We start from the raw sequence: 143,809 nt of genomic DNA on the forward strand, positions 1-143,809 counted from the left end.
TTCTAAATGCAGTGTTCATAAAGATAAATTGAGTGCGGATTGCTGTTGAAGTAACAATACACCAATAAATGGTAAAGATTCCTCTGAAAACTCCCTGGTTGTTTTGTGAGCCTGTTTATCCTGTGCAGGCCTGGCTGTGGATGACAAGGCCAAGGTTTCCCTGCAGAGGGCAGCAGAAAATTGTCTGCCCTGCTTGTGTGCTCAGCGGTGTGAGCTCCCGGGCTGGATTTCTGACACTGAGAGCAATTTAGATCAGAGTTCTGCATAGCCCCGTTGTTCCCCACTGAGGCTGATTCATGGCCCTGATTAGTCTCTCATTTTTTTTTATTTCACTCTGAAGTTATACTTACTGGACTGAAAAATTTCTCCCATGGCTGAGTGAAGAACATCACTTGACTTCAGGCTTAATATATTTTTTTTTTTTACTATGCTTGTGGGAGATATCCAACCGTATTCAATAAAGATGAAACTAATAGAATTCTGTGGAAGCAAACCTATCTTTTGTAGAATTGTTTTATATGGATAACCAAAAAGTCTTTATAACACTGATTGGGATGATTTTTCTTCTGAACAGCTCCAAAATTCCATCACTCCTGAATCTTCAAGCCGTTTTCCATGCAATTTATAAATCAATGAGGTTTTTTTTACCCTCTACCCTTAATTGCAATCAGTCTTGTTTGTCTCAAAGGTCTTATTATTTGAGGAGAAATTGTACTGAGTGTCTGCCTTGCTCAGCTGTTTGTACTTGAAATGACTGTAAACTTGAAAGGTTTGTTTTCAGTTTCCATTTAAGGTTCAAACTGACAACCAGCCCTCCAGCTTTGGAAAACCAGGACTTTGCAGCAGAGGTGCTCTGTTCTCTCCAGGATATCTTGGCAAATACAACTTTGTTCAGCTTGGCCCTGCTTGTTAGGGCAGAGGCCTGATGTAAAGCTTGATCTGAGCACTCTCAGACTTCAGGGGGATTAGAAAACCAGATGCAGGCTTCCCAGAAAGCATCTGCCTGGAAGGGTTTGAAACCAAGCTCACGGATTCCAGTGTTTCTGCCCTACAGAGTGTTTCAAATTCCACTGTGAGTCTTGCGCCAAGCCTGTTTTGTGTTGACACAGGCGTGTCATTCTAGGCAGGAATACTTGCAATTAAAACCAACAAAAAGTAACACATGAGCCAACAGTCAACCCTTCAGCCTGCTCAGATTATTAGAGGGAGCAGAGTGCCTGTCACGGGACCAAGATCATAAATCTTGGATGAACACAAGAAACACACTGGCAGAACATCAGTTGGAAAACTTAAAAGTGTCAAAGATCCCTCAGTTAAATGCTTATACAACTTAGACAGGGTTTCCCCTTTCTATACCCACAGTGTGAGATACCACTGAAAGAGCTGAGGCTGCTACAGGTTAATGGGTTTGCTGGGTTTATGCTGTGGGGATGGTGTAGGAGTCTGCATAATGTGGTGGCTCATGAGAACAGGGTACAACTTTGAAGCTGCCTTTGCTTTTCTTCTCATTATATCACTTTGTAGGTAAAGATAATGACACCAGCCAGTAAAGTGCTTCACATCTGCTGAGCAAGAGATTTTGTCTAAATAGTGAGGTGCTAAGAAATGAAAACAAAACAGAGTTTTGCATTTGCTTTGAACAGCCAGCAAAGAAATGAAAACTTGTTTGGAGTGCATCTGTTGTTTCCTTTGAGACCTACAGGGGAATGATTTGCAAGAGGAAATAATTGTAGGAAATGTGTTCATATTTCCTGTTGATAAGGTAGAGCACTTAATTCATACATCAGATTGAGATAGTGTTTCTTGCTTTTGTATAACCACAAAGTGTTTTTTAAAGACACTGCTGCTTCACTTGTTGTTTTGTCCCATCTTGTAACTGGTCTGCTTTCACTTTTAAACTGAGAAAACGCCTCCAACTGTTGGGGGGACCAGGTGAATAATTTCACAGACTGGAGGAAAAATGCTGATGGCAGCAGCTCATTCCTGACCATCTGTTGCTCCCAAGGACACCAGTGTAAATCCCTTTGTAACAAAGGTCATTTTGTGAAGCTGGGTAAGTCTCTGTAGGCATGGGGAATTGTGATACTTTACCCTCTGTGGCTCCGTGTTGTGCACAGAGACGTCGGAAGCAGGAATATTAGAGCACAGATTAGTGGTGGGGTTGTTAGTCCTGGAGTACCAGCTGCTCATAGCATGGCTTCCTGGCTTGGCAGTAGAAACTGGGACCTAGTAAAACAGCAAAGCACACAATCCCAGTGATCTGGTTTAGTGATGAAACCACTTCCTTTAACCATTTGAGTAGATCTTCAGCTGGTACAAACTTTGGCAGGTCATTATCCAGGCAGATCCTCTGTCCCTGTATGTGCCCCTGTGCAATCCCTGTCATCTCCCAGTGAAAGCTCACGTTCACTGTTTCATTACTGCTGTGTTCTTAATATAGTGAGCTTTCTTTTGTTACTTTTAGCTCTCCTGGCCTTTACAGGGCAAAACCTATGAATGTGGCACAATGCCTACATTTATTTCTTAGCAGGTTGTATCAGGTGGGTTTTTTCCCTAGGAACATTGATGATAGCTGGTTTCAGGACAAGTAGATGAGATCAGCCTTGGGAAGTTAACTTCTATGATTCAGCAAGTCTTGATTCTTTGGCCCGAATTCTTTTAATCAAATGTTTTCTGATCTGCCTGCAACTTCTGCCTTTAAAACCTGGAAACTCTTTTCATTGTATGGTGCAGGCATTTAAGAGTGAGTTGTATACATAAATTGTATGTGTTTGTGAGCCTGAGGTCTCAGTTCATTGTTTTATTTTCTTCAAAGGGAAATAGTGCTCAGTCCTCTTTGAGCTATTGGACCTTAGTAAGATGTATATTGAGCAACATATTTTTCTGTGACATCTGGGGTAGAAGATGATGCCAAGTTCTCATTGTGCTGCTTTGCAATTTTAATCAGTGTAGCTACTGTGGACTCCTATTGTAACATTAAACAAGTTATTCAGTATTTCTACACCTATATCAGGAGCTACTCCAAAACATTCCTGTTCTCACTGAGGAGTTCCTTTGGTTGCTTAACACATTCTGGAAAATATGAAAATTATTTTACCTCAGATAAAGTAATATAATTCACTTGTAATCTTCATGCAGACACCAGAGTAAATATGTCACACTGTAATATAGTTCTGGCTGGCTGTAGCTGGTTGGGAATTGTGTAACTCCCTGTCCCATGTTACATGCTCAAATGTTTCTGGGGAGGTAAATAGGTGTGACTGAGGGGTTAAACAGGACCTATACCCCACAGCAGACAGTACAACCTGCTGCCATGCAAATGGAGATCCAGATAGCAAGGAGAGTTTTCCAGCTGAGCAGGTCTTCACTGTGCTGCTGACAATAGTATGGTAGAATTAGAATAGCAAAGTCAGAGGAGAAACTGACAATTCTACCAGAACCATGGGCAACAAATCAAAATAATTCGGTACAGGAGCCTCATTTGCTGCATTCTCCAGAGAGAGGAACACGTAAGGGAAATTTGGAAATTCTGTTTCAACTGTAGTTAGCTCCTTAAATCACAGACTGAAGCAGGACAAGTAATCTGAAATGAATGCAGCAAGGTGGAGTCTACAAATAGCCACATGCTGAGTCAGCAATCATCGTCTTGTCCACTGTCCCTACTGGATTTGCTGGAATTCCAGACCCTCCTTTGTTCTCAGCGTTATTTTTATCAGCACCTTCGCTTCCATGTTCTTCACACAGGTCATTATTTTCCAGGTCTGAAACACCTTTCACCTTCTGTGTTGTTTAGTTGTAGTTTATCTGCATCATTCAGGCTTGCTTTGTTTGATTAGGCCTCCATCTCTGCAGCTTGCCAGACGTCTGGTCTTTTTAGTGGGATTGGTCAGACAATATCAAGACAGATAAATATTTCTCAGGCTGAGACTGCCTGTCTGCTAGATAAGAATTACATTTAGTTCTATTATCTGCACTTGTGTTAGTAAGTGGATTAGGTTTAATTTGGTCCTTTGGAGAGAACTGTTCTTCAGACAGATCTGGGGTTTGGTTTGAAGACAGGCTTTGTGTTGTGGTCTGTAAAGTGCCTTGCAGCCCTGTAGGAACACTTGGTGTGGCTGCTTCCTGACAGCAATTTGGAACGCTAACTTTAATGATTGTGCTTCTAATTATGTGCAGAGGTGAATTCTCAGATGAAGAATGGGGAGTTTCATCATCTGTCCCATTAAGTGCAGCAGAGTTTCTGTTGTGCAGAGGAGAGACTGCCGAAAACTGCCACCTGATAGCTGCAGCAAGGGGAAGGGTTTCTCAGGCCTCACAAGGCACCTTCCATCCCTCCACAGTGTAAAATTCTGATTAAAGGGTGTCCTGACTTCTTAAACAAGCCGTGTCTTTGTCATGGGTTGCATTACTGTAGTGTATCTTTAATGTCATTTTTCTGCCCCCTCAACAAGGGAGTAGGTGTGGGCATTTGTCCAGCATGTGGCTGGTGGGTGTTAGAGGACTGGGAAATTGGTAACACCCAGCCTTTGTCATCCTGGCTGCCTCCAAACAAAAGGGCAAGGTTCAGTGTCCTGATAATGGACTTAACTGTTCATGACTGAGACTCCAGGTATTTGGGAAATGGCCTCTTTTGCTACATATCCTGTCAGGTTTGGGTTACTTACTCCCATTCAGCTTACCTAGGTGTTGGATATTGCTAAGGCTTTAATGCCAGCTTCCACCACAGTGCAGTCCTCCAGGCTTGGCAGTAGGATTTCTCTGGTTTCAGGGCTTATCCTTATGGTTTGTGTTTGACTTGATGCTTGAATTTTCCATTTTTGAAGGATTCTTTCCTTTTTTTAATGCAATATTGCACCTATTGTCTGCTTCTGCCTGGGGTTAAATTTAGTTTTTGTTTCTGCCTGTAGTGCAAAGACCCAGCAGCTGGTGCCAGGTAAAGGGAAGAAGAATGTTCTCTGTTGGCAGCATCCACTTTGTGTAACAACTTGAGGACTGTATCAGCAGCGAGTGTGGGAGGAGGCTGAAAGGACGCAAATACGGGAGGACACAGAGGGTGCAGTAACTGTGCTCATTTGTACAATGGGAGTGTGCTTCAAGTTTCACTTGATTGCTTCCTCTTTAATTGAAGCCTTGCCTAATTGAGCCGAGAGCTTTCCCTTCTCCAGTTCAGAGTGCCGTGTGTCCTTTTTTCCTCTTTATTTGCTGTTTTACCTAAGCCATGATGCTGATGTGAGAGGAACATTTATTTTTAGTGCTTCTTCCTGTGATTAATCCGTGCAGGTTCTGCCTGACAGTTGAGTGCTATTTCAGTGATGTAGGCAACAGCTGTTTTCTCTATGTCTTATCAAATACCCTCCGTGCTCTAACATAACATAATAACAAAGAAGTCTCTTTATTCTTGGCTGGTCTGAATTTCCACCCGAGGGATCTCATTGCATCTTTTTATGGGGACTGCAATCTAGGAATAGGTACTTGTGGCTGGGTAGGTAGGTTCTGCTTTAAACAAATAAGTATGATTGAGGATTTAATATCCATTTTATATGGTTTCTGTTGTTACACTTAGGATGGCAGGGCTAATATTTTTAACAGCTCAGTAGTTTTAACTGTTCTCTTGTTGCTTTGGTAAAATAATGAGTATACCAATCTGCTTTGCCATCAGATGTTGTAGGGATGATTTAATTAGACTAATTTCTGTTTTCATTAACACTTCTATTAACTGTGTTTTAATGCTACTGTTTACAGATTCTTATTTTGGGATTTTTTTTCCTACGTGTTTTCTCTCATCCTTTTTGTTGCCTGTTTGCTGTCACAAATTTGATACTATAGCAATTGTCTACTTTTGCAGGAGGTGTCTCAGTGATATTATCTGACAAACTGTGATACTTGCACCACTGGCAGTGGTGTCCTCTCATCTCCATGGTCCCTCCCAAAGCAGGGTAGCCTGAATCTCCTAGAAAACTGGGACAAAATCCTGTGAATTACGGCAGTGTTAGCATATCTTGAGAGGCCAGAACTGTGGCAATGGCACACATCCCAAATTCCTGCAGATATCATGTTTTCTGTGCTGATTTTTAGGTTCTGTCATGGATACGGTTTTCAGTGGAGTCTGTCATGTTTAAGAGTTATCATAATTATCCTTAAAAAGTTCTAGATTTGTGAAACAGTTGCTTGCTTTCGAGCTTTTTACAGTCAGCAGTATACAACAGAGAAATGCAGTTTATTCTTAGGCCTGGGAACTTATTCTACTACCTAAATGCTTTATCAAATTCACCCATAGTACATACATTTTTTCTTGCTTGGCAGTCTTACCTTCAGCAGTGAATTCAAGAAAGCCTTTTGCAGGTGGATCTCATTCTGATATAACATTCTACCATAGCTCAGTGCCAGGTCTGTTCATTGACATTCTATCCATAGAGTTGCACACTTTTAAAGTAACCTGCATATTTGGAAGGATTTGGAAGAAAAAGTATTTCAGCTACCCTTAACAACTTATGAGGTAGTCACTACAGAACATTGCCTGCTCTGTCTTCTGAAAAATTGAACATTTGCAAACACTTCACTTGGTTCATAAAAAAATGAAGTTGTCAAGGACAATGACAGCAGAAGTAGAAACCACTAGCAATTTTTTTTTTGTCAAGGTTGGTAGGAAAATTATATTTGGAGGAGAACTATGTTGTAAAGCACCTGAGAAGCCACTGCTAGTAAATGTGAATAACTTCATGTATTGAAAAGCATGGGTCTGCTGGAAAAAAATTGTTTGAATGCCAGTCTTCAATTTGACAAATTAAATATCTATTAAAATGTATATTGAAAAAAAAAATTACAGTGTTGCTATGGTTACCAAAGCTTCCTTGGTGCCAGGACTGCAGCACATTACACTTCAAAGAAGAATCTCTTTTCCCCCTCCTCTTTAAGTATAATCAAATAGAACTTTCAGATGTGCTTTTAATTTGCATGTATTAATTGGTGAAACTTGTTGCCACAAAGAAGCAAAACTCCAGAAACATAGCTGTTTCCAAGACATACGCTTGTATTTCACAACACCTTTGAATTAAATCTCATAAAATTGTATTCTTTGGTTCTGAACTGTAGAGCAGAAGGGACCATCCTTTGTGTAGCAGGATTCTGGGACTCACAGCAACCCCCTAAGTGTGGATAAAACTTCAGCAGATACTTTGGGTGTTCTGTGTGTGTTTGTATGAGTGGCTGATGCCCAGTTGTTCTTCAAACTGGTTTTGCATTTTGAATATTTTTGCTGTAACGTACTGCTTTGAGTAGGAAATGGGAAAGGTTAAGGAGGAATGACTTTTATGGTCAAGCTCTGCCATTATTGTTCCATTAAGGCTCATTTCCTGTGAAGCTGCAGGTGCTGCCACCATGTCATTGTAGCCAATCCATGAGTTTTAGAAAATACAACCTGTTACTTGTAGTGTGGAGAGATGATCATAAGCTTTATGATCAGACCCTGTTAGACAATACCTGTGCAGCTTTCCTTGCAGAACTCAGTGAATTATATCATTAAATAATATTAGCAAGGTTGTAAAAACAATACAGAGTGAAGTAGAGGAAATAAAACGATGGGATTTTTGCTCTGTTGTCCTGCAATGTGCCCCACACCAACAGCACATCTGCTCGGCAAAGGTCACAGACCAAGTGCTTCTGACAGTGCTTTCTTCTGTCAGGGATCGTTCCCTTTCTGTGGAGCACAAAGGAGCCTGTGCTGAGGTGTTTCCCCTCGTGCCCTCTACAGTTATTATCTAAAGTTGACTCTCTTCTTGTGGCCATACATTTTCTGCCTATTGTCAAACATTTTTTATCCCGCGTGGAGCTTCTGCTTGTGGATTTAACGTGTACATTTGTGCCTGTGTAAATCAGTAACGGAGGAGAACTGTGTGCTGAGTTGACTCTGTCTGCTCTCGGGCTGCAAGGCTTTGTCCCTCAGGAGAGCAGTCTTTCAGGACACATGAAGGCATGCAGTGGTGTGCTGTGAGCGTGCACATCTGGCCAGCCCACGGCATTCCTGGTGACAGTGTTCCCCATTCCCTTGCTGCTGCCCTCCCGGTGGGCTGACCCGGCTGGGGAGAGCTGTGCTGCCTTCCACCCTGCTGCACCCACAGGACGAGGAGGAGGAGGGTGTCCAGTGAAGCTCTCGTGGCCGCAGTCTCTGTCCCCCTGAGCGGGCTCCAGGGTGCCTGCAGTGAAGGAGAGAACCGAGAGATGCAGTAACACCAGCTGTGACTGCTGGTGCGGTTCTGACTGGACAGAAAATCTCCTCGTCTATACCAGACTGCTGTTAATTGCAGGGGGGGTTACTGTGGCAATCTTCCGGAGCTTTATGAGGTGAATGTAAGATACCTGCTGTAGGTCTTTGCTATCCTTAGGTCCATCTGCTCTGTAAAGTGGGAGTTGTGTGCTCTTGAGTTGGAGTAAGAAAAAGCCCGTGTAATTTTGTTTACTGAGAAGAAAGGGATTAAATTTTGAAATTACCACAGTAACCATACCCTCTTTTTCACATGAAATGAGCTGCTTTTTTAAATTCTACAGACAGTTTTGAAAATAGCCCCAAGCCCTCACAGGTATGCAACATGCACTCTGGGTAGATAGCTGTGAAAACAAAATGCTTTCCAGAGCCTGCACCTTTACAATCCATACTTGGGTCCATTCAGGGCACAGTTCTGAAAGAACTTGTTTACCAGTACCAGTGGTTCGAAAGTTCAATTTTCTGGCACTTTTGAATCTGGTCCCTGAACACATTCTGAGGGTTGGAAGCATCATGTGGTTTGTATAAATAAAAACACCAAATTGCCTGGGGTGCATCTGTGCCCCTCGCTGTGCAGGCTGGCTGTTTCTCTGCCATCAGCCTGACATTTTCAATCAAGTTTTTAATGGACTCCTGGGGCTCCCCCAGTTTCTGTTCAAGCAGAATCTGGCACCAGTCTCCCCAAGTCCATAACAATGAAAAGCTTTATTTTAGCTTTTGATTGTACAGAAATTTAGTGACAGTAGGAAAGAAATAAACTGGTTGGATGAGTGCCAGAATAGCAGGAAAGAGCTGTCTTTAGAAAAAAAATTCATAACCTACATTTTATTTTGTCCAATTAGGAAGTGCAAAGTATAGGGCTACCATAGATCAGAATTCTCTGTAATCTTTTGCAGATTTTGACAGATTGACAGTTTTAATTAAGAGTGTTTTGTTTAATTCGTTTTGCCTTTACACCTGAGAGTGTTCACAGGCCTGTGCAGGTTTGGACTGCAATTCTGCAGGTTTTCTTTTAATATAATTGTTGGTCATTAAAAAAATTGAAGTTAATGTTATGAAGGCTTTTAATTTTCATTCCTGTTCAAGAAGTTCCCAGATCCCCTCTTATGCTTACATAAGTTATTTTAAACAGTTTCTTGTATTTCAGACCTTGTTGTTGTAAAGGAAGAGTGAACCATAAAGCCATAACCGTTGCCACTTTGCAGTAATTCTGGGCTCCTCAGTTCCCAGTAAAGGAAGCCATTGGGATTGTGTCTCAGGTTTGTAACAGCAGCTGGTGTAACTGATAAAGGCTGAAGTCCTGTGATCTGTGGATAGATCACAGGATAGATGTGAATAGATGTTGGGAGTTTATATCGAGAAAGGTACCAATTAATTTCCTCTGTATCCTTCTGGGAGTTACAATTATTATTCCTCCATGCAGTAGGTGGAGACAAAGACCTCATCAATTTTATCATGTCACCCCACACTGATTTATTAGCTATGCTTGGGCTCTCCATAAAACCATAGATTTTTGGTTTATTAAATCTTTTTATAAAAATAGCAGCTCTCAAACTATATTGTTCTAAAGTTCATTAATTTATGTTCACATTAATGCTGTAATTATTTTGCTGGCTATTGTTGGTGTATTGGTTCTTTCAAATATGAGGAATGGTTTGGAGATTGATCTGTGAAACCTTTCTGCTCAAGTTCAGGTCTGTCTTAGGCCCAACAATTCAAAGGTCAAAGCATGCCCAGGACAGAGTTCAAGTTTGAAATTCCTAGTGATGTGGGAGTTCTGTGCAGACTGAAAGATCGAGGTGTGGTCTGCCTCTGTTTATGAAGTGAATTTATGTGTGTGTGCATGTTTATATAAATCCAGTGCCTGTTTACAGGTGGGTGTGTGGCTGCACACAGAATATGGCCTTGGCATCCTGCCTCCGCCTCAATTTACCTGAAAACTCACAGTGTAATTTGGAGCAGTGAGAGCAAATGGGGTGCAATACATAATGTAGGAGAGATGGTTTTATTCACTTTTCAGAGGGAAGGTGGAGTTTGTACATTTCTCAAATCCATTGCTTGACTATTTCAAGTTACCTGTAGAGAGATTTTTATTTTAATCTTCTCCTCAATATCATTTACACTAGGCTGTTGATGCTGTGTCATGGAGGAAGTCTCTGCCATATGCATCGTGCTGTGTGTACTGAAGGTGACTGAAATAGTCATGCCAGAGAAGGATTTCCAATAGAATGACACTTCAGGGTGGGTTTCCCATTATTTTGGATGCCAGGCAGGTTGCCTTAGGAGAGATGGTTTTGTCAAATCTGTTCCTCATGCTCAGCTAGGACTACAACATGACAAAGCCCTGTGATTTCAGCAGATCATGGTAGGAGTTCCTTTTTCATTGAGCTCACACTGGTCTGATCAGAGTTTCTGTGGTTCCTAAAACAGAGGGTTTACCTAGTGAGGTGTGTTTGTGACAGTGTAGATTCAATAATGAAAAGTGGAGTTTGACCCAGTAAGGAGGATACCACATGTCATGGTAAGATCAGATACCTGAGCTCAGGAGACATTTAAGCAAACCTTTAAAAAGGGATTTTTTGCTGCCTCAAAAAATTTGAGAATGGTTGTTATCAAGTACACCTCTGTTCCTTATCCACCTGTGAGGGGAGAAGGTTTGTCTTCTGAAAAGGAATACCTGGGATTAAGTTTAAACAGGAGAATGAGTTGTCACTTCCTCATTATGCTGAGTAGCTTTGTGTGTATGGGACAATTAATTTCCCTGGAATCCTGACAGAATCTCCCTCTCGTATGGAAGAGTTGTGTACCTCTGATTTTTCACTCGTGGGCAGTAGATGCTACAGAAAGTCGAAATGGAGGTTATTATTAACTACAGTTCAAATGAAGAGGCAAGGAGCAGAGTAGTTTTCCACAGTTAAGGCAACACACAGCTTGGGCGTAACTGATAACGATGTGCAGAGCTAGTGCCTGCCACAGTATCATGTCTTTGCTGGTGGGGTGGGCGTTTTGCAGGGCAGCTCTTTGAATAAATCAAAATATCCTCCTGTAAACATCAGTGGGAAGCTGAGAGTGACATACAGGTGGGTGTGTGGATCTTGCCTCTAGTGCTGCACAGAGCCTGTCTTTCCAGTGTCGTTCAAGTATAGGCAGAAAGCCTAAACATCCTAACATTGCTTTAACTCTTAGGTACATTCAGCTCTTCAAATGCAGCATGGTATTTTCCATGACTTGGAGTGTATGAGATGATGGTGAGGGAATGTGCAGTCAGTGTTACTGCTTGGTACAAGAGTTATTTTTATTGCTCTCAGAGTCACTGTTCATGCGAGTTTCTTCTATGCTCCTTTACTCTAAGAGTATAATTTAATTTAAAGTGTCCAGATCTATATGATTAACTCATTGGATCATTAACAGACATACACTATTATATTCCCGAGTTTTGTAACGCTGTTCACTGTAAATCCAGAACAATGCATCTTCAGCTAGGAATGCTGCCAGGCCTGAGGGCTCTGAACTTGGCTGGGCTGAGGAGGTAAGATTTTGAGGAGCCCAGAGCCAGACAGGGATGGTCAGACTAAGGGTGCATTCTCTGGCTGTATCTACCTCTTTGAGCACCGGATGCTAACAGAAGATGTGCTCTCTAAGGGAGGCTGTGTAGGAGTGCCCAGGTCTGTGCCCCTCTGGGCTGGGGCAGGACAGAGGATGCTCCACAGAGAGGGATGTCTGTAGCTTTTGGACTGAAAGTGTGGGACCACAGCTTCTTCCTCTCCTCTGAGTACTCTGCTGTTTGCTGAGGCTTCCCTTCTGTCTTAGCAGAAATCACAGCTAAGGAAATAACATTTGTAGAATTTAAATTGTATTCTTTTGTATGTGTTGTTAGATATTCCACACAAAAATGTGGAAAAGGGTAAGTATAAATGCCATCCAATTTACTGGTTTTCTGCATATGAATTTCCCTTATTTTCCTCTATAAATGCCTGTACATACATGGTATTATTCATATTCTCTATCAATAGCCAGGATAATTGATGAGGAAGAAAAAAACCATCAAGCTAGTATCTCCACACTTGTTTAAAAATGCCCTTGGAAGTGGCAGGATAATGAATGTTATGCTGTCTGTTAGTTTGATTTTTAAGGTGGTGGCATGTGGATAATTTCTGGTGGCCTTGAAAAATGAAGCTGCCGTTCAGCAGCTTTTCAGCTGCAGACTTTCAGTGCCAATGGTTGGGGCAGAGAGGTATGAAGAGCTCTAAACACAGAGGTAAGACACTGGCATGGACAGAGCTTTTCATTCCAGAGTAGAGTTTAATGTTTGTTTTGGCTTTGCTGTTCCTGTTGGCTTACATCTGTAGGATGCAGACTGCTCTGTGAAAGGAAGAATGAAGTGTCTGAAGTGGCTGCAGGGAGACTTCTTTGAAAGTTATTGAATTTGTGAGCCAGTGAGTAAGTGGGCAAATGCAGTGTTAACTTGGAAGGAAATAAATTTCATTTGAGCATGTTATTTTGTTCACAGAGGGCCAAATCCTGAGAGATACTAAGGATTAAGTGTTTTTGATAAAATGTTCTTTTGTGGATTCAACTTCAAGTTGCCTTGGGTTTTCTTCTCCAGATATGCCTAAGATTTGGCTCCAGTTTTGCTCAAATTATTTATCAAACTGCTTTGTAATGTCTGACTCAAATGCACGTAACATTTGCCTAAAAAATGTGTTTGGGGAACGGAAGGCTTTGCTTGAGGTCTGTGCTATTAAATCTTTGCTGAGGGGCAGGGAGAGGCTGTGAGTTTTTTGGCGAAGTTAATAAAATGTGTGGATTAGTGAAGTGCTGATTAGTGAGGTTCTATTGTCGACAGAAACATTCCTGCCTTAGCTGAAACCCAGATGGAAAGCTGCCCACCTCGATGGTGGAAAATGGTTTATGTTGCTGCTTTACTGGAGTATGTGGCTGAGGTTGCTGCACAGTGAATCTTCCTGAGGTCTTGAAGTGTAATTAACTCTGTTGTTCCATGTAAATATTTGAATACTGCTCCTTCGCTCTCTACAGGGGCCTGTTTAAAACAATTGTTGCCAAAGAGCAAAAAGGCCAGTAGGAATGTGTGTGCATTAATAAACTCCTCTTTGTCCTGGACTTGGTCCAGAGCTTATAGAGGGCACATAGGATGGGATCTTCCCATCTCATGTATTTACTGTAGAGCTCAGGGTGCTTGATCAAGGGTTTAGCTCAGACATGAAACTGCAGGACGTGGACACAGCAGTCAGAGGGACTCAGGGTACTGGGAGGAGAAAAAAGGAATAGAATTCATGAGAAAAACAGTGAACTCTGTTATCCTTATATGTTACATAAAATGATGGCTTTTTTAAAAGTGTAGAACTTCCATTTTTTGTCCCAAGCATTAGCTTAAATGCTCAGAATGATGCTTAAAAGATCAAAACAATACTCTCAGGGAAAGTAAAGTTATATTTAATTGCAATCATTATCCTTTTGTGGGGTTAAAAATTTGCTTTCTGCAAAAAAATTTGTCAGTTTTTAAAAAATAAAATCCTTATTTCTGAGATCTGAAGTACTTCTTTCAAAAAGAGTGTGCTTCCTTTTGTGAAATATCAAATTGCTTCCAAGATATTACAAGTTATATTATCTGTGTCTGGACTCCCCAGAATGCCTGTTTTTTGTTGTCTCCCATTTCTGAAGACTCTGATTCTGCAGGCTTAAGCAAGAAAAGCTGGGACGGGGTAAGAATGCAGCCATTCAGCAGCAGATGCTCAGCTTCCATGGGCCCAGCCTAGAACTCCCTTAAGATCCACAGTGTTTCCAAATGAAAATATCTCTTCTGCCAAAGGGGATTATTTTGTTTGTTGGCATTTTGAGTTTTCACCAGAAATGCCTCCCTGTCTCTCTCCTATGAGCTGTGCTTCTGAGCAGCTCTCAGTTTCTGCAACAGTGAAGACGAGCAGGATTCTGCAGTAATTGCACAGCAGGGGAAGCAGCATTGCTCAAACAGTGCTGGAAAATGAGGATCAAATTTTCTTTTTATTCCTGCCTTGCTCTGGTGAGATTCTTGGTAATTCCATTATCCTTTGGTAATTTCTACCCTGCTGTAAAATATATCATATTGACGCTTCTCTCCTATGGATGTTATCCATTTTATTATTTTCTGTAAAGTACTTTGAGATCCTTGGATCTTAAAGCACTGATTGTTCCTGTTAATGGGATTGTCCAACTTGGTCTTCAGATCAGTGTCAAAACTGCAGACAAAGATCAGCAGCATTTTGGAGATGTTGCTTTGAAATTGCTTAGGAATTAACTGTTCTCTGCTGATGTAAATAAACACCAGGATCAGAGAGGAGAGTCTGAGTGATGGCAGTGCATTTGCTGTAGCTCCTGGTCCTGAATCCCTGCCGCCTTCTGAAGTGATCCACAGGAAACAGTTGCCTCAGCCTGGCTCTGGTGTCTGTGTGGATGGTGTTCACTGTGAGATGGGGATTTTTCTTTCCTGCCCTGCAGGAGCTGCAGCAGTGCAGCTGCACTCACTCTCCAGGGCAGGCACTGCTCAGGTGTTGGGCACTGCTGCACCTGCCTGGGAGCTTCACGGGTGATACCTGGACAGTAGCTACATGGAAATGCCTCACCCAAAGCAGATTAAAAAACAAAAGGCCATAAATGGAAAAAGGTGGCAGAGGGAGGCTTTGTTGAATGAGCAGTGGCTGTTTGGTGCAGTAACAAACATCTCTGCCATCTCATGCTAAGGTAGATGCCAGCTACAGCACGTGTTGTTGCATAACAATACACCCCAACTCAGCAGTGATTTATTTTTTGAAGCTACGCCCCTTTCCTCATAACACCTCTGGTGTGAGGGAACTTGCTGTGAGAACTTTAAGGACAGATTTATTGAAGACTTGCAGACTGAGGCCTTAAACCCACACCTGGACTGTAGTGTGTTTTATTCTTTAAACTTGTTTGTCTGGAGATTATGGGAGTGAGGGTGGGTTTGGGTTTTATTTTGTTTGATTTTTTTTTTAAAGTAAGATCTCCAAAGTAGCAGTAGATGCATACTCCTAAAACCAAAATAAAATAATAAACAGAAGCACTATCCAGGATTAGAACTTCAGCTGGCATGAATTGTTACAAGCCATTGTGTTCATCACATTGTGCTGAAAAAGCTGTTCAAATGAAAATCTGAGCATGTACCTGGAATACTTCACAAGAAATATTTGGCTAATCGTCATTGCTGAAAATTATCATAGTACTTCTGGGACCCGCATGAACCCTTGGCATATCTTTAAAAATCTGAGTGTAGTTTCTCTGGGGGTTCAGAAGTCCATGTGGGTTTTACTTTTGAATAGAAATGCATCATTACTTTCAGCATGTATCATACCCTACTGCTGAGGGAACTGCAGGCAGAGAACTGAGGCACAGGGAAAGCAGGTAATCTTTGTAAAGTTGTTGTTTTTTTTTTTTTTTATGTCTCATTTCAGACCATTCATACCAAAGCAGAGATGAACCAAAAATGTTTTGTACATTAGGACAGAACAGTCCATCTGCCTTTCTTCCAACACAGCCTTCAATCTACAGCTCCTGTTCCTCATCTTGTACATTCTCATCTTTCAAAACCTACAAAATACAAGAATTTACCTGGTGCTTTCAGTGCTCCCTGTTCCTTGTGATAGTGGTGTCAAGGGGTTAGGTTTTTCCCATTCTTTTCTGCCAGCTCCTGTGTCTGATGGCTGTTCCCAGCTTTTGTGGAGGGAGCAGCCACAGCTGCCTTTAGGTAACCTGGCTGGGCGGTGCTGGCCAAGGTCACTTATTAATGCAGCACTGCTTTTCAGTTTAAAATTCCTCCTGCTCTGGAGGCTGGAGACACCGGGCTGACCCTGGAGGAGGCAGCCAGAACTTGACAGTGCTGGGGGAAGGCCTGGAGTGCTGGGGACACCTTGAGCCATTCACTGCCCTTCCCTCTTGCTTCTTACTCCAGTCTTCCTTCCCTGACTGTTTTTATCTCTGTTATGTGACCTGCAAACTTTTGGAGTTGATGCACTCATACAGTCTTTATGGAGAACCCTTCCAGTGGCTGAAACGTGGGGATTAATTCATTGCCAGGAAAGGAGAAATAACACTGGGGATGTGCAGGGAGTGGTGCAGTGGGAGGGTGGTGATGGAGGTGTTCAGACAAATATTGCCCCTTCGCCCCTGCAGTGCCTGATGCAGGGCAACACAGAGCCAACATTGCCTTAATCCATCAGCAGCTGTACTCCTGGGCACAGAGGTCACTTTTCCAATGTGGAAATCTGTCCATTTCCTGCCCAGTCGGCGCATTTTCTCCTGGAAATGAAATGACACAAAGACACTGGTAAATCTGTGCAGATGCATAGGTGGGATCTGCACGCTGCTGGCTGAAGAGCTCAAGTGAAAGCTATTTGGTGCTGTGTGCAGCTTTTCTATGTGCTAATAAAATAGGGTATTCAGGACTCCCTGCAACTTGCAGTGTGATTTGATTCTGAATTGTATGGAAGACAGTATGTACCACCCCAGCAATCTGCCAGGATATTAAAGTAAATTTAAATTTAATGTATTTTTAAGCTCCTTTGCTCAGCTAAATGATGCAAGGGGGCTGTTTTGAATTTTCAGCTCTTACGAAGTGGTAATTTTTCCTTTTCTTATGAAATTGCATTTTCTGAATCTGCATGAAAAATGGCAGAGGAGCTGCACACAGATCAGCTTGTGCTGGCAAACTATTTTTCCTCTCAAATGACATTTTCTAGTCTACTTCTGCAAGGATGTGAATCTTTTTTCAATCTTACTAGTCTGACAGCAGCCTCATCGGAGTTAAGTCTTAATCTGTGTTTTTGGCTGGTGAAAACTTGCTTTGATGAAGGGAGTGTTGCCATTTTCTCTCTGACACACACTTGCTGTCATGTCACAGAAATGGGAGCCCACTGCTGTCTGTGCCCTGGCTGAGGGTCTGCAGTGAGGATTCACCCGTTCATAAGCACAGAGCTCGGGGAGGTTGTGGAGCCTGACGTGCTCCTGGCACACTGCTCGTGCTCTCAGCTGGGCTCTGACCCAGCTGCTGCGGTGCAGAGCTGCCACAGGTGCCTTTAACCTCTGAGATGAGTTGTTTCATCCTGTATTTCCCACCTGTGGTTTTAACACTTTGAGACGTGCTTTGGAGAGGGATTGCTGAGGAATGGTTAGGATGGCCAGTTAGCTGATGTTCCTGTTTTCAGCCTGAGCCCTGCTTCACATAATTCAAGTTGTGTACTCTCCATCTTCTCAGGGAGATGAAACATTTATTTCAAATCACCTGAACTCATGTTCCAGGTTATCCCTCTATTCTGGCTAAACCCCACCTTCTTCTTCCACCTCTTTCTAACTGATTCTGCAGTTACAGCTGTGTATTGTTCACCCTCACATGCTGCTGTGATCTGCCAGCAAAGCTCACCTTTGTAGGAGGCTGCAATTCCACTTTCTCAGGTAGTGCATAGTGTTATAAAATCCTTTGGCTTGGTGCAGCTGTGTAAACGAGGATTTTTGCCTCTGCATCTTAACAGAGTTTCATTTATTGCTAATTCTGGGCACGTTACATAAATATACTCTTGCTTGTAGTGAGATGTGGACTGTGGAGCTCAGATTGACATCGTTTTTCCTTCTGGCCCCTCAAAGTCCTGTAGTTTTGTAAACAACTCAATTTCAGTGTGAACTTCTCTGTAAAATGAAAATAAATGAAGCCAGTTCCCCACCTGGTTTTGTTTATGATGTTTGTTGAAATTCCCGGGAGGTTGTATGTAGCTGGTCAGAAATACACTATCAGGTGGTCCCAGCTTGTCCATTAAAATAGATTTTTTTTTTTAATTTTACCTTTTTTTTCCCCTCCTTGAGGTCATGGGGGGAAGGCAAAGCTGATGAGAGAGAGAAAGATTCACTGTGGCTGACAGGGAAGAGATTTACTTCTCTTCCATGACAGCTCACAAATTCTTCTGTGTTTATCCAAGACTGTGTTCAAAGTTCTTCTATTTTGGACTAATCGAGATTTGGTAGCTGGAGCAGAGCTCACCCATCATGTGAGATGCCAAATGCTTTCAAATTCATTGATCTCAGTGGAACATGAGGGAGCTCAGCCATCAGCACGAGCCTTTCAGTTCTTAAACATTTTCAGGCTTTCCAATGGGCTGTTAATCTTGGCTCTGGCAGAGCATCCAAGGACGTCAGCAGTGTGCGAGATGTCTCATAAAGTGCAACTTCTAGGAATCCTTGTTTTATGTGTGGAGCACGTCAGGGCTCAAGTTCTGTTTGCATTTAGTCTAACAGCGTCTCAAAATGTGTTATTTAGAGCACATTTAAAAAAAAAAAGAAAAGGTTTCATTAGCATCCAGTCAGTGTCTGGGCTAATGCGATTACCTTAAACGAAAATACAGCTGGACTCTCAGATGCATAGGAATTCAGTACTCTTTATAGGAATATTTGTTTTGAAATAAAATGAAAGCCTTGAGCAAAATCTCCCTCTTTACAGTTTGTACCTTAATTTGTCAGTCTACCTGTATTTAAGAGAGTTTCAATAAGTTTATGTGAGAAGGTGGCAGGGACTTGAGAGTCCTTCACTTGTCTTGTCTATTAAACCTGAACGACATCAGAGATTGTGGGTCCTGTGCAGAATCTGACCCTGTAACAGCAGAGGGGTGTGACAAGGCATGTCCACAGGGAGCTTGTTTTTCAGAGCAGCAAACTGAAATGTCAAACTTCTAAGGGTTAAACCGACGTGATAACCATGAGAACTGTGTTTCTCAGTGCACTGCACGTTCGCAGTCCACGTGAAGCAAATTTGGCTGTTGTCATGATGTGCTGCTTTGTAAGAAGCGTGGTTGCTCTGCAGTTACTTACCTTCGGGCTTGTGCCAAGGATTAACCCATGGGTTAAGGCCCAAGGGCCCTGGTCTGTTGCCCATTAAAGTCAGCAGAGAGCCTTGCATCAGCTTCTCCTGGGTCAGAACTGAAAGCCAGGGTATGAAGGCAGCTCTTAGGCTGTCTTGGTTTTTCAGTGTGACCTGGAAGAATATCACTTTCTCTCACTTCACTTGACTTCGAGCAGAGCTGTTACTCTCTCTGTGCCTCACCAAAAAAAGGAGGCTTATAAAATCATTACTATTTTGAAAGCACTCATCCTAGAGAGGGAGGGGGCCCTCGGAGCAGAGCAGTAAATCCTGCTCTATTGGAGCTGTCCAAATATTATTGCTGTATTGAAAGAAAGCTCTTAACTGAAGGCTGGTGTTCAGAAGCTCAGGATTCATCACAGCATCACTGATCTTCTGCTGTAAACCTGCAATGTCAGCTGACTTAGTGTGCTTTCACACAAGCACAAGTGTTGAACCTCAGGTTTTTAGTTTAACTGTTTGTATCAGTGGAGAAACAGATTTGACTGTTTTATGGATATTCTAACCCCTCTTTTTAAATGGTGCTGCATTTTTCTCCAAGGTAGATCTAGAGTACAGAACTCTGGAAAACTTTATTGAGATTTAAAAATAGATGCCTCATTCTAGTCCCTGTAAAAGTCCACATTTATCAGCCACAGTGAAAACACAGCTTATCCTTTGTGCAGTTACACAAAGCTGTATGGATATGCGTATCTAGAACTGAAGCAATTAAAAAAAGTTACATTGACTTGATTCAGAAACTGTTAAAGATGTGCAGATTTTTTTTTTAATCACATCCTGTTGGTCTTTTGTTCATGCCCTTCTCTGGATAAGTGTTTTCAAATTAATATTGTTCTATAGGAATGTCTTATTCACAATCATTGCAATGTGGACTTTTGTTTCAGTTTTGCAGCTGCAAATTCAAAGCAGAAAATAATTGAAAAATACAGCAGGATGATGTGAATTTCTTGCTACAAACTATTTGTGTATTTTCATTTGAAGTCTGTGCAGAGCTGTATATCCTCCACAGAATGAAAGCAAAGTAGAAAGCTTCAGGCTTTTTTGGCAAATATTGGGATATTACTTCTAGTCACAGTTTGGCATTTCAGGCTTAGAGCAAAAGCATAGCAGCTTCCACTGGTTAAGCCTCTAACATTTTTAAAATTTGCGTTACTTTCAAAATCAATGTTAAATGATCCAGTCCTGTTCTGCTCTAAACTGTTTGTACCTGCCTGTAAGAGAATATTCTAGAAGAGTTGTCTTTTTGGAGCAGCTTCATATTGGCATGCTTGTTGTGTAGGGAGAGGGGGAAAGACCCTCCTTCCCTTTAGAAGTCTACAGGCTTATTTCTGCAATTCTGCCTTGTGGCCAAACGCCTTTTGGGTCTCAGCTGTTGCCTGCTGCAGATCAGGGCTCTAAAGATCTCACAGTCTGTGGAGGAGGACAACATCTGGCAAGGCCAGATCATTTACTGTCAGCATTACTCCACAAAACGAGATCATTTGGTGCCAGAAAGGCTCTGAATGCAACTGCTTCAGTTCCTGCAACGACATCAAAGGCTCCCCAACACCCTGTGGTGGCTTGTTTGCCATTAAACTGGCCGTGTGTGCCCATGCACAATGGTCTGGCACTCCTCTGAGCTTTTGCATCACCAAGGCATACTAGAAATCTGCTCAAGAGGGTCAGAATTCCTGAAAAAACCCTGCTCAAACCCTTAAAAAACTCCACCAAAACAGCCAACGCCAAAGAGACCTTGAATGAAGGCAATTTTGGGGTATGTAAAGACCAATTCTCACACATGCATGAACAGGACAGGCTGCAGCACTGACACTGCATTTAACCAGATGTTTGACCCGTGGTCTGTGCATGGAAACATTCAGGCATGTGAGTAAGTTACCATTTTGCACTGGGACCACTTAAACTTGAAATTCCCAATGACAAAGTGAAGAATACTTCTTTTAAGTTGCAGCACAGTAATGGGAGTTAGGATTTATAAGCCCTGCCAAATTCAATAAGCTTGTGTTATAGCCTTTTAAAATTGTTATATCGAACACAGCTTATAAAGAGCCATCTTCCTTCTATTGTTTCATAATTTATTCAGTGTTTTCTTAAGCGGCCCATCATTAGAACAGTAAAAATGCCACTGAGTAAACTTTGTTTAATGGTGACCAATTTCTGTCTATGTTACAATAATGTCTTTGGGAAGAAACAATTACCTGGTGATTTGCTGTCAAAGCGGTGAGTGCATTTCCTTTCCAGTTCATTTAGAAGGGACGTCACTTTCAGGCTTTCCCTTGTTCTCTTTGTGGGGTTGTTTCCTCTTGTGCACGTTTGAGGTTTTTGCTGTGCACACTAGGATCACACTGGGTCAGTCCTGGGTCCAGGATTCATGGACAGAGCCTCTGCTGTCCCCTGGGCATTATCAGTTCAGGCTCATTGCTCAGATGTTTACTGGAACCCCCCAAAACAGAGTAAACCCCCCAGTGTCAGCTGCTATTTTTCATTTGGCTTTGCTGTATGAATCAACATCCATTGCTGTTTGTTTAGTTGCTCTTCCATTTTCAGTTGCAGCATCGACACCCAAAGACATGGTCTGTTTTTTTTTCATACCTGTCCAAGGTGTTAGGAATATGTGTTTGTGGGTTTGTTTTTTGGCTACTGCATGCTGCATTTAGCATTATTATAATAATGTAAGAATGTTCATAGTGGCCTGAAACTTCTCAAATGTGTCACAGTTCTTCCTTTTGCTAGTCAGTCCCTGGTGTGTTTGCTAGGATGGGAGTGTTCCAAGGGGCTCTTAGAATCATTAGTGTAATCTGAAAATATTCTTCAGTTTGGAGAGGAGCAGCACATAACGGGACTGCCCAGCATCCTGCACAGAGACTGCAGGAAGGAAGTGAAGGTTCAAATGCATTCACATAAAACAGTTCTCAGAGCTTTTTAGGAGGGCTTGTCTGGGTTTGGGGCAGCGCCCACATGTGCCCCCAGACTGTGGGTATCTGTGTGCAACAGAAAGCTTCTTGATTTGTATCCCCTGGTCCAAGATGTGCTTCCTGTGCTGTTTGCAGAGCATCGTCCTCAGAATGCCTCCCAATTTCAATGCCCCTATTGTGCATCGAAAGGATGAAAAGCTGAGTTGACCCCAGGGATTCAAGATGTTTCCAATCTGAAGATTAGGCTGCTAAACAGCCCTGGGTTATGAATAGCCTCAAATCTTTCCTTCAGGCTGTACAAGAAGAGTTGAGGTGTAATCAGTGTCATCTGCTCCATATATCACATTATTCTTCCTGGAGGCCAGGATTCTGTTAGGAAAACTGTATTTGGAATTCATAAATTGTCCCCTGCTCTTCTCCAGCATGCTGGCTATTAACCCCCATAGGATTAAACAGCCACCATTATTTAGGCAGCATCATGTTTATAACAAATTGCTTCCTTAGAGCCCACCTGCTGCTTTCAGTACCTTGAAAGCACAGTAAGTTAGATCTCAAAATCTGTGTTTTGGTAGATGATGGGGATTTGAATAAAAGGTTTGAAATTACCAAGCCGCAAATAGCTACCTAGAGAAGCAGTGTCTAGCATCTGGACTCTTACTGAATTACTCTAGGTTGCTTAATCAGCAAGGGAGCCCCTAAACTGAAAGGCTGGTGAGAATGAAACCTGACACTAAATGGACAGCAATGTAAGAAAGCTTTGTGAGCAACTCCCAGAGGAGTGTGATGAGTAAGTACATCTTCAGGGAAAGAAAACAACCAAAGCTGGCTTGTAGGATAGAGAAGCATTCCCTGCAGTGTTTTTCCTCTTGGTTTTGTTTTTTGATGGGTTTATTTTCCATATACAGTTTTTGAATGCCTCCAGACCAGATCTTTTGGTGCTATAAATCAATGTAGTTCTCTTAGTTTTGATAGGGTTATGTTGATTTACTCCAGCTGAGGATCTGCTCGGTGAGTCTGTTCTCCTACTGCTGGAGTTCGCAAATTCAAGCCCACATTCTGAGCACTTCATACATGCACAAGAAATTAATCATAGCAATGATGTGTGCAAAGTATGTGTGGACATTTTCACACAGGTGGTTCTCAAAATCCCTGCCTCTGCTATCCCCATTTCGTGCTGACCCTGTCTCTTCTCTCAGTTGTGCAGGTTTCACACTGGAGTAAGTCCACTGACTTCAGTGGGTCTGCTCCTGGTTAACACCTGTCTGTGAAAGTAATGTTAAATCAGGACTCTAATGCTAAACCTTCTGTCTCCATGTAAAGTGGTGTATCCCCAGGGGTCCTAGTTTTGGAATTTTTATCCCTCTCCATTTAATGTAGTAATGAGTGATGAGGGATAACTCCAGTCCAACACCTACTGAAGAAGAACATTTCGCAGTGTTTTCTCTGGATATTGGCTCAAGATCAGATTTCTTCAGGAGCAGTTTAGCATTGCCTGTCACTGGCTTCCTCTGTCAGTGTGTGGGGCCTTGTCCATTGGGTTGGAACGTGGTGGGCTTGGAGGGAGAGAGGGGCTTGCTTTACTAATACTAATTTACTAATACAGTTTATGATGTCCTGCACCACCATGCTTACAAGACACAGGGAGTTGTATCTAAGGAGGGCTCTTCCTGCACCTGTCCTTGCATGACACAGGAGAGAGACCTTCAGGAAGTCTGGAGATCCTTTCCTGTGCTGTATTTTACTTCTGCTTTCTCTCTAGCAAAGCCTGGGAAGGGTGAGCTCGCCTCCTTTGCCAGCCCTGGCTCTGGGAGGTGCTGATTCCTGGGCAGCTGCCTTTGGCTTTTGAGGAGAGGAGAAATCCCTGTTCAGATCAAAGGACTCCGTATGGCCTGGCAGGTGGGAAGTCCCAAAGAACAAAAACTGGAGCTGCCAAATAGACAATTTGCTTCCTTGAAATGCTCCATGCTGGAGTATTAGATGCAGTTCTGATACCTGAGATATTTTAAACTGACATGGCTTAATTTAAACTTTCCTGCTGTGCATTTGCATGTGTGCATGGATTAGCAGAGCACGCCGTGCATGTTTGCACACACAACTGCTCTGGCCAGCTGTTTGGGCCTGCACACTGGCAGCTGTATTGATTGATTTAATTCTTCTGTTGGCTGCTGAGTAATGTGTGCCAAATGCAGAACTTGGATCTGCTCTATGAAAATAATATAAACAAATGTAACGGCCCCATAAAAAGGACATTCTTCTCTTTTGGCTGGAGGAACATCCGTGCTCTGTATTTGTGCCTGCATGGTGTCTTTCATTTTATATTCTTGTCTGGGTTGGAATTGCTGGAACTGATAACGTGAATAAATAGGTTAACATTTTTGTTCCACGTGGAGTAAAAAATGGTAAAATCTTTAAGTCAAAAGAGATATGACATGTCATTTGTAAGGATGAGAAGCAGTGTGCATCTGGTTTGTAGTTTGAGGCTTCTCCATTCCATCAGTGACAGGAGTAATATGAGCTGAAATCTCTGTGGTTACTGAGACCTCCATTTAGCCTCTGATTCCTTTAAAGTAGCAACGTACACACCTAACAAAGAATCAAAATAAATATTTCACCTATGTTAGATCATTATTTTGAAGATTTGTATAAGGACTGATAGTTCCCTCTTTATGCAAACAAGTGTCAGTCACTTCATTCCTATTACAGCAAAGATAAACTGCATTTTCTGAAATCCTATTTGCTGTGTATCATCTTACCTGGGGGAGGTCTGTGCTTGTGCTTTGTTTTTACTAAAGCCTTTGTGATTGTGTTTAAGAAGAATCTTAACACCATTGTGTAAATAGTTTTTTCTTCCTCTCCTGGGTAAATGTTTTTCCTGCCATCTCATTGCCACCTCAGGAGTCTGGTTTTGGAATTTCCTAGGGCTGGCTGTGGGGCTGCAGCTGCAGTTTGTGGAGCTCAGTTGAATTCTCTTCTGCAGCTCTCCCCTAAGAACCACATTGGGTATTTGTTCCTCCAGCTCTCTGACGTCTGTGTAAAGAGCCACGTTTCCTCTAACCAAAGCTGTTTGAGATGGGGTAAGAGGTATTTGTCACTGAAGTTACAGATGTATATTCTGTAAAAATTGTGGTGTCATACGTGTAACATGTGAGAGCAGCCCTGCCCTCCCGTGGGTGGGAGGAGAACTCATGTGTGTGCAGACTCTGCTGATGCTGGCAATGTTGTTTTCAGTCAGGAGTCTGCTTTATGGGGCAGGAGAACCTGAGTCGTGGTTTTCTCTGATGTTAAACACTTCTTCACTGCAGCATCAAACCTCCGGACAGCCTTGTGCTTTGCTGGAGCTGTTTCCTTTCCTGGGTCTTGCTCCCATTTCCTTTTTCCCCTCCCCTGTGTCCCCTGAGGGGGGACACTGCCTGGTCCCACTCAGCCAGCCTTTCCTTCTGGGAAGCAGTTTCTCAGAGCTGGTGGGCTGCTGGACACTGTTTGGAAGAGGGGATGCTGCAGCCTGTGGATGTGTGTCACCGTTCAGGCGTGCTGATTTAGCAGTGATATGTGCCAGTGTATCAAAGCACACTTGTGTGTGGTCACAGCATATTAATGGGGTTTGTTTTCAATTCTAATCAGTCACTTCACCAAGTTATTTTAACCTGTCTCCCTCTGCCCTTGCTTTTCCTGGGATGAGTAGGACTTTATTTCTTTACTTCTCTCCCATTCCTTGCAACTTTTGAGAGAAGTCAAGGAAACTTGGAATAACTCTTTTATTCCTGTGAGGAAAACCACGACTGAAATCAGCATTCGGTGATGTCCTAGCGCAGGTGAGTAGAACCATCCAACTTCCCTGGCGCTGCTGCCGGTGTCCAAAGGGTGAGGAGACGAGGGGAGGATTCATTGAGGAGGGAGATGTGATTTATTTTTTCCATCGTGCTGCCAAGCTTCCTCCAGAAGAGCCAGGAGTGCTGACACGAGCAGAAGCTTGACCTGCAGCGGCGGTGCCAAGTAATGCCGGCAATGTGTTTTACACAAGGGTGTGCTAACCCCGGCATTTTTCCTGAGCTACATCACTCCACAGGAACAGCTCACTCCCCTCTCTGCAGACCGCAGCGGAGAGCTGCGTTTGCCGGCTCTGATCTGATCCAACACGCCCAGCAGAAGACAAAATGGAATCGCAGCTCTGCCCCTTTCAAACGGGTCCGTCTCCTTTGGAGCCGCATAAATCAGGATGCTGGGCTCTCGCTGCTCCGAGGGGCTCGGGCTGTGTGTGAGACATTGCTCCTGGCAGGAGGAACGCGCTGTGTCACTGTGCCGTTACATTTGACGATTCGCAGATCAGACTCAGCCAAAATATTTATTGCCCGGATTTACTTGTCATGGAATTGCCTTAAAATATGGGTGGAAGAAACATCAAGTAAAGCAAAAAAAAAATAAAAGGAAAATGCATTATTGGATTAACAGAAAAAAAAGTCTTTGGGAATTGCTATTTTATAACCTTTATTTATGTAGGTAGATTCAATTTCTTTTAAATGAGTTTATACATAAATCAGTGAACTAAATGCCTTACCCCAGGAGGATGCTCTCAGGAATTCCTCCTCAGTAACACTGGAAATGAAGGACTTGGAAGAGGAGGAGAAGATTGTTCATGTTAGCAGTGTCCCTTCTCATTATGCTTGTGGCTTTTTGTAGGACTGTATTGAAATACAGGTTTTAATAGGGAATGTATTTTTGAATTTGATAAGATTTTGTAATAACCCCCCAATATGAATATGAGATTCTATAATTAGGATAAAAATTGGGAGAGCCATAAATCCTAATAATCAGGCATTTTTAGTGTCTTTTCTTATTTTTTTGAATTGGGTATCCATATCGATACTCACATTTAATTAAAAAAAAATCCTATTATAGAAGTATCTGCCAAAACTTTTTCCAGGATATTCCAAAAGACCTATTTATTTTCAGTCTTAAATTCAGCTCATAATGTGAGCTGTATTAGAGATGCTGTACATGGGAAATTAAGCAGTGCTGTTAGTTTGATCACCTGAATATATATAAAAATGTCTGTCAGGCTTAGGAAATAACTCCAAGGCACTCCTCTCAGGAACACTTTCTGTATTTTATTAAGTGCCTGTGTGAATCTGGAGCTCAAGCCCTTTCTAAATATGAGCCTTGGCCCAGGGGCCTGAGTTTGGGTTCTTGTTCTGTGTGACTGTGGGTGAGGCCTGAATCTTTCTGTGCCTCACGTCTGCAGCAGAAACATCTCGGGTTTGTGAAAAGAAGTGAAGAACCTGGAGAGCCACAGGTGCAGTGAGTGATGAGTAATTGGAAGTATTTTAGCTGAGTGGTGAGCGGGAGTTTTTCTGGAGACTCATCTGAAGGCCACTTGTATTCAGCCAGCACAATAATGTTCTGGTGCAGGTTGATGTGTATCAGTGCCCAGACAAACAGGCAAAGAAATCTGAGATTCAATTCCCCTCCCTAGTTTTCCTACTGGAACAAACAAATTCATAAAGTGCTTTATTTTAGCAATCCAATTTTTTTTTTTATTTTATTATTTTTGCCTAGAAAAACAGTTAGCTGTATTTTAAAGCATGTAAATTCTAAACAAAATCTTGACAATTTTTGATAATTTATTGAAGTAAATACTTTTTCTAGTGTTGATCAAGTATTGTAGAAAAGATTGGGGTTTTTCTATTTTCTGATGTAGGCTGTAGAAGCCACCTGCCACAGGTACCCCAGAGGAGGGGACAGAGTCAGCAGGAAATGAAAGGGGTAGTGAGGATATGTCCAAATAAAGCCAGAAGAGGATTGCTCCACAAATGACTGGATTGCACCCGAAGTAGGGGATTGGTGCAATCCCCACCCTAGTGTGGCCTGACTGGAAAATGGCAGGTTACAAAAACCAAAACCCTGAAAATTTTCTCCTCTCATCCCTTCCTATGCTCTTTCCCTTCCTGCATGGTCTCTGCATTATTTTCTCTCATAGTTTCTATTCTGTTTGCAGCTAAATATAACCTGCAGAGTAGTGCTGTATTTCAAGCTCTCCTTTACTTTTTATTATTAATTTATTTGTCTCACTAGGTTGATTTAAAGAGAAACTAGATGAGTATGAAATGCTAGTCTTCCTACTTATTTTTTTTTTAATAATCCACTGCATTAGATGTGTGTGAAGTCCTACAGCCTCAATGGGAAGGTGTAGCACAGACTCACCACATTTGAACACAAAGTGCTGGATTCATCCATGGGAGGTGTCCATTTGTAAGGACTTAATGAGTCTGCAGGAAAGTTTGCTCCTCACACAACAGTGAGGAGAGCCCTTACATCCCAGAGGTCTGTCAGAGGCAGAGGAGACACTTCAGACTGACCCTGAGGCAGAGCAGCACCTGTGACCAGTGCAGCAGGGCAGGTGTGTGGTGCCAGCGGAGTTTGTCTCTGCTCTGCCTCCTTGGGGACCACGGGCCACCTGTGCTCCAGCCCTGCTGGGCCACTGTTCATGCTGCATGATTTAATCCTGGCTCTCCTTGGCAGGGCACAGAGCTTCACAGTGTTCCAGAATGAACCAGCTGTCAGATGCTTCCCTTGATCTGTGTGATAAGGACAGTCATGGTTTGTCTTCAGTTGGGTTACATCTCTTAGGTAAATCTGGTGAACAATCTTTCCCCTTCGAGTTTTTCCTTTGCTGTGTTGGGGATGGAAGAATAGATGACCAAGGGGCTTCTAAAAGACAAGTGTTTGTTGTGTCTCTTGGAGCCTGCCCTCAGGCACTTTGGCTTGTATTTTCTTCTGTCAGGCCATTATCTTTTGGTTGTGGAGGCTTTTTCCAGGTACCTCCTTGGGCAAAAGGTTAAACCATGTTCTTTCTGCACGGTTTTAGCATTTGAACAGCGCATATGTAAGTTACAGGTCTTCTTACTCTCTTAACTTCTCTCTCTTTTACTACTATTTTGTTTGAAACAACAATGAACTGTTTATTGCAGCAGAAATGCTGAACCAAATTCCTTTCTGATATAAAACAGAGTTGGGGAACTTCAAAATGGTGAAGTTCTGTATCATTTAATCTTGCCTTGTCTGTGTAGATACCACAGACTGTTTAAAAAGTGAGTTGGGCAGTAAGGTCCAGGCGAGGCTGCTGAGTTGCTAAGATCCCACATGAAGTTGGTGGAATAGCAAAGATCAAACAAATGCATATGTTTGTCCTCTCTAGCCCCCTGTGGCACTTACGAGATGATTATTGAACTCCGCAGTTTCTTCAGCTAAGGCAAGTCTCAGAGACCTTTCTAGGCAGAGAAATGTCTCACAAAGCTGCAGCTTAGATTGCTTCCCCTTTTTATGCAGACTCAAGAAGTGAAGGGCTTGATCCCTCCTTCCTGACTTTGGATTTAATCCTGAGGTCGGGTGGCTGATCAGGAGTGAGGCCAAAAGCACCCAGGGACTCGGTGACACAGGGCACAGGAGCAGTGTGTCCTCACTGTGCATTTCTCATCACTGCAGATCTCAGAGGCACAGCAGCACAGGAGAGAGGTTCCCTGTAAACTGCCTTTCGGTCCTGGCAGTCCCTCCCGGGAGAAGCTCTCCAGGGCAGCTCAGGGAGCTGGAAGAACAGGGCTGCCAACTACCAGGACCTGTATTCTGCAGACTTTCCTGTGGAGTGTTTGCCCAGCTCTGCATCCTTTCTGCTTGAGTTGCTTTGTCTGTGTGTCTCGTTCTGCCAAAGCCAGTCTCTCTGTTGTTTCCCTGAAAGCTTTGCAGAATGCAGTCTACAAGTCTGCCTTACCTGCTTTTCTTGTTTGCTGGTTTTCATCCCTCCCCCTTCTTCCATACACGTTAAGCCATTCACAAAGTATTATTCATTAGGAACTTGAGCATCTCTATCCTGAGGAAAAAAAAAAAAAAAGCTTCTAGTGAGCCAGAACTTACTCATCCTATCCTGTTTTTCTGCCTTCTAAGAAAAATGTGTATGGTCTAATCATAATTCCCCAGTGCCCCATGAGCTGGGTCTAGCTGTGGTAATCAGAGCCTTTTCCTGGGGCTGCCTGTCACAGGGGGTTGTTAGCACAATTGATGCAGCAGACATCTGTCTCAGCTGAACTCTGCCTGTACCTTGTGAAGAAAAGTGAGCACTCATTTGTATACATAACCTGGGAACAGGAGAGGATCCACAATTCCGTTGCCATGCTCTTTAATGACTTATCATGATATTTCATAAAATAAAATGCGCTTTGAACTGTCACATCGCTGCACAAGGCGCTGCTTCTGGAGCAGGAGGAAAAATTGCTTTAATGCTGCTGCAGCTCATTGGGCTGTGCCTGAGAGACATGTGGGGACAAATTAGTGAGGGACAGAAAAAAAAAATTTACTTGTAAAATTAGGACCTTTTAAAATTTAAATATATAAAACCCCTGTCCACTCATCTTCAGAGAGATATTTCTGTGTTGCTTTTGAAAACAACTTGTACTTCTAACTCTTCCACAAAGAATATGCTTCTGGCACTACAGAATTTCCAGCAAATATCAAGCTCTTGAGTCAAACACCCAGAGGCCATGATGAGGTTGAAAAGCACACAAACAAACTATTGTTAAAATCTGCTGATGCTGCTGGCATTGCCAAGGGGGCATCTTGTTGTTTTTTGCTCATGTGATTTAAAGTAATGAGAAAATTCAGAATGAGACAAATTAGGAGATTTGTGAAAGGCCCAGGCCGTTGCCCCTGAGCAGTGTTCAGACAAAGTGTGCACAAAGGGGCCTGTGGCTGGCTGGGCCTGGTGCTCTAAACACTTGCTATCAGTAGTAAGGGAATAGAGGGATGATACCAGTAGAGCTGAGGAGGGGAGAGGAAAAAAGGTAATTTTGAAAAATATCTGAGTCCCACAGCTTTTTTAATGATTTAAAGTCCCAATTGTGTATGCATAAATTATCACTACACTCAGCTTGTTCATGTGACAATGAATTGGAAAGTGCATCATCCTGTGCAGCCAAGTAATTTTTTCCTCCTCCAAATTATATTACACTGTTTAGATGAGCCTACAGTTTTGTGAACAGTGTGTGTATCAATATAAGATGAATCACCCTCACACATTCTTCCCAGGCCTTTATTTAACACCTCCTTTGCTCAGCTTTTGAAATATAGGAATATCTCTCTTTGCCTGTTCTTGGTGGAGGTCTGGTGTGTAAAGAGTCCTTTGTACCTTATCAATGAAATAGTTCAAACATCTGTCTAAAGCCTTCAGTGTATCAGAAACTCAAGTGTGGGAAGCATCATTACATAATTGAAGACCATTAAACTTTTCTCTGAGTTTAATAATAAAATAAAATAAATAATAAGAACAGAAGGGTGAAAAAACCCCGGAAGAAGCAAGTCAATGCTTGTTGTCTTCTTTGCATGTGGGCAGAGCAACACCAAGAACTTCCAGCACATGTTTACAGCACTGGGCAGTGGGTTAGCTGTGCTTTTCCTTGCAAGGGGAGAGGAAGAAGGGCATGGACGTGATCAGGAGTTTTCCATGTCACTCACAGCAGGTCAGGAGCTGGGCAGTGTTTAATCTCTGTACCTGGGCATTAAAATGGAGCTTCCTCCCAGGGCCTGGGCTGTCCTGTGTGCACTGCCCGTGGAGCTGCATTAACCTCCTTAGGAAGCGGTCTTCTTTAATTTTTTTTCAGGGACTTGATTGTGTTTGCTTCAAAGCCAGGGCTGCTTATGTCCTGCTGAGGTGTTCTGTGTACTTGGAAATATATTGAATCTGAAGTTGTGTGCATGGCTCACATGCTTTGTAAACTCCTTTTCCTTGTTTTTGTTTTCACTGTTGTATTTTTCCAGCCTGTCTGATTTTAGTCCCCTGTTCTGTCATAAAACGCATGGTGTACATTTTGGGCAGAGCAACCTGATTATTTCAAGCTCCAGTCTGGTTTCCTTTTTTTGTCCTTTTAAACCATGTTACTGGAGACTGGTAGCCATGGTAACCCCCTTATCTGTGTTGAGAAATAAATACTAAAAATTGCTTTTTTTTTACTATTTATATATAAAAATGTAGAAGCAAATAAAACCTGCAGTATATGACTCAATATTTTCCAGTCTCCACCACTTCTCTTAAATGTGGAACCGAATAATCAGAAGTAGTCAAAACAAACTTAATTAACAAATTGATAAACACATTTTGCTCCTTTCCAAGGGGTTTCACTGCAATGTGCATAGGGGGAGTTCAGCTGCCTTCAGCCCCTGTGAGTTCATGTGCCCCGAAGGGATGGGAGTGACTCTCCAGAGAGCCTCAGCTGGGACTGCACCCGAGTGACAGAGAACTCCAAAAAGAGCCAGAACTGAGCAAAAGTTTAGACTGAACATCACTGTTTTCTCATTTATTTTTAATCAGACTTTGTTCCAAAAAAGGCCTGTGCTTCCCTTACCTCTGGATCAGCTCTGTTTTAGAATAAGCTGAGAAATGCACCTGCTCTCAGTTAAAGTGAGCCTTTCCAAGATGGAATTGCTGCAGGTGTAAAATCATTAATTACTGCACCTTTATATCTTGAGACTAGTGCACAATTCACTGGTTCCTTCTAAAGAAAATCAACGTTTCCATTTCAATTCCCACCTAGAATAACCTGCCAATTGCTTCAAAAATACTTTCTTCATGTTCATTAGAGGACACATGGCAGCAAATGTCTCTAATTGTAACTGCCTGGCTCCGACTTACCCTAAAGACAACACGACATCAGTTCCACACACTCTGGAGACCACTGGCATCAGATACTGGGAAAGTGATTCAAACTGTCTCAAGGAATATCTCATCCAAGATCTTAATTTGCTTTCCAGAAACTGGGCTCCAGCTGTTCCTAAACTCCTCTGTGTTTTGTAAATGGTGTTTCTAGTATGTCTGTTTTGGCAAATTCATTCCTCCTTTCTCCACCTACCTCACTGGGTGGCAGAGGTTTTGTTGGTAGAAACCTTCTGATGTATTTGCTGGAAAAAGTCACAAAAGTCTTTGACCATCTTTGTCTGTGCCTCATTGTTTAGTGAGTGTGTTCTTTCAATTCATCACTATCAGCTTCCATGAGAAAACTGGGAAGCAGAGGTTTTCATTGATAAAATCTGAATGGCTGGAGTTGGAAATGCTGTATTTAAATTCAAATAATCCGGTACTTCATTTTACACATGTGATTTTGTTTCTCTTTTTGGATTGGATGAGGCTAACTCTAGGATTTCAGTGAAAATGCTTTTGTATGTGAATTCTTTGTGTATATGCCAACATATTAATATGCTCTTGTTTACAACATTCCTACTTAAATGTTATTTGCTAGAACTGTCACATATTGCAGATACAAAAAGAACCCTGTGGACTCAGTAGGAAGAAAATTATTTTAAAATGTTTCTGTTCACAAAAATATTTGTTTTGGACTAGCTCTATTTCAGACTTCTATTTTCTGTCCGTGATAATGTGTGCATTTATTTTCCAGCAGAACTCCTCCTCCACATGCTGTTCCATTGCTCACTGTCTCTCCTTCCACATCTCTGATTCACTAATAAACTATTTTTGATTCTTCTCCCCTTCCTGAATTTCACCTCTTGCTGAGTTGTTGCAGCTTTGCTCTCTCTCTGCAGCATGTGTTACTGAGCACTGATTCTGGCTTGATTATTTTATTTTTCCCTTTAAACAGTTCCCATTGTTCTGAATGGCAGAGTGACTCTGAGGCTCGCTGTGACCATCCCTGTTCTGGCAGGCACCACTCCAAATTAGGGACTCTGGCATCCAAATGGACAATTTCTAGGCGTGATGTGGAAGGTTAAATTAGGAGCATCTGTTACTCCAGAAATGGACTGCCCATATATAGTCTGAACTGATTAGCCAAAGGGGATTTAAGAACTTGTGGAATTGCCTGGGAGTTGAAAGGAAAGGCAGGCAGCAGTGTTCATGTATGTGCACAAACACACATACCTTTGCAAATATGTGAATTTAATTAGTCAGATATTTTGCTTTTTTTGGCCCATTATCTATAAAGAGAGAAGTGAGCCATGGAAAAGTAACTATTGGCTTTTGTAGCAGTTTAATAATTATCTGCTGTTTCAAAGACATTTCTGTATGACAGCCTTAAGGACTTTACAGCAGTATGGATGTGGCTCTATCAGTGTTGGGAGACCTGTTTTGCACCTGGGCTGCTTCAGACCCTGCGTTTTGGCAGCAGAGCTCAGCAGCACAACTCAGGCACTGTCCCAGAGCCCAGACCCTTGCTGTCCACTTTGCTCAGTCTGCACATCACCTTGTCCTTTAAAAACTTCCTCCTCGCCTTGAGGTGCTGCTGTTCTATTTGACCTTCTTCCTTTGGGCAAAGGGGAGCTTGCACCTCTTTGCTGGGATTTCTGATGGGGACGAGAGCTCAGAAGAGATGCAGGAGGCTCAGCACTGCTCACACCAGTTCCAGGTGTGTAAGAAACTGCACAGAGAGCAGAAAATTTGCTGCCACTCCATAGAAGTTTCTTTGGCAGTTCTGGAAAAATCTGTCCTCTTCCTGAGCAGCACCTCAGGTCCGTTCTCCCAAGGGAGAAGTGCAAAGATGGAAATTCTTGTTTAAATCTCTGACGTTGCTGACGAGTACCTTGTCCCTGATATGTGCTATTCCATGCCCTTATGTGGAATGTGCTTGTCACCGATGCTGACGGATGCAGGATAAAGTGCACTTTCCTTTGGCTGTGCCAAGGGGATCTGCAGCAGCGTGCTCAGAGAAGCCAACAGCAGATTCTGTGCAGAGCCAGGACTGTTGGAGACGGCTTTTCTTTCTTAGAATTATCTATTTAAAGGGCAAAGCTGCCTTGAGTAGTAGTGGCCAGCAATTTGGTGTGAGGTGGATGTGCTGAACCCCCTCCTCCTGTCCACTTGGGATTTTCAAATCTGGGGTGATTATTTAAATCATCTCCATTGTAAATTGAACTAGGAATTTTTAGTTTCCGAGCTTGGTGCCTCTGCACTGGGGTCTGACATCAGGGCCCACAGGTTTTTGCTGCAGCTGCTGATCCTTGCTACTGAATAACGGGTGACTTTAGGTGACAAATATGTTACTAGATCTGAGCTCAGTGGATGGGAATGGAGAGCCAGAAAAGGTTTGTCACGTCTCAGTACTTGCCATAACAAGCCAAGTGACCAGAGCCGTATTTGAGCTCCCTGTTACAGATCATATCCCTCAGCATTCAGTTTGCTGCGAGAGTTACTAGTGCTGCAGTGCACAGTGTAATATTTCCAGGGAGTAGATAGACATGGGAATTAGGCCAGTAGATGATGCCTTTCCATTTCTAGATCTAAATAATTAGTAGGTGTTAATTTACTTCTGCTTGTACTGGATGCAAACACAGACACATACAGCAGATCACCACAGCTGGGTTATTTTTTTCCCTTTAATCAATAATTTTCCTGTTTACAGCCTGAAGATTGCTGATAGAAGGATTCATCCAGTGTGAATTTCCAGGCCATATTCAACCTTTATCTTATTTTGAAGCGCTATGGGAACAATAATCCATGTTTCTGTGAGCTGGTTTTCATGTATGCAGTTGCAAATGCTGGGTGCCAAGAATGTGAAGGATCCAAACCTACAGTAACTAACTAGGTCACTCTTGAAATGTTGTCTTGTGTTTGGGTTTTTTGATTTTTCTTTTCTTCAGTGAGGCTGCAGGAAAATAAGGGCTGGGCAAAAGGTAGCAACACAAAAGTTGATCTATATATTCTCTCTCCAGCTATTCCTCATCCTGAGCAGCATCTAGAAAACAGTAAATCTGAAAGTGGACAACCTAACAAGGACCTTCCAGCTGTGAGCCATTTTAACAAGCAGATAATTGGACTGAGAAGCAGTAAGAAAGGGCAGAATCTAAATCCTAGTTAATCATTGATAGTGGCTACATGAGAATTAATCAGATGCATTTTGCAACTGCTAATGATTCTGCATGCTCATGCAAGATTGCTGAAGTTTCTGTTAGAGATATATCTGAAGTACCTGCCTTTATGGTTCCTTGGTTGCAAGCTCTGACTGTATTTAGAAACCTGCTTGTTTCCTTGCTTAGTCCTTCTAGTTGTACAGAACACTTGTGTGCTTCCACGGGCTGACAGCTGCAGTGGTTTGATGGATGGAGAAACCGTGGCTCTGGCAGATGAGGGCTGCAAACCTGCTGCAGGGTACACCTGTCCTGCTGTTGTTGGAGAAACTGAGGTGTGCAGGCCCTCTGTACACCTCATTCTGAACACCTCTGAGGGAAATGGGGCTGGTGCAGCAGTGAAGGGTCTTTAGGGCTTACTCATCGAGTTCTGAAAAGATCCCAGCTTTATTCCAACACGTGGGATTGCAGCAGCTGGGTCAGAGGTGTGCCAGGTGCCTTGTCATGGCAGGGTTGGTCAGAGCCAGGGGTGAGAGGTATTGTGATCATCACCAAAGGATGCTCTGCATCCTCAGAGCTCACATCCACAGTCATGGCCTGCTCTTTTCAGGCAGAACAGTGCTCCTGGGGCTCTCTGACTGGGCAGAACAACCTTGAAATTCTGCAATGAAGGAAAAGATTGTGTGTCAGGGGCTTGGTCACTGCTCTTGGCTATTCCTCTGGAGAAAAAACATATTTCTGAAATGGGTTTCAGCTTGGTCCATTCCCACCCAAATCAATCACGTTTAATTACCTGCCCGGGGTATCCGTCGTGCTCTGATAAATCCAACGAACATGCAAATTGTCTCATCTTTTGTCATCAGTACCGTCTGTTCTTGGCATTCGTGCGATGAGGCTAGACTGGAGATATGTTGATTAGCAGATACGCTGATCAGTCATGAAAATTCATTTCTAAAATGAATTTGGATTTGGAATGAGCATGGGGTTTTTTTTTTTTTTTCCACCTCAGGCAAAGGGAGCCTGAATTCTTGATTACACATAATTATTTATACTCGTATTTAGGCCATTTTATATACCCCCAAGGTGGTGCAAACTGGTAGGAGTTTAAATATGAGGTTAGATCTGAATGGTTTAAGCATTTCACTTGTTGGATGCTTGGAGGACGACAAGGCAGAATGGGAGTTGTCTTTCTTTTGAATTGTCTCTATGTATAAGCTGATTGAGATGTCCTCTGCTGTTTTATTTTCACTTTGGAGGTCTGAATTTATCTTAATCAGTAGCAGCCCAATTAGTGCCCTGAATTTTTTCTAGAAAGTGCAGTTTTGAGCCCTTGTGGTTAAGGAACATATTTTGAGGGGTGCCTGCTCTCCCCATTTTCAACTGAATGGGAACCCTGTTATTTTCCAAAAGACAGATTATGGCCTGTGCTTGAAACCCCAGAATGAGACTGCCTTGTGCCTCAGCTCGTGTCGCTGGGAATATCCAAATTCCACTTGTATTTCAGTATGTTTAAATCTGTGGGAAGGCACCTTTTCCATTTTCCAGTGGTACTGTCATATGAAAGGCAAAGGGGTCCCTTTGCCATGGGCTTTCAAAAGTCCTTGCAACACCAGTCATTTGGCATTCAGAGGAATTTTTTGCAATGTTTAGAAATGCCAGACGTGTCAGCCAAATTTGTTGCCTGGTGTTTTCACAACAAAATGGGCTGCCCAGAGCTTGGTGTCTGCCACTGAAATACCTTGAGACTCCTCAGAGGTCAATGTTCTGTGAAGTCTCAGTTTTTCCATGTAAACCCAGACAGGCCTTGGTTTCCCTGTGCTTAAGCCAGGCTTGTACTCTGACTTTTTCTCCACTTGTGAAATTTCCCAAGAACAGTGTTTTAAACTGCATCTTGAAAAAAAAAAGTGCAAGTCTCCAAGTGGTTGTTTTTTACCTTGTCCAAATTTGCAGGATTTTTTGTACTGTGTGAGAGATCTGTTTCCTCACCCATGTCTAGGAACCTCTCTTTCCAGAAAATCCTGTTGGGGATTTGAATTCATTTCCAGCTGTCAGTCACTCTGAGGAGTGCAGGGGCTGGACTTTCCCTGCAATCTCTAAGTGCATTACTGTCGAGGCTGGTGTTTGAGGACGTGTTGGCAGCCTGGAAACATGCTGAGGCCACAGCCTTGACAGCAAGCCCACTGCAGGTGGATGCAGCTGCTCTCTCTGTATTTCTCTCTTTGCCTGGGGTATACCACCTCACAGTCAGGCTGGTCAGTCACCTCCTGCCTGTGCACCTGATTCCCAAGGCGTTCCAGCTCCAGCCTGCAGCTCTTGGGGAGCAGTGGAACCTGTGTGGGCTCTGCAGAGGCAGAGGGATCTGTCTGTTGGTACATACTGGTGATAAGGGCCTAGTCACCAATATTCTGTATTATTCTTTCCTTTTTTAACAGATTAGTGTTCATTTGATCTTTCTTTGGGCGTGTGTTGTCCTCTTTTAATTGCAGTTTTTTGAGTATTCATATCCCTTTGCTTAGCTCCTAAGTTTTGCTAATAAGTTCCTGATGTGTGCCAAGATAAGGAAGATGATTAATGAAATTGTTACACTCCCAGATTCTTGTTCTAACTCGCAGTCTTTAAGTGGTTTCAAACACGGGTTTGTCTGCACTGTTACCTGCAGCACACCCCAGCTGTGGCCACAGAAGCAGAAAAGTGGGAATGTCCTTTGCTCTCGTCAGAGTTTGCCATGTAAGAAACCCTCTGGACAGGCTGCCAGTGAACAGGCAAGTGCTTGGAGGCTCAGTCAGGGGTTTTACTGAATCCCACAGGGACGGGACACAGGTAGCTCACTCTACATTTGGCAGAAGGCAGTTCCTTCTCTGCCAGGCTGCAATATCCCACAGACCATGGAACAGGACTGGCAGAGACAGGGAAAGGATCCCAGCCCACAGAGTGCTTCCAGGGAACGACCAGATCCCCTCATCTCGCTTAGACTGCTGTTTTCCTAAGACCTTTTACTCCTCCTCCCAGACCAAAATACAGAGTCAAGTTCATTAAAAACACTTTAAGTTATGAACAGTCACCGTTTTTCATTTCCTATGCAAACAGCACGGATCTGATAAGTGTGTTTCCTTTCCCAGAGCTGTGAATATTTCTTTGTAGAAGAAAGTTTGCTCTGATAAAAGCTGATTTAGAGAAGTCTGAGTGTGTGATTCTCTTCCCTCTGACAAGTATTTTGCTTCTCACTGATGTTTTCTTTTCTAAAGACCTGCCCTGTACAGGGAGTTTTAGATGTGTAAAGAAAAACTCTCTTCACAATGCCTTATGGAGGCGCTTGATATAATACCCACTACGTGCCTTGAAAAGCAATAAATAGTACTGGTACATTGGTCAGATAATATATACTGAGAAACACATCCAGTTTACTTCAAGTAGCTTTGTTGAGAAAAGTATGTCAGTGTAAAGCAGAATTTTCTTTTTCTGGAAATTTGCATGGATTGCAGTGAGGTATTAAAATACTGCCTGTGTTAGAGATGGGGTTCTGGTTTCTTCTTGAGATCCTTTTTTGGGATCTGGAGGAGAGTAGGATGGTAGAGCTGGGGATCATCAGTTTCACTCCTGCCTTTCCTTTCTGAGATGTTTTTTGCATTATTTTAAGCTCCTGTGGATCCTTCCTTGAGAAAAGCAAAATACTCAGCAACAGGACACACAGCAGCTGGAAATGATTGTGCCCAAGTGCTGCCAGCCCTGGGAGCTTGTCCATGTTTGTGGCTGTAACATGGAATATCCTGTGTCCCTCTGCCCACCCAGCCTTGCAGCTTTACCTGGAGGCAGGTGCTGAGCCTTTTCCTTGCTTTGTCCCTTGGTTGATGCTTTGAGAAGAGCCCAAGTGCACTGCAAGAACTCCAGAACTAATGTCTCAGTGTAAAGCTTGACATCCTCCAAAAACAAAATAGTACAAAACTTTCATTTTGTACTGTTCAATGACCCCACTTCTTATCTGCTTTGTAACAGAGCTGGAGAAGAGTCCAGGCCCTTACACTGAAGGAGATTTATGGTTCATCCAGTCTGTAGCTCCCAACTGTGTAGGGATTCATTTGCCAGCAAGGATGTGTTGTGCTGCTGCTTCATCCAGAGCTGATCTGGGGCCAAACACACCCTTAGAAACACCTGGTATATGAATGGTAAAAAAAAAAAGTTACTTTCTCAAAACAAGAGCAGAACGAACCTTGTCTGGAACAGAAAACATGCCCTGTAGAGCTAAATGCTACTTTTATTTTTTAACTCTGGAATGTTTGGAGTGTCTGTTTGAAAATGAAATAACCTCATCATGGTTTATGGGTACATTTTACATACATGCATCATCTCTCTACAAACAAATCAGTTGTTATGATAAGGAGAGAATTTAACAGCTACAGCCAAGACATCTTTCAAGAAACAGCTCTGAAGAGAAGCACATACTCTTGACAGTGATCTGAAGTGTGGAAAACCTCTGTTCAGTTCCCTTCTATTCCACAGGTTTCTTCTGTGACTTTTGGCGAGTTAATTAATGTCTTGATGCCGCCCTTTACAATCTGTAAAACTGCTCTGAAAGTGTTTTCCACCCTGCAGCACTCTCATGGGGATCAGTACACCTAGGGTGCATTGCAGGGCAAAGTGGGGCTTAGATGCTGTGGCCATTGGGGCCAGGTGAGTGCTCAGGAGCACAGGAGAGCTGCCTGTGTTTGTCCTGCAAGGGAGCTGCAGTGGGGCTCTCTCCCCTCTGCACACACTGAGTTGATCCCCTGCTTCCAGGATGTGATATTTCTCAGCCACTGAGTCTGCACATTAACTCTGCATGGAACTGGGCATCCTCTTGCCTAATTGCAAAACTCTGCTTGAAAATCAATCGAGACAGCAGGCTCCCAAATCATCCTGCTGATCTTCTTGCAGCATCCTTTTCTTCCTGTCTCACGTGGAAACTCACTGACGCTCTAAGAATTAATGCCAGTGATTTGCGAACCATTTAGTTATGTCAGAATTATCCTGACTGTAAAAACTAGCCTGCAATTCATTAGCTGGGTCAAGTATGTTTAATGATTCTTCACATCACTGATGACATCACATCCTAGCCTAATTACATGTGGTTTTCTTAATTTTGATTATTTTTTCCAGCTAATATTGCTCTGTCCAAAATATGCTGTTGCTCACAGCAGATTCATCATCAGCCAGATTCCCCTGAAAAGCCTCCTGCAGAGGCAGGGAGGACAAAAGGAGAAAAGTGTGTTGTGAAGAAGGTGCAGGGTGGCTGGTCAGGGCCTTTTCATACAGCTGACGTTTATGGTAAAGCACTATGGGCAGAGAGGTTCTGCTGAAACTGTAAATCCAGGCTTTCACAGGAGTTCAGGGCCTTCCCTTGAGGATTTGACCACAGACTGTTGATGGTCTCCTTCAGTGCCTACTCTGATAGGTTAAATTTCAGTAACAGCAGGGTTTCAACACATGAAGAAATGTTCAATGTCAGTGGATTTTACTTGTGAAGTGAAAAAGCTGTTAGGCTTCTTATAGAAATGTAAGTTTTTGTTTCTGTGGCCAGAGTATGTTGAGACAGTGGGAAGTGTCCCTGGTTTTGAACTGACAGAGAGGTGTAAATGTAATCTGAACCTGAAAGATTTCTAGTAAAACTGGCTTATTCTGTCCTTTGGGGCTGGATGGGAGGGCTCCATCTGATGAGCTCAGTGACTTCACCTAGTAAAGAGGGTTGGTTTGAAAGCAGAGCAGGAGCCTCAGTAAATCTTCTTTGGTGAATTGTGCTTAGAGCAGGTGCTGTCTCTCCAAATGCCTCTGCACAAACCCACTAATTCTTCAGCCATAGTATTTTTATTTTTTTTTTTTTGCCTCAGAATCTAATAATGTATTTATTAGGTAACAGCTTGGGGATTTCGGAGACCAAGACTCATTTTCAGAGGAGATGCTTCAGGCCAGATTTGCCAGGACAGACTCCCTGTGCCATTTGCTGCTGGTTGGATACGACCCAGTGAGATGCCTTACGGACGTGACTCATTAGGCATTGACTTTTTAAAAGGACAGCTTAGAGTGTCTGGACTTTAGGAGCATAATTTTGATTGTCTTTTACTGAGCTGTGTGTTTCTAAGAACTCGGTTGAGTCACTTTGAGAGATGTGCCAGCACTGGGCCTGTGTGGGCTACACCTTTCTGAGCACATTCAGAGTGCTCAGGTTGACCGTGACCCTGCTTGGCTGGCCACGGGCAAATGCCAAATGTGTTTTTGTTGGGTCACAGCATGAGCACTCTCTAGTGAGTTTCTGCCTCTCATCCTGCTAGACTCTGGATATGCAATGAAGAAATACATCCTGTCCTGGGCAAAGGAGAGCTCAGGCATGCCGAGGAGGGAGGTGCCTGAAGTTAATAGCAAGGCTTTTACAGTTATGACAAGTTTATGCCCATATTTATGTTTTCTAGGTACTAAGGACTTGCTGCCATCCTTCCATGGTAATTTTCTGAATAAAATGCTGAAAGGACTGAATTTGTAGCCTTTTTTTTTTTTTTTTTTTCAGTTACATCGAGAAATTACTGGTTCTGGTAAATAATAATCTTGCTTTTGTGAGTTTGGTTTCCAGCCAGGTAGAAATGGGCTTCCTCTTCCCTTAGATGCAATCCTGCACTTGCCATTTTCCTGCAAGGGCTCGAATCACCAGTGCCCTGCAGTGTGCTTTTGGGAACAGCCTCCCCTTCCTGGCTGTGGCCAGTTCTCCAAGGCAGGGGCCTGTGGCTGGCCCTTCTCTGCATCCAACTGCAGCTGAGTGCAAAGAGCTGATCCAGAAGATCTTGAAGCTGGCCTTTCCCCTGCTCTTACAAATGTTTAAATTATTCTGTTTGAATGCTGAAAGTATTATTATTTAGGGCTGCCTAGGCTTTGCTTTCTCTCCCCTGTGGCAGACAGCTCCAGCTCAGACTTACTGCAGGGCAAGATTCAACAGTCTTAGAGATTTGTGACCCTGTGTCCAAGGCCAGGAAACTGTAGTTGAGCCAAAACCATTGGCACCACTGCTGAGAGTTAATAAATGCATTCATTCCTGTAGTACATTTTTATTGGCATGAGCAAGGCTTAATACATACCACCTTGGTTTTTTTCCTCTGGGCCTGAACAAGGGAAGTAGTGCGAGTTGGACTTACAGTGATTAAGAGACCTAAGCACGTTGGACTGATAAGATCACAGATGTTATGACCACTCTGTCATTATACCATCTTATCTGAGCTCCTGTGTAGCACAGGCTGTAGAGCTCCATCCTTTATTCTTCTTAAGCCAATACATTTTGTTAGAGTGAGATTTTTCTGTAGATGCTAACAGTCATTATTCCCTGGATTTGGGTTTTCACGGGCGTGCTACAGAATCACAAGCAGCTGGCTCAGAGCTTCTAAGGCAACTTCTGTTCCTGCTTCCAGATGTGACATTCCTGACACTTCTGTAAAAGCCATGCAGAATTAAAGAAATTAAAAATACCCATGAATTTTCCTGGAGCCAGTCCCTTGGGATACAGTCCTTGCACACAGATTGCTTCCTTCCAAGAGCACATCTCCAGCCCCACATCTCCTCAGCCATCTCTCCCTCCACATTTCTCAGATGCTTACAGCTGCTCCTCTTGAGTATGTCTTGAGACAAGATCCTGAGGGTTCTTCTGCTGGGCTGATGCTTTGGAGCATTTTGGTTTTTTCCCCGGTTTCACAGCTGGCTGGGCTGTGCCAGCACCTGGCAGAGGCATCCCTGCAGCCCCAGCTACCAGAACCTGCCCATCACTCGGGGTGAGGTACTGGGGTGCTGATGCAGAGACTGATTGTGCCTTCTTCACGGAATATTTGGGTCCTCAGGCATGAATTGCACGGGCGCTCATTCCTGCTTGGGCTGATTGGGTGCTCATGCACAAAACACACGCTCAGTTATTCGGGTGCTCAAGCAGGACCTGATAGGACATTCAAGGACACCCTGATTGGGCACTTGTGTACCACTAACTGGGTGTTCATGCATGTGCCACTTGGGCAGCCATGCAAAACCAATTATGTGCTCATGCATTAATTAATTGTGCCCTTATGAACAAATTAATTGGCTATGCACAGACTTACCGGGCACTCGTGTGTGTGCTAATTGGACACTCATGCATTAATTGGGTGCTCATGCATGAACTGCTGGATCATTCCTGCATAAACTTTCTGGGTGGTGTACATGGGTGAAGCAATTCTGCACTCATGTGTGACCCAGTGGGGTCCTCACGTGTATTGTTTTGGCATTTGTGCATGAACTAATTGGGTGCTCTTGTGTAAATACCATAAACCCTGCAATTTATGCCTGATACTCCCATTCCTGTGCCTTCCAAAACCTTTAGCACTTTGGGTGGTTTGGAATAGATTTGAATTATGCAATTTAGGCCTAGAGCTGAGTTGGAACAGTAATTAGAAACAGAGGGCACAAAAAAGAGCTGCCTCTCTTGCAGAGATTAATGGCCATCAGTCATGTGTTCTGTGCCATCCTAGAACATCCTCTCAGCTCCCTTAGCTGCTGTTCTTTGTACATACCAGATTCCCTTTATTCCAGATCTTTCCACTGTTCTCCCCAAGCCTCTTTATTTCCTTCACAGCCTGTAATTTTAGAGCTCGTGTCCATCGCTTTCTTGACAGAAAGCAGCTTTAAGCTGAACTGGACCTGTTTCTTTCCTTTTGTGTCCTTGACTCTTTCTGAGGTTGTGTGTGTGGGTGTGCCTCTGTGCTGGCTGAAAATTGCTTCTTTTAAACCTGAGACTGGTGTTTAGGTACTTACCCAGCAGGGCCTTACTCCCTGAAGGAATACTGATTATATTGTAAAGGGAATGAGCACCCTTGAGACCAAACAAGGCAGCACCACTTCCAGCAGGAGTGTATGTCAACAAGCAAAAGTGGCAGTGGAGTGAGATGATATCCTTGAGATCTCCCCATGACCCACCTTAAGACTGTCACCACAGCTGGGAAGAAACTGAAATACTGCTTCAGTACAAACTGTTGTGGTAAATATGTACCCCATGTATCATGTAAGTACATGTGTGAAACACGTGCCTATGGCTCAGGTTGCCAGCACAGATGGCCCTATCCACACACACCCACCCCTCCATCCTCGGGTGTTGCTGTAGGGTGGGATGCTCTTCTGGGAGAGTCAGTGAGCAGCAGAAGAGCTGCTCTTCCCTTCATTTCTCCAAGTAGATTCAGCACTTGTGATCGAGAGCTCCCCAGGGAACAGGCAGTCATGCTTGAGGGGTTTTTTGCAGGCTCTTTGTGATCATTTCTCTTCAAACACTAAGAGTTGTAGTGTAACCGGAATCAAGCTATAGTTAAAAACCCCACAACCAACCACCCCCCTGCAGATCTGATGGCACCACAGTCTGTCCAAAGAGGAACTAACCTCTGGATGAGCAGCAAGGGGCAGCTGGTTTGTGCAGTTACTCCTGCAGGCCAGGAGTGGGAACGTGCAGGTTGGTTCCCTGTACCACCACAAACCTCTGTTTCTGTACTGGACACAAGTTTGTGTTTCTGATTTCCGCAAACTGTAATTCAGAGTGTGTAACTGTACAGCTCTCCAGTTCCTGCTGAAGTCAGTAGGTAGGTTTTTGTGCAGAAAATGTTGAAGAAGTCAGCTCTGTGGGTGGCATTTGTCCAACTTCACATTTTATTGGTTAAACAAGCTGGTTAAAAAAGCAGCTCTACCCTGCTGGTCACTATTGCATAGTTCCAAGAGGCTGATATTGTGGTTTTGAGGTCTCAGACAGGAGCCTGATTGGAAATAAGACACAAATAAGATAGAGGAGCTGTCTACAGCCTCTTGTCCTGTACTCATGGGGTGCAATTTCAGCAGTCCAGACCTACAGTAACCTCATAAACAAGGAGGTAATAGACTAGCTCCACTCAGGACTTTCCACTCTGGAAACACAAAGGTCTGATGTTTTAAACTGGATGGCGACTGGAGCGTAACTGTATCTGTGTATCTGGCCACTTTTAGCAGCAGCAGCACATTCTTCTGCCAGATTCCCTGGACAGATGACAATGGCCTCTTCATCTGTGGGATCATCCTTGCAAAAATCAAAGCTCTGATGGTCCCCAAGGCAGAGCCTTGTTACAGTTCATCTTTAGGATGGATGCTGCACTGCACATGACACATGTTGAGCAATGAAGCCCCCTGAGTAAAGATGTGTTAGGATAAAGCTTTTCTTTTTTTTTTGGGTCTTTCCAGGCTTTTGCAGTGATGAATTGTTAAACGTCAGGCAAGCATGTTGTCTGTCTTAATTTATGCAGGTATAAACAAATGTGCAAAGACCTATTTATCTGATGAACAAACTCCCCCTGGAGCAGAATTTTGGCTTCTGTTTCTGGCTCTGCCATTGATCACTGCAACATATTAATGGACAGGACCTCAGTTAACATATTGATAAATGGCAGATTAAAATATTAATTCCCTAGCAGGTGCATTGGGAATTAATAACTAGTTTTAAAGCACTCTTAGAATCATCAGTATGAGATGGGTTACCCTGGGAAGTGTTGTGATTCCTGCTGATGCTTGGATGCATTTCCCAAATCTGCCCTGGGCTCTGTACTGGGAAAGGGCCACTGGAGCTACAGTTGGCAGGCGGCAGATGGCTTCACTCTGTCTCCTGCATTAGCTGCTGTCTGCTTCTCCTGCAGTCATTTATGGCATTGTGTGGTGGAGCAAAATCCATCCCAGACAGGTCTGAGCTCAGCTGGTGCCCCGGCTGCTGTCCCAGTACACTCTATCTGTGTGCTCTGCAGGGCTGGAGCCGCCCTGTCTGCCAGGTTGCTGCCAGCTCAGCAGAGGTAGTAAGAAAATCCGGGGTTATTTCCATCTGGTAAACAGAAAACATGGAGCAGCCCTTCCCACAGTTTGTTGCTCCCTGTTCAGATTATTCATTTCCACACCATTAAAATGCGAATGTAATCCCCGCCCTTCAAACCAATTGATGTTAAAACTGTTTCTCCAACCACTGTGTAGTCTAAATGAAAGGTGGGACTGAATGAGCCAAGGATGGAAATGAGAGCATTACCTAGTGCTCCACTCAGAGCTGCATTCCTGAGGTGTTTTATCTGATCCTGTACAATTGCCACAGGCCTTTCTGGGCAGGATTCTGCTCCTCCCCGTGCTGAGCTGCCTGAGCAGGGGTGATGGCTTTCACCAGTGAGGAGGGGAGTTGGACCTAGTGGCTCCTTCCTGGCAGGAATGAACCACACCAGTTGGAGAGAAACCTTAATTGCTGCTGAATCAGTTAGGCCATCTTTAATCAAATCCTCCTCTCCCCAGCCTTGACATGTGTTTTTTTATCTTGCTCTCTGTTAATAGTGATATTTAGTGATATTAATGGCTTTTCTGACATGAGCCAACATGGGTTTTGACCTATTTGATTTTCGTAATTCTTTCTCTTACACGAGGAGTAGTCCCACCATATTTGCAAATCAGAGCCACACCAGTTTTGCCCCAAGTTGGTGCAGTGAGAAGAACAAGTCACCCACACAGGCACCTGCCTGTGGTTTCTCCACTGCTGGCCCTGCCACGGGGGATGGCTGACAGCCCTGTGGGCTCTGAAAGCCTTGTCCCAGGGACCTGGGCTGTCCCCAGGATGGTGCCTTGCTGCCAGGGGGAAATCACAGGGCACAGATTCCTTCTTCCCTGCTGAGCTCTGGGACAGGGACCGTCTTCACTTGGAGCAAAGTGCAAAGTCAGGAGCCAGCCCAGAGCAAGAGCCCACACTAATGTGTCCATCTGTGTTTATAGATAGAAATTTAGGGTGAAGCCAAACCAGTTAAGATCACTGGAGCTGTCTTTGGCTGCCCGAGGAGTGAGGGCGATGCTGTGGGGAGCAAACGCTCCCAGGACACTTGGACATGAGTGAGAGAAAGCCACAGAAACCAGGAGTGCAAACAGACCCTTAATGCAGCTGATCCTGCTGCTTTGCAGGGCTGTTTTGTGCCATGTACTTTCTTGTGCTTTATTCAGTTTAATTTTAAACATCTCACTTGATGGGACTTCCATGGTTTCCCTTGGGAACTCGTTCCTAAGCCTGCCCTAAATTTCCCTTCATCTTTATCTTAGATCTCCTCTTTTAAAAGCACACTAATGAAGTGAAATACTCCTTTTCCTTTTCCCTGTTTCTTATGATATTAAAATATATTCCTCCACACCTGGGTTGGCAGGGAGGAATTTAAATTTATTCTGCAGCTATGCTGGAGCACTGAAGAAATGCTTAACTCGATGGGAAAGGGTTTTAATAAACCCTCTTCAATTGCAGCCAGTGGCAGACTCAGGGCTTGTCTTTCTGGGGCTCATCTTTACACTGAAATGTGTATCCTGAGCCATCATAGAAGAACAGTAGGAAAATAGATATTTTCCAGGATTTTCAAGTATCCCAGGAGCATTTGGAGCAGAGGACTTTCTGCCAGGACTGTGTCACTAGAGCAGGGGCAGGGAGGGTTTAAAATCCAGCCAGGACAGGGAACCTCCAGAAATGGAGCTTAGAAAACAGCCCGACAATGGGTATTGACCTCTTCTAATCAACACTGCTGGATGTCAAGTTTATTTCACTACAACTGCAAAGAAAAGTGGGAGGGTTTTTTTCTGGTCTTCTAGGCTACACTAAAAAACCTGAAGAAAGTAAAGCAATTGATTGTAACCAAAGCATTTTTTTCTGAGAGTTATCGATAAATTAATAAACAAAATGTTTTATTTAGAAGATTTTTTAATCTTATAATTTTCCTTAATAAAAATGAACCAAATATTTACCTGGATATTTTGAACTGAAATACTGGGAGGGTTAATTTTTCTGGATTGTGTTTTCTTCCACTCTTGCAATCTTCTTTACCAGTATTCACGAAAAAGTTATGCCTGATATTTCAGAATGGCCTGACTAGATTTCAGAAAAGAAGCCATATTATTGTTTTTGTCCACCTCTGACCTTAATAAAAATTAAATTTGAGTGTCTTTTTTTTTTTTTTTTTTCAGAGAGATAAAGAACCCAAGGGAATGTTGATTTGAAATTTGAATTTATGCATTTTTCTTTGAAAATGTCTTGGAGTGGAAAGGAAACAATATAGGGAATAAAAGAGAACAAAGGCTCACTGCAGAAACGAGCATGATGACAGTGCAGTGAGGCAGTTTATGACCAGAATTGTTCAAACAGCTGGAGATTGTATTACACTGTTTATCATGTTTAAATCCATGTCCAAATGACATACATTGTGGAAGCTTTTGTGTGAGATTGGGAACTAAGCATTATGTGAAAAAGTTAACCGTATGTTATAATACTCTTCTGGGGACAAGAAATCGAGCTGAGACTGAAGGGAAGAGGGAATTCACCCGAGAAGTCGTGTCCTCCCAGGACAGATGGGATGCTGTGGGCTGCATGCAAAACACTCGGGTGGTTTGCAGAGCTCTATGAGTCATAGAATTCATTTTACATTTCCCCCTCCGGTTTTTATCTCTTTATAAATATCGTTGTGTTTGAGGTGTTTTTACTCCCTAATTGTCTGATGGGGGGTGGAGGGTGGGGGAGAGTCGGCTCCTTGCCTTTGACATTTCCTCCCATCTGTGTAGAGCAGGGGTGTACCTGGGGCTGCTGCCTGGCAGTCACATGTCTCCTTTCTGTTTTCCCTTACTCACAGAGACTTATTCTTGTCATCACTTTTTGCTTGTGAGCACTCCCAAAATTTGCAAGTCAGCAGAAGGCTGGGGCATGGCAGCGCTCCCTTGGCCTGCTGGACAGATTGAATTTCCCCCACTAAATATGTTTCAAACTGTGAGAATTCAAGCAGCTCACAATTTCTACGGTCATTTGTGCTAATAAAGTTTGACAGGCTGAGAGTTAATGGAAAGTAAACAGGAGAGAGGGTGCTAACAAGGTCATAATGAAGCTCACATTTAAATTGAATTGAAACGAATATACGAACACTCTTGGGAAATAGTTTGTCGTTCTCCTCTAGGCTGTAATGCAGCATGTGGTAGCAACGGGCAGTTTGTGAGTGGCAGAGTAAAAGAAAGCTGTAGCTATTCTGCAAGGACAAATTATATCTACGGAAATGAAGAAAAGTGGCTCTAGAAGGAGGGAAGCAGCAGAGGATGTTTTTTTACAGGGGCTCATCCGTCACGGCAGCTCACTCTTGCCCTCGTGTTGCTGTGACTCCCAGCTAACCACACGGATGTCTCCAGTGTGATTCCCATTGGTTTCAATGACACAGGCCTGTAGGGAAGCACTGATCTGGGGTCAGATTTTACCAGATGTGAACACTCTCAAGTCCAGTTTAGAAGGCAGGATTGCTTTGCTTCTTGCAGGAGGGGCCTCAGCCCAGACCAGGCTGGTTAGCAAATCCTTTAAAAAGTCTCTTACTACTGCCATGGTGAATCTTTTAATGTGTTCTATTTTGAATAATGGCTGAATACAGACAGATGAGTTCCTCGCATTCCCTCTCGCGTGTGCACGCAGGGCGTGTGTCATAGCCGAGGAATTGGGCTGACTTCTCCAGAGCTCTTGGCTCTTTCTTTCCAGCCGTGCTTTCCCAATTCCAGATGGATAAGAAAGCAGTGGTGTGCAAGGAACCATCCCCCTCCGTCTCCTCCTCCCAACTTTGGCATAGTTGTGTTTATTGCCTGCAACTGAGGGAGTTTCAATATCCTTGCAAAGTTCTGTCTGAGGAGAGCCGGCGAACAGAGCGTTAGTGGTGCAAAACCCTCTGTAACCATCAGATGCTTTTCCATGACTCAAAAACATTGCAGACTCTTTTGTAATAAATGTAAATGGAAAACCAGAGGTCAGGGATGGTCTCAAGGGCAAAGGCTGGTGTCTAATCTTTATTTTCTCTTTATGAGCTGCTGTAACAACTTTGAACGTATGAAAGAAATCAGCAGAAATGTGAGACGAGGCAATCTTATTAGGAAACTGGTACACAGCTTCTCAGACTTGTTCCTTGACCTCCTTTGGAACAGCCACGGGGCCAGGATCCTCAGATGGTGCAAAAGCATAAACGGAGCTGTGAATTACTGCAGCAGGGATTTAGTGTTTCTGTTCAATAATAACTTTCCTTCCCCCTCTCCCCCCTGCTCAGAGTTTTCAGCCATTTTAGTCTTTATTTTAATATAATGGTTCTCTTAACATATTTTTCAAATTACTGTGGAGATGACAAATAGTTTGAGCTTAGCACTCATGAATATATTCAGGAAATGGGGCCAATTTTATAAGATGAAGGGTTTGGTCCTGCAGTGATCTTTAAAGCTGATCCTCCAAAGTGTCCTTAGGAATCTGAGGGCAGTTTTGGGTTGGACTCTTGGTTGACATTTACATTTACAAAATCAGGGGTTTTACCAGTTAAAGATCATTTGATACTATTTGCAAGAGGGAATAATAGTGCCAATTTATTACTCTGAATGATCAAGGTTTAAAAATCAATTTGCATATTTCAGTAATGCCCTGTACACGACTTTTTGGCTTGACAATCAAAAAGTGAATTCCTTTGTGTCCAAAAGGATGTTCCATTTGCCACTCCACGCCATGTGAAATGTTTTGGGGCAGAAGAACCAAGATTTGCAAAGCTCCCCAAGGAGGAGGAAATGCTGGTCCTTGCCTGTACAGTACTGTATGAGAGGCTGGGAGCCCCAAGTCTGATCCTCTTCTATTTACAAGGTGTTCCAGTCCTCCCCTGCTGGACTTTAAAGCCCTTTCAGCGTGGGGGGACACACTTAGGCTGTCCCCAGTGCCCCGTGCTGGGCCAGGAAGGGAAAAGGCTGTGCCCCATGCCAGCCAGGAACGAGTGCTGTCCTCAGGCCCCTCTGCCAGCCAGAACTGGGCAGCACATTCCTCCTGCGGCCAGATTTTGTTTCCCAGCAGACTAATCATTTCCCAGCAAGTTTGCTGTGTCCCAGAAGGAGATTTCATCCTTTTCTCGCTGAGGCGCAGCACGCCTGCTGCACTTGATGCTGAGCTTCCCAAACCACCCCATGCTGTTCAACCACATTAAATATCGTGCTGAAGCTAATTAAGATGACAGTCTGGGAATGTTTTTATTAACTTTGCTTGCTGAATTTCCTTCCCCCCAGATCCTGGCTCTTGTAAGTAACTTTCAAAAGCTGATTCAGAGCATTTCTCTTTTACCCTGTTCATGTTGGTGTTAGCCTGGGGTTGACACTGGACTTAATGCTTGTGTTAGTGTAAAGGAAGAGTGGCCATCTAAATGCTTAGTCTAGTTTAATCTAGAGGGATGTGCCTGACATTGCTGTAGAGCAGTTCCTTAAGGATGAGAAAACTGAATGCCTGACCTTTAATTCTGCTTTAGCTGAGTATCAGTGCAACAGGCATTTGACAGTGCTCCAGACAGTGTCACAGGGTGCCAGGAGCGCTGGGGCAAGTCCTGCACTCCTCAGTTCTGGTCACTCCCCTCAAAGGCAGAAGAGCCTCAATGTGTGGGGCAGTGCGTGGTGCAAACCAGGGACAGTTTTTTGACATGATGGTTTCTGACTTGGAATTCTCATTTTTCGGGTTCTTCATATTTTACGCGTAAAAAATCGGTCAAGGAAATACGCACTCCTGTCAGGCTTTCAGCTGCAGGCCTGTAAATTGAATGTTCAGAAAGAAGTCTGAGCTGTTTCATAAATGTGTCTCGGGGACCTTTAGCTCCCTTCAGGCTGGTTCCTGTACCAGGAATAAAAGTCGCTGTAGGCCTTGACTCTGATGAAATCCTTCCATCGCTTCTCTGTGAGGAAGCAGTTGAAGTCGTGGAATCTGGTCGGCCTGCAAAAGCTGTTTCAGTTGTTGGTGAAGGGCCAATCCTCATGAAATCATTGAGAATTTTTTCCATTGGGATGATAAATGGTCAAGTCCTTGAAAAAACATCCTATACTTTAAAAAATGCCCTCTGAGCCTCTGAGTGAATAGGAGTGAGGGCAGAATGTTACGTGTGCTGCAAATCCCCAGTGAGGGCAAAAACGAGACAAACACATCGGGGGACTGATGAGGGATGGGAAGGGGATCTAAATATGACATAGAAAGTCCATTTATTTTCTTGTAACCCCAGACATATTAAGGACTGGCACATCCAGCTGACATAAACAAACTGTGCTCTCTCTTTCAGAAAATATGTGAACAGGGTTGCTCATTGTCAGTCGTGCAGGCAAAAAACTAATAAACACAGATGTATATTGGAGAGGGGTGGAAATGCTCTGAATTCTCCCAGCTGAGATCCAGGCACTGAGAGGAGCCTGGGGAAGGGCTCTCCCTGGGTGTCACCGGTGGTGGCAGTGCATTGTCTGGGCACCTCTTCCTTCAGGATTGGAGGAGAACCTGGCATGGTCCTCACTTCAGACATGGGCTGTTTTGTCCCCTAAGTGTTGGCAATTTCTCTTCCTCCCTGCTCTCATCCCTTCTGGGCTGTTGTAGCACAGAGGATGTTGATGCCATGAACTGCTGGCTCTATTTTTCTGCCTTTTATCCTTGTATAATCTGAGCAGGGAGCTGGTCTAAGAGCATCACTGCTTTGAGTCTGCAGAGCTATTGAAAAAAATTATTGAGTCTAAATTTAGATTTTGTTAATACTGTATGTGAAATAATTATTTTCAAGCGACAAGAGGATGCTAACCATGAATTACTTCATTAGGCAGCAATCTTAAGAGAACCCAAACCACCACTCAAAGATGTCTAGTAAAGAATGACCCAATTAGCAAGCCCTGCTGTCTGCCTTCTGCCCATCACTGGGATGTGTTAGGATTTTTCAAGTTAAGCTGTCAATGTGAGCTGTTAACTGTGTGTTATGCTAATAGTTAGAAGTCCCTGTCACGAGTTAGATCCCATTTTGTTTCTGTTTTCTCCTGAAATGGGGGTCAGCTGTGCAAGAAGAGCCATAAACACTTTTGCTTCAAGTACATTTTTGTAGCCTCGTTGTCTGTGAAATCCCAAAAGGCAGAGATTTGTTTTGTTTGATCCATTTGTTTGCAGAGGAAGAGTCTTGCCTTGGTTGTGTTCAGCTAAGTCTAAAATCTCCAGAAAAAGAAAGTTTCTCTAAAATCGACAGTTGGATGTGCATAATAAGTCTGATAGTTCCCATCAGGGAATTTCCACCTGTGTTTTGAGGTCCACAATAAAATTCCCCGCACAGTGGTATTTTTTGGTTTATGTCAATGTCCAGAATTTCCCAACAAGTTCACTATCCCAATGAGCTGTATAAACAGTAGGGAAAGATCTGGCTCATGCAAGTTTACAATCCAAATAGAAAACAAACTGGGAAAAATTCAGGATTTTTTTGGTGAGATTTTGGAAGAGCCATGTCTAGTTGTAATCATAGTAATATTTAATTTTATTATTGTTTATGCTACAAAAAATGTAGGATCACTTCTCAGGATCTTATCATGAATACTGCCTTAATTAGTGTTATTTGGAAAGTCCCAGCACCTAGAGTTAAAATGTTGCATAAGACTCAGCTTTCATGTAAAAAAAACCAGCAAGTTTCTTGTCTTTGTGATTTTCAAGGGAGTTTTGGGTGTTGAGATGTTGAAAAAGCTTACAGATTCCTGATCTTTCAGAAATCTGACTCATTACTTTTTTCGTCTCTAGGGTTAGAAATATTGGTAAAATGCTGGTGAGTGAAACGCAGCCGAGCACAGGGCTCACAAATCCTTGTTGCTTAATGGGACAATCACTGTTGTGCCCGGGAGTTGATTTCGCACAGAGCCCTGCAGAAACGGGACTGTCCCGTTTCAGACCCGTACAGAGGCGAAGTGAATCACGCCGTGTTTCAGCTCAATTGCCCCGGTTCCCCAAGAGGAACCCGAGAACTCGCTGCCGTGGCCGCGGAGGCCGTGGGAGCCCCCGGAGGAGCCGCCGGGCTGCTGTGAAGGTGCCCGGTGCCGGGCCGAGGTGTGCGGGGCTCCGAGCGCGGCCGGGGGCTGCCGGGGTCACACTGTCCCGCTGCTGCTGTCCTGCTGCTGTCTGTCCTACTGCTGCTGTCTGTCCTACCGCTGCTGCTGTCCTGCTGCTGTCCCTCTGCTGTCTGTCCTACTGCTGTCTGTCCTACCGCTGTCTGTCCCACTGCTGCTGTCTGTCCCACTGCTGCTGTCTGTCCCACTGCTGCTGTCCCACTGCTGCTGTCCTACTGCTGCTGTCTGTCCTACTGCTGTTCCACTGCTGCTGTCCTGCTGCTGCTGTCCTAATCCTGCTGTCCTAATCCTGCTGTCCCACTGCTGCTGTCTGTCCCACTGCTGCTGTCTGTCCCACTGCTGCTGTCTGTCCCACTGCTGCTGTCCTGCTGCTGCTGTCCTGCTGCTGCTGTCCCACTGCTGCTGTCTGTCCCACTGCTGCTGTCTGTCCCACCGCTGCTGTCCCCGGCGCTCCCCGCCGCTGTCCCCGCTGTCCCGAGCCCAGCCCGGCTCGCTGCAGCCTGTTCAGGGCAAATACATTCGGCTGGGACACAGCGAGGCTCGGAGCTGTCACGGCGCTTTAGAAAATAAAACTTGGGCTTAACAAAGCAACACGTCTGCCTCCACACAGTCCGTGGGACCGCTGCCGCCAGCCTTTGCCGCCGGCTCAGGGATTCCACCTATTTCCGAGCCCGGCCCCTCTCTGCCTCCCAGTGCTGGCCAAGGCTGTCCTGTGTGCGGCACACGGGCACGGGAGCCCCGGCGGGCACGGGAGCCCCGGTGGGCACAGGGCTGGGCTCTGTCCGGGCACAGGAGCTCTGTCCGGGCTCTGTCCGGGCACAGGAGCTCTGTCCGGGCTCTGTCCCGGGCTCTGTCCGGGCTCTGTCCCCGGTGGGCACGGGGCTGGGCTCTGTCCAGGCTCTGTCCAGGCACAGGAGCTCTGTCCGGGCACAGGGATGGGCTCTGTCCGGGCTCTGTCCGGGCTCTGTCCGGGCACAGGAGCTCTGTCCGGGCTCTGTCCCCGGTGGGCACAGGGCTGGGCTCTGTCCGGGCTCTGTCCGGGCTCTGTCCGGGCACAGGAGCTCTGTCTGGGCTCTGTCCCCGGTGGGCACAGGCCGGGCTCTGTCCCCGCACGGCTGCCGGGCCCCGGGCTCCACAGCTGAGCTGGCCCCTTGCCTTTGGCCCCGTGTGCTTTGTACATCGCATCTTTACCTTCCAGATGTGTTAAACGCTTACTGCTCCTCCTGAGCTCACTGGGTGGGTTTTGTCTCTTCTGTTATTGCTGCAGCTGCTGCTAAGGGAACGGAACGGTTGCACAAGGCTGAGAAAAGTTCAGCAAACATATGACAAAGGAAAATGCAAAGGTACAGGGAGCACAGGTGTGATCACATCACTGCCTAGTTACAGACTCCCAAGCCTGCAGAAATCCTTTCCAGTTCCCTTTGCGGTGAGGTGGTGACCAGCAGCGCTGCCATGGAGTGTGAGTGCCTGCTGCCCTGCCTGCCCTCTCAGAGTTTCTGCGGGGAAACCAGGACTTGCTGCCTGCCACGCAGCTTTTGCAATGCTTTGATTCATTGCATTTTACTCAAGTCAGATGAAATTGAGGTTGTCCTGCCACTCGGCTCCCATTTCAGCTCTCCAAACGTGGCGTGCATGATGTGTATTTAATATTTTTTCCTTGTTTCTTGTTGAAAGGATGAATTTCACCCTGTGTGGCATACCATGGTGAATAAAAAGCAGCCCCCAAGCCTAAGCCCTTCCTCCTGGCTTTCTGCTTTTGTCTCCTGTAGCCATGCTTTACCTGTTCAGGAGAGCACGCCAGCCACAGCTCAATTCCTTGCATGGAGGAGAAGCAATTTCTGCCAGAAGAACTATAAAAATAGCATCCTCCTTAATCCCTGCTCTGGTTTCCACCATGAGTGACCGTTGCGCTTGAAAATGCCAGTAAACTTTATTGGCAGTAAAAAAAAACTATATATATTATTTGAAAACCAAAAAAGAGGCAAGAAAAAATGTTACGGGACCATTAAAAGCTTCATGAGGAATCCTCCTTTCGTGTTTGCCCTGGGAGTTTCAGCTGCTCTGATATGAATACTGCCTTACTGAATGCCTTCGTGACTTTTTATGGAAGATGAAGCAATTGCTTCTGGAAGAGTCGTTCCTGGAGTCTCTTGAAATATTGTCATTTGGGTGACAGCAGCAATTCAGTAATCCTTTATTGCCCTAAAATGGTCATATTAAACCAAATTAAACAATAAAACTTCCTTGTGGGATTTAATCATATAATTATTAATTGCAAGTTCTCTGTCATTAGCTAAGGTTATGTTTAAATATAAATTTTTTATCTCTAAGACCAACACTATAAATTACAGTGGCTTGAGAACTTGATAGTAAATTGATGGACTTTTTGAAGGGGGGTGGATTCATTTCTTGTCTGAACCTCTTTCTCCTTCATTCTTTCCTCTCTTGCTTCCCAAGTGGGCTTTAGGATTTTAAAACCATAACAAGCAAAAAGAAAGAGCTGGGTTTTTCTGGGGGAAAGATTTTAACTGAGAAATGGTCTTTTATCTAAAATTTAAACATACTGGTATTTAAACATTTGTCTTCTAAACTGCGTGCTTTACTATTTTTTACTGTAGTTTAGTTTTTAATTTGAATTTTTGTCAAAGGCTATGGATATTTGCCTTTGTAGGGATATGTGGACATTTTTACATGTTGTATAGATGAAAAAGGAACAAAGAAAAACTGAAAAATCCATCCATTTCACATTATGGGTGGATTTTTGTTCAAAAAGTTTCAAAATCCACTGCAACTTTGACAGTTTTTGATGAACTAGACTTAGGTTTTTGTCCATCCTGATTTTAATACAGCCTGAGGAAGAAAAAGTAAAATTAGAACATAAAATATATATAAAAGCTCTTCTTGTTTAGTTGGTGTAGCTCAAAAAAACCCAAAAAAACGTCTAAATTCTTTTTAAATAGTTCACATAGAGGCACAGTTGCTATCAAAATTCAGGAATCAGGCTCACACCTGCTGTACTGACACAGCCAAATTCTTCCTTGGTCTTGGAACTTTGCCCACTCAGTGTCACCTGCCCGTGTAACCAGACAGGTCACTCAATAATCGTGTTGTGCTGCCGTGGATCACGGGGTGATTCAAGGATCTGTTTTTTAAGTGTGTTTAATAGAGGGAAGGAGCAGAAACTCAATGTGATGTCTGTTGTCCACTCATTTGCTCTGAACTGATTTGGCTTTTCTCGTTCAGGGCTGATGTGAGCCCTGTGTGGGTGATCTGGACGTTCAGTGTCACACCCAGTGTCACACCCAGTGTCACACCCAGTGATGCAGCAGTGGCTTACAGGGGGCAGCTTTCACAGGATTCAGTGGAGCTCAGATGAAAATTGAAGGATTCCTCTGAATTTCTTCATTCTGGGAGCAAAGCTAGAATGGTGAAATCTGGTTGGCATTTGCAGGTGGGCCACTGAGCCCACCCTGAGAACCTTGTCAGGGAACAGAACTGCCAACCTCATCCTGAATACCTTCATTCTGTAGCAGCCCACATCAATTTTCCTTTGAATTTCCTGTGTGATCACTTTTTGTCTGATGTGAAGACAACTGTCTAGACATCCCTTTACAAAAAGAAGAAGAAGTCTTTCTATCCTGCAGTCTGAGAGAGGCCAGAGCACAAGTACAGGTAAATATAGGGCATGTGAGATTGCTTTGAAACCATAACTGGGAGGGTAAGGACTTGCACTCAACTCTGAAAGAGCTGCAGCTCTGTTGCAGTGTCCCACACAGCTCTTACATCTCACTCCTACTTACCTGCTCACTGTTGGTGGGACCAGAGCATTCCATTTCCCCCAGAGCCTTAATGGTTTGTTTTCTCATAAACAGAGAGTAGTTCCTGGGAGGGCTGCAGTTGTTTTGTTGGTTTGGTTTTGTTTTGTTCTCCTATGGAAGTACTGTCTCAGTGTCCTGCTATTCAGTGCAGTTGGCTTAAGGAAGAAAATAGAGATGTGCAGACTGGCTGAGTGCCTCAGTATTTACAGCGTGCTTGTGTATGTGCAGTGCTTAGTGTTTTCCCTAAAACCTTTATTCCATTATCTCCTCTCTTCACTTTGCTTCTTGTCCTAGAGGACATTATACTGACTTTCATATACAGGTGTGCCAGAGCTTCTTCTGTCCCTGGAACTTAGTGTACAGCTGGATATCCCCTGTTTCTCTTCAGTGCCCAGAGTTTATCCTTCTGGGTCTCCACCTTCTCTGAAATATTCTCCTGCTCAGTGAGGACAGGTATCTTACAGCAGCCTTTCCCTCTTGCTTTGGACTGAATCAAAAAAGCTTCAGCCTAATGCTCAGGTAGAATATTAAAAGAACAGTAAAAAGGGCAACTCATGGCTGCAAAGAGTCTCCTTTGGCTTCCACACTTTTGTAGCTTCCTCAGTCTTGACACTGAGACCTGCCAGTGTTAGAAGCTCTCCACAGCTCGGGAGGCTGCAGCATCACCCATGTGTGAACTCCTGCAGGAGGTGATGGTTCCTGGCCTTGGTCAGCCCCTGGGGGAGCACCTGCCACCTGCCCTGGTGCCATCCTGGGGTGGGGCTGGTGGCCCAGCACAACTGGGGCTCCCTCTCTGCTTCTGGTCAAATTACTCTGTGCAATATGAATTAGTGTGCTTGGCTGAAATTGCCTAGGGGACGTAAAAAAACCCAAACAACCCCAAAACCAAACCAGCAAACAAACAACAAAAAACCAGACAAAACCTGCTCCCCCCCAACAAAAACAACCCCCAAAGTTGACTTGGTTTGATAACAGGACAGAGCTGTGGCTGTTCCTCGCACCACTCACACCAGGGCACTGTGCTCAGCAGCTGCTGGAATGAAGCTGGTGGCCAACTTCCCTCCCAAATGGAGCTGCTTTGTGCTGAGAAGCACGGTGCTGATGTGTTTGGAGGGAGTCTTTCTTCCCTCCAGAGAGAGGGCTGGAGAGGGGAGAGGTGATGGTAGGTCCCTGTTCCAGGTGGGAGCTGTGCAGGGTCAGCAGCTGGAATTCTGCTACAATACCAGGGAAATCTCACAAATGTCCTGCCCGTCGGTTCACCTCCAAACTACCCCTCCTCTCTATTACAGTTTCGGTTCCCAAGTTTTCTGCAGTTCTCTTAAATTACTTCTGTTTGGAGACTTTTGCTCTTAGCAAGGGGATCCATGTGAGGCATGGAGGTGTTTCAGCATGGAAATATTTTGTTCTTCACTATTTCACTGAAAATCCACTGTTTTCTTCAAATGGATGTTATTTTTTTTTAAAAAATGAACTCTGAGTAAACATGTTCTTGAGTATTTTAGGTAGCTAAGAGAAAACCTGTTGACTTTTATGACTGTGATAATTGTCTAAAATTGACTAACTCCATATGAAAATATCCACTGTTGACTTACTAACCCTTTTGAAGAGCACTTTTTTTTGATATTTTCGTCTGGCTTCAATAGGTCTTGGATTGATACCTGAATAGTCTGCTTTCCAACTGGAGCAGATTCAGCCTTTTTAAAAGCAGCAAGAGGATTTTTTGCATCAAATGCACAGTCAGAAGAGTGAAATCAGTGTTTATCTCTTGCTTTGTCTGGTTCCTCAAGGCAGCAGCTTTGAGAAAAATGAGTGAGATAGAATCAGAGTTTAGATTAATGTAAAACATTTGCTAGAATTGCAGGTATTTTGAAGCTACTACAAGAAAAAGTGTATATTAAAAAAGTTAGAATGAGTAATTGTTACCATTAAAGGGACTTCAGTGCTTCTGGTAGGTAATTCTAAGCTCCTTTCCCATTAATGGTAATTTGCTAAGAAAGAAAGGTACATTACATAAATATTTCAAAGTAACCTGGACAGCAATTTGAAGATACTAAGCTTTCAACTTGACAGCCCCAAGCACCTTGATTCATCTTAACATCCTGTAAGATCTGAAATGCAAACAAGCACTTCACTTGAATGAGGCTGACTTCAGGACCAAAATGAGCATCCCTGTACAGGGCTGAATGAATCTTAGGGAACAATCAATTTTACCTCAGGCACGTCAACGATCTCAACTGGAGGAAGCGCAGTAGGGATGGACACGTGAAGTAAAGCAGAGCCATTGTTCTAAACAAACCCTGGATCTGCAGTCTGCACACAGCAGACCTGTATCCCAGCTGCTCTGATCTCTGCACAGCTCCCTTTGGATCGGGCTCTTCGTCCCCAGGAGGAGATAGGTGCTAACGAGAGGACAGGTGGTGACTGCAGGGAACGAACTTCCTTTGAAAAAAGCTTCCAGTGTTCATGGTGCTGCTTCTGGAGAACATACAGGATGTAAAACTGTCTGAGTCAGGGTGTTGTTGGTTAGAGAAACCCCTTGAAACTACGGGATTTGGTGATTATGAATGCATTTCAGTTCTAGGACTCTGCTGAAGCAGCTGTAGCACAGGAGTGAAGGTGGAGGAGCTGCAGGAAGACAGGCAGTCTCGGAGAAACAAGGCTGGCAGCAAGGCTCCTGCTGGGTTCTGGGTCTGCCTGGGCTCAGAGGTGGTTTCTGCTCGTCCCTGGGTGCTCCCTCTTGATGCTGCTGCTCAGAAATTAGAGAATGTTCAAGATGCAGCTCTGTGTTTAACAGATCTGTTTAACCAGAGAGTCCCTCCCACTCCTTTTCTTCTTTCTCTCCTGTCTGTCTTCTGCCTGTGCCCCAGGTACACCTTTAAGGTCAGCAGCCCTGCCTTGGACCTCCTACTTTTATTTCAAAGTTCGCAGTTACAAGAGAATCTAAGTTCCTGTGAAGTGTTGGATTTCTCTCTCTGTGATTGTAGGGGTTTTTTGTTTCATTTTGGTTGGGGTTTGTTGTTTATTTGTTAGGGTTTTTTTTTGTTTTGTTTTGTTGGTTTGGTTTTAATGCAGCAAAAAGAAATCACTTCTCTTAATTCTCTGTCAAGTGTGAGCCTGTGGGATGAAGGGCACAGTGCTCCCAGTCACACTAGGACTCATTTACCAGTCTGCTCAAGAAAGTTAGTTACAGCCAAGAATCAGGGATTTAATTTCTAGCTGGATTTACTGGACAGCAACTGGCACGGAAAGCTGTTGTGGTATCTGAGACCTTGTAATTTGGAGCCTCTTTTTGAACATCTATTTGGCATACATTAGAGGATTTCTAAAGCAGGGGTCGCAGTGATTTGTGGTCATTAAAGATTATTCTCCTTGCAGTAATCCCTGGGACTGATATATAAACTCTGTATAAACAAATACCAAGAGACTGTCTCTGTCTTGAAGAACTTGCAATCTAAATAGAAAAAAAAGGCAAACAAAGGATTATGATCACTGGGGCTGGGTGGAGCTAAGAACAAATCCCAGATCTCCTGCTTTGCCTTTGCAACATGTCTCTTCTTGTTCACTCAGATCATCTGGGTTTTTTTTCCTCCAAGTGAAAGGAATTTCATGCCAGAGGTCTGGCACGATTCCAGGCTGGATAACTCCGGGTGTTGACAGTGTCACTGAAGGAGGGTTTCCTGAGCACTCAGAAGTTACCAAGGGCTGGGGGCACAGTCCAGCACTGCTGAGGCCTCCCAGCTCATGGGCAGGAGTGTCTGTGTCCTTGCTGTTCCCCAGGCTGTGACTGAGCTGCTTCCTGCCTCAGCTGGACTCCCCTCTGGCCAGTGCAGCAACTGGGACACCTCACAGGTGCTTTTCCAGTGTCCTGCCCTCCCAGGCTATGGGGAGAGCTGTGCTTTGGGCTGTAGGTACCCACCAGGGTAACTCATGCCCTGTATGTCCCGAGTGGGCTCACAGCCTCTGTTTCCTAGGCTAAACTCTAAGAAGATATTGCTGTTTGATGTTATTTGTTGTTCTGCTCCAGCTCAGGAGTGGCTGTGTCACTGCTGGGCACAGTGGGCCTTTGGAGGGCACCACTTGGAGTGTTTGTGAGTCAGTGGCTTTGGGGGTTTTGAAAACACTGAGGGTGGGCTGTGACATTGTACTGTGATTATTCCTGAACACGCCAACGTTCCCCAGTCCATCATTGTGGGAAAAGGGCTGTGGGAAGCTGTCCCCATCCTGAGGCAGCGCTGTGGGAGTGACACTGGTGTCCCCCACACTGAGCAAAGGCTCGGGCATCCCTTGCTGAGTCAGTCAGTCCCCTTGGCTCAGCCCTGGCACCCGCTCTTCAGAGAGAATGAGTGTGGCAGAGAACGCAGGAGGAGGGCAGAGAGGGGAGTTTGCCTTCTGAACAAAGGCAAACACAGCAGAACAATCTGTGGGACACAGCAGAACAATCTCTATTTCTTGCCCCTCTTCATGCTGTGGTAGAGTTTGGTCTACCCTGGTCCTCAGCCCATCTTTTAAATCTGTTGTAGGACAGGTGCAAGGGTTGATAGCTACCTGATTTGGTGATGTTGAGCTCAGTGGTCTGTGTCTGTAAAATGTTGGAGGAAGGCTAGGTGGTACTCTTGAGCTGGATTTTGCCAATGCTTACCCAAGAGGAAAAGTGCTGTGGAAATCAGTAGAGGCGCTTGCTGTTCTGAGGCAGGCACTTTTCCACGTTCTGGGAGGTGGCAGAAGGTGCTCCGTTGGTCCTCAGGCTGCAGTCCAGGTTCAATCATGAAAACACTTAAGCATACGGTTCCTTTGAGGCGTGTTTCTGCCATTCAGGATTTGTGTTTGCTGAGTGGGGACAAACTGCACTGCTTGATCTGCTGACCAGGGCTGAGCGAGCAGCTCCTTAATTCATGATGCCTTGTCTAGATAAGCTCTAAGTGCATTTGATGAAAGGGTTTTCTGTCTCAGGCAGAGCATCTTGTGCCATCAGTGTAACCAGCGTTTTTATGCTGTCACTCAGGGGAGCTGCAGGAGAAATGAGTGCTGATGTCACAGCAACAAATAACATAGTCCACAGGACAAATTTATAGGAAGCTGAACTGTGAATTTCTAGGAAATTGCTGTTTGTCACAGAGGCACACCATGTTATAAAAAATAAAATATGTAGCTGATCTATAAATTTTGCTTTTAGTTCTCTTGGCTCAGGAATTTGGGAGCTTTCTCTCCATGTCCTGAGGCTGTGTGTATTCTGCATGTGGCACAGTGTTCTGTGGGCTCAGCTGGTCCCTGCTGTTGGGGTGTGGTGGGTACAGTCCCACAGACATCAGTCTGATGTCTTGTGAAAAGCAACACACACTGATGATAATAGGATGAAGATATCTGACCACTGTCATTGTGCACTTGCATGTTTTCAAGTTGTTCCTGAAGAGAAGAAAATTCCAGTGTAAGAGAGTATACTTGAAAGACTGAACTTCTCAACCTAGCATCAGGAGGGATAAACTGTATTTAAACAATATGTTTAAATAAAGTCTGAATTGATACTGATTCATTCCAGATGAGACTTTGGGATCTGTCAGATGTGTGGGCTTGCTGTGCTATGCTCTAAACTTTTTATCAGAATTAGTCACCCTCTGGACTAAACCAGGTATCTGCAAGGCTGGGACACGACTGTGACAAGTGTCCCTGGGTGCTTTAGTGACCCGGGTGTTGGCTTGGAAACGATTCCTCTGGCTGGTGTGTGGGGTGGAGATCCCTGAGTCACTTCAGGGAGCCTTCCCAGAGCTGATACAGCATTTTACAAGTCATATAACCTTCTTTGCCTCAGTTTCTCACTGGGAGGTGAGGATACCAGCTTCCCACTGAATGGTGGATTGGGAGATGCTGTACAGATGCAGTGTTAAATTTCTTTCTACTCATTAGACTATCCAGTGTCCTTTTTGTCCCTCATTTCAGTATATACTTTTGTAAATCTCCATAATCTCCGATTAGTGCACTTTTTTTTTATTTATGTTCACAGCATGATATGACTATTTAATGATGTCTGAGGGGGCTTTTGGTGTTTCACAAAAGACCTGGCAGGAGGACAAGTGTATTCCTCTTCTCCTTGGCTCCCCAGTATACCTTCCAGTACCCAGCACAAGAGAAGCTAAGTCTGTGCTTATTCCTCACTATACAGAGTGTGTGTGTATGTAAAACCAGTGTGATTTAGACCATGTTTCTGAGTACTTTTGGGAATAAAGTTGTTTTCCCAAATGGGGAGAATAGTTTTGTTGAGGTTATTGAGCAAATCTTCAGTTCTTTGGTCACTGGGAGTACGGACATGTTCTGGTTTAAAGCACTGCCTCAACTAAACCAGTTGGTAGAATTACTTGGAATTAGGATTACCAGGAGCAGCCTGACAGAAGGGATGCAGAGAACTCCCCAAGCCTGAGAGCTCCCTGAGTTCTGCACCTCTGTTTCCTTGGGCTGTGGTTTCTCTTTAGCTGTCACTCGGCTGGAAAGCTGAACCTCTGCCTTCCCCACCATGCGTGGCATTGGCTGGCCACTGAGCCACAGTGCCAGCTGCAGATGCTCCAGGAGGAGTTCTCTTTCTTTATCAGTCTGATCCCTTCTCTGGTTTGCTCCAAGGGGTCACACAGAGGGGCCCATGTGTGTCAGTGTATGTGTGTGTATATATATGTATATATATGTATGTGCACATACATCCAGTTCTGTTCTGCCTTCACACTCAGGGCTGCCAGGCAGAATTTCTGAGGAAGAGGTGACCAGCTGCACATTGAGGCTTTCAGCAAAGGAAGCCAAAGTCATCTCCAGTTGTGAGAGTGTTTAACTGCCCTCTGCACAGTTCACTGATTTGAAGGCCTGTGGGGACCCCTGTGATTCTTGTGCCTGAACACCTGCACGTTACAGCCTGTGGCATTTCAGTGTTTTCTGCATTACAGCCACTAAGATGTGGCTGAACTGGAACACGCCTCTGAGAACACCATCCACTCTCAAGTAAAGCTTCTTGTAGCAAAAAGGACCTCATAGAGTTAGAAGGAAATGAATTTATAATATTCCAGATATGCACAGGACCCTTGGAGTACTTCAGCTTTCAAGATTTGAGGTGAAGCCCCAGCACCAATGTCCCACGGCCTGCATATACAGCTGTTAATTAGTGTGAAGAGCTTCTGTGTTATTTCATGTCTCAATACTTCTTGATTCAGTTTGTAGTCAATGAGCTTTTTAATGCCTCTTTTTACTTGACTGAGGTAGCAGATTAAGACATCATGAGGCTTGTTGCACTTTGAGTCCTAACATCATTCCAGGCAGGAGAGGACCAGCTCAGGTTGTGGGATGGAGAGCTACCTGTGAGTCTTGAGGTGGGGTTGGAAGGTGCTGCTCTTCAGCCCCGTTGTCAAACTTGCAGGCACTATCCATGTGAACTTCTTTCCTGGTCCTTTCAGATCTGGTTTCATTCTTATTCCTTTTGCATTTGGCATAATTCCCAAAAAGCTTATTTGCTGCCTGCGCCAGCTGAGAAACTTCTTTTATAAAATCTTGTCTGTCGTTGCTGTTGAGTAAAGCCAGGAGTGGTGGTGTCTGCTCCCAGGCTTTGTGTCTGTAATGAGGCTCTCAGGTAATGCCAGCATTAGCATGGGCTTTCATTTCACTACTTTTCTAAGGCTTTTTGTTTTCTCATGTAAGGCTTTGTGTTCTTGCAGTGCTTGTTTTAGTAATTTCCACCGTTCCAGGTTCCATAGGTTTCCACACCAATCATATCTTCTGAAGCACCAAATCCAACCTTCCCTGGCAGTTTTGCAGTTTGATTTCACTGCCTTTTCTGCATCTTTTACAATTTCTTCTCTGTGTGTCTCATCCCTAGATCGGTGGCCTGGGTAAATTATAAAAGAACCACTGTACTGTTTTTTTTTTTATACTGGTTTTTGCTTCCCTTTTGTCCAGTTGCTTGCACTGGCAAGGTGAGGTCTGAACCTGCCAAGTGTCAAGGGCTCTGGCTGGGTCCTGTGTGACTCGTGTGCCTTCAGTGCCCTATCCTGTGATGCTGACTGAAAGACTCCCACTGGTTTTACTGAGCATTGGATCAACGTTTAATCTTTGGCAAACATTTTATTCCTAAACATTTTAAGATAATTGATTTAAAAAAGGAGAGGTGTGGCAGGGGGAGCAGCTCCAGTGGACGTGTGTGTGTCTGTGGCAATATTGGCACTGATTCTTGTGTTCTGTCATGTGGTGGGGAGGAGGATCAGTAACAAGCAGGAGACTTGGTTTTGGTTGTGTGCACTGTGAGCACTGGTGACAGATGAGTTAGGAACTGTGGAAATCCTGAAATTACAGTGACCAGCAGGCCCCTTCTTTTATTGAGGGCCAGAGCTTGGGCAGCTGTGGCCTCCAGGAGCCCCAGGGAGGACCAAGCCCACCCACTCTGGATGCACGGGTTTGTGAGGGCATGAAAGGGGAATAACAGGGTCCACGTGCTACCACAGGTCCCCAGTCAAGCTGTCTGACTGAAATGACCTTTCTGGGTAGCTAGTAAAAGAGATCCGTGTCATAAATTTTTCTCTGTGTGTGTTTACAAAAGCACCGATTCCCACTTGTAATTGTGAATTCATCCCTCTGCTTTCCTGGAATACAGCAATTTTCTTCTGTGCTTGTGTGTGCTGTGAGAAAGGCCTTGGCTTACAGTGACAAACAGAAGAGTTATTGCTTCTGCAGAAATATGAGACCTTTCAGGGTACCACAACCTGTGACAGTGTTGTGAATGCCAGGATTTATATTGTGTTTCCCAACAAATACAAGGGTGATACAGTGAAGTTTGCAAGAGAAAAAATGTTGAAAGTGACTCTCAAACTTAAGAAAAAACTTGTGTCTTCACAAAGATAAGTCTCATCTCTGCCTTCACTTCCGGGGTACTCTTAGGGCAAATCCTGAAGGTGCCTCTGAGGTAAGTGCTGTTTGGGAGATGCCAGCCTGGTGTGCCCATCTCACACAGGACCAGTTCAGTCCCCAGTAATTACAATAAAAGGGCTTGTGAAGTCTCTGGTTTCCTGCTTTCCTTTGCAAGCTAAGCAACCTGCCTTGCCTCCAGACCTTCAAGTAGTGTGTGGACCTGTGCTGAATATGTAATGCTCTTCTGATCCTTTGATCTTGCAGCACACTGCAAACCTCCAAGCCTCGACAAGCCCAGCTGAGGCAGGGGAAGTGCTCACATTTCTACCTCGGCAGGTTTGGAAACTGAGGCACAAGGTTTTCCTGTCCTGTATCTACACAGCAGTCATTGGCAAGCTGAGGAACTCCAGTGACCTCATGCATGGAACCAGGATTTCAGAGGAATTCTTTGACTCCCGATAATGAGCTTTTTTCATTTACTGCCTCTGTCCCTGGAATATATTGTTATCCTCTCTATCTCTTGCACCACTTGCTTTTATTCCATTTTAAAGCAATAGGTATTAGAAAGCAGGTTTGATAAAGCTTCTGATGTAGAAGTAGCTGTGGAACGTGAGGCAGGAGGTGCTGCTCCTCTCCTTTCCTCCTCCTGCAGCACCACAGCTGCCCTCCTTGGCAGGTCCTTGGTCTTTGGTGTATTTTTATGAAGGAAACAGGGAACTCCTCCTAACTGAACCAAACACCCATGTGAAAGAAACAAGAGGATAGATATATTTTTTATTTCTCCCAGTTTCTGAAGTGGCATCCTCTGCTGGAACTGGTGTGCTCGTGTGGCTGTGTCCATGCCCGATCGGCAGGAGCTCTGCAGGGCTGGACTTCGGATTAGGACAGGGCTAAGGCCCTTGTGTGGCTGGAGGAGAATTTGTCAGCCCTCTGCTGTGATGTGGTGTTGTATTTCAGTGCTGTGGCTGGGTGTGTAACACGAGCCAGCGGGGTAACCTGAAAGCCGGGCTGAAACATCTCCGTGTCTGCGGCGGCTGCTCACAGCGGGCAGGTTTCTGTCTGCAGCCCTGGCAGAGAGAGAGCTTTGGCAGGATTAGCACATGGTTTTAGCAGCCCTCGGGAAATATCAACCGAGGCCGGGTGGGATTTTGCCCTCCCTGTGCAGAGGGTCCTGTTCTCTGAGGGGCTCTGGGGAGGGGCAGGGGAAGGGTGGTGATGGGGCTCACTGCTGGTGCTGCCCTGCAGCCCCTGGGTTCGGTGCTCATGTCACACACCGCTGCCAGATGCCCCCTGCTCTCCTGGGGCGGCTCTGCCACATGCCCTGAGCACTGCCTTTTCCTCCACACGACAGGAGAGATTGCTTTTCCAAAATTCAGCAAGAGCCCTTCCACAGACCAGTTTGCTCTTTTTCTCTCCTTTTCTCTCCTTTTCTCTCCTTTTCTCTCCTTATCTCTCCTTATCTCTCCTTATCTCTCCTTTTCTCTCCTTTTCTCTTTTCTCTCCTTTTCTCTCTTTTCTCTCCTTTTCTCTCCTTTTCTCTCCTTTTCTCTCCTTTTTTCTCCTTTTCTCTCCTTTTCTCTCCTTTTCTCTCCTTTTCTCTCCTTTTCTCTTTTCTCTCCTTTTCTCTCTTTTCTCTCCTTTTCTCTCCTTTTCTCTCCTTTTCTCTCCTTTTCTCTCCTTTTCTCTCCTTTTCTCTCTTTTCTCTCCTTTCCTCTCCTTTTCTCTCCTTTTCTCTCCTTTTTTCTCCTTTTCTCTCCTTTTCTCTCCTTTTCTCTCCTTTTCTCTCCTTTTCTCTTTTCTCTCCTTTCTCTCTTTTCTCTCCTTTTCTCTCTCTTTTCTCTCCTTTTCTCTCCTTTTCTCTCCTTTTCTCTCCTTTTCTCTCCTTTTCTCTCCTTTTCTCTCCTTTTCTCTCCTTTTCTCTCTTTTCTCTCCTTTTCTCTCCTTTTCTCTCCTTTCCTCTCCTTTCCTCTCCTTTTCTCTCCTTTTCTCTCTTTTCTCTCCTTTTTTCTCCTTTTCTCTCCTTTTCTCTCTTTTTCTCTCCTTTTCTCTCCTTTTCTCTCCTTTTCTCTCCTTATCTCTCCTTATCTCTCCTTTTCTCTCCTTTTCTCTCCTTTTCTCTCCTTTTCTCTCCTTTTCTCTCTTTTCTCTCCTTTTCTCTCCTTTTCTCTCCTTTTCTCTCCTTTTCTCTTTTCTTTTTCCCCCCTCTTTTCTTTCCTCCCTCGCTCCCTCTCTTCAGGGCGTGCTGGCCCGGGACAGAAGTGCAGCGTGTGCCCCAGTCCCCGTGTGTGGCAGTGATGCTGGGGGTGAGCAGGGCTCGCCGAGGAGTGTCACAGCCATCTCTGTGGAATGAAGACACTTTCATAGGGCTGGGTCTGGAGGCTGTGCTGACCCTGTGCTGTGTAACACTGACTGGATGATCATTAATGGAATGGCAGCCTTGATCTGCAGGTTAATGCATACTGCACAGCTGGGAAATCCTGCTTCAGGAGATGCCACAGAGGAACTTTCATATTGTTGGATATGAATCTATAGATTACAAGGATGTAACTGCAGGAACTGGGGATGCTGAAGACTTTTAAAGGGGGAGGCAAAGGTGAGGTGTCCTCATCCTTTGCCCTCACATCAGCCAGCTCCAGAAACAGTTTGATTCAGATGGGGTAAGGGCTTCAATTTTTGGAAATGGCCTCCTAGTTTGGTTCTGTGCCTTTATTATGATAGATTTAAGAAACCACTCCAAGTTCCATATAGGCACTTGTGATGAAAAGGCCTGTCTCGTTGCATGATCTACTGAAAAATGTGCTTTCATCCTAACATCATAATTGTGCAGATTCCCAAGCAAAAGGGTAAAAAAAAAATAGACTCTATCTGTGTCATACATTTTTAAAGACAGGACCAAACAATTCCCTTTTGAATGTAACAAACAAATAATTTCTCTAACATGAAGGCACCAGGAGATAGCAGAAAGCTTTTGACTGCAGAGGAGCCCATTGAGTGTGGAATGCAGGAGCAGGGGGAGGTGGGCTGGCAGGCAGCAGTCCAGCAGCTGGTAGCAAAGGTGCATAAAAGCAGAGAAACAAGAGAGGATAAATAGACATTTTCTAAGTATCTGGTAATGGTTTCTTCTTCAAAGCGCACAACCCACAGAACAGCTTTAAATAGTTACAGTCCTATTTGCCAAAATTACATTAAAATGGGATTTTGAAGAAATGGAGACATATAGGTTGGTTGATGGCTTTTAAACCAGAAAGCTGAGAACATGGAGAATGTCTGTGCAGCAGATTCATAGACTGGGTATGTCTAGAGAATGGTTTTGAGGCCAAGAAATTACAAATCTGTCTTTGTGAACTGTACTGGAATCAGCTGAGTATGCGTAGACCCTCTAAGGGAGGAAGACAGGAGTTTTCTTCCCATTGCCTCAGGTATGGAGCATCTTCTGCAAGATGTTGTTTTGGGGTTGTTTGTCACCAGCTGAGCAGGAAATTCTGTTCCTAACTTGGCAGCAGACACGCTTCTGTAAGAGTTGCTGTACCTCTTTTTGGCCGTGTGCCTCCTGCCACACCTCATGTGGGAGTTTTGGTTGTGAATTCATCAGGCCAGGGATTAGCTCTTCCTGGGGGGATTATTTGGGAATGGAGTTCACCCTGCAGTGGAGCTGATGGTTCTCAGTGTGTGTACAGAGCTGGCAATATGTGACAGTGCCACCTCTGTGTGACAGCTGCCCCTACAAGGCGCCCTCCATGCCCACAGCTTCTCTGTGTGAGTGAGGACACCACTTCGGTTGTTTACTGAGTTCACTCCGTGCTGGAAACAAGTCCCAGGTAACTGTGCAGCCCCCAGCACGTTGCATGTCCTATCTGAGGCCACTGGACATGTTTAAAATGAAACCAGTGTTAATTTGAAGCTGTCCTCAGTGTTTGTGTCCCCTAAAGAGTGATGCTCATCACCAAACTGCTCAACTCTCTCAGTCTCCTATAGCAGGATGTAAAAAACAGCCCCACGTTCTCTGAACTGAGCTGAAATTGTGCTGCTGTGTTCTGATCCATGTTTTGTGGTAGGAGCAGGGTAAATCCCTCTGTGCCACTCAGTAGACACAGCTTTGTTTATTTTTTAAGCTGGCACAGAAATGCAGGATAAGCTGAGCTGACCACAAGTCATTAAATATTATGACTTGAATTGAAAGCTGAACAATATTGTTAAAGCATAAAGAGAAACTCTGGAATAAATTAACAGGTCGTATAATATCTTGCATTTCCCAGAAATGCCACAGCAGCCACCCATCTCTCTTCGGCTACTTTCTCAGCTGAAGGTGAAATATTTCTGCTCCAACCCCAGGCATCCAGGAGGCAGACATTTACGTTGCAGCCGTGCTCTCTTTGCAGTTTACAGGGAGAAATGGGAGCCTCCAGAGGGTGGTTGAGCTTATCCTAAGACAGACGTCTGTGATGGATCAGATTTGCTCTAAAAGGCGCCTGTTTGTGTCCACTGACAGAGATCTCGTGAGCACCATCTCCTCCCAGGTATGGGCAATTGCAGCTTCACAGAGTTAACTGCTGCTGCACAGCTCTGACAGCAGCAGGATGGTGCTGCTCACCATCTTCTTGCACTGCTGGGATTTTTGAAAGGAAAAGTATTTCAGATGCTTAGGGGCTTCTGTTTGCCATTGGTGGGTGGCAGGGTTCATGCTGCACACAATGGACCTGATTCCTCCATCATTTATTTTGTCAGTTTTCCTTGTGTGGGGAGTTCTGTCCTTTGGAGAATTCCTGTTGTGCACTGGTGGAAGGGGCTGCAGCTACATTAGTGTGAGGGCACTTGTGCACCGTTTCTCTCCAAAAGGCTTCTAAGATTTGAGGAAAGAACAGTTGTTATCCTTGTTCCCCAGGGTGATGGTTGGGTCTGGCTGCACGCCGGTGTGTAAAGGCTCTGGGGCTGCCAGGGCTGGCCCTGGGGCTGCGCTGGGCCCAGGGTACAGATCAGGTGGGAAGTGGAGCCAGCAGCCCTGGAAGACAGCCCTGAGTGCTCCGTGTGATAGAGGCTCTCTGGAAAGGAAAGCCTTCTTCTCAACCTGGACTTGATCCATGGACGTGTCCTCTTCAGCTGCTCCAGTTCTTCGGGCTAGCTTAGAGAAGGATTTTGCACTTGTGTTCTGGAGCAATTGCCTCATATTTATATTTCGAGTATTTCTAGGAAGACGGCAGGCAAACTGCATTGAAACTGAAACGTTTTATTTTGTCTGGCTGCAGTCTGCTACAAATTTACATTAATATGTGTAATTCCAGAAACTTTGATTGGAAGGCTGAAGCTCACTGGAGTAGGAACTTCCAGGATTAGACCCTAAAAATATATATTGTTTTACCAAATAATACGTATTACTGCTTAAAATAGCATAGTTCTAAAGCAGTGGCTGGCATCCAAAGCTTGACATCCATATTTCAGTTGCCAGGATGTTTTCCCACTAAAAGTGAATTAAGAACATAAAAATCAATGTCTATTTAGACTGTTCATTATTATTGCCTGGTTAAGTATAAACAATTTGTCAACACATAACAGACTTGGGGAAGACATTTCTTTGCAGTAATACAAATCTGAAATTCTCCTGGCTGCTTCCTGACCTGGCACTCACAGCCAATTGCACAGCTCAGAAGTTTTGAAAATAGCCTCTGAGCTGGGCTTTGGGTAAGGTTTCTCAGGAGTGTATAATTATTCCCATTATACCTGTTGTCAATGATTCATTGACCTCTGAGACATACATACAAGCTATTTTTTCTCTTTATGACTTTTTGGGGGGATGATTCACTGCTTGTAAGTAAGTGTACATTGTCATATGACTTAAGAAGAAAAAATAAGACAAATGGAGTGAAGTGCCACTGAGATTTTCCATTTTAGCACAAAAAAGAGTTTGGCTGTAACACGTGCTGCTTGGTGCAGGTCTGCCAGGTTATGTAGATTTGTGGTCTGTATCCAGCAGCAACAGTAAACTCCTCTTCCATGTTTCATATTCCTATTGTCCATTTGAAGAGATAATTTTCCTGTTTTTTGCACTCTTCACAGTTTGGCTGTATCTGGGCTATCTGCTGCCTCCATTTCCTTGGTCAGTGGGGAGTTGACTGTCCTTACAGAATCTTCAGACACACATAGAAGAAAGAGATTTTTATCTACAGAGATCACAGACGTGTGAACTGTGTCAGGGGTGGGCAGGTCATTCTGATGCAGTTCCATGGAAACACGTAATGACATTTCTAGGCACAGCTGAGTCAGGTAATTTGGAGCACAGCTGGCCAGTGGTGGGGATTTTCTCCCCTCTGGTCATTGCCATGGACCCACGGGCTGGAGGAAAGCCCAGGCTGAAAGGGTCACTCACAGGCCAATAGAGGAATATCTGTTGGCTGAGAATACCAGCCTCAACAGTTTCAAAAACATGTTTTTCTTCATCTTCTTGAAACTCAAGATTGCACTTAGTCATCACTTATATGGTTGGACTCTTATGATCTCACAATTGCAAACCTTTTCCTTTCTTCCTCCTCCCCCTCTCTCTCTCTTTTTATTTTTCTTTTTCTGTAGAACCATTTATTAAGCATCTGTTTTATTCCTGCCTGGGGATTTCCAGCCGTTTTTCTGTGGTTGATATCCCAACGCCTGAAGTGTTCTCAGGGTGCAGCTGGGAGATCTTAGTCAGTGTAGCAGGAAAGAGTCCTGCCTGTTCCCTTGCGTTCAGTAGGTGGGTCAGATTTCCAGCTGCTGTAAATTCTCCTGGCCACGGAGTTGTTCAGATGGTGGCTGCAGCTTCTCTGGGAGATGTGGAGGAGCAAAGCTGTGCTGACAGTGGGGCTGAGGAGGTATTCAGTCCCTGTGAGGATGTGTCCAGAGCAGTCTCTGGGTTGGCTCGTTTGGAAAGGACACTGCTGAAATGCCTTGTCCATTGAAGTGAGTGTTGTATGGGAGTTTGGGACAAATCTGGATTTGTCTGGCCATGTTTTCCAAACCTTTTTCACCATCTCCTAGGGCTTTGGCTCTTGCCTGCAGTACCACTGAACTTTCTTGGTGCTGCAGCAAATTACTGAGCTGGGTAAAGCTGTCCTACATATCTAACTGATGCCTTTGTTTCTGGAGAATTTCCATTAGTTTATCTCAGTGAGCCACTTTCCAGGCAAAAACTCTGTCAGCCTCTCTACTTCCCTGGTGAGTTGGTGCTACACAAGTCACTGCTTTGACCTCTCACCCCAAACTTATTATTTAAACCCATCTTCATTAGCCAATGTTATTATTGCATTTACTGTTGCATCTGGAAGGCTTAAAGCTCAGACACACAAAACAGAGTAAAACAATTTGTTCTGCCCCAGTGATCTCCTTGGTTGCTAGAGACCTCTTCAGCAACTTCCATCTCCATTTACTCACCAATTAAACCAAATCCTTGTCATTTCATAGCTCTGTGTAAATACTTGCTTGCAATAAGTTTTGCTATCTGATGTTATACTGTGATGTACAATTTTAATTGATGCAGCTGAAACGTATCCAAACTTTGAATGATTTTCTTGTGACACGTGCTGTGCTAAGATATTCAAATTGCCATTGTATAATGATGACTAATTCCTTAACTAAAGTCCATCAGTAGAATCTCAGCTTTTTATCTTACTCTTTTGAAGAATAAAAATGCCATTATTTCATCTCCATAATACCATTTATGTTTTAATTCAGCTCAGTCCTACTGCACAATTATTTACCAGTATCTGTAGTATCATTTTTTCTTGTATGTTTACTGAGTCTTAAGTGTTGCAATTCAGTTGTCACCTTATGGTTTACCTGGTGCCCATGTCCTCAGCACAGGGCTAGTGTGACCTTGAGGAAAGTTTTCTTGATTTCTGGTGGGGAAAGTGTGTCTTTTAGTATTTCACTGCTCCTGAACTCCATGGACTTGTAACTGATTCCTGTTTGGTCTCAGGTGCGGTGCTGTCTGGGAGAAACTGTAATCTGAAGGGATGTATTTTGGGTAAGGGTAGAGGCCAGCAGGCAGCTGCTCTTGGAATTGCTCATATGAGGAACCCGAAAATGGAGATAAAGGCCCATCTCTGGGCCTTTGCTTTGTTCCTGGTGCTGTTCTTCCAGTCCCAGGTGTGTGCCTGGCTTTGGCCTCCACGTGAGGGGCTGGACGCTCCTGGAGAGGGGTGAGGCTGCACCTTCAGTGCCCTGTACAGGGCTGTGCCACGTCCCTGGCTCACCAGAGCCACGGGTCTGCTTTTGGCTGCAGCAGTCCCTGTGCAGGGGTTGTTCCTGTCGAGACTGGTGGCAGACCTTGACTTTGCCCTCCTTCAGCCAGGGAAGAGCAGGACGGGGAGAAGGTGGCCAGCAAACTGGATCCTCTGCTTTAAGCTTGTTCTTTGGCTGGAGTAGGCCTTCTGTTTGGGTCAGGCTTTTCATGAGACAGACTGGCTTTATATTTGCTTCTCTCATTTATAATTTGTTATATGGGAGTGTCTCTCTGGCCTGTCCTGTGCTCTGTGATGCCCAAGCCCAAGCTGCTCATTTAAGAGGTGCATTAGGAAAGCCAAACTGCACCTGTGAAGGTGTGTGTTCAGTCAGTCTTTTTGCACTTTGCACCACAACAGGTGAATGAATCCGTTAGGCTGCTTTCTTTCATTTCACTGGGATTAATTAGAGAGCGGGAAGATACATTTTATGGCAGGGAAGAGCAAAATCTTTGCTTTTAAACTCCCCAGTCTCACAGTCTGCAGGGAGACATCCATCAGGAGAGACAGCGCCTGATCAAACTTTCCCGTGTGCATCAATTAAAACTTCTCAGCTGGGGTCTGAAGCTGTGAGTGTTACTCAGCAAACAGAACCTGTGCTGAATGGAAGCCCGAGGCCAGAGCAGGCCCTGGTTAACAAGGCTGCCACCCCAAATTCCTCCAGAAGGACAGCTCACCTTCCTGAGCCATGGCTTTTACACTGTCAGAAAGGGGAAAGACAACAGAACTAGGGTGCACTTAATAAGTGATTCGTAACACCTTGTGTGTAATATATGGAAAAGAACTAAAATGCTGTAGCTGTTTCACCAGATCAGGTCATGCCTGAGTGGTGTCTCCAGTGTCACCAGGGGCTGCCACACAGGCTGATACAGGCTGTGTAACTGGTATTGGTGTGAAAAGGTCTGCCTGCTGTGATGTATGTGAGCAGGACGTTGTCCAGTGCTGCCTTGCTTTCCCTCAATCCTTTAATTTTTTAATGCCTCTATTTTTCATCTGCAAAGTGAGGATCCAGGATCACCTTTAGGAGGATGTGGATTGTCTTAAATTATGAATGTCTGTAAAGCTCTTTGAAATCCTTGCATGGCTCTTGTTTCAGCAGTACAAGGTATTATCTGCACTATCCTTGCTGTGCCTGTTCAGGAAGAGTACATTGGGGGTTTTTGCAACTGTGGTTCCAGCTGAACTCTGCTGTTGGCTGCTGAGGGAGAGGTGTTCCATTAAAACTGTGTGTGGGGAGCTCAGCTCTCTCTAAATGTGAGAGCTGCAGGAGTAATGAGAAAGAAGGCTGCAGGATAGAGATAGATAAGTGCTAGCTGCAGCTTTTGCTTTATTCTTCCATTTTTCCTTGTCATTAATCTGGCCAACTAGAAATAAAAATTTATGCCTGTATCTATTAGAGAAGCATAGCTGGAATGTAAGATTTATTGGCACCAATAGGAAGGAGCAATTTCAGAAAGAGCTCTGGAAATAAATTCATGTGTTGGGGTTTAACTTACTCTGAACTCTTCCTCTACAAGAACTAATGAGAGGAACTGTGCCAATTAATCACTGACTTCTGCCCTTCTATGCCACCTTTAGTAAATATCCTTAAACCCTCTTTAGGGTTGGCACTTGAAACCAGAGCAGCTGTGGGGTGGGAGTTTTACTATTCTGTTTCCAGCTGGACTAGAGACGTGTTCTGGATAACTCCAGGTCAATGGGAGCTCCAGAAAGACCCAGGTGTGAGTGGTGACTGCTCTACTGGCGTGGCTGCAGCTGAGTTTTCCTGTGCTGTGCTCACACCAGTTCTGTGAATGCCCACAGGCTGTTAAGGCAGGATGGTGGAATCAAAAACATCCAAAATGAGGGGAGCAGTGGCAGGAATGAGCCAGTTTTCAGGGCCCACTGCACACATGTTGCGTTGTAAACTCCCATCCCAAAGTGGTACTGAACAATCTGATGTTATGAAAACGTGATCTGCAGTGAAAAAAGCTGGTAAACAATGTCCAAAATTCCTTTCTCCCCACAGAACTGAGCTGCAGCCAGCAGGGCTCAGTTCTGTGTGTGAAGAACCCTGGAGGACAGACACCTTCTCCCCTTAAACCTCCAGGAGGCCAGGAAGTCACACTTTGTAAGTCATGATGAAGGATCGTCAGATGAGCCTGTTTGTGTCTGAGAGAGTTAGCCTGCCACTGGCTTCTGACTGATGCACCTCTGAGGTTTAATGCAGCTTCAAGAGATCAGTGTGTGATGATGCTTCCCCACTTCCTTCCCAGGAATGGTTCTTCTGCCCCTGCTGCTCCCTGCCTCTTTTAGCTCTGGATAACTGCAATGGAGAAAATTCACTCATAAAGCCTCTTCTGCTTTCCTGCAGTAGTGTGATTGGTTGCCCAAGAAAGGGCAACTCAGTCTGGTTTTCAAAGCATTTTTGTAGGATTGAGCTGACTTAAAGCTTAATAGGATACGTACAGTGTTACAGCTCTGGTGCTGTGCACTGAAGATTTACAATTATTTTAATTTAACCCAAATGAAAATGTTGTGAGCCAAGTTATTTTGCAGACATCTCTTCTGGATGGTTATTTGATTCCTTACACTTCATATGGAAGATTTAACTTGAGGTTTGGCTGCTCTATTCATGTGTCCAAATGTATTTTGGGGGTTTGGTTTTTCAAAGCAGAACTCCTCAGCTTTTGCAGGTGCAGTTTTTTGTCCTTGCAACTAATTTTGCCTTCAAAGGGATGTTGTGAGGGGGTAAAGTGGGACTCACTGCAGCACGAGGAGTGGCACAACAGAGTGGGCACCCAGAATTGTGGGGGCAGTGGAGGGAGCCTGAAGCATTCCTGCAAGTCTCTTTTCAGGGACGGGAAGGATCAGGCCAGCTGTGTCCTCTGGCTGAAGGCTGCAATGTCAGGCACTGCACAGTTCTTTATTCTGGTGTGGGCACTGTGCTGACATGGGCCTGACCTGTGTGGTGGAAACCCGTGTCTTCAAGGCCTGGTAATGAGAAATGCTGCCCTGGTGTCACAGGTACTTGGGCAAGAAAATCTGTTAAAGCAGGTTTTCGTTCATGGAGAGGGATATTTGCTGCTTGGTGTCCTCCTCCCCTGAGTGCTTCTGTGAATGCTGAGCCAAAGGACTCCTGGAAAGCAAATCCTGAGGCTGTTCAGTGCAGGTGACACGAAGGAAGGGCACAGTGTCCTTGGCAGCTCAGCACTGGCATTCAGTGCCTGCATGAAGTGGTCATAAAGTTACCTCTGGTGCTGTAAAGATGTTTGTAAGACACTGCAGAGGAAGAAATTCCCAGCAGAGAGTTTCTGTGTGTTTGATTTGTATTTCATGTTGGTTGGACCTCATGTGGAATGTCTGGGGGATTGTTTCAGCTGCCACTTCTGCAGAGAGGGAAGACTTTTAGTAGACAAATGGGAGACACTTGTCCTGTCTTCGTTGTGGTGTTAATTGGGAGTCTGGAGTGAGTCACTGTGATTCAGCCAGGCACAGACTTGCTTGGGCTGCCTTTTCTGTCTCAGTCACACAAACGCTCGGGATTAGCACTGGAAATGAAAAGATCCAGAGGAGATCATCCCAGGACTTGAAGCTGGAGTGGCCAGTTTGGATGCTCCTGGCCTGAGGGGAAGCCTGACCTTGGCCCAGCAAGCTGTGGCTATGGGTCACGGCTGTAGGACTCAGAGTCAGAGCAGAGGGACAGGAGAGACCCTGGAGCAGACACAGAAACTCTTCCCAGAGCTGTTACTGCTTCCAACTGCTCCTGCCTTGCTCCTTTCCAGCACAGGTCTCCAGAGGCCTGGGGATGCTGACAACCTGACCCACATCACCCCTGCTCCTGCCAGACTTGACAGAGGGGTTTAGTGGCTCCAGTGGGAACAGGAAATCAGGAGCATTGTCAGACCATCGGTTCCCACACTGGCCGTTTTCAAATGCCTCACCTTGGTCAACTGCAGCAGTGTTTGAATTGTTTTTAACGGGATCATCTGCTAAAGCCCCTCCTGGAAATGATCTCTCTTCATAGTTTAGATTCCAGCATCCTTTTACAGAAATTAACAACCACATGGAGACGGTCTATTTGCACAGAGCCTTGTTGAGCTGGAGTCAACATTTCCTTAACCTCTTATTAAGCCTATCATAAAGATATGTTTTTTGAGGTCTTATTATTAGCATAATGTGCTTGGCTTCATGTCTGGAGGAAGTGCTCCAAAGATACTAACACACACTAAATTGAAGGAAAGAATGAAGATGATTATATGAAGCCCAAGAATTTTTAGTCTGTTAAAAGTTTAACTAGAAAACCTTGGTTGCTGAACCATCTGCTTTTAATCTTCCTATTGCTATGCAGTCTTCTGGGGACTTGGGCTTGGCAACAGATTTCCAAATCACTAAATTAATCTTGTCAGGTTCAGGAAGCACCAGAGAACCCTTGGGAGGTAGATTCTGCACTCAGTTACACCTGTGTGAAGTCACCACCCTCAGCTGACACAGTGACACCACGTTTTCTCTGTAGGATTTTGTGGTCAAATATCTAGACATGCTGATCTGCAAACTGAAATTTGGCTGGATTACCTGCCTTAAAGTCTCTTATGGATAAGTGACCCTGAAATATTCAAAACAATCTGCATCATCATCAGGCAGTCTCAAATATCCATGTGGATACTGAAAAAAACTTGCTCAGCAGCATTGCAATAGTAAGTCTTTTTACAGCAACACTTTTTTGGTTGAGCCGTGGGTTTACATGTGGATGAGATGTCTCTGCAAGCCCTGTTCTGTCAGCAGGGGCTATCACTATGTGCGTGGCCTCAGCAAAGCAGGCTCAGCAAAGATCTTAAACAGAGTCTCTCTGTTAAAAAAAGCCAAAAGTTAAACCTGCTCTAAGTTCCTTATATTTGGATGGCAAGCAGAACTGGAAACTGGCCTTAGACACCTGTCAGCTCAAAGAAATAACCATGTAGAAACTCTTAATGTGCGTGTCCAACCAACAGCATGACAAGTGCTCAGCAAACAGTGCACAGGAGACGGCTGCTGCTGCCTCCAGGATCTGCTGCTCCAGGATCTGCTGCCTCCAGGATCTGCTGCCTCCAGGATCTGCTGCTGTTCCCTGCAGCACAGAGTGCCACCTCTGCATTCCTGGCTCCTCACCCAAAGGCTGCAGCTCAGCAGATGCCACTGAGCAGTGGGCAGAGGAGGTGCTGAGGAGCCCGTGTGCCCAAGCTGGGCTGGGGCAGCAGTGTGAGCTCCTGGCACAGGCCTCTGCAGCTGCCTCTGCCCCTGAGGAGCCTGGCCTCAGCAACAGCTGGGGGATTTTATTAGAGAGCTGCGCTTTCTGAAGGCCCACTCCGGGCCTGTGCTTTGACTTGCTGCTGAGCATCTCCCCAGAACATCTTCAGACTCCTTCTGTCTCATTAGGTGTAAAAAACCTGCACATCTCCCTCGTGCTGGGAATGTTCTGCACATCTCCCTGCAGGGGATCTCCTGCACATCTCCCTCGTGCTGGGAATCCCCTGATGCTCTCTGGAAAAGCTGCTCCTGTGCGGTTGGGTCCCTTTGGAGCTTTGCCTGGGAGTAGCTGTGGTGGGGACTCAGCAGCACAAAGTGGGAAGCAGTGTTCCCACATTGTTTTTCTCATTTAATTCTCAAGGAAAAGCCTCAGATTTTTCTAAGAATCCTGTCAGTCTCACTTGTGAAATCTGACGTACAGCCCAAAAATAGCATTTCGGTGAGAGCCGAGAGCATCAACAATGAACTGACTGGAGGAACGGGAGCTGGCAAGTCTACACTGCTCAACATTTCCAAAACTAATTTTCCACATCAAGTCTCCTCTTCCTTTCCCCTGTGCTGTTTAAACAGAAACGTAAAAAGAAACTGCTAAGGGAAGCCACATCTGTAATTGTTAGGGGAGGAGGAGGGTTCTGTGGCTGAGAGGCAGGAGGAGAGCCAGCTGATGCTGTGACTTCTCCTGCACAGACATCCGTGCCCTTGGCGGCTCCCGCAGCGGGGACTCGTGTGGGCTGCTGGGGCCTTGGACACTGGAGCAGGACACTTCTGCTGCGTGTTCTCTGACGTGTCCAGCAGCCAGAGTCCCACCGGGCTGCTCACGTGAGGACGTGCGGGTTCCAGCCCTGAATTCACTTTCTGGTCTGTGCAGGGATGAGTGGCCTGCTGGGAGAGGGCAGTGGGGCACTGACCATGGGGATATGGGGCACTGACCATGGGGATGTGGGGCATTGACCACAGAGATGTGGGCACTGACCACAGAGATGTGGGGCACTGACCATGGGGATGTGGGGCACTGACCACAGAGATGTGGGGCACTGACCATGGGGATGTGGGGCACTGACCACGGGGATGTGAGCACTGACCACGGGGATGTGGGGCACTGACCACGGGGATGTGGGGCACTGACCACAGAGATGTGGGGCACTGACCACGGGGATGTGGGCACTGACCACGGGGATGTGGGGCACTGACCACGGGGATGTGGGCACTGACCACGGGGATGTGGGGCACTGACCACGGGGATGTGGGGCACTGACCATGGGGATATGGGCACTGACCACAGGGATGTGGGGCACTGACCACGGAGATATGGGCACTGCCCACGGGGATGTGGGGCACTGACCACGGGGATGTGGGGCACTGCCCATGGGGATGTGGGGCACTGACCACGGGGATGTGAGCACTGACCACGGGGATGTGGGGCACTGACCACGGGGATGTGGGGCACTGACCACAGAGATGTGGGGCACTGACCACGGGGATGTGGGCACTGACCACGGGGATGTGGGGCACTGACCACGGGGATGTGGGCACTGACCACGGGGATGTGGGGCACTGACCACGGGGATGTGGGGCACTGACCATGGGGATATGGGCACTGACCACAGGGATGTGGGGCACTGACCACGGGGATGTGGGGCACTGCCCACGGGGATGTGGGGCACTGACCACGGGGATGTGGGGCACTGCCCATGGGGATGTGGGGCACTGACCACGGGGATGTGGGGCACTGACCATGGGGATATGGGCACTGACCACAGGGATGTGGGGCACTGACCACGGAGATATGGGCACTGCCCACGGGGATGTGGGGCACTGACCACGGGGATGTGGGGCACTGACCACGGGGATGTGAGGCACTGACCACAGAGATGTGGGGCACTGACCACAGAGATGTGGGGCACTGACCACAGATATGGGGCACTGACCACGGGGATGTGGGTCTCACAGCAGCTGAGGGCCTGTCCCTGCTGTGCCACATTTCCTCCTCTGCAGGACATTCAGCCCTGAAGACTCAACAGTAAGCTCCTGTATTTAAACTCCTGTGCCCCAAGGAGTTTGGGAAGGATCGAGCTCCAGGACTGTACAACCTCTCCTGTTCCTCCAGAGGTGGATTTCTCAGATGCAGTTTTGGTCTGGTGTTTGGGGCTGATTTTTATGTGAATGGATGGAGTCTGGTGAGGGATAATCAGGGATCTCTTCTGGGTGAAATCAAGCACGAGACCATCGTTCTCTAGATGGGAAAAGAAGAGGTTGTTTTTATCCTGCACCTTCCCAATATCTGAGGGAAGGCTTTGAAGTACAAAAATAGTTGCTGTATTATACACATATTGTAGGATGTTTACCACTGGAGGCTAATGCCTAAACAATGAATTTCCAAGCCACTCCAAATATGATCCAACTTTATTCTAAACAGTCATGAAAAAAAATCCTGATTATAACAAATGAAACTCTGCTATTTGTTTTCTTTTCACAGTTGGAGATTCTGTACACACAGAGAAGTTGCTTAGAGTCTGAAAGTGTTTATCCTGCCAAAAATAAATGTTCTAAAAATGATCACTTAGCATTTTCTGCATCTCTGCATATTTGTTTACCATGAAGAATCTGCTTACAGAGCTTATATTGTATTCTTTTTTACATTTCAACTTCAGTGAAGAAAAATTGAGCGTGCTTCTTACCAACACCCATTTCCACTTAAAGTCATGAAACTGTTTAGTAACTATTTTGTGTGGGCTGTGGTTACTCCAGAGAAGTTTATTTAGCAACCAAAGGTGATTCTAAGAGCCAGATTTTCAAAGCAGCCTTCTAAATAGAGCATGGTGTTTGAATTGGTTTCTTTTTCTGTGTGTGAGAGCTTGTAAACTTGCAGATTTTCATGAATACAGATGGCTTTGTGTCCAGTATTAGTAAATTTAGAAATAATAATATTAGACCATTGAACAAAATTCAGATTACAAGAGCAGTGCACGTATGAGAAGAGCCTTTTTCCAGGAAGCTGCAGGAGGACATTGCTGGGGGAGACTGCAAATTCTGGATGTTCTCAGCCCCACCCATGGTTTGTCCTCCCATACAAATACTGGTTTGTTTGTGGGTTTGCATATTTACAGAGAATCTTTACTGTTCTATTTGAATGTTTTCAGAATTCATGAATTGAGCCTCCTGTGAAAGTTTTATCACCACTTTACAGAGAGGGAGACTGGGAAAGAGAAGTAAACTTTCCTGAAGTCTAATAAGATGTCTGGGGAGCTTTGGAAGATGTACAGATCTTCATCCTTAGGAGATGGCAGCTTTTTTTACCCTGAGAGCACCACGTCTGTGCCATCTTTGGAGGGTGCAGCAGTTTATTGACCCTCTTGCTCTGGGCTTAGCAACGGTCTCTTGGGGAGGCTTCTGCACTTCTTCCACTCCATATGTTAAAAGTTTGTCCTGTTCCCTTTCAGACCTGTAGAAACCACTCAATGAATTGCTAATGTGCAGTGGGAGGAAAAAGCCTCCAGAAGCTTTGCAAATGCAGGATCACAGAGCACTTGGAGAAGCAGAAGCAGGTCTCCCCTTTGGCAAGGGGCTTGGAAACCTGGCAGTCTGCCTGAGGCTGTTTGGTGTTGGGAATCCTTTCCCATCTAGCTCAGCTGAGCAGGAAGAGGGGAGCGCAGGAGAAGCCTCAGTGGGGCAGAGGAGCACCTGTGGGTGTTGTCCCTTGGGGTGAGGGATGTGAGCAGGTCGTGGTCTCTGGGGGTGGGCTGGCCCCATGCACACTGCCAGGGCCAGCCTCTGCTCTCCCGTGGGTGCTTTGCATGCTGCAGTGCTCCACTCAGCCACTGGGAGATGGTTTCGCCACAGAGTGTAATATTCTTTGGAAAGAACCCCTGTGAGTCCTGTGTGGAGCAGATCACAGAGGTGTGGACCAGCCCTCGCAGGGTTACTCATTACTGCAGCCATTCCTCCCTCTCCATGAGCAGATTCTGATCCTCTCTTTGGGCCAGGCTGCCCTGAGTCACACCTGAGTGCTGTGGGGTGACACATGCACTGAGGGCTTGTCCTGGTGCTGGTAAACCTGCCCAGGAAGCCGAGGAGTGTCACCCTGACTATTGTGATGGGGCTGTGCACCCTGGGGCTGTGGGCGGGCTCCACGAGCGTCCCCCAGCTTCCCCAGGAGCTCTCTCCTGATGCAGGGGCTCATCACTGCTGCTCTGGGGTTTTCTTAAAGTCGTTTTTGAATAGTTGGATAATTCTCAATCTACTTTCCATAAAGCTCAAAGAACTCTTCTTTCTTCTCTCTCCTGATTGCAGATGAATATAGAATGCATTACTTAGCAGAGAGAGAGAGAGTGATGAGGCTATTTCTTCTCTTGCCAGCTTGGTGCTAGGCAGTGGGATTTCAGAAATCACCCAAGCTGCTGCTGCCAAGGCCAGGTTACACGGGGAAGAACCTGTTTTCCCCTCTGCTCAGAGAGGTGTGAATCAGGGTGCTTTATGCTGCTGGCTTAGTGTCCTGTTCTTAGTTATTATATTGAGCTGTTGGTTAAAATGCTGTTTAAATGGGCATGAGAAGTAGGCACCAACACTGCTAGAATAAAAAAAGCAGGCAGGAGCAGTTGAAAATCAGAGCTGTGCTGTTCTGCCTGTCTGCCTCGTGGTGGAATGGAGCTCTTGAGCCCTTCTCAGGTGAAGGCACTGCTGGTGTGGGTGGAGATGGGTGGATGAGGGTGTCCCATGGTTTGTGGTGACAGTTGCTGCCACCAGTGTGTGCCCTTGTGTTGTGGGCACAAGTGCTCAGCAGTTGCCTTTTGCCTTTCTGAGTGCTCACTCACCTCTGAGCATTACTCCTGCCACACTGAGTTTTAAGGTCATTTTGACTCTGAATTACTTAAAAAGGGCTTGGTGTCTTCCCAGCTGAGCAGGCTGATGTCTCTTGCTGTGACTCTCCAGCATGAGGACAAGGGTCTCCCTTCTCAGACAGAACACGTGCTAGGCACGCTGCTTGGTGGCAGATACATGATTTTATTTTTTAGCTTGTCTGTCTGTAGGTTTTTATTCCTAAGCCAGTGTCATTCCACTCACTGTTCAATATAGAGGACATGATGATCAGTAAGGGTGAGGAGAAGTTCTCTGTGTTTGCAGTTAGTAAAAATTAACTAACAGCTAAACTCTTTACTGTGCCACTGTCAGATGTTCCTGTCTCCATGGAAGGGGTGAGGTGAAGTGTCTCTGTTATCACGGCACTGACTGAGTGGAGCTCGTGTAAATGGATGTCACTTGCCATGACTGGCAGTTCTGTGTCATAGCTCACACACCCCTGGAGCCTTCAGCATTTCTTCTGACTCACTTGTTTCCCAGCCTTTCTCCAGGCCACTGCTCGGTGCATCAGCTGTGCCTTGGCACGAGGGGTGACTCAGTTCGGGGTGTTCTCACCTGCTGTCGCTGTGACTCTCCTGGCAGCAGGAGTTTGGGCCCATGGCAAGGTGTCCCGTGGAGCAGGAGGCTCTCCCCTTTCCCCTCCTGAGGCAGGGATGTGTGCTGCAGTTTGGATTCCGTTTCAGTGGCCTCAGGAGCCGCTCCGCGTTCGCACCGCCAGCCTGGGAAGAGTTGGCATTGAGCAAAAATTGCTATTGTGTCAGGGATTTGGCCTGGCTCCCTGCATGATGAGAAATAGGCACAGAGCCCAGGCAGCCTAATACACTTGGTTTCTTGCGGATTTTTACCTGCCAAATCTGGAGCAGAATAAACAGTTATGGCTGATGTCACTCCTTTTTAGGGTCTTATTTATTTTTACAGGCATCTGACTGGCTAGATTAGTGAGGTCTAAACTCATCCCACATATCAATGCAAATATGCCACATGACTGTTTTAACATTTCAGGTTCAGGGAGTAAAGTACACCCTGACCTGCTTGCCTTATAAAATGCCTGTGGTCTAATTGAAGAGCTCATAACTTTTTTCAATAGCTAGCTGAGATTTTTCTGTTTCCACTGCAAAGCAGCTTTTCCCAGGTTTTTTCACCATTCAGCTAAAATGAACAACACAAACATACCTAAACCCTGCTTTTAATGCAGTCCTGGCACCACTAAGTACTAGATTCAGTAATGAAGCCAGGCATGGGATCCTCATCCCATTCTGTAATAAAATAAGGATTTCCCAGTGCTGGAAATACAATAAATTGCTCACATATTGATAAATTTTTGACCTCACGTGCATCCTGCGTGACACCTTGCCGTTTCTCAGGGTAACCAACAGTCCATGCTCCGGCCACAGACACCAAACCCCAGGGCAGCTGTGGCCTGCTCCAGACCCAGCTCTCTCCCCTTCGGCCGCAGAAGCGGAGCTCAGCTGTGCCCTCCTCCAGCACAGCCCAGTTCTGCTTTAACTCCGACGAGCAGAAAGTTCTTGTGGCCTGGAAGTGTGTGTGCTGGGGCCAGCTGCCCGTGCGGGGCTGTTTCTTGCTGTCCCCTCCTGGTCCAAAGCAAACAGCAGCGCGGCTGTGTGAGCTCCGGGGGCTGCGGTGGCACCGCGGTGGCAGAGCCGGGTGACATCGGATCGGGCCCTCTGGTGCTCGCTTTTGCAGCCCTGCAGCCCGGGTCCTGAAAGCAGATCCTTGGAGAGAAAGCTCTGAGCTCACGCGGATCGGTTTGCAGGACTGAGCCTCGAGAACCACAGTAATTAATAACAACTTGGCAAGGCCGTCCTGGGTTTCAATAGGAGTTTTGCGCTGGAGCGGGATGAGAATGCAGCATTAAAATAAGGCAGACAGTTCACAGCAGGCTGAGGAGAGAGGCCAAAATCAACAGGATAAAACTCTCCTCTTACAAAAACTGCCCTAAACCTTTTTGTCCACACACAGGGCCTTAATTCAAGGCTTGTTGAAGTCAATGGGGAAAAAACCTCATTAATTTCAATGGGTTTGAATTAGCTTGAACCCCAGTTCTGGCCAGGGGACAAGTAATTATAATCTGGCCACGGATGAATTTAAGTTGGAAACTCAAGACAGTCTTCAAGCACAGAGCAGAGGGGTTCAGGAGCCACCTTCAGCTGAAGGGGAGATGGCAGAAATGTCTTAATAATCATTAAGATGGAGGTTGACTGACCTAAAAAGGAGACTGTGTCATGTGGTGGGGATATGATCACAGTGCAGCCAGGCACTGGGGTACTGGCCTGTCACATTCCTTCTTTTCCTGTAACTGCAGTTCACAAACCTCTATTTTAGGCAACCTCTATTTTATACTTAGCTTCATTTCAAGGCGATGATGTATCTCCGAGTTATTGGGTATTGGGGTTATTTAGCATCAAATGCTGCTGGCAGGCTTCACACCAGCACCACACTGTCTGGTGTCCCAGCTAACATGGCTTTCTTGTTATCCTACTGACAGGATTTCCAGTCGTGCTATTCCTTCTGTTTTCATGCTTGAAATATCTCTCTGAAACCCCTTGTGTTTCAGCTGAGCTCTCATCCCCTCCCCAGCACATGCTCCTCTGAATTCCCCAAAGCCACAATGACACCAACTTCTGATGCCTGAACCTCGATGTTTAGTGTTTCTCAGATTTTGTGACTGTGCCTCATAAACAGCTTTGATGTGGGTTGGCATCTTCCTTGCTTTCCCAGATTGTCATCTTCTTCCTCAGAGTTTGTGCTGCTTTGCTGTTTCCCTTTGCTTTGTGGTGCCATGGAGCTGGGTGGGGGCTCACAGGATGGGCAGAGAGGATGGTCAGTGCTGCCATCTGAGGTGGGCACACTTTACAGCCAGAGTAAGGTTTGTAATTAAACCTAGAATACAGGAAATCAGTCTCCTAGAGGTCAGTGTGGTCAGTAGGACCCACATCATTCGGTGTTCTGAGGAGCTGTGGGTGTTATTGTGAGGTGTAACTCTGCTCTGAGGTCCCTGTCACTGCCTGGCTCAGGTACAGAGTGGAGTATTAGGCCTTTAATTAACATGATGTTATATAAAATATATGGGATTTGAATAGCATGCAGTCCTCACTACTGAAATTAATCAGACTCTAAATAAAATTAAACTTATTTTTTGGCTATCAAAGTTAGCCCAGTTTAATGGAGGAATGATAAATTGCTTGCTGTAAATGTGCTGTAGTACTGAACATGGTTTTGATCCAATTTTGATTTCCCTTAAAATCCTCTACAAAACAGTACTGTGAGATATTTAGCTTACTTTCATTGCAAATTTAACTAGTACGTATCCAGTGTCTCTTTCTTTACAAAAAGGAAAAAACAAACAAACAAATCCCCAAAAAGCCAAAACCCCAAATTTAAGATACTGATAGCTTTTCACAGATAGATATTAATATTTTTTGAAAAAAAAAAATCACAAGTCAAAAAATAACAACTCTCAGTGGATGTGAAATAGAAAATTATTTCGAAATTAAAACAAAATTATGGGCTTTTTTGCTTATTTATTCTCAGTGCAGAGTGGAGTACTGCCAACACTTAATTAACTATTTTTAAACAAAATTGTTAAAATAAAGGTTCTGACAGAGAATTTAGCAAAATCAATAGCCCTGCTAAAATGGTGTTAAGTTTCATAAGTTATATTTTGATGCTAATGGCATGGTAAAAAAACCCCCTTATCTCAGCTAATTTAATTATCCCTTGTGCCAGGTTCAGAGCCACATCGTGATTGAATAGAGAGCAGTTGAACCTGGAGGATTAAAGCCTGTAAAATTAGTGAGGGTTTGCACCAAGGTAAATCAGAGCACAGTCCGGCCCTTTTTTGTGTGCCTCCAGAACCAAAACACAAATGTGAGTGCTCTGACGAACCTTCACGATGCAGATTTGTTTTTCGGAGCAACTGTGAGATGAACTGGCTTAGGGCCCGTGCCAAACGCGGCTCGCCCTGTGCCAAGCGTGGTGTGCTGGTTTGTGTGGCAGCGCTGGCAGGGAAGGGAAGGTCTGTGTTCCCTGGGAGGGCACAGGGCTGGAAGAGGCTCCAGTTCCCTCCCGCTCCGTGACCACGGCCGTCTCCTAATGAGCTCCCACTGAAAGGCTTGGGCTGGGCTTTCAGCCCTTTGCAGGGCGCACATTCGTGTGTCCTGGCCTTCCACCAGCGCTGCTGTGACACGGCAGCGCTGGGAACGAGGCCCTGTGCTCTCTGGATAAGTATAGGCACTGCTATTTCCTGCGCATTCCAGGGACCCAGGAGTCGCCTGGCCAGTTCGCTCTTGACATATTTACAGACAGAGCAGCCACCTTTGGACCAGTTTTCGCAAACATCGTGTTCATTATGAAAATGTTCCCAAGGCTGAGGGTGAGGAGCCTGGCTCAGAATATCTCCTGCCCCAGACAGTGTGGGCCAGTGTCTGAGCTCAGCCGGGCTGGGGACGTCTGGAGGAATCCCATTAACTTTTCGGCATGTGCTCTGGATGAACACTGGAACTGAGGTTAGAGCCTCATCCTCAGTTTTCGAGAGGTCCAGAGTGGACTAAATTGCTGAATTTTTATTTTCTCCGTTTTCTAAGCAGGAAATAGCCCCAAAGGGCCCTTTTGTGGGCCCTGCTTTCTCAACCGTGAGAGTCTGGAAACTGTAAGGACATCCACTGGTATCCAAATTCCACAATTAATAATGCATTCCCAGAGTGAAGGGGAATTGCTGTGGTTGCCAACAAAGGCTGGTGATTCTGCATGTGGAAAGCAGTATTGAGGAGCTCTCTGAAGGCAGCTCCAGCACCATCAGGGCCGTGAACAATGATTAAAATGGATCTGCAGTTCTGATATCAGCCAAACTTTAAGTCTGTTCTTAAATCCTGGGACCTAAAGCTTATGTTCACAGTGCTTTACTAGACAAAGCTGGCTGTCTGGGCGTAGGCTTGACTTAGGTGAAATCGTGCTGCTGTACAAAAAAGCAAACAAATGCAAATGGAGCAGTGAGTGATATTTTCACAGGGCTCTGAAGGTGATGGGAAAATTCCCCCTGCCCTTCGGTGACCCTTAAACAAGGCAGCACTCCTGCCTGGGTTTAGGAGAGGAGATGAGAAGGCAAAAACCTCTTTGGGCAATGGTGCCACAGCCTGGCCACCTCAGTGCTGGATTGGAGGTTTTTCACTTGGCTACCAAAACCCCTTTGCACTTGAGCTAAGGGAGTATCTCTGCAAAATACCGCTCCAGAGTAAATTTTATTTTACCAAATTCTAATCTCTCGGCAAAAGGCAGTATAAGAGGGTTGCTAAACTTCTCACATGGGCCTAAATACATGCCACACTGCTGTGCTGAAAAAGGCCAGTTTGTATTGAACCTAGTCGGGAGTAGGCAGTGCAGATGTTACAGCGGTGTGAAGCTTGGGTTGCATTTTGCAACAGCTGGCACTGGAGCTCCACAGCCTAGTTTGCAAAACTACTGAGGTGGATTCTGCTTGCTCTTACATGTCCTTGGCCACTGTTTAAAAATAAGAGGTATCACCACAGTGGCAGCTGGCCTGTTCTCTTCTCTTTCATCAGGTGTAGACACTGTTCTCTAGCGACAAACCTCGATGGTAAACCTTGTTAATAACAAGTGAGGTACAGTAAAATGGTGAAAGTCTTTAATAATAGAACAGATATCTGGTGGGTCAGCTAGTCCATGTGTCTGCCTGGTGTCCTGGGCAGGGAGGAGCTGCTGCTGAATCCCTCAGAGCCTGCTGCCTCCAGAGCAGCAGCAGAAACACCAGCCAGAGGGTGATTTTTGTGCTGGACAGGTAGGGATGTCTCGAGTCTCCCAGTTATCCATGTTTATCTAGTTATCAGTTATGTTTGGGATAAAACACGCCTACTCCTGAAATCACTGGACATTTCCACTGGCTTTGTGATGAGCCAAACTGGGTCCAGCCAGGGGTTGTCCTGGAACAGGAAGGGTTTTAAAGCAGCCCTCAGCCAAAGGCCATGGAAGTGGTGGACGTTGTTGTGGTTTGGCTGAAGGCACCTCCCAGGACGGCACTGGCGGGTCTGTCCTTGCTCCGTGAGGGTGAGGTGCCTTCTCTGGGTTTTGTTGTCACTTGTGCCAAGGCTGGGATTCAGGAGTGTCTCTCATCCCCGTGTGAAACGCACAAAGGATTCAGGCTCTGGGAGGCAGAGGAGCTGCTGCAGGGGTCTGGTGTGGGGCAGAGCTGCCTGGCTCCTGGAGGAGGGACAGCAGCCCACCCTGCCCTGCCACACGGCATCCTGCCACAGGGGCACAGAGCCCACCCTGCCCTGCCACACGGTGTCCTGCCCACGGAGGCAGAGATGGCTCCAGGAGGAGGGACAGCAGCCCACCCTGCCCTGCCACACGGCGTCCTGCCACAGGGGCAGAGCTGCCTGGCTCCAGGAGGAGGGACAGCAGCCCACCCTGCCCTGCCACACGGTGTCCTGCCCATGGGGGCACAGAGCCCACCCTGCCCTGCCACACGGCGTCCTGCCACAGGGGCACAGAGCTGGCTCCTGGAGGAGGGACAACAGCCCACCCTGCCCTGCCACACGGCGTCCTGCCACAGGGGCACAGAGCTGGCTCCTGGAGGAGGGACAGCCGCCCACCCTGCCCTGCCACACGGTGTCCTGCCCACGGGGACAGAGCCCACCCTGCCCTGCCACACGGCATCCCCCCACAGCAGCCCACCCTGCCCTGCCACACGGTGTCCTGCCCACGGGGACAGAGCTGGCTCCTGGAGGAGGGACAGCCGCCCACCCTGCCCTGCCACACGGCGTCCTGCCCACGGCCACCCCTCTGCAGCCAGCAGGAAATGGGACATTGCCATGGAAAGGGTTTGTGTGGGGGTGGCCAGAACTGCCTTCCTCTAACACCGAGTGTCAGGTGGGATTTGTTCCTGTGGGTCGGGGCAGAGAAACGAGCCGGGAACAAATGGAGTCTTCAAGGGGTGGCCATGCCAGCCCACCGGGAGGAGAGCTTTAGTTATACACATCTGGAGTCCAGTGGGTCTGTGCTCTCACCTGATGGAGCAAAATATCTGAAATGCAGCAAAATATGTCCTCACTGGGTAGGGAAAATGGGAGCGGATTCACGGCATCTTGTGATTTCAGTAAGTGGCTGTCTGTCATTATCAGTAATCTGATATTGATATCAGTATTATATATATATCAGTATATCAGTATTCAGTAATCTGCCTGTCATTATCACATGGGAGTATTGACAGGGGTTCCTCAGGCTTCCTGAGCCTCTTGTTGCTACAGCTTATGGACGACTTCCTCAGACACTGGGGTATCATCTTGCTGACTTCTTAGACTTTATAAGTGTTCATTGTATTTCAGTGCTAAAGATATAACGTATTTCAGCGTAAAATGCATAATGTAAAATGTGGATAAAGTATAATGTAAAGATACATGTCCTTCAGTGTTAAAGATACAAAAAGCAGCAAGGCTGAAGATGTGACTCAGCTAATGAGTCAAAGAAACAGTGGGATTTTTAATTAAGTTTGCTCATTTTCTTTAAGGCTGACAATACACCTGAGAATTTGACATTTATTTATGAATGCATTCCAGATTTGCACGCTGCGTATCAAAACCGAGGACAAGCCTAGAGAAGGGTGGGGTGATGTGCTTAGATACTGTATCTGACTTGCCCTCCTGCCCGCGAGTGAAATTCTTTCCATCTGAGTCCTCCTGAGGTGGTGCTGGGTGAAACAGCCTCTGGCAGAAGATTGTCTTGTCCCTGCCCCTGCCCTGAGTCAGCTGAGGTTTGCTTTGTTTGCATCCACTTCTGCCTCTCCTCTGGCATCCCATCTGCCTCTGAGGGTGGTGGGGCCCTGTCACCTTTCCTGCCTGCTGCTTCTCTCTGCTCCCTGCTGGAATAGGCCCGTGGGATCAAACCGGATCCCTGTCGTTTCCCCAGTGTCTGTCTTTGCTGCCTTCACCACAGCGTGTCCTGACACTGCCCCTTTACTTCCCAGAGGTGTCCGTGGGACATTCTGGGGAGCAGAGGGGTGAGGAGGGGGTCCCAGCTCACAGCCCTCCTGGCCCCAGTGCAGGTACAGGGCCAGCAGCTGCATCTCGGGGCACAGCTCCTGCCTGAGGCGCTGCTGATGCCCCAGCAGAGAGCAGAAAGCAGGTGACTCCTGTCCTCCAGTCACCTGGGCAGAAGGCAGGGTGACTCCTGCCCTCCAGTTACCTGGGCAGAAGGCAGGGTGACTCCTGTCCTGCAGTTACCTGGGCAGAAGGCAGGGTGGCTCCTGTCCTCCGGTTACCTGGGCAGAAGGCAGGGTGACTCCTGCCCTCCAGTTACCTGGGCAGAAGGCAGGGTGACTCCTGTCCTCCAGTTACCTGGGCAGAAGGCAGGGTGACTCCTGCCCTCCAGTTACCTGGGCAGGGGCAGGGTGACTCCTGTCCTCCAGTTACCTGGGCAGAAGGCAGGGTGACTCCTGTCCTCGGGCCGTGCAGAGTCTGAGGCAGGGGCAGGCAGTAAACACGGTCAGTGAGTCCTCGGTGGCTCCCGAAGACAGGCTGCAGTCTGAGCTCAGGTGAGTGGGCAGTGTTCAGAGCTGACAGTCGCTTTGATGGCCTTATCTGCTCTTTGAAGGCACGCAGCCACTCCCTGCCCATACACACCTGTAAACTCCAGCAGATCCTGCATATCCTCGCTGCAGGAATCGGGCTGAGCTGGCTGGCCAGGGCAGGAGCCTGTGCCTCTGGGTGTGGGTGTGCTGTGGTTTTCCCACATCCATCCCGGGTGGCTGGCGTTGGCACAGGGTGGCAGGGCTGGCGTCTGCGTGGGGGCTGCCCAGCACAAACAGGCTGGGCCTTGCTGCTTTAAATGCCAGAAGAGGCATCATTCCCACCTCCCAGGCCCTCCCTGGCCCTGCACAAACCAGTGCCGGATCCTCCAGATCTCCATTCCAACCCAAAAGCTGTCACTAACCCAAGAGGATGTTTCTTAGGATGGTTCAGGTGTCATATGAGGCTGTCAGGAGCCCAGAGCTGTGCTAGGGCTTTGCCCTCTGGATGTGGGGTTGCCAGAAGAGGCTTGTGGTAACTGAGCACTGAGCTCGTGGGGCTTCTGTGGGTGCAACATGGGTAAGGGACACAGAGCTGGGATGCAGCCAGAAGTGTCAGGAGCAAGGCCAAATGATTTACAAAGCAACTGAATATTTTTACACCTCCCCTCACCTTTTTAAACAGGCTTCTTTTACCACTAAGAATTTCATCCTAAAGAAAACTGGCAAATGTCTGAGAGGCAGAGGTACACCTCCACCACCTTGTTTAATAACAATGAACCTAAAGTCCTAATGGCAGTAGATAGATAATGACCCAAAGAATGCACATTCCTTGAGAGGGAAAAAAAAAAAAGAGATAGAAGAGATTAGGAGAAAAAAAATTTGTTTGTGTTTGTAAATGCTTATTTGTAGCCGAAGGATTTAATGTCAAAAATCTCTTAGATCCCTGCAGTCACTGCAAGCAACACATGGAAGATTTGAGCTCAAATAACTGCAAGTGTTGAAATTCAGGCCATTTTGGGTCAAGCAGCCAGTGGGGAAATGCTGTCTTTGTGAAAATTCGGTTGAAGCTAGTTTAGAGCAGACACAGAAAATGACTCGAAGCTACAAAGTCAAGTTGTCAGAAGCGTGTTTCCCTTACCAGGCTGAAATGTGGCCTAATTCAGCTCTTAAGAAACTTCTGGAGGTGCTTCGTGGATTTCTGTGAGTGCTGAGTCACCAGTGGCTGCTGAGTCACCAGCCCTGAGCACAGTCAGGACTGTCAGAGCCCTGGTGAGGAGGCAGCCCTGATTCAGCTGGGAATATATCCTGATTTTTATGTACAATATAATACCAATTTGTGTGATTACCTTGCCTGCAGCAGCCCTGTGCAGAACAGAATTGCCTGACAACTGATGAAGTGAATGTTTCTTAAAAATCCCTTCCGAAATGACAACTACTTTTTGTCCCTAAAATATGTAGGAATTTTACTGTGCTTCCTCCTTGGCTTCCTCTCCCACCTCCTCTGGCAACAACGGGAAAAGAAAGCAAAGGGGAAAAAGCAGCTTCTTAAAAGAACTAGAATTGAATTTATTGCCAGTTGCTTTTTAACAGCACACGATCAGGAAATTTCAGAACCGGGTTATCTTTTTGCCAGTGTCTCCTCAGCGCTGTCGCCATTCAAAACAAAGGTGGATGTGCCAAGCACACATTTTGGAGTCCCCGGGTGCTCTGGAAGGGCTGCTTGTGAGCCCCTCAGCCCCTGCTGCCTCTGGAGAGGCACTGTGAGTGCCCAGGGGTGCGGGTGACAGCATTAGGGACACCTCAGAGCCACCTCCAGTCTCGGGGGAGGCTCAGAGCCGCAGGGCTGCTCTGGAGGAGCCGCGGCCACTGGGAAGTGCCAAGCTAAACAAACAGTACTCGAGATTAAAACGCTCAGAGGGTGTTGGTATCTCAACCCCCGATCTCTGCATCTGCCTCTGCTGTTCCCGAATCCTGACAGAGAGCGGCCAGCGCCGGGAGGTCAGGAGATAACAGGACCCTGCTGATGAAGTCTGGGTCTGGTGAAGGAGCGCTCCCCCAGCACCAAGGGGCTCTGCTTGTGCCACCCCAGACAAAGCTGCTCCACAGTCTCATGGCAATTAAAGACTCGCAGGAATGAAAACAACGGGCCGGGACCCGGAGCAGCCTCTGAGCCCCTGACACTGGATGTCGGTGCTGGGTGGATGGGTGGCACACCTGCTGGGGCTCACCTTGGGGCAGACAGGGGCAGTCTCTGCTCGGAGACCTCTGCCTGCAGTGAAGGGCAGCGTGAGGCACAGCGGCGGGAGGCAGGTAACGCTGCTGGTCACAAGATGGAGCAATCACTTGGGCTGACAGTAATCTCAGCTTGAATTGCAAAAATGTGTCTGATCCTCGCTTGGAAGGGCATGAACTGCACGGGGCAGGGCTGGCCGGCAAGGGGCTGGGCTGAGCAGTACATTTGGTCTCGTTTGAAGAGATAAGGGGGAGCAGAAAAACGTGTTTACAGTCTCTGCTCTGCTTCTTATGGGTAACTGATGGTATTTTTAGATGCTTTGGTATTTGTTGGTGTAAAGAATGGGTTTTACACGAAATGCATGAAATTTGGAGCCTTTTCCAAATGATGTCATCAGCCCAGGTGCAAAGTGTCAGTGCCACGCACAGCTGGGAGCGGGGAGCACTCGGCAATAACAGATTTTGATCTCTAAGTCCTCAGTTTGCCCATTTCCACCTGTAGCACTCCCGCGGCTCGTCCCTGGCGTGCCCCGGTTCTGGTATACGCTGATCTCACCTGGAAATCGCACTTTAGTGTCTGATTTGTTTTATCTCCATTCAGCTGATGCCTATCTTGTAATAAAATTTCCCATGACTTATCAACGCTTGACAATTAGATGCTTAACATCCCACTTAATGCAAAACAGATTACATCCTGGGAATTAACAAAACAATCAAACGCCTTAAGGGATAATGGAAGATTTTTTTTTTTAATAGACGTGTATGTGTTTTTAGATATAAATATGTTTATACGTACACACACTTGCATCCATAGTTGTGCAATCTGGAGATGCTGATCAGCTTTCGCTGTTGATTGGTTTTCATGGCTCGTTCTTGTGCCTGTTGTAGATTTTCTCTGAGGTGGAAGTCGTGTTCCGTGGCGGCAGTGGCGTGTGCTGCCTTCCAGCGGGGGCAGGAGAGGCAGACCCCAGCCCGAGGGTCCCGGCGGCTCGGAGCGCTCCGGTCCGTGCCCGGGCGGGGCTGTGCTCCCTCTTGTGGCACCCCGAGCCCGCTGTCACCCGGCGGGGCAGCGCCCGGCCAGGGGACACGGCGGGGGACACGGCGGGGGACAGGGCAGGGGACACGGCGGGGGACACGGCGGGGGACACGGCGGGGGACACGGCCAGGGACACGGCAGGGCTGTGCCCGACCAGGGGACACGGCGGGGGACAGGGCAGGGCAGTGCCCGGCCAGGGGACAGAGCGGGGGACACGGCGGGGGACAGGGCAGGGGACACGGCGGGGGACACGGCAGGGCTGTGCCCGACCAGGGGACACGGCCAGGGGACACGGCGGGGGACAGGGCAGAGACAGGGCAGGGGACAGGGCAGGGGACAGGGCCAGGGACACGGCGGGGGACAGGGCAGGGGACACGGCAGGGCTGCCTGCTGCCAGCGCAGTGCCTGGCCGGGGGACAGGGCTAGGGGACACGGCGGGGGACAGGGCAGGGCAGTGCCCGGCCAGGGGACACGGCCAGGGACACGGCCAGGGGACAGGGCAGGGGACACGGCAGGGCCGTGCCCGACCAGGGGACACGGCAGGGCTGTGCCCAGCGAGGTGCCCGGCCAGGGGACACGGCCAGGGGACACGGCAGGGGACACGGCCAGGGGGGACAGGGCAGGGCTGGCGGCAGGGCTGTGCACACCACGGCCGGGCTCACCGCTCCGGGAATCCCTCCCGGGGTCGGGGCTGTGGCTCCGGTCCCGGTGCTGAGCCCAGCACAGCCACAGCGAGGCCTCTGCCTGCTGCAGGGAAACGTATCTGTTCATCTCCAGCTTTGTGGCAGAGCTGATCGTCTTAACCCCAGCTCTGGCACACGCTGGGGCTGGAGCTGCTGGGAAGAGTTGCGTTGCTGGAAATAATCAGAATCTGCAGCCGGCAGCCCCAGAGCAGAACAGTTTGCCTGTGATTTGCAGAAATAAAAACCTGGTCCTGTGAGTCCTGCCCTTGTTTATCCTGTCCCAGGACACGTCTCAGCTCAGTAACGTGTGCTGTCTGTCTTCCAGGACAGATGAGACTGCGGAGTCGCTGAGCCCTCGGGATGTTCCCAGGGCTGGGGCAGCACGCAGCTGGGCAGTGGTCTGGGGGAGCTGAGGGGCCCAGACCCACGCCTGGCCTCCCCTCTGCCAGCCAAAGGCCCTGCTGGCCCCAGCCAGCCTCCCCATCTCTGTGCTGCTGGAGAAAGATCAAGTCCTGGTGTGCTCCAACTTCATGTTGCATTTCATTTGCAGTTTTAAATCAGCAAGTGACTCTTGGAGCCAAACAAATGCCTGGCATTTGGCTGTGCCCGTGTTTTCCTGTGGCCAGGCTGACCTTTATGAACACTAGAGTCACAGCTATGACAGGCAGCTCACTTGAACCCTCCCGTCTGGGAGCTGGGGAGGTTTTGTAATTGCTGGAAAAGCCAAAAAGTCTTTCTTCAGATCCTGATTTTTCCCTTAGCAACCAACTTTCCTCCTTGATTTCTCTTCTCTTCACCTTTCCCTTCCATGTAACTCACAGCTGATCCTTGTTCTCATACCCACTCTTCACTGATGCAGATGCAATCAGCAACAATGATGAGCAGTAGCAGAGTTCAGCCTAACTCTAGGAAATCACTCATAAATGTGCTTAACTCCAGTAAAACTGTTCTTGTGCTCAGTCTTAAACGTGTGCTTTAGTCTCTTGTGAGTCCTCAGCCCTCTCACAGTCTGAGCTGGGTCATTGATTACCGGAGGAATGGCACAATGAGGAAAAGGCTCTTGTTGGGATCTCTGTGAAAGTGATTTTCCGAGGCCACTGTCAGTGTCTGCTCTGATGGCAGATAAGTGCAATTTTGTTGTCCAGTGAAGGACTAGAGCATGAAATTCCCTACTGAAGTCCTCTTGGATATGCCTGTAAAATGCTGAGTGTGAGAGAAGTGCCTGTGGCACGGCTGCTGCGTGTTGTGCTGTCCTCACCACTCCCAGCTGCTCACCAGTCTCTTGTTGGCTGTTTCTCTGCTTCTTCTGGGCCTTATCAAGTCTCCATCTTGCACAAATGTTAAAAAATTAAATTAAAAAAAAGAGACAACCCCTCTCACCAACCCTAAGATAGTATCATAAAGTCATGAAACAGGTTTTTAAATTTAAATCTTCAGTTGGGATTTGCTTTCTTTGCTTCAGGGTGTCCTTGACATATTTATATTTACACTTTGCCTTGAAGCCATGAGCATTAGGGATTGTGTTCTTTTCCAGTGGATACTCACTGCTCACCTGAGAGCTGGCTTGAGGAATGAAAAGGAATGATGTGCTGTGTTACTGCTGTGTGCTGGTGTCTTATAGAAACTGTTAAGGTCTGATTTGCTCAGTGACTGAGAGGCACTTTAATTTTAATTTAAGGCGTTCTGAAACTGAATTGACATTGCCCTCATCAGTTGTGTATCCTTTATATTCTGCCTGTTCCTTCCTGTGGGCTGTACACCACCCAGCACTCTGAGTGAAGTTCTCAGCACTCTGAGTGAAGTTCTCAGCACTGTGCAGTGGTTCTCAGCACTCTGCAGTGAAGTTCTCAGCACTCTGCAGTGGTTCTCAGCACTCTGCAGTGAAGTTCTCAGCACTCTGCAGTGGTTCTCAGCACTCTGAGTGAAGTTCTCAGCACTTTGCAGTGAAGTTCTCAGCACTCTGCAGTGGTTCTCAGCACTTTGCAGTGAAGTTCTCAGCACCTGCTGAAGGCAAATAATGATAATTAGTCCTAATGGATATTCTGTTTCACACCTTTTCTGGCTTGCCGAGGTAGATCACTAGGAGATGTCACCAAAGCAAATAATCAGCACAGTGCCAAATGGCTTAGCATGATTTCAGAGCATAGCTGGAGGGTTTGCTTGCATGATCCACGGCAGAAGTGCTGAGATTCTGCAGCTTTGCCCAGTGTTATCTGCTCCTAGCTTATGGTTTGCACTGGTTCCGAGTCTGTCTCCTGCTCAGGGCTCTGACAGGTGAGTTACCACAGTGTAACAGGTTCCTGCATGTCAGGCTCTTCACCACAGTTGCCTTGTTCGTGCTCTTGCCCAGCAGTGCAGCTATCCCCCTTTTCTTGTGGCAGGGGAAAAAACTGTTTTGGCTTACTTTGCCAAGGGGGTAGAGAAAGCAAAAAGCCAATTATTCCAGAGTAGCTGGTACCTGTTACCTTGTGATATTATTCCTCTTCCTAAAGTATAATTGTGTGTTAGGGTCATGCTCATGATTTAGGGTATGAACTTGGTACCAAGCAGGCAAATGCTTTCATGCTTCCCTTCAAACCATAAGGAACTGTCTCCTTTGGATGTGTGTAATAGATGTGCCTGGGGCTGTTCAAGCCAGGGCAAGATATCACAGGCAGAAAATAATCAACATAGGAATATTAACAATACGGTATTTTGCTGGTGCAGTTTTCCCATATGATTACAAGTGATGAGTGCTCCGTGGGAGTGAGGGAACGGAAGATCAGCCCTGTACCAACGGGCTGAGCTCGGCTCTTCACAGCCACGCACTCTGGTTACTGTCAGTTCATTTGTTTGCCCTTACGCCTCTCCATTCTGTCCTGAAGGCTAACCACATATCATATATATTTAAAAGAACAGTAGCATGCAACTGGTATAGATCTTAGGGTTTCTTTCCTGAAACATTATGATATTACTGCTGAGAATATGAAGATAAAGGCTTTAATCCTTGGGAACAAAAGGGCGTGAGTAATTCCATTTCACTGCGTGACCTGGAATCTCCACCCATATAAATACATCAAAGAGCAGGTATGATTTCACTCTCTGACACCCATGCGTTGAGGTTCTCACCCTGGGATGCAAAGAGCTGCTGTGGCTGGGCTGGACAGTGCCCATGAGGCAGGGTAACAGGGATATTTGCAGAGTTCTTTGATCTTCCTACTGGACCAGAATTATTCACATCTCCCCAGTGTTGCTGAAAACTTTTCCAAGCACTCAAGGCAATTATTTTTAAATGTATGTGTGTTTTGGGCCAAGTCCACGAATCCTGACTCATGACTGACTCAGCCCTTACTTAAGCAAAACTCCATTTGATTTCATTACCACTGGAGGCAGGACTCTGATTCCTGCCCCTGCCAACGGGAGCTGCAGGAGCCCAGCCCTCGGAGCCCTCGGCGGCTCCAGCACCTGCTCTGGCCCCGCTGCACCCCTGAATCCTGCAGACAGCAGTGCTGCCTACCTGAGCAGACCCCCGTGCTTGGCTGCGCTGCTCAGAGCACCCACCGGGCTGGTGGAGAGCCACACTGGAGTTGACAGATAATGCTTGGAGCTAAACCTGCCAGCGGGCTGCAGCAAATTCTGTGACCACAGTAATCGGGAGCTCGCACTAGATGGCTGTGATAGCCTGACCATCTGGCCCAAAACTGTCGTGCTGCAGGTTGGCTGTAACTCATTGGAGTATTTGAATTTTGCTATCAATGAATTTCTAACACGCTCAGCTCACCATTGCATGCCAGAGGTTCGGGTAAAGAGAGCAATTGGGTGATAGGAGCCCTTGGAAGAGTGGTGTCAAACACGGAGGCAGTGTGCGTGGCAGAAGGGTGGGCAGTGCTGACACCGGGCAGGGTGTGGGGGGCTCTGTGCCCCATTTCCCGGCCCTGGGGCACAGCGCTGTCCCTGCAGTGCTGACACCGGGCAGGGTGTGGGGGGCTCAGTGCCCCATTTCCCGGCCCCTGCAGTGCTGACACAGGACAAGGGGCAGGGTGTGGGGGGCTCTGTGCCCAGTTTCCCATTTCCTGGCTGCAGGAGGGCACAGCGCTGCCCCGGCCCCTGCAGTGCTGACACCGGGCAGGGTGTGGGGGACTCTGTGCCCCATTTCCCGGCCCTGGGGCACTGCCCTGCCCTGCGCTCTGACACCGCACCATCAGCTCGGGTCCCGCCGGCCGCCTTGGCTCTGGCCCCGTGCCCGCGGCTCCTATTCACGCCGTCCCCGTGCGACGTGCCTGGCTGTCTGTGCCCTGCACATCCCGGCGTGGCAGCGGTGTCCCAGAGGCAGGAATGTGGGACAGAGACGCTCTGGCTGCCTGCTGAGAGCCGCACGGTCACACTCGCACAAAGGCTGGGGCTCTGCTGGAGCGAGCTGTGCTGCCTGGAGGCGGCCCAAGTGTCTCTGTCCTGGCACGGACGGTTCAGGAGTCACCCAAGGGAGACTGGGAGTGAGAAAATAGTAATAAACTGTCTTGAAGTGTCCCTGCTGTCCAACAGTCCCAGAAGAGCTTATTAAAACCCAACTATTTTCTGCTTAGCGAGGGTGACCGCCGGTTTGTGGCTAGAGCACCAAAGAACTTCAGTGGAAATGTTTCTTATCTGTGTCATTTAAGATAAAGCCCCTGTGTTTTGCATGGCTGCGCCTTGACAAATGGCCTGATTGGTTTTATTCCTAACTGTGGCTAGAAATAACAGAGCTGCTGTACGCATTCCCATCATTTGTGTTATTTACATTTTTGGCCTCAGAAGAGGAAGCGTTTGCAGGATTGGAGTCAGTGTTTGGCCTGTCAGCTGGTGCTGCACCCTTTGGTGCCTTAGACTAGTTCTTTCATCAAAGTAAACAGGTTCTGATCTCCAGTTTGAGTAACCTACTGTTGTCTTTTGTAATGCTGCATTAGTAGGCTTTGAAGATGCATTTTCTGCCAACATAAACACTTTCTTGACTAACAGAAATGAGTCCTTGCTTGCATTCGTTTGCTGCAAATGTTACAAAGGCTATGAAATAATTTTACGTAGATGTCCTCGTCTGAATCTCCTTTAGACTACTGCAAGGCTCCCACAGTAATGACTAAATGAGGGTCTCTTCTCAGCAGGCAAAGGTTTGTTCCTTTTTCTTCTCCCCCTCCCTTTTTTTTTTTTTTTTTTTTCCCTCCTGTCTTCTTTTTAAAAGAGAAGAACTGGAAGCTGCCTGGCCCAATGATGTTCTTTATTCCTCTGTCTCCCCATCCCACCCCAGACCTCCTGGGAGGACACATAAAAAGTGACTTGCCCTGTTCTGCACAGCACTTCACCTGTGTGATATTTGCAAAGGAATTCTGTCTCTCATATTCTTGAGAGGTCAGTGAGTTGCACAACAGGATTTAGTCATTTGTCCCTGGCCATTTCTGACTGAAGTGTAGCTCTCACTTTTACTGCCACAGTTCCTGCTTTGCTGTACAGACCTGAGATCAAAACCCCACCACAGTCAGAAAGGATTCCTATTGACTCCACAGGTGTTAGATCAGTCTTTTGTTTTATTCAAGGCTATCTAAGGCCCAAACAGTAACTGTATTCAAATAGAGACAACTCTTTGAAGAAATGTAAATTTCAGCACATTCACATCAAGTATTATTTTGGCTCTGTAGTTGTGAAAAAATACAGAAATTACCAGTAGAGTCACCAAGATCTAAGTCGCAACTGGGGAAAGCTGTTGAGTAAGGGAATTCTTCAACATTTGTTCTTTTGTGTTCACATTCTCATGATTTGAGTTCAAATACCAGCCCCACACTGAAGAACCTGAAGCAAGATCTTCAGGTCTTTCCTAGTTGTAGTGAGAACACACCCAGACAGAGTACACGAGGAGAATTAAAAGAAGGAGATTTACAAAACCTCTTAAAACAGCAAGCTTCTTAATTTTCCTTTAGAATTCAAAGGAGCCATCAGACAAAATATTTAAGGACTAATGCAGCTAAGCCCCAGCAGAGTGCGTGGCTGGCTTGGTTTGCTCAGGCTTATCTAAATTTGGTCCTGTAAAAGCGTGAATTATTGACTCTGCTCTTCTCTCTGCTTTACAGGGCTCAGGTACCTGGAGGGCGTCCCAGAAATGCAGGAGGGTGAGCCAGCCTGCCCAGATATTGATGCTTTCTGAGTCTCACTGGCTAAGCCCAAGTTTGAATATTTAAGGGTCTTCAAAAATGCCATGTAACACCCCCTACCCCAAAGGGAAAACCAGCAGCTCCCGGTAAAGCCAGACTGTGGAGCAGCAGTGCAGCCAGGAGCTGCTGCAGAGACACGCCTTATTCCAGAAACTGGGCTTTGATTGCTCTGGGTGATGTGTACTGTGTGTGCAGAGAACGAGGCTGACAGTGTAGTGGGAGTGAATAATGCAGAGGCCTTGGCTTGTCCTGTTGCACCAGAACCATTCCCGGTCCTCCAGGCAACACGGAGGGGATCAGTTTTGAGGAGCCTCTGCAGCACTACTGCGGCAAAGCAGGAAAAATATTGCAACGTAGAAAAGACTTTTGGTCAGATGCTTTTTCTCTGGTTGCTCATCTGGCTACATCATGCCTGAAATCGTGTTTTGTTCCTGCAGCTGTTGGAGTTAACACTTCTCTGGGTTCCCTGGGCAGCCACCTGCAGTGATTCCAGCAGGACCCAGGCAGGATCCAGGCAGGGTCCAGGCAGGGTCCAGGCAGGATCCAAGTAGGATCAAGGCAGGATCCAGGCAGGGTCAAGGCAGGATCAAGGCAGGATCCAAGCAGGGTCCAGGCAGGATCCAGGCAGGGTCCAGGCAGGATCCAGGCAGGATCAAGGCAGGGTCTAGGCAGGGTCAAGGCAGGATCCAGGCAGGGTCCAAGCAGGATCCAGGCAGGGTCCAGGCAGGATCCAGGCAGGATCAAGGCAGGGTCCAGGCAGGATCCAAGCAGGATCCAGGCAGGGTCCAGGCAGGATCCAGGCAGGGTCCAGGCAGGATCAAGGCAGGGTCCAGGCAGGATCAAGGCAGGGTCCAGGCAGGATCCAGGCAGGGTCCAGGCAGGATCAAGGCAGGGTCCAGGCAGGATCCAGGCAGGGTCCAGGCAGGATCAAGGCAGGGTCCAGGCAGGATCAAGGCAGGGTCCAGGCAGGATCCAGGCAGGATCAAGGCAGGGTCCAGGCAGGATCAAGGCAGGGTCCAGGCAGGATCCAGGCAGGATCAAGGCAGGGTCCAGGCAGGATCCAGGCAGGGTCCAGGCAGGATCCAGGCAGGATCAAGGCAGGCTGGGCTGTCCTGCCAATCCTCCCTGCTGCCCATCCACGGGCCTGGGGCTGCCACAAGGCTGAGTTTGCTCTCACTCTGGACTTGCTGAGCTTTTCACAGGCTCCTCACAGCTTTTGCTTCTTTGTGCAGGACGGGGTTTAACACCCTCCCGTGTCAAAGCTTGAATTAAGAAGCAGTGTCTTAGCAGGTTTAGACGGGATTAAGCAGCACAAACCTCTTACCCACAGAGCTTACACTAAGGAAGCTTTTCTAAGTTCCCAATGCATGATGTATATGTGGCTCTGCTATCACTTTCCCTCTCAGCTGGGTTGTTTCAGAGAGGATAATGGGAGCTGAGTTTATTGACTTCCCCTAGGACTTGGACATTTTGTGCCTTTCTGCTCCTCTGGTGCTCCAGCCATAATTTCTAAAAGCAGTTGCCAAGGCCAGACCTGGTGTGGGCAGATGTAGTTTCAATTGCCTCAGCAGATCTGTGCCAAACTACAGCAACTGCAAATCTGGAGGCAGCTGAGGAAAACCGGGACTGTGGCTAATCCTGGCCCTGCCACTGACCTGCTGTGGGGCTGCAGCTCTGCTGTCCCCTCAAACCTTAGCTACAGAATTAGAAGACAAGACCTCTGGATAAGAGTTCCTTTATTATTCTTTTATGCAGAAATTAATGTAAGGAGTTACAGTCATGCAACATTTAAATAATTGCCCCCTAACGCCCCTTGTACTGCACAATTCAATGTGTGAAAAGGAGGGGACCTCCTCTCTCCTGTCCCATAAGGAGGCGACCTGGAGAAGAGGGGAAGCACCTCTGTTTTCCTGCCCTCCCTCACAGACTTCCATTTGGAAAATATTTATCAGGAGGGGAAAAGTCCACTAAGATGCTGCATTGGTCACAAAGCACCTCCTTTCCCTACACACACAGGGCTCTCCTTACACCTTTAAAGAATCACAACAAAGAAAAGGAGCTGACACAATGAATTTTGATCTGGAAAATGAAATCTGGCATAACCAGTAGTTACATTTTTCTTATTCCCTGGTAGTTTGCCTAAAGGGAACTTCTAAATAATTCCTGCTTTTCACCTCCTGAGAAAATAGTCTATTTGCTTCTGTATTAATTAGACAGCACCATAAAAACCCTTTAGAGACTTTGCAAGCTGCTGATCTAACTTTTTAAAATATATAATGGGCCTGATCCTTAGGCCAGACAGTGGGAATTCTGCTTTTAATTTTGATGGGAACAGGAGCAGGCATTTTGTGTGTGATGCTACTGAAAACAACAGGTTCCCAGTCAATAGTACTGGGTGTTGGGTTTTTTATGACAGCTTTACTGGTATCTGTCTCTATGTCTGGTGTCTGTCTGTAGAAGATCCTGAGTCTCGCAGTGATGAGAGAGAGTAGGTCCTTTCTTATTTCATCTTCCCTGGGACAATCAGTGCCACGATTTCTGTTGTGTGCTGCCCTGATGAGCAGACATGTGCAGGGAGGTTAAGTGCTGTCTCCTACAGCATCTCTTCCTCTGACATTGCACTTGTAACGCCCAGAGTGGGACTGATCTGCCCAGGCTGGGCCATTGTGCAAGGCCAGGGAAATCAGTGGAGCTCTCACCTGCAGAATTGGTCATCTCATCCTGGCTTTGAGATGTCAGCTACTCCAGTACCCAGCAGCTTGAATCAGCATCAACCCAGCCAACTGATTCTGTAGCAATAACATCGTTTCCTGTTAATCTGAAAGGTGAAAATAAGCAAAATAATTTTGATCTCATTGATACAATTTTTTTAACATAAAATAGCACCCAAATGGAGTTTCACTGACCAAATTGGTACCAGTTTGTTTACATGGTGATATAAAAGCTTTTATCTGACAAAGTAAGAGATTCAGGTAAAGTTCAGGCTCATGAGTTTTTCATGGTGTTGGGCTTTGTGGCCTGGATGGTCTCTCTCTGTTCTACCTTCCTTTGTTCTTACATTCCTGGCTTTGCCTGTTGCCAGTGGCAATATCACCAACACAAGTCAGGACAAGGATTAGATCAAAAGATGCAGGAGGAACCAAAGATGGCTCTGAGTGAGATGTGGAGCTCAGATTAGGAGATCTGAACACCTGAACGTCTTTCAGGTGTAGGTTTGTGTGCTGCTGGTGTTGTGCTGAGGGGTTTGCTCACATAGCTCCAGGAATGTTTGTGGTCAGCAGGACATCTGGTGACTCGTCCCATGACACTGCACTGCTCTGCTGAGGGGCACAGGCGAGATAATAGTGGACCAGAGACCATGGATTTGCAGTAGGGAACAGAGAAAAAGGACTTGTTTCAGGAATCACCATTTCAAATCATTATTCTGCAGGGGCTTTCTGCTGGCTTCTAGAAATGCCAAAATGGTGTCCATACTAACATTGCTGTTGCTTAAAACTCAAAAGCAAATTCTTTCCTAAACTCAAGATCTGTAGGGAGAGCAATTAAAAGCTCTGGGTCCAGAGCACTGTCATCTGTCATGTTCTTTTTTCAGCTGTCAAAGAATTTGTTTGGGGGCTTTTCTTTTTTTTTTTTTTTTTTTTTTTTTTTTTTACAGATCTGCTCATATATGTTTTATACACTGGAGCTTTGCAGAGCACAAGTAACTTTTTCTAAAATAGAGAGGTGAGTTACTTGTGTTCCTGGACTCAACTTGGTCTTCCATGTCAGGTCCTCCTGCCCTGGGAGGTTTTAGAGTCAGTGTGTTCTCCCTACTCTGCATCAAGCCCGAATTTCTAGTCAGGAAAAAACGTTGTTGTGGGCTAAGTCCAAAGAGTTACAGCTTTATTTACAGTTTAGTTACCACCTACAGCAATGCAGCTCATCACCAGGACGCCTTGGGCGTGTTTCCACTTTCTAACTTAGTGAGGCTGTTTCCAGTATTATCAACAGAGGAAATAAAGGACCAGGGTGGAACTATGGCCCCTGTTAAATCAGTGAGAAAACTCCCATGGACTTCAGTGGGCCAGCATTTCATTTAGGGCTGCCTGTGAGGAGCACAGATTTCGCTGTGATGCCAGTGCTTTTCTCGAAGCACGTTCAGTCCGTGGGCAGCCCCGTGAGGCCTGGCAGTACCTAGGTGCCTGTTCTGTGCTGGTAAACTGCTGGCTGGGTTTAATGTCACATCCAGCCTCTTCTGTGTTCAGAGCCCTGCTCTTTCTCTCTGGATCTTGGAAATTATTTTGCTTCCTTTTCTATTGAAGCTCTAAATCTGAATCCAGGTAACCTAGGGAGGAGAAAGAGGAAAGGATGTTTTTGGGCTTTGCACGGCTGCCACAAGGACCAGGAGCTGAGTTCATGGGTTGGGCAGGCACATCAGTGAGAGTTCCCCAGGCTAACAATTCATCCAGGTTATAGAAGAAATGGATCCTTCTGTTCTCTGCCCACAGCCTTCCTTGCCCTCCTTGCAGTTAAGTGAAATTGTGAAATTCTGGGCAGATTTTGTGTACATACACCTACTCAGCCTCCTCTGTGCAGATGCACACATGGGCACACATGAACATAAGCATGCACTGCAGGTGCTGTACAGGTTTGCTAATATTATTCCTGGCAATTGATTTGCCTGTTTCTGAGTTTGCATGGATTCCTGTCTAATCTCCAGAAAGAGAATTTCTTTCTGTATGCTGAGTGCCAGTGATAAAGGCCAAGCTGCACTGCACAGTGCTCTTTGGGAAGAGGCTCCTGCTTAAAAGCCTTCCAGATCTTGCCTGCCACAGAAAACTATATTTGGAAAGATGGGAAAGCAACACGAGAGGCACATGGAGCAAAAGCTGTGAGCATCAGCAGTTTACTACCAGTAAACAGTTTCACTTCTGGAGCTGTTGTGTTTGTCAGTCTAGTAAACAGGATCTGACTGCAGTGAGATAACAAAGCTGTAGGCCTAAACCTGTCCTCCTCCTCTGCAGTTTGAGTTATATACTGCCCACTCTCCTGTCAGCCGCCCTGTTTATTCCCTCTGGGATCCACCATTGCAGGATTTAATTCCATTATTGCCATGTCCCTGCTGAGCCCTTGGTTTCACTGGAAGCAAAAAAATCCCCAACCTGGCTTCCTAGTCTTACAGGGATTTACAAAAAAGGACTTAGTTAACTGTCTGCAATCAGGCAGCATTCCAAATCACTCCCAAACTGTCCTCCTCTGTTGGAAAAGAGGATATTGCTGTCCATTTTTTGGTCCAGGTCACCAAGAGGCAATGCTGGGAGCTGTCCCTGCTGCCCTGCTCAGAGGAGCCAGTGGTACAGCCTTGTCTGAGTGCATCTGCTTTCCCTGAATAATTGGGACATTACCCTCTCCACTCATCCCTTCAAGCACCCTGGACTCATAAATTGCCATGCTAGAGCAAATGGAGTCATGCTCAGGGAATTATCTTCCCATTCAAGGTGAATCTTGATACCTGATGTATGAGAAGACCAGGCACATGCTGAAAGTTCCTTGCTAATTTGGGTTGCCAGTTCATCAAAAACATCCTCCCAAACACGCACAGGATGTATTAAGTTATGGTATAGTAAGCGATCAGCTTGTCACACTGACATTTCTGCTCCTTGCCAGAAGGGCCTGGACTTCATTATCTCTCTCAAGAAATCAGATCTCTGGGTGTCACCCCGCAATAAATTTGTGTAACTGGAAACCTCTCCCCAGGCATACAAAGCTCTGAGGACAAGTGGGCATTGCTGTTCCCTGAAGACTGATGTATAAATAAATACTGCACTAACACCCCTGCTCTAGGCCAGCTCCAGTGCGGCCTCAGCATCCTCTGAGTCTCCATCCAGTGGCACTTTGGCAGGGGCACACGACAGGTTGTGAGGTGGGGTGTGTCTTTTGGGGCTACCAAACTGTGTCTGAGTTACTCCACGGGGCCACATTCCCACTTCCCTGAAAGCCTGAGGTGCTGCCTGTCCTGCTGCAGGGTTTGTGTAAGGGACATCCCAAAGGGAGCTGGTGGCAGGGGTAAAGCTGAGTCCTGTGCACATGGAGCAGCTGCAGGGCAGGGGTCTGCAGGGCAGGGGTCTGCAGGGCAGCTCCTGGCCCATCCTGTTTGGGAAACCTGCACAAAGTCCTGCTCTGCACCAGGAACAAATCATTCCCATGCAGGGACAGCTTGGAGATTAATTAGTGGTGTACAGTGGATGTTATATATTGCTGGGGAAATGATTTTTGGAGACAGAGTGCTAATAAAAAAGTGTTTCTGGGCAGAGGAGCAGACCCTGGGCATTACTGCAGTGACTGGAGCAGGTATGGAGTCTGGCTGCATGTGGGAGAAGGCAGAAATACCAAAGCAGCCCTTTCCCTTTCCCTGTCCAGAAACTTGGTGCCAAAATGTTGCCTGTTCCTCCCCAATGATAAAAGGATAAGTTAAATAATTAATAATAATCTGAGTCTCAAAGTGACTACTAAATAAATTTCTGTTAGACATTATGTAAATTTGAAGTATTTTTTTTTTACTGGTCATGCATAATAAAGTAACTATGGTGATTAATTTTTCACCCTCAGAGTTTAATTAAGATCATTCAGGAGGTTTGGACTGATACACTGGGCTATAAATCACAGTCCAAGCCACTGAAATATCTGCCTAGCTTTCAGATTAGATAACAGTATTTTGGGGAGGAAATCTTGCTGGCAGATAGTCACCTGAGTTGTCAAAATCAGGAGACCATTTGGTCCTCTGAAGGAGCACTGAAATGATACCTACTGGTTATTAATACACGCAATTCAATGTGTGCTTTTCTAGGTTTAATTTTAGGGATGGACTCATTCCATCATCTGTATTCCTGCACAACTCATTGTGGAATAAATAGAGCCTTGTTCTGTGTTACCCTAATTGGCTTTTAAAGCCACTGCAGCTGGACTCTCCAAGGCAGTCAAGTGGGTAGTGCCCAGTCCCGTTTTATTCCAGGATGAATGTCCAGGTGTGGTGTTTTGTGGGAACAGCCCGGCGCTCTGTGTGCACAGTCCCAGTTGGAATCACTGCTCAGGCTCCGTGTTTCCCGGTCTCAGCAGAAGCTGTGAGATGCACGGGGGTATTTACTGTACCTGCAGCTCTCAGAGCTGTCAGAGCTCCTCAGACGTCCTGAGCCCGTCCCCAAAGAGCTGCAGCCCACCGTTTCCACGGTGCAGGGCAGAGTGAGCGGGCAGCACACTGAACCCTGGGGAGATGCCCGGGGAGCTGTGTCTCCTCTGGCAGCTCCCGGGGTGCATCTTCCCTCTGTTTTCTCTGCGTGTCTCCCTGTGTGTGCACACCCATGGCTTTGCCCCACGAGTCAGAGCAAGTCTGCGGGATGTGTCAGTGCACGGGATGGACCCTGACTCACGGGGAAAGCATCTATGGAAAACGTTGCCGTACTCCTACAAACGCTTGGTTTTCTTCGCTGTGTGATTTTTTTTTTTCCACCTTAAATAAAAGCAATAAAAGCTAATGCTGAAAGGATGTGGTGCAGATGAGCCCTGTAGAATTTCCCACTGCATTTATAAAGAAAAACTCTTTTCAGGAGAGAGAGTCAACTGGGTTTGACAAAAATAAGGTGGAAGGGAGTTTCTCAGATGGCCAGAAGGTGAAGCATGAAATGGCCATCTTGCTAAGTCTTCACTGCGAGACTTGTTACTCCAGATTGGCAAAATAGGACACTGCTACTCTGGAACACTTTTTCCTAAATTCTACTGTTTTATTCCAGCATGAAGAGTATCTTTGAGGAACAGTTCAGCAATAACTATTGTGCTTTAAATTCACACCTTTTGTTCCTCCTAATTAATTGTCAAAGATGGGTAAATGCTAACTTTCCTTTTAGTCTTATGCCGTAAATCCAGAATTCCTTATCTCCTGTTGAAATAAGCCAATAGTTTTCAGTTGTGCCTATGAAATGTGTAACATCAAAGGAATGACTCTGGGTTTTGCCCCACAAATGTGGCCCACAGTGTGTGAAAGGAGATGGTCTGGATTAATCCCACCAAGCCCTGCCTTGGCTGGAGCATCTCGAGCAGTGCTGTGGCAATGGAACAGAGCAGGCAGCAGTTCCAGCTGTGACAGGCAGGGAGAACAGAACATCAACACAATAATTAACGTCTAATTTAGCAGTTAGACCAGGATTTAGGCGGGTTCCTGCCTTAAGTAATTGGTTCCAGAGGCAAGCAGTTCTGGGGCTGCTCATTCCGCTCCCAGAGGCCAGGCATCTTCCTCCTCCAGCTTCTCCACAGCCGTGCAAACAGCTCCTGTGCTGGTCTCTGGAGGGGTTTGTTGGTGAGTGCTGCAGGGAAACCCCTCTCTTGTGGCATTAAAGGAGAGGCAGAGGTTGAAGCGCATCTTTATGGTCAGGCTCAGAAGTAGGAAGCATAAATGAATTTAGGCACATCCGAATTTTCCTAGAAGATGAGAATCTCAGTATAATCATCCTTAGATATCTGCCAAAGGCTTAACGTTTGTGTTGGAGAAAAATGGCCACTTTTAGGTGGGTTTCTTCTGGAAAAATGTATTTTGCTGTGCCACAGTCTTGATGACTATGAAGAATGACTAATTCCTTCATCGTGCAGGTTTGGTTATCAAAGCACAGGGGAGCACCGGGAATTTCTCTACTGAGTGTCCCATGCCCCTGTGATCACCCATTACCTCCAGGCGACAAATCCCACCTGGGATTCAGGATTTTACATCCCCACCCTGGAGGTCCGCAGCCTTACAGCTGATTCACACAGTCCAGGCACAGGAGGAATAAAATCTTCATCCCTCTGTTCGGAGAAGGTCTGTGGTGAAGCAATGTGACATTTCCAGCCTCCCAAGGCAGGGACAGGGCTCTCCCTTCTCCCTGTGCCGCTCCCGGTGCTCCCGCAGCCGTCCCCTGGCCCGGGGTGTGTCTCCTCCGCTCACTCCCCGACAGGAGACCGCACGGCTTCTGCACTCCGCCGCTGCTTGGTGGGCTTTTTGGGGTTTTTTTAATCTAGATGCAGGTTCTGGCTTTGCTGATTCAGCGCTGTGTGCAATATCTCTCAGATTCCCGGAGCCTGGCGTTCACCTCCTCTTTCCCCGCAGCGCAGGAGAGGAGGAGGCAGAGTCCTGGTGGTGCACAGCCCCTCTGCCCACTTAAAGGCGGCTGCTGCTGACATTTTAACTTCTGTCACTGACTTTCCAGGCTCTTAGTTTAGCCTTTTACATTTTCCTTTATTGTTTTAGCCTGTCTGCAGATACATTTGTTTTCCTTCCAGGAGAGCCTTGGCTGGCGCAATTAGCCGGACAGCTCTTTGTGGGGAGTGCTGTAGCCCACTTTCTGCTATGGCTAAGGGCTCCTGGAGCATTTGGCTCCTCCGCAGGGAGGGTTTCCTCCTGCCCTCCTCACAGCCAGTGCCGCTGGACAGCCTGCTGCCCACATTGCTGCGTGCTGCCTTGGGGAAAGGAGGTTTTGTGACACAGGCGTCTGAATGTGTTGCCATGGTTCAGAACGATCCATGCTGTCCTGAGCTGTGAGTCTGAGCTGCAATTTCTGCTCCCTGCCCTATTGGGTCAATGTCGTGTTTTCCACACACATGGGCTCTTTCACCATCTACATTTTTTATTTGCTTTTGTCTTACTTAATGGCTTTGCCCCTTTGTTTAGAGCAGAGGTCACAAGGATACCAGCGGAACATCTTGTCTCAGCCGCCCCGTTCAGATCTGAGCCCTGGCCCGAGGACACCCACCCTCACTGGGGACCTGGGCACGGCTCACGCAGCGCAGGAGGAGTCTGTAGGAGCACGTGTTGGTCTGGAGGGCACCTCTCTGCCTGTCCCTGGCAGGTCTGGAGGTGTCCCCACCTGCCCTGTCACTGGCTGCCGTGGAGAGCTGCCCTCCTGTGCCAGGACACCCGGGGAAAACCTTGCCCAAGAGGCTGCAGGAGCCTCTGCCATTGCCTCTGAGCTGAGCGTTTGCCTGGACACTGGATGGAGAATTTCTCCTCTCGGGGGATTTGTGGCACTCTGTGCTGCTATTTTCCCTGGTTTTGCAGCCTGTTTTAATTGTGGGTTTGCCCTTACAAGCTGAGGGCCAAAACCTAATAGAAAGCTGTTTACAGTGCTGCTTGCAAAGTCTTCACAGAGTTCAGGGGATATTTCAGCAAGACATTCCTGAACAGTTCTGCTCTTCATTTTGACCCCAGTCTGTTCTCTTATCCACTGTCCATCCTATATGGGAGCTTAGGCCGTGCCAGCAGACCCACAGCCTCCTCGTGCTATTTACCAACCACGTACAAATTCATGTCATGACTTTGTGAGTGCCCTGTGAGCACAGGTAGATATTGAGACAACTCCTGGAGCCTCACAGCTCACTGTGGACATGGGAGCTGCCTTGGCCTAAGAGCTGGGCAGAATTTGATTGATTTTTCAGGACAGAAATCATTCTTGCACAGTACACTCACCGGTGGGGGATGTGGCATGAGGATGACATTCAGGAGGCCCTTTTCTCACAAGTGCTGTGATCTCTGAGGACCCTGCCCTGTGTGGGTGTGAAGGCTTGTGGGCTTGCCACCCCACAGGAGTGACATTGCTGAAACTGGCTGGGTGTTGGAGAGGGTTATTTGCTCCGTGTGATTGATCACATCTGGGCACACATAGCGCTGCCTTGCGAAACGGCCGCTGTGTGTGTCACACTGACTCACAGTGGGGCCTGAGGTAGGTGTAAGGGGACGTTTTAGGAACAATGCAGTTTCACAGAGGACCGTGCTAGTTTTTTATTCCTTTTTTGCTCCTAGAGCCAAAGGCCTTTGTCAGCTGATGGGAACAGGGCACAATGTCCCATGGGACCAAGAGGGTCCCTTGTGACGGCTGTGGACATGGGAGCTTGGCCATTAGTGCTGCTGCACTCCAGCCCAGCCTCTGTCTCAGCAAGGGAAAGTTGTCTGGCTCACAGTGTGTGCCTTGATGGAGAGGGTGACAGAGCAGGCCTGACGTTCCCTGCATTGATGGGGAGTCCAGACCCTCTGTGTGATCTCAGGGAGGTCAGTGTGAGCCACTCCATGGCAGCATTGAGGCCCTGAGTTTGCAGTTCAGTGTGTGTCCTGCAGCTCCAGGGGATTTGTTAGTCGGAATTGGGCATCTAAAATGGATCTGAGCCTGCGTCTTTCCCCCGCTGCTTTTTGTTCATTAGCTTCTGCCTAAGCTTTGCCTTTTACCTGTGAACATGCCAAGCACAGAGCGAGGTTTTTGCAATCCCCCAGGCACTTTCTCAGTGCAGTGCTGGGGCTGTGGAACCGAGCAAATCAGTGCCTGGCTGGCTCATGGCCGGCTGTGATTGCAGAGCTGGAGCCACTGGGAGGGTGGGCTTTATGCCTTCAACACCTTCCTATCACTGCTGAAGCGATGCTACCCTTACATGTCAGCACTGAGAACAGATCTGCTGCTCACAGTCCTTCTGCTGGCAGCCAGCGCCGCAGTGAAAGATGCCCCCTAATTAACGTACTCCGGAACAAATCATCTGTAAGTGGATCCGTGCGTGGAGCCCGGCACTCCTGCCTGGGCTGGGGGCTGCTCGTGTGAGGACGGGCTCCTTGTGCACATCCTTTACAGCCCTGGGCCTGGAGAACTGGGCCTTGAGAATGGGTTTCCAGCTCCCCAGTCTGCAGCTGGGTCTGGGCTGCTTTGGTGCAGACCCACGAGTGTCCCAGCAGTCAGGAGAGCCCGGGGCAGTGAGAATGAGCCCTGCTCTGCCCAGGGTTTGGTGCTGGCTCAGGCACAGGTCCTTGGCATGTGTGTTGGTACTGCAAGGCTTTGGGTCCTGCCTGAGGCTGGGCTGCAGAAGACAGATGACCTTCTTAGTGCTTGTTTGTCTGGCCCTGCTGACTGCAGTGAAGCGCCTTTGTTTTACCAGGGAAGTCTGAGCAGGCCCATTTTGTGACCTTGAGGGATCTGGGTGCAGGTGGAGGATGGAGCCACGGTTCCACAGCGTGGCCACTGCACAGGGGATGGTGCTCCTTTCACCCCACGACAAGTAACTCACACGTGTCCTGCAGAGGTGTGAGAGTTCCGTGTGACTTGTGTGTAAAACCACAGCAGCACAGAACCCTCAGTGCAGCTCTGACCCCTGCGTGAGCCCCAGCCACACGTGGGTTTGGTCACTCAGTGAGCCCAGACTTGCCTGTCCTTGGGGAAGGACATGGATGTCTCTCCATGGCAGCTGAACCAGCACAAGAGCAGTGAGAACAACAGCTTCCTGACTGAGAGTTATGCAGAACAACTGGGGGAAGCAGTGTCTGCTGTGGGTTGATCAGTAATGCCATCTTTTCAGTGTTTCCTGGGGGAAAAAAAAATATTCATCAAAACTCTGCTAAAGGAAATTATATTTTAGGTTGAACTAAACATTTCATGCTATTTTGAAAGACCCTTTCCAGCCTGGAATCCTGTTTGGTTTGGTAGTAGAAAACCTATCAAATAGTAAGCTGAAAATTTGGAGTTTTCGAAGGGGAGTAGAGACAAGCAACTGATGCATTTGTTTAGGGCAGTCTTAGCTCCTGCTTGGCTCTCTGAGCGTCCCAGAGAGGGTTAAAAAGGATGAGGATGTGTCTGTTCTGTGCCAGGCTTTCAGCCTGCAGCGGCACCAACTTTTGCAGTTTTACCATAGATTTTGTTACAGTTGTTTTTCAAAGCTCTGGTTCCTCCGATCCTGTAATTATGTGATAATTTCAGCATTCTTTAAAGCTGAAGGTAAATTGACAACTTTTGTGATTGTGCAGAATAGCTTAAAAACAACCAAAAAGTTTTAAAAGGAAGAAGGGCAAATAGAGGAAACCCAAAATTATGTTTCTTTGAAATGACAAGATTTGTAAGGCAAACTTGTGATTTTGTGGCCTAGGACAGGACTGCTAAGTGCTTGGTGTTGGCAATGCTCTGTTTATTTTCTGTGCTTGGATTTCTGCATGGCTTTATACACATTATGAAAAATGCAGTATTTTATGTTATTTTTTAAAAGAAAGCAGATTGCTTGGTTGGGTGATCTCCAAACCAGACTGTAACATACTATAAAAATTCTATAGTGTGCTGTAACAAGCGACAATAGGCTGAGATGTTACTTTACCAGCATAAAACCATGCATATTAGGGAGGAAGAGAATTATGAGGTATACTGCTTGTGTTCATGGTCAGAGGAAGAAAAAGTATACACTGTGTGTGCAAACAGCTTTTTGGAATGACAGAACAAAATTCAATTCGATCTTTATAAAAAAAATCCACATACACTGATTTACGATAGATTTCTTTCTCAGCCTTTGAAATGATGGCTGCCTTTGCTTTGAAAACCAGTCATTTGCAGACAGCAGGTCTGTAATTCACAAACTGGCACGACCAGAAGTTTGTGGATTTGAGCTGGCCAATGCCAGCCCCAGCATATCTCCTTCAGAGGCACAGGCTGGGATTCCCAGTGAAGGAGGCAGGGGAAACACACTGCAAAAGGCATCTGTAACATTTCTTCTTTTCAAATGTGTAATTATAAAGATTAAGTCACTTGTTTTGTTCATTAAAAACCAACATTAATATAGTACATAATTAAAACCAAAGAGAAAATTTATGGTCTTTGTAGGCTCCATCTAAATGTCCTTTTCCCTAGAGGGAATGCTTCATGCTATATTTGCAAAAAATATATGATTAGTACTCAAACCAAGAGTAAGAACTAAAAGCAGCTGGAACACAGGCCTTTCTCAGGGCTCAGGACTGGACCAAGCCCTAATTAAACATGCAAATGAGAGGCTGGATGGAGCTGCCTCTGCTCACACTAATGAGGCATCAGTTTTCCTCTATTGCATTGCGGTACCATGGACTTCTATTTCTTCAGCCTGCACTGACAGCCAGTCTGACCTGCAGTGCTAAAGACAGATTTATTCAGTGTCTTCTGGAGGGGTTTTGTGTCTCATTGTGGAGCCTTCACGTCGCAGGGCCCAGCTCTCCTCCCCGGGTGGACAGGTAGAGGCTGGAGGAGGCAGCTCTCCCAAAGCAGCACTGTCACTGCAGGATGGCTCTGGGATACTGAAAACAGACATCAAGGCACTTTTCACTGACACATTCCATCAATGCTAGAGATTGTCACACGGGGAGCAAACACTGAGGGAAGCGAAGGAAGCATTTACAATTTGCTGCCATGAAAGGAGACGAGATAAATCAATAGGAACTAAATTAGCACAGTCAGCGGCCCTCACACCTTCTTTGGAAACTCTATTAAAATCCACGGCCTAGAATTTGCAGGAGGGATTATGTGCGTGAAGGGTGAGTCAAGATTTTAAAGCGAGCTAATGTAAGTGACACCCACTTCTCAAACTGCCTGAAAACACTTACTGCCAGCATGTGCTGCCAAAGACAAGAGTTCTAGTGAGTATTTGCTGGCTGTCATTGGCCTCAGATAAATCCATTGGGAGGGGAATAGTGGAGGAGTCAATCAAAAGATAACACTGAGTAAAGCTCAGTTGCATAACACAACAAGAAGTCAAATTTAACCAAAGCTGAACATATGTCTGAGTACCGGGGGCACAGGCACAAGTGTGATGGCTCAGTCAAAATCTAAAGAGAGCGAGATTTGAGAAGAACACACAGGAACAAGATCTGACAAATATCCCGTGTGATTGAGTTGGTTGTGTTATTGTGCTGCTCTTGGGCGACCTTTTTGGTTCAGTGAAATTATATCTGTCCTGGGTGTTTGCAGGATTTGTGGATTGATGACAGCATCCCACTGACAGGCTGAGGTACAGGAAGACTTGCTCAAAGCCAAGTGGAGGTAAACATTTCCTCGCAGAAATCTGTCCACTGGCACAATGAGTGCAGCCTTTGCAGGAGGCGTCCTGTGTGTGTGTTGTGTTGATGTGCACACACAGGGTAACCTCAGACACTGGGGTTGTTGTGGAAGCACAGAGCAGGCTCAGATCTTCAGGGCCACGTGTTTGCTGTGTAGCTGATCTTTATATATGTGTCAAAACCAGGAATGCCGAAAGTCCAGCCACTGCTGCTCTCAGACTGGCTGGGTAGCCAGGAATCCTAGACAAGCAGTTGCTTATCTCTACTTCCCTTTGAAAATTCCACCTTTTCAGCAAATATATAAAGTCTTCTAGTTCTGCTCTGCATGATTTGTCTGAGGAAAAAAAGAATTATTCCGGTAACCTGAACACATGGCAGCTCTGTTCAAAGAAGATAATTGTCAGCACACTTAGTCCTGGCTCCCAAACCCCTCCAGGAGAGTTCCCTTTTTCCTGGTACCTGGACCTGGTACTGCAGCATGCAGTAAAGCCCTCGGGCCTCGCAGAGGAGGCAGGGCTGGGTCAGGGCTGGCTGCAGAGCAGTGCGATTTGCAGCTTTGCCCTTTTCCAGAGCTTCCCAAGGAAATGGGTACGTGCAGGCACTGGCTCTGCGCTGTGCAAAGGGCAGAGAGCTCAGAGTCACTCACCCAGTGCCAGGGAACTGCACAGACAAACGAGTCTGGTCCTGCACCAGCTTGGCAGCCGTTTGCAGAGAACACACACTTCTTGCAGGAGCAGAAAGGCACCACTCAGCACTTTACAGGACAACTTTAACCTGTCAGAATAGTCCCAGAGTGGGGGATCTGCCAGGCTTGGCTGTGCTCTTCAGCTGCATTCACCTTTCTGCGCTGCTGAGTCCTTCACCTGGGAGCTGCTGTGGGAACACAAGGCTTTAACAGCGTGGGGCACACAGGGAAAGCTGAGCACCACAAACCACGTGCAGCATAAGCAGGAAGGGGATTCTGTGCATGCTCCCTGCAATTGCCTGGGCCTTAACGTGCAGTAAATTGCAGCAAGTAAAGCCTGTGGAGTACGGAGCATAAATTCGAATTCCACTGCTAAACTGGCAGGGCTGAGATCCGACCAACATTATAAAATATGAGAAGGGATTTTAGGAGCCTCTGATTTGATGAGAGGGATTTTGGAGTTGCTTTCCAAAGGTCAGCTGCACAGCGTTTTCAGAATATCAGGCGCCAGGATTGCTCTTCTCTTTTGTAAACCCCCTGATGTTTCTTGTGTGCTGGCACTGCACCTCGCTGGGGGAGACTTTGTTTCACAATGGGATATTTGGGCACTGTAGTAATGGGAACCAGGAAAGACTCAGGAGGACTTTCGTGCTGAATCGTAGCTTATCTACTGCACAGCAGAAGGGAGGATTCCAGATCTTTTCTTCTGCTTTTTACCTTTGGGAGATTTATGTCAAACATCTCCTAAAGTGATCCTGGGGAGAGAAATGTCTGTGTCCTCTTTGTTCTCTGTGTTGACTACAACAAAGAGCTGGGAGATAATTCACCTGCAGGTGGTCAGTCAGGCTGGCTGTGCTGACTTCACATGCTGGAGGTGACTGGGGCTGACACTGCCAACTAGATCCTTGGATTCCATCCCAGTGTGCTGCGTGCTGCCCATGCGGACCTGGAGTTTGCAGAGCGAGAGCTAAAACCTACAAGATGGGCTCGCAAAGTTTCTGTAGTGGGTTTTTGGTGGGAAAGCTTGTCATTGTCCAGTGCTCAAACACAGGGCAGCTGTTGCAACCAGACTGTTGTGATGTGCAAAGTCTCTCTGATTCATTTTGGGGGACCTTAGGACTGCATGGGAGGTCCCCCAAAACGAATATGAGAAGGGCTGCTCAGGCAAAGCCTTTGTGGTTGTGCTTAAAATGATTGTTAGATATGTTTAATGTGGAACAGATTTTCTCTTCTCCCTGTGTGGTTTGGTGGGGTTGGGAAAGCCTGTGGTGCTGCAATTCTGCCTTGGATGAGCAGAATGGACCTTGCAGGGCTTCACTTGAGGCTCAGGACCTTGTTCCTTCTCCAGCCCGTTCCCACCTCACATCTGTTCCATGGTGGTGCCTGCCAGTCAGCCCCGGACCACACTGCCCTGTGGCTGTTCCCCACCCCAGCACAAAGACGTTCTTGGAGGGGACAGCTGGAGGCTGTGGGGTGGCTCCAGGAGCCTGGAGTGCTGCAGAGGAGTCCCCTGGAGACAGGGATGGCCAGGGGGATCAGGGATGGCCAGGGGGATCAGGGATGGCCAGGTGAGTCAGGGATGGCCAGGGGGATCGGGGATGGCCAGGGGGATCTGGGATGGCCAGGTGAGTCAGGGATGGCCAGGTGGGTCAGGGATGGCCAGGGGGATCAGGGATGGCCAGGTGAGTCAGGGATGGCCAGGTGAGTCAGGGATGGCCAGGGGGATCTGGGATGGCCAGGTGAGTCAGGGATGGCCAGGTGAGTTGGGATGGCCAGGTGAGTCAGGATGGCCAGGTGAGTCAGGGATGGCCAAGGGACTCAGGGATGGCCAGGGGGGATCAGGGATGGCCAGGTGGATCAGGGATGGCCAGGTGAGTCAGGGATGGCCAGGTGGGTCAGGGATGGCCAGGGGAGGGGCTGGCAGATGGCAGCTGCCATGAGAAGTGCCCAGGTGCCTGGCCCTGAGCCTGGCCTTGGTGCCAGGTGCCTGTGGGCTCTAGAGAGGGGACTGGCTGTGCCAGCCGAGGCTGTGCTCAGCCTCTGCCCGTGCCTCCGGAGTGCTGGGCTTTCCCAGAGATGGACGAGGGCCTTGATGTGTGTTTAAACACGTGCCCATGGTGCCCTTGCCAAGGGGAAGGTGAGGAACATCAGCCTTGTGCCTCGTTTCATCCGAGACACAAGCCAACAGAAAGGGAGGAGGCTTCATTAGGGCTAGAAACCATTGATCTAGGCAATTTTGGGTTCCCAGGGATGGTTTTGACATTTCAAGTGGATCCACCGCAGGCTTGGAGGGCTGGAGGCAGAGCTGGTGTGAGAAGGGAGGTCTCAGGGGCTGCTGTCCCCACGGGCTGCTCTGGAGCTGTGTGCTCTGGGGTGGCACAGCTCCAGCCCTGGAGCTCCTCCTGGGCGCTCCTGTGGGTCATCTGCAGCTGCCCTGCAGCCCAGCTGTTACTGACGGCACACCTGGGGCCAAGGAGGGGCTTTTCCATTCTTAATCTGTGATTAACAAGGTTGTTAAAGTCATTCTCAGCTCTGCTGAAACCAAACAGTTTTATATGACATACTGGATAAAGGCTCTGTTTGAAGTAGTCTTTAATCTTAGTTCTGGGATTAAATCATATGTAAACAGTCACATTTTATCGGCTCGGCTGCAAAGTAATTTATTTGTTAGTCTAATTTTAGTAACTTGTAGGTAATTCAATACTGTTTGAAAGAGGTTATATAGGAGTGAGCAGATCTAATTTTCCACCAGTAGAACAAGCACAGCAGTCCCCCAGTCCTGCAAAAGGCCTTGCCTGTTATGGATAGCTGCGTGGATTTTAGAAAAGCTGTTCCAAATGTGTGAAGAGGCAGCGTGACTGCATGTGGGGCTTTGCAGGACCAAGGCCTGCCATTGTGTTCTGTTAGCAGAGCTGTTTGACATTGCAGTGCATTTTTGTAAGTGCTCGTGTTGCATCTATTTTTACTGTGTTGTGCAATTAGACTTTTAGGACAGAGCTGTAACTATTGAACATTGTGCTGGAAGTTACTGTATCTCAGTGGATAAGATTTTCCTTAGAACTAGAGGAGGATATAGCTGTGGTGTCTCTAGGACAATTTCACAGACACTCAAAGATGGGGAGTGATCCTTGTGAGTATAATTATTAGATCAGCCTTTACTACAGGACTTGATTTTTCCTATTGGAAAAATTATTTTATGCTGGAAGTCTGAAAGATGTTCCCACGTGAAATGTGATGTGTAGGATGTGAAACTCTTCCCTTTGCATGAAAGCATTTCAGTGTGATTTCTGAGTGAACATGGATCTGGCTTTATTGCTGCTGGTGCTAACAGCTGAAGTAGGTTACAGGAGAAAAGGGGCTGAAAGCTGATTGGCAGTGAGTGATCACAGTGAAAACTGAACTCTGGCCAGGAATATTTTACAAATGGAGACTCTGCTCTCCTTACAGCACCTGGGATTTCCAGGTGATTCTGATGGGAGTAGGGGACTCTTAAAGGCTCTACTTCCCATTCCTGCTGCTAGATAGACTCTGTAGAGTCTAGATCCACATGGCCTGACTGTGCCTGCCTTAAGTCCTCTTTGAAAGACAAGCCTTCCTCTGTCATGGGGGAATTTCACCCGTAAGTGCCGAGCTTTTGTTTTTCTGTTGGGAAATTCAGGTTGAATAAATGCCAAAGAAAGCTTAAATTCCCCCTGCTTTTCTGCCCAGGCTCTTGCATGCTGGAGTATTGGTTGTATCCAGATCAGTATGAACTCACACTGGTAACTGAAATTCCTCCTTAAAGGATCAAAGCTGTGCAATGTAGAGTGGGAATGCCTTTATTTGGGTAAAATTGATCTAGAAATTATAGCAGCTGGCTTGAGTTCTTGGCCATACACATCCCAGTGCTTTAGAGGCAATGTTTACAGGAAACATTCCCTCATTTTTTTTGCAGTTCAGCTGGTTGAAGACATCTCATTATCTGCCTGGCTTGCATGTCTGCATTTGGTGAGGATTTGAGTTTAAAACACTTTAAAGACTGCTCTGAATTCATAACCTGTCAGGGCTCTCTCTTGGTTCGTGTGATTGGGAAATCTGGATACCAGGGCAGGAAAGGCCAACGTGAAAAGAATAATGTGACTCAATTGACTGTGAAATTCTTCTAGGAACAGGTGTAATAGTGATCGTAAACATTTGTGAGATATTTTACAACCCGCTTTAATCCCTGCAGAGGGGGATATTTAGGAGCAGGAGAATGAATGTGAAAGTAACTTCAAAGGCTGAGTTAAAAGATCAGGAACTTGAACCTTGGGTCCAGCCAAGGAGCAGCTGAGCACTGAGGGGGCTGTGGCTCCCTTTGATCCATCATTCTTGTCCCCATCAGTTCACCTGGGACCCCAGGAGGCCCAAATGGGCACCTTTAGGGTGGTGGTCACCCCCCACTGGCCCTTCCAGCACAACCTTGCATTTTCCCATTACTCACGTGTTTTTAATGGGGTAACTGTGTAAGGAACAGACCACGTAACCCGGGAGGGTGAAAAAAGAAGAGCAGAATTGGGCAGCTGTGGAAGTGTCTGTGCTAGAGAAAGTGGCTCTTTGAGAGGGGGCACTGAGAAGGCAGGTGAAAAAGGTCATATTTCCTCTTGCATTGTGGAGGGCACAGAGCATTTCTTCAGAGAATGCACAGGAAATGTGAAAGCAGGCAAGGGTCTGAGAACTGCCAAGGAAGTCTGATATAGGTTGAAAGTTCTTCCTGTGCTTAGGGCCAGTGTGAGGAGCTTTTTGTGTTCCTCGGGAGCTCAGGGCTGCACAGCTCCCTGCAAAGGCTCTCTGTCGGCTGCATTCTTCCCACTGCCTTTGAGGAAACACAACTCGGGGCTGATTTGGAACAGGGAAAACGAGGAGCTGTAAAGACAAACGTGGAGGAAGTGCTATAGAGTGACAAGGAAGCCACAATGGCAAATCAAAGCCCGAGGAGGAAGGGTATAAAGGGGCACAAAGAATAAACCTCTCTGAACTGATCAAGGACCTGGCGGGGCGTTTAGAGGGATGTGGATGGAGAGTCAGTGGCTGGAGCTGCTGAGGAGCTGAATGAATTTCTTGACTTGATAAGGGAGAGCAGCTAAAGGTCACATACTCTATGGAGGGCAGGGAAACACAGTGGTTTTCTCTGTGGGGAGAGAGAGAAGGCATATTATTTAAAAGTTTTATGTGTGCGTAACCCAAGCAGACAGTTGGGAAATTAAAACTGCTAAAATTGACAAGTCACCAATTTTAGATTAACTTCAACCTACAATAACTGAACTTGTGTTCTGGTCTTGGTGTTTGAGAGGTCCCTGGGAGAGCAGTGGTGTCTGAGGAAGGAGACATAGAAAGCATTGTCTCCTTATTAAAAAAAAAAAAAAAAAAAAAAGAAAAAGAAAAAAAAGAAAAAAAAAGCATATAGCAGCAATTAATAAAAAAGAAATCAGGCAAGTTGTAAAAAAACTTGTCTAAAGTAGCTATTACTAAAGGCTAAAGGGGAAGCAGTAAGCAACGTTTGAGAGCCATTTGGTAGATAGTGAAGTAGCTTCAGTACTCAGTCTTGTACTTCTGAAATCTGTACTTTAAAAGGGCTGAATGTGCATTAAAAGCAGCAGCAGCTACCACAAAGGTCTGCTTTTGGAGACTAAGATCCACTATGGAGAGAGCTGTGAGGTGCTGCTGCAGTGCAGACTGTCCCACAGAGCAGCCTGCACACCAGCATCTTCCTGATTCCCCAGAGAACATGGCAAACGCATTCCAGTCTCTCGTGGAGTTTTAGCCTGCCCCGTGTGTCTAACCTGCAGTGTTCCATGTCCACTTTGCTACTTGTGGCCAGCTGGAGAAGTGGCAGATGAGAAACTTGGTCTCACTGGTGCTTCCAGCTGCCCCAGCCTCTTGGGGCTGATGGCTCCAGCACAGGGAGACGCAGGATGCAGCAGGATGCAGCAGGATGCAGCTCTGTGCTCAGATGTCTTCCTCATGGTCAGAACTATTGCACCAAGGATTTGTCTGAATGACAGGGTCTGAGTTTCTGACAGACTCCCTTTCTGCCACGTCCAGTGCCAGTGTGAGATCTCATCCTGTGGGTGCTGTGCTGGCAGCAGGGGACCTTGCTCAGGTTATTTCAGCTAAGTCATGGCTTTTTCAACTTTATTCTTAATGTATGGAGCTCTAAACATTTGGCACTGCAGATTTGAATCCTTTTACAGAAAATCTAAACCTATTTACCATCTCCTTGCTCATGTAAATTCTTAGGAGCTTTCCCCAGACCTACAGAAGGAGTCTGTGTGCTCAAAGGGACCGTGGTTTAACGAAGTTACTGCTGCTCAGGGTCTTTTTCATTAGCTCTGTGAAGATGAGGGAAGCAAACGGAGAAGGATGGAGTACCACGAGCTCTTCTCACCTTCCAGAAACTAGGAATACTCTTTATTTAGAGGAGAATTTCGACAGGGTTCCTAAGACTCATGTCCCATTAAAGAGTGGAGGCACAAGGCTCCTCTTGTGAGGTGTCAGGTTACCCGGGAGACAGACTGAGCAACTGAGAAATGTTGCAAGTTTTTGGAAAAGAGATTTATATATAAATGTGTTACGGGAAAAAATACCTCTGGTCATACACATGGTAATTCTTCTGTCTTACTTTGTTTGCTTTCTTTCTTGTTTTCAAAGATTTAAAGGAATTTAATTAAAAAGGCAGTTTAACTACTCTCTTCTTTCCAGATAACAAACACTAATAAAAAAAATGAAGTGAAATACTGGAGAGCCTGCTTTATACCCTTTTAAAACTGAACACAAAAGCCAAATGAGATCATAGGGTTTATCAGGCAAGCTGCTTCCAGAAAGGATGAAGAACCACTCCTGCCACTGTACCAGGAACAGCTGAACTTTCATCTGAAAAGCCGTGGTCAGTTCTCGTCATCCATCTTTGGGAAGGACCAGTCCAAAGTGGAACTCAGAAGGTGACTGGGACAATGAGTGGTGCTTGCAAGGAAGGGCCAAAGGAGGTGGTTGTTCAGTGTAGAGGAGAACTGGAGTGAGGACACTGCTTTCTGCAGCTGCTGCAGAGGGAGGATATTGTATAAAGGAAAGGAAATCTTTGGCTGACAGAATGGTTATAAACTGTCATGCAATACCCTTAAGACAGAAACGAGGAGGTTCCTGGGTCTTGCATCAATAGGTTCTGCCAGACCTTGGATTGGGGCAGCAGAGCCAGGTTCCCTTTTGTAACCTGTACACAAAAGGGGTTGACTGTGGAGCTGTGAAGGTGGGGTCTGGCTGCAGTGACCATCTCCAGTCCCACGTGCTCCCAGAATACCATTAATTTCTTCTGTCAGCCTGGTATCCCAGAGGAGCTGTCTAGCTGTGGTCTTGTAGAGAGCCCAGAGTAGCTTTTATCCTCTGATGGAGTTCTCTCCTAGAGCTGCTGCTCTGGATGCAGGAGCTGTGACAAGTGTCAACGGTGACAGGTTACAGATCAACAGGACATCCACTGGAGGTGGCAGCCTGCCTTTTCTCCTGGTGGCTGCTGTGGCAGTGGCCGTGTCTGCCTCTCTCCAGGGAGTGCTCCACGCCTTCTGCTGGCAGCGGCTGCCTCTGGAAGCTCTGCCATCACTGTGGTGACACTTCCAGCTCCCGGTGGCCGCAGATCATCCCACTGAGGACCAGTAGCTGGAAATGGGGGCGCAGGAAGAGAAGGGCCACGTAGGGCTGCCTTCATCCACGACAGAGCTGCCAGTGTGTGGAGCAGCCGGGGTCTGCGCTGGTCCCTCCCAGGGCAGGAGGCAGGAGCAGAGCCCGGGTGTCAGATGTCTGTCCTAGCCTCTGACCAGCAAGAAAGTCTCCATCTAAATCAACAAGAGCTCTCCAGACTTCGAACCGTGGCCAGTGGGTATTTTTAGAAGCCAATCAATCAGTGGTGACTGTTCAAGTTCAGACAGGTCAAACACAGCCTGCAAAGTTACACAGAAGTGCTGTGTGTCGTGGAAGGTTGGTGAGCCTGCTTGTTCGATAAACTCTGCCAAATCCATGAGCTACTGGAGTCCAGCTCTTTTCAGAGAGAGAGCTGTAGGAAGTGTAAACAGATTTTGGATTGTAAAACACACACTTTTTAAATGGAAACAATAAATTGTAGACAGGGCTCCTAGGAAACCTTCTTTCAAGGTGCTGGAATTGTTTTGCAAACCTGAACACACCCCTAGGCTGAGGGGTTTTTGTCTTGGCCTTATCTGCAGGTGAGGAAGTTGAGGCACAGTAGCATGAGTTGTAGTTCACTAATACTGAGCACAAGGAAGGAGCTTGCAGGGTCCTCTTGATGCTATTCTAGTGTGTGGGGATGACATAAAATAATAATAATAATAATAGTAATAATGAATCATCTCTGTGAAAAATGCTGGTGCAGCCTGGACTCAGACTGAACCTCTAAAACCAGAGACCAACAAGTCAGCATCCAGATTAGAAAATATCTGTTGCTATGATTTCCAAACCCTCAGTTTATCCAGTTTGAAAACGGTCCTGATGTCTTCTTGTTGTCATTGACCACAGAGAAAAGAACCTGTGGCTTTTCTGGCTGCTTCTTGTCCTTCCTCCATCCCTGCAAGGCAGTGGCTCCAGAGCTCCACACCGGGGCCTTTGCACAGCTGCACAAAACGTAGTTCATGATCTGGTTCTCAAGCTGGGCTGAACTCACGCTTTCAGTGCCAGCTGGAGTTATGCTGATGCATTGGAAATGTATTTTTAGGAAGGTTTCTCTGTAATTATTACATTATAGCTACTGTTGGTTGCTCAGAGTACAGTAAACAATTGCTGTGCTTGTTTGAGGCCATGAACACAGAAGAACGTTCCTCCCTGTGAGGTCTGCTGTTAAATAGTAACTTGGTTTCATGGCACCGGGGAGTGAATGCCCTGGAAGGGACGCGCTGACATTGCTGCAGCCAGGGATCCAGCTCCTGTCGTTTAGAGCAGTTCCCAAAGCTGCCCCTGCACAGGAGCAGCGGATGTGCTCTGGGCAGCTCCAGCACCTCGCACCTGGATGCTCTCACTGCTGCCTGTTACCTGTTGTGCAGCAGCACTCGGGGAGCCCTGCCCCTGGAATCTGGCCTCAGGATGAAGGGCAGGGGAGTGAGGAAAGCTGTGAATGTGACAGCAGGGTGCAGCTCTCGTCAGAGTGGCAAGAGAAGGGTTCAGGCACACGGGGATCATTAGGGAATGATCTCCTGCTCAGCAGGTCTAATAAGCAGCTTCCACCCGTGTGGTGTCTCCACTGTCTGCTGTGGAGGGAGCACTCACTGCTGCCTTTGCCTCAGGGAATATTTACGGTGTCTGTCCTCCAGCTGTCATCTCCAGTCACCTCTGGGAGCTTCAGAGCTCTGAGAGATCCTCTCTGCTGGGCTGAAATTGTCTGATGCTGCTCGAGAGCTACTCAGACACACACACACACACACACACAGAATTAACACATGTAAAGCTTTGTTCTCTTAGGAATCCCAGCCTTTACAGCAGTCACCTCGTCGTTGTCCCAGATGTAACACGCAGTTGTGGTTTGCATGGTGCAGAAGAAATGTGGGGACACAGCTGTGGCTCAGATCAGTTAATAAAATGTGCAAATTAAAGATCTCAAGGCAAGAGCAGAAACCAAGGAATCTGAGTGAGCTGCAAAAGCTGGGCTCCAGCAGTGAGCACCAGCCAGGGCAGGTGACATGTGTCACTGTATCTCAGGCCCTCTCTGTGGTGGGGGATCTGCCCCTTGTTATACAGTCACAGGAAAACAATGGAAAAACATGGCAAGTGTGAGAACTCAGTCTGGAAGCAGCTCAGCAGTGGTGTGTGGGGAGGAAGAACACTTTAGGTGCACTCTAATGATGGTTTATGTGGATTGGAGGGAGATGTGGCTGAGGATGGACAGCGGCTGCCTCTGGGGAGATTGCACTGAAGCAAAGCTCTGGCAGAAGCTACAGTTTTGGGAGCTCAGTGCTTTTGAATTCTCATCCTGCATTAGGGTGAAATATCTGCCCCCACTTGTGACCTCAGCAGCCACCCTGGCACTGGGGGAAGGAGCCAAACTTGGATATAGGTCTGACATTCCCAGATGAATGGTGACCAGTGGGTCCTCCAGCCCTCCACCGTAACACTCTCCATGTTTAGGGAGAAGAGGATGATTGAAGGAGGGACCCCTTCAGCCCTCCTGCTTTCTTTGGTTTGCATTACAACTCCATGTTGTTTTAATGTAGTTCCTTGTATTTAGTGCATTTTTGTTGCTTTCTCTAATAACACTGACCAAGCACTAAGAGCCAAATTAAACAAGCTGTGCCAAAAAGCCAAACATTTCACTTCAAGCAGCAAAGAGGATGCTTCTTACCCCTTCTCAAGCTTAGCCATATAAATGAAGGACCTCTCTGCTCACCGGGGCCAAGGAAGCAAAGGGCTGCTGTGGCACAGGGCAGAGCTGGGCTGTCCCTGCCCTGGGCTCCTCCCTGCACCTGCTGGTCCTTATCACTCTGGGTCTTGAGGTGGGAGTTGGGCAAGGCCAAGGCTGCTTGTTCTCAAGGTGCTAACGTAGCTTCTGGTCTCTTTATCAAGCTGGGTCTTGTGTTCCTGTGGCTATGAGCACCTCTAGACCACTCTGCCTTCTGACAGTGGGAGCTGAGTTCATGTTCTGCAGCACTGAAAGCCTTTCCATGCAATTAAAAACCAACCCCAAACCTCCTCCCCTGGTGCTGATCTGTGATGTGATGTTGACGTAAGTGTAAAGGAGTTTCAGCAGCTGGGTTGCTGGCATTTTCATAGGACTTTTTTCTAATTGTCTCTGTCTTTTGCATAATATTCCTGAAATCTTTTTCACTGTTTGCTTTCCCCAGCATGCCCAGCCTTCATCTCTGCCCTCTTAATGCTGCTTCCTGTTGTTCTCTGTGATCTCCCTTGTTCCATCTTTCTTCTCTTCTCTGGTTTCCTCCTTTTCATTTTAGCCCTGTTTTGTTCACACTGGATTAGCCCACCCTCCCAAAGGGGAAGTGTATCTGTTTCATTCCCTGTCTCCATTTTCCTCCCAGCCCCACAGCTGTTCCTTCTCTTCCCCGTTCCTTCAGGCCTCTCTTCTGCTCCCAGAACCGTCCACTGCCTTCTCTTTTTCCTCTCCCTGTCCAAGCCCTTTCTTCCATTATTGGAGGTCAACAACAGAGAAAACAGAAGATGAAACAGGAGGAGGATGTTACAGCCAAGAATGATGTGCCTGTGAGATGCCAAGTATTGTCTCCCCAGCGTTAGTCCAGACTGCTTTCATCTGGCTGGGTGAGCTGAACCCACCAGCTCAAGCACACAAACAATTTTTGATGTTTTGTGCCACACAATCTGTCATTACACCTGAGAAATTCCAGCCTTTTGCTCTGCACAAGTCGAAGGCCAAAAGCTCTACAGCAGGGAGGAGGTGGAATGTACACATCATTTCCAACTTTCTTCTCCCCACGTGTGCTGCACTTTGCAGCTAAGCACCAGCATCTGTAGCTGCCCATGTCTGTACCTTGGCCCACGTAATGATGTGATTTTTAGTTCTCAGTCACAAGCAATCATGGAGCTGCTCTTTCAGCTGGGACAGAAATGATCTAACAAGTTGGCTCGTGTGCAGTTACAGAAGATACATTCTCCACACATTTGTTCTGCCACTGCTGTGTGCTCCTCAGTGGAAGGCCCCAGGGGAGCCATGACCACCAGGGTGGCTGGTGTGTGACAGGTCTGTCTGTCTGTCTGTCTGCTGGGGTGAGTCAAACCTACAGCTTAGACGTGCCAAGGGCTTTTCACTCCGGAGGGAACGGGGCTGTGCTGAGTGTACCTGCCTCAGAAACCATCTGACCTGCTCTCGGCATCTCTTTATGGACTTAGGGGATGATCAGGGCTGGAAGGGGAACCCGATGTACCAGCAGCTCAGCCAAAACCCAGTCCCCTGGCAGCCCAGAGTGCACGGAGCCCCCGAGCTGCTGCTTCGCTCCCTCCAGCTGCGGCTGCATCTCCTGCCCCTTCCCCGGCCTGTCCCTGCAGTCCCTGGCTGAGGCTCTGCCTCAAAGCGACAAAGGAATGTCAGCAGAGCCTGGTGGCAGCGGGAGGCTGCGATAGCTGCAGTCACGGCTGGGGAATGACGCTCTCTGTGCCATCATTGTTCTCTGCTCCACGCTGGAAGCGGCCAAGAGAAGGACTCAGTCTGTCCCTCTGCAGCGATCCCCTGGGACCTGAGCGGACCTTCTGTGTTCCAGGGTGGGCACCAAAGTCAGGAATGGCCTTTTTTTTTATTTTTTATTTTGCGGGAAAAGGATGACAGAATCCTCCACCTGAATTTAGCGTCAGTGTGAACATTGCTCCTTCACGTTGCTCAGCAGTGATGGGCATTTCAGCTGTGTTTAAAAGAACAAGTTATGAAATACAGAAGGGGAATATGAGAATTTCCAGGGCCAGTGCAGGGTGTGCTGAAGGCGAAAACAATGCAGCAATTGCCCCCTAGTCAGACCCTCATGGGGATAATTAACAACTTCTTAGAGGGCTCTTCTGGTCAGGGTTTGGGGCGCTCAGAGGATGTTTCCTCAGGGGTCTGCTCTCACAGGTTCCTCTCTGAACATGATTCAGAGCACTCAGGTACCTCAGTGTGCAGCAAGTGCCGTGGGTGACAACTTTGAAATGTCCATCAGCAATTTTAGAAGTGAAAAGTCAGAAAACACTCTTAGCTTGCCTATCCCCTTGCTAATGGAGATGATAGAATTAAAAAGTTATGCAATGTAAATTGTCCATTTCTGATCATACCATGTCCCTCTGCCAAGCTCCATGGCCCATGAAAATGCCCACTCTGCTCAGAGTATTAATTGTTTTAGCTTTTGGTAAATCATCTGTTACAGCCTGTTGAACATTTTAAAGCATTTCTTGCTAATGGATTTTCACAATGTGTTTTAAGGGATGTTGTTATTAATAAATGTAACTGCACTGAATAGTAATTTGATAAAGATGAAAGAGGCATTTATAGATTCCACTTCCCTTTCAGCTGTTGCTAGGAATTTTCACTCCTTCAGAATACATTGAATTTAATCTTGATTTCTTTTTGTTAAAACCAAGCTATTATATTGTGGTTCTATGAAGAGAATATGAGTCGGGTTGAACCTGTTGTAAAGTCCCCTGTGAAGTCCCCAGTTCTTCTCAGCACATCAGAGAGGTTTCCTTGCTGTGAGAGAAAACAAAACTGGCACAGGTATCCCATCCAGCATTGGTGGACAAGTGTAAAGGCAGTTTGGGATTGGGGAAGGGCTTTTTTGCAAGATGATTAATCAATCTTAATATTGATGGAAACATGAAAAGGAAATAATTTCTCCATGCTTGATAGCAAATTTTTGCTTAATGGTCTGCTCTCCATTACGCTTTCATTGCAATGACTGAAGTGCTTTGTTGTGTATAAATTAATTAGGGACTTGCATCTCAGTACTGAGCAGTGAGTGATTGGCTCGAGTGAAACAGGAAATGTGGAATGTCTAAAGGCTGGTATCTGCCACTAAAATGGCTCTGTAAACACTTGGGGCACACAATATTGAGAAGTACTGTGAGTTATGTTGGGAGCGCATCATAAAATTATCACAGGGCTGAACAAGGGCAGTTGTGAGGAGGAATGCTTGCAGAAAAAATGGGAAATGTTCTTTTCTGAGAAGAGAGCTTTGCTTCATTAAGATTTGATCCATGCAGAGACTGATGTCTTCAGCACAGGAGACAGGTATTAATCATTGGAAAGAATTTGTTTGCACAACCAGCAGAAAGCCTGTTCTCTTAGCAAGTATGAAAAAAATTACTTTTTTTCTTTCTGGATTGAACTTCCAGTTAAAGATGCATCATATCCAGATGCAGAACCAGAAATGAGCAAAGGCAGCATGAAGCTGAGACGGGGCTTTGCTCCTGCCCCTCTCAGTTGCTGGCGGTGTGACATTGTACAGCTCCTTCTCTTTTCTATGATTCTTCCATACCTCCCACCCTCAGTGTGTTTTCTTTGTGAGCTCTTTTTGAGAGCAGAGAATTTCTCATACCCTGTGTTAGTGCTGCGTGTAACTGCTCCAGATGCTATGGTGATATCATCAAGACTAATAGCTCATCTGCCACCCAGCTCATTCCCTCAGCTCATTCTTTTGCCAGGCTGCACATCCTTGTGAATAGGCAGCTAAGAGATTGCTCTATAAAGCAGTAATATGGATCTGCCTCTTATAAATCAGGAGTAGGTTCAATGAAATTCAGCAGGAATAAAATGGGTACTTGTTATAAAGGAACCGAGACATTCTCTGCAAAATACACAAACAGTACTTACAATAAAGTTTAAAATTCAAGACAAGAAAATGGTGTGAGATGTAGGCTGCAACTTGCACCAGACTTCTCCCTGGGGATGAGTGCCTTACATTATAATCATTCCGTTTTTTCTGGATTGCTTTCCTTGCAGAGCAGGCTATAAATAATAATTACTGGTACTGCAAGGAGGCAGTGGGTTTCTGAACAACCATGACTGAATTCTTAATTTGTCAGTTACTGATACAATGCATCTGTTTTTCTAATTATTTTAATGATGTTGTGTATGCAAAGGAAAGAATACAAAATTATTGAGGGGTTTGGGTTGGGTTTGTTTCCTTTTTTTTAGACCCCCAGACTAACTGGAGGACAGCCTACCTGTGAGTGTGTAAATCCTGGGTCTGGGCTGGTGACATTCAGCTGTGGTGGGTGTGTATGGTTTAGCAGTGTCAGCCCCGAGCCCTCAGCGCTCTGCAGACAATACCAATATGTTACCAGCATCCCGTGGGGCACATCTTATTACTGGAGGAGGGTTCTCAGGAATGAAAATGCAGGTTTATCCTTCTCAAAGTGCCCCTTGCCAAAGTCAGCCAGGAGCACTCACTCGAGCGATGCGCTGTTAATATTCCCCATACTCGCTAAGCGTGAGGCAGACACGAATTGCAGCTTCTGTCCTCCAAGAGTTGCTGTCTTCATGTCTTTGGACCCAGCCATGCCTTCATGGACAGCCAGGGCCTGACAGCTCCAGTCACTGAGGTCAGTGGACCGAGAGGATAATGTATTGATGCAGGAAGGTGAGGAGTCAGGACTGTGGCCAGTCCCACTGATTTCAGGGAGCAGGGCTGTGGTTGCTGTCCCATGGAGCTTGAGACCAGGGTGCTTTAGTGGTTGTTCTGGGGGACAGCTCAGGCTCTGCTATAGGCAGGGAGCACAGCTCCCTGACCTGGGATGCTGAATGCTGATGGGTGGCCCAAAACATGGTTTGTGGCCAAATTGAGCTTATTTCCTCTTGCAGATCCCATCAGGAGAGCTCCTGAGGCAGTCCTGCATTTCTGTCTGCCTCTCCCCGAAGGAATGCAGGTCCTGACCACACACACTGTCCATACAGAACCTCTGCCTTGAACTTTGTGCCTCAGGCTTCAGCTTTGTGAGCCCTCAGATGGCCCTTCTGCAGCTGCCTCAGGCCACACACAGTCATGAGACCCTGCTGGAGGTGACAAAGCTGGCACTGGGTCTGGGAATACCTCTCCTGTATGGAGTTAAACAGGTGAGCATAACCCACTGGAGGCCTGAGCACTGGCTTAGCCCTTACCTGGAGCAGGGTGGATGTGTGCAGCTGGCCCAGGAGGCAGTGGTGGCCAGCAGCCCCTCCTCAGCTCCCTCACACAGCACGAGCAGCCTTGTCCTGAGGGGCTGGAAGGGCTGTGGGCACCGAGGGGCAGCAGGAAAGGGTGTGTCTCTGATTTGGTATCACTTACAGGTGATATGCTGAGCTCTGGCGTTAGTTAGACGCAGCACAAACTCAAGACAACGCTGTGGAACGTTGGTGTCTCCCTGCTCTGAGCTATCTCAGCTGGAAAGGCTTTTGGAAATGAAAACAAATGGAAATGTAGCCCCCGGGCGTGTTACTAGTTACTCAAAAGCCTCAGGCAGCCAGACTCCGGCCTGTTTGGCCAGTTGCTCTGTGCTGCTGAGGATGCTCTGCTCCTTTTCACTAGAAAGCAAAAGCAGTTTTGTGCCTGACAGGCACAAGATAGACTTTTCTTTTTTTGTTGGTCTCCGCCACTGCCTTCCCCTGCAAGGGGGGAGCAAAGGGTGGTGCAGCCTGTGGGTTTAACTGGACAGCATCCCTTTAATGTGGAGTTGTGTTTTTCTCTCAAGGCCAAAAATAAATGCTACTGAAGGACTAAACAGACGTGAAAAGAAGGCTTGGACACTTGGAAGACAAGCCTGCTTTGTGTTTCCCAAAGCAAAGAGCCTGTTCACAAGGTTACTTTTTTAGACAAACACTAGTCCTGTGACACTGCCAAGGTCAGTAGGTGCTCAGCAGAGCACTGAATTTGAGGCAGACATAAGCTGGGAATGGGGCAGTTTTTCTCCCCTTCCAGAGTATTGACAAGTATATTAATGGAGAGGAGAGAAACTTGCTTTCCTCTGCCATTTCATCTCTTCTCCAGGGGTGGAACATGCATCAGTTTGCCAATGGAAGAGCTTCCATGCACCTTTTTGGGACAGCAGCATGGCCTTAGTGCTGTGGTAGGTGTCTCATGTTCTGGGAAGTGAGGGCTGTGCTGCTGTCGTTCTGCAGCTCAGAACACAGGAAAGGCAAGGACATGTCACAGGCAGGATCCTGGAGTGATCCCCGTGGCAGTGGGGAAGGTCACTGAGGGGGTGACGCCCTGCAGAGCCTCAAATCCCACTGTGATACCCTACCTGGCAGTGATTGGGGTGAACAGGGAAGGGGTTGGGGTGACCAGTACAGTTTTATGATGTGTTCTGAGTGTTTGTCTCCTCTTTTCTAGAACTGGCCCTGTGTAGCCAGTTTTGAGCTGAGCTGCTGCTGCCTGTCCTGGCCGTGTGTCTGGGACAGGTCAGTCCACAGTCTGGGCGAGCTTTGCTTTCTCCAAGAACCAGACAATTCAAAGCAAATAACTTGGCACAGGCACCTCATTTTAAGGTGAGCAAGGTCTGACTGCTGCAGCGGTATCAGTGGGGTTAGGAGGCTTTGTACTTCACCTGAGGCACTTCACTAATTCCTCATGGAGTGCAGTACGTTCTGAAGTGTGATCTGTATGTCTCAGTTGTCTATAAAATGAAAATGCTACTTCATCCTCAGAAGGGTTACAGTGTCTCACACACTCAAGAAAGGCAAGTGAAGTTCTTTCACCGTCTCTAAAGCTCCGAGCTCTGAGTCATCCAGAGCTACTGAAGACTCTGGTTAAGAGTTTTTAAGGATACCTCACTAGGGCAGAATCTCCAGCACTGTCTGTAGCCACACACCAAAGCATTCATCTCACAAAGATGTTGAGAAATTAAGGGAACAAAGGAGTGCAATCAACTGCACCGAAGACCTGAGGAATTGAATGTGATGGAACTGGATTCCAAAACTAGCTGGAACATGCAGGATGACAAACCCTGAAGGGAAAGACTCCAAAACCAGTGGGATCAACAACCAGCCCCAAACACATGCTGAGAGCAGGCAAGGGATGAGCAGAAGGTCTGGGCAGCAGTGGGGTGTTCAGTACAGTGCAGTTGAGTCCAGGTGCAGCCAGGGACTGAAATCAGAGGAATGGAGGGGAACCAGGGCAGGAAATGACCTTTGGAGCCCATCACCCTGTGCCAGGGGCATGTTCAGTCCAGCAGCTCTGGGCCTGCTTTGGGAGCTACTCTGTCATCTTTGCCAGGAGAGTGGCATCAGAGAAGAGTGTTGGGGCAAGGCTAGAGTCACTGCTTGCCTCACTCTTCCCATTTTAATTTGCTGAGGTCAGAAAATAGAAGGGTAGAGTGAGAAATGTCAAAAGTAAAGTTGTGAATCAGATTTTGAAAAGGAAATGAAACAGATGGTAGAAGGTTTCAGTTAGGTAAATACAGAAAAGAGGAAAGATGTGTTTATTATATAGTGAGAATAGGATTAAGATTAGACCAGTTTACATATGGTCCAAAATGAATTAAAATCACTTCACCTACGTTTTCAGTAGAGATGGTCATATTGGACAATGGGGCAAAGAGGATTTCTAGTAGGAGCACACTTAAGGGAATGAAAATTATCACATGTAAGACGGAAGGAAAAGCTTACAGAATTCCATGTGCTCAGATCAAGGTGCCCTGGCAGATTTCCACCTCAGGATTTGGAAAGAACTGGCACATTAAAGGAGCTCAGCGTAACCTCGTATTTCTCTTTGATGACTGATTTTTTTTCCTAGACAAATGAAATACAGGTGATATACTCTATCCAGACATGAGTCAAGAATCTGATATGACACCACATGGGAAATTAGTAGCTGAAGTTGAGAAGACGGGGATTAGTGTGGATGGCAAATGCAGAACTGCTGAAGCCAAGGACAGGGATCTGTGTGGGAAGGAGAAATGCTGGACAGAGAGTGGAACTCCTCAAGGGTCAGTCTTGAGCCAGTCCTGCTTGTTTCCCTAATGACTCTGGCACAGCTGCTGGAATGTCATAAAGAAATTTGCTGAGGACACGGGCTTTGCTAATACAGAGAAGGATCAGAACATCAATCAGCAATAACTTAATGACAGAATTTGAGATAGAATAGACAAAGTATAAAGACAGGCAGTTAAAAATTAATCACTAGAATATCACATTACTCACTTGAGAATGACAAAAGCAGGGTGGTAAAAAAAACCACAGAGAGAGAATTACTTGCTCTAAGGGATAACTGTGAGCCACCAATCTGATATGGAAAGGCAAACACAGTCCTAAAAGATACAGGTTCACTCATGTTCAAGGAAGATTAGCAGGTACAGAGAAGGGCATTAAGGATGATCAGAGGGTTTAAAACAAGAGGAGACTAGAAGAGCTTCATTTGTTTAGTTTCTCAAAACAAAGACTTGAGCAGATAGGATTGTTTTTGGTAAATACATCTGATAGGTAAAGATCAGAGAAAAAAAGAGAATTGTTTAAACTAAATTACGATGCTGGCACAAGAACAAATGATATTACGGCTGGAAATTTAAAACGAAGTGTTGGAATAGCCTGCCAAAAAAGCGTGATATGATGTAATTGATTGTGATAGTGGGAGACTGGCTCAGTAATGCTGAGCCCTGTGTTCCTAGAAACGTGCAGCAGACAGGATTTTGGCAAAGTGGGCACTGGCCTCTAACAAGGAGGAGGAGCCCTGTGCTGCCTGTGTGAGCATGAGAAAGCTTAACTGGCCAGTCACCAGTTTGGAAATGGGGGGAAAAAAGAAAGCTTTGATTTCAACAGCTAAAGTGAGGTCCTTCCCTCCTCCACCCCTATGGGAACTGGCAAACTCAGCTCTTTAATGGTTCACGCTCATCTCAGCCTTGCCTATAAATAGATAAATGAGATTCCTCCTGTCCCAGTGAGTAATTCTGACATCCTCCTGCTGCCTCAGAGAGCTGAGTCACAGGCACTCTGCACTCCAGTCCCTGCATTACTTACATGGTCTCAAAGGAAATTTTAACACATCCAATGAATCATCAGGGATTGGATCATGTTTAAAGTTATTCCATTGGCATTTCCCTTCCATTGTAGCAAGTCTGCCAATACCTAAAACTTTGGCTAATCTGGACTCAAAATGCACTGAGGAAATAGCATGTTGACATATACAGCCACTAATAAAAATAATAATAAAAAACTCTTTTTAAATTTGCACCAAAAAAACAAGTGACCTTTAGTGGACTCCTCTAGTGCTTTTGGACCTGATAATTTTGTCAGACTCTTCCTTTTCTTGTAGCTGGTTATTTAAAGGAACTCAAGATTTGAAATGTTTAATATTCAGCCATTAGGCCCCTAATTTAATCTCCTGCAGATTTCCTGCCAAAATATTATTTGCACTGAGATGAAGCTTGCAGCCCCATGCTCATTTTCTCTCTGAGACACACATTCCTGGTCTTACCCATGATAAAAATAAAATGCCTGCAAAGCAAAGACAAAACCAGAGCAGTGTTAAGTGCAGAGCACAGGGCAGTGATACATCACTGTATGAGCCTCATGGGGCATTGTCACTTGTCACCTTGCCTTCTCCCAGGTGATACGATCTGGTCTCATTGGCTTAGAAGCAACATTGCATTTGAAATCAGAATCTCTCTCTCTTTTTCTCCCTCAGAAAACATCTGGAAAAATGGAAAATTCTCCAGCAGAATTTGGGGGCTGTGAAACAAATACAGAAATATTTCTCTCTGTTGGTTTTCTGGCTTGCCTTTCGTATCTTAGAACTGGTTGGGACATTTCACTCATTATTACCAGACTTGGTTTCAGCAAGTGAGAAATGCTAACATTTGCTGGTCTGCTGCTGTGGTTTGGTATTCTTAGACCTAACCCCTGGTTTGTTCTTTTGATAACCCTAGGAAACTGTGTCTTATTTAAATACCGTTTTTCTAGCAGCTTTTCATCAGGCAGTTCTCTGCCTGTGCACAGATTGTTAACAAGCATTTGCTCCACACATTCCTGAGCTGCAGTCGCTCTGTGAGACGCTTCTGTTGCAAGGCTTGTTGGGTTATTTATCAGCCCAGCACAGGCTTCACTGCCAGTTTGCTGCCAGCTGTTAACTATACAATAGCACTGGGAATAAAATCAGTTCTGGCTCTGCCAGCGGAGTTGGACCTAATTCAGCTACCTGTTGACAAATGATGATTTGTTTAACAGCATAAACTATAATATTTTTGTAGCCGACAGTTTTCACCCTCCTCTACAGCTGGTAAAAAAACCTGAGGAATTCCCAGAAGTTCCTCACTTGTGTCTTTTTCAAGTTTTCTCACAGCAATGCCTTGTATTGTTGTCTCTAGGCAGGGAAAGACATCCTTAATGGGCAAAGCAGTGGTGTCTGCATGCTGCTGGGCCGCGGCAGAGGAATCCTTGGTGCCACTTGGCTGGGCTCTGAAGCAGCAATGCCCGCTCATCAGCTGGGCTGTAGGGATGCTCCAGGACAAGCCAGAGGCCTCAAAACCAGCCAGGGTTTCTGTAAAGCACTAATGACCCCGCGCAGGGCTGGGCACTGCAGTGGGGCGAGGGTGCTCTCTCGCAGCACACACATGGTTTCTATCTAGGCTTTGTTTCAGCTGGATCATCCTTCTTTAACACCTTGTACTCATTTACCGCGGGGCTGTTGAGCAGCACAAATCAATTAAGTGCTGCAGAAACCCACTGAGACGGGGAGAGTTCCCTGTCTCTGGTTCAGCCGGGGTGGGAGGCATGCGGAGGTTAAGCCTGTGCTTTTTGCCACACAGGGAGTGAGGGTGGGCCGTGGAGCAGCCCCCAGCCCACCTCCTCTGCGGGTTTCCGCCCTCTCCAGCACCTCAGAGAGACTCACAGCTGCTCTGGGAGCTCTGGGGGCCTTGGGAAGCTTCTCATCTGACATCAAATAATCAGAGAAGTGGAGAGTGCCAGCCCTGCTGCTACATCCCACCCAGACTGGCCAGAGAGCCTCAACTGGACGGGGCTGAGCACTCCTGAGGGACTCAGCTGTGTCCTGTAACAGGGACAGGGAACAAGGAGGGCCTCCAAGCTCACCTTTGTGTGTCTCACAGGTTTGTCCATCATGAAATTGCCTGTACCCACCGGGGAAGTCACTGCTCAGGGGTTTAGCTGCCACTGGCCAGAGGGACGTGCAGGGGTTTAGGAAGTAGCAAAGTCACAAAATGTGAATGAGAACAGAGTCAGAAAAAATGAGTGGCTTTAAAATAATCATTTGGTTGGTCTTGTTCCAAGTGCAGCAGCGGCTGAGCGTGCCAGGCAGAGCTCAGGAAGTGCCTTCCAGCTGCTGCCCCTCGGGAACGGGATCAGGGATGTGCCTCTGCTCAGGCTGGGCTGGAGCTGCTCACACACTGCACAGGCTCCAGAAACAGGAGACAGTAATTCAGGCCACATGGTAAAGCTGACCCACACACTGAAGGAAGATAAAGCCTAACCAAGCAGTTCCTGCTCCTCATGGGGGTCCCTCAGGAGTGCCTGAGGCTGTAGGACATGCCCTCAGCTCACAGAGACCATTAATCATCAGTGTGCCTTGGTCCCTGGCTATTTTAATCACTGTTGAAATACACACTCCTAAAAATGGCATTTGATTCCAATGCACATGATTTCCTTTGGCTTCTTTTCCCCCAGTTAAGTGCAAGCTGTAATGACTTGGAAGTCCACACACTGGGATCCATAGATTTGCTTCTCACCCGTCACGGAGCAAAAACCACTTGGTACTACACATTGCATAAGATCCGTGACACCAGACATAAATACTGGAATATTCTGTGATGGGGCTGTGATCTGAGTGTGGTACCAACCTGTCCTGTGCAATGGCACACTGGAAATGTCACTGGGCCATCGGTCCTGCCCTCTTCCACTTTATTATGTAATGACTGAAAATGCCTCTTGTATATGCTGGCACTAATCAGGATGTCAGTCTGTTGTCAGAGAAGTGAATAAGTCATTAGAAGTGGATGAACCGGGAGTATATTTGTAAAGGGTAGGCTGTAGAAACCAGTAAGTCTTTAATTTTTCCTTTAAAAATGCTGAGCAAAAGTCACAGGAAGTTTAAGGAGAAAACAAATTGCTCTTCCACACATTCAGAAGCACAGCAGAGAGTCCTTGTCCTGTTCAGCTTCCCTCATGAGGCAGATGAGCAGCCTGAGGAGTCTGGGGGTGCCCTGCTGTAAGTACAGACTGGCTTACCTGTACCCTGATTTACAAACTGGGCTGCTACAACTCTGAATTTCTCTGCGGTTTTTGTCTATCAGGGTGCTGCTATTGAGCTTAAAGAATAAGCCTGAGTTTACAGACAGAAAGAAAAAGTCAAGTTTACAGGAATATCAGCTTAAAAAAATAAGGAACATTTTGCAGGGACACTAATCATCGGGAACCCTTACAGTGTTTGTCACACTGAGCCAGGTCATGGGCCCATGACACCAGGACAATTAGCTGAGAGGACTCCTCACAATTATTATGTGGGATTAAAATCATTACACCCCATAACATTATTTACCTGGGACACCACAAGTGTTTTTCTTGTATTCTTAGTATTCAGGAAACAGCACATTTTCTAAAGCTGCATATAAAGCAGCATCAACCTCAGAAACAAGAGGACTTTCTGTCATTTGGGCTTCCAGGTTAAGAAGACAAATCCTGCTCCAATGACATAACAAACTTTTTAAACTTGATGTTGTAGAGAGGCACAATCATGCTGATGAACTTGGCACCCAGGGATGTCAGCTTACTTTGCTGGGAGATTGTTTTGGTTTTTCTTTTTAAAAAGTACCAAGTATCAGCCTTTGAAGCCCAGCCAATACAAACTGGGCACCACGACAGGGTCCAGCTTGTGAAGCCACAATGGATGGGATGGCCCAGCCATCCCACTGGAGAAGCTGTAGTTTCTTTCCCACCAACTCCAGCAAATGTTCTCTTCATGAAACATGGCCAATTCTGGTCCAGTTAAAAAGACAAAGCCCAATAACCACCTGCTAAAGCTAAAGGTTCCTTAGCTTGGATTAAAGCTTGGATTTATTCAGTCTTGCTGAAAAGCAAATGTTTAAACTATGACAAAAGTTTGCCTAAATAACTCTATTTCCTCTGTGAAGTGAAACTACAGCGAAGTACCACAGGGCTTTAATGAATGAAATCAATAAATTTGCCTGCAAAATACATTTCCTGCTCTGATTTTATTCCAGGTATGTGTCTGACTCTCCTGCTGCCTGGGTTCAGTTCTCTGTGGGCAGTGGTAACACTGTCCCCAGTCCAGATGCTCTGCACTCTGCAGGGACGGGCAAAGCAGCATCAGTGGT

Source organism: Sylvia atricapilla, chromosome 18 (genome assembly GCF_009819655.1).
Source record: "Sylvia atricapilla isolate bSylAtr1 chromosome 18, bSylAtr1.pri, whole genome shotgun sequence".
In the NCBI taxonomy this organism is placed as follows: Eukaryota; Metazoa; Chordata; class Aves; order Passeriformes; family Sylviidae; genus Sylvia; species Sylvia atricapilla.